The following is a 144,179-nucleotide window of genomic DNA, read 5'->3' as shown; positions in this document are numbered from 1 at the left end:
AGTCAATACGAGTGACTTGCTGAGGTAACAGGAGCAAAACAGTCCAAACACTTCAAACTTAGCCAAGCTAACTGATGCCTCCTATCTGTCGTTTATCTGATGGGGTGTGTGTTCAGAGGAACAAAGTCAATCTTTGTGGTCGATTCCACCTTGCACGTGATGAGTGATGGAACACATTCGGATGGATCTGTGCAGTCAGATGTTTACCTGCCTGAATGGCTGCATAAGGTTTTTCTATTGAGGATCGGGGGGCAGGAAGAGGGATGAGTGAGGCGAGCCGTTGGTGTTTGGGGCTGCCAGGACCAGGCTTAGGCACCTGGGGACGGAGCCACTCGGAGGAAGGGGTGCTGGGCAAGGGTTAACCCCCGTGCAGGTCTGGCGGGGTAATTCCACGACTGAAAACCCGAAAGCGAAAAAGGATAAGCAGTCCCAAAGTGCTCCGCGCACTCCCCTCCCAAGCCTGCTTCAAAACTCACAGATCTCCACCAACATACTTCTCATATTAAAAGAAAACAAGTTACACAAATGAGACAGATGTTTCTTGTTTGTGATGACAGTTTCAATACTTTTTTCCCCTCCTTCCCCTGCCCTCCCTTCTGTTTTCCTCGCTCTCCTTGAAGCGCCAAGTTGTGCAATACACACGAGAGCCCCTGACAGACACTGCCCAAAACCCCGAAGAACCCAGGGTGAATAATGAATAACAATGCATGGCAAAGGCCTGTGTGCTACTGCAGAGACTGCTACAGTGGGTTTTTCCTACACCAAGCAAGACAACTGAGCTCAGTTTCCACAAAGAGTTTGTGCTGGATAAATGTTTGCGAAAAGGGGTTAGGAAGCAGGGAGAGCCATAGGTGTCCGATGCAGACATATTACTGCTCAGGACACCCCCTCCATTCCAGGGATGTCCGGAAAAGACAATCGGGATGAAAATGACACTGATGAATGAAGGGGGTGTCCATGTTCAGAACACACTAAGCACTTGGTTCCATCAATGAAGTGCTGACCTATTGGCTCAGTTTATATGCGTGGCTAAGCGTAGGCTTGATGTTGCTTTAAATTTTGCCATGGCATTTCTCAAGTGCAGACAGCACGAGGCATGATTGATTAAGAAAGTTGAAAAAAAAGGGGCCATGAATGGCTCAACTGACTTTCCAGCTAGCTTAAACATCGTCGAAATAACTGGGTTCAACTCAGACTGGGTACAGATGTAGTCATACAGCCTTCAGTTGAACTGCCATTCTGTAATGTAAAATGCCATTGTTGTGATGTCAGCGAGGCTTGGTGTATGATTATAATTTCCAGGCAGGGCGATCCCCTTGATATTGCTAGGGCAGTGCCTCAATGTTAAACATTGTCTCAGCAGAGACCATCGGAAAGTCACTGCATTGACTCATTAGCCATGTCAAAGCAAAGGCCTGCACACAAGATGCGTGCCTGCGTTCAGCCATGAACACTAACATACATCTGCATAGTCCAACAGGGACGATGCGGGCCTCTCTCCATAGTTTGCCCAACTATGCGGGCTGCTCAGGTCGGCCATTCCCTGGGGAAGAGAGGAGACTTATTTTAGATCAATCTTCGATGCTCCACCCCCTCAGGACCCTGCTAAGGGAAGCCAAAAAGCTCCATGGAGGTGGGTGCTTCTGTCATCCCAGTGATCTGTTTTCTTTCGGTTGAGATGATATTAGCTATGACGGAGACCCTAGAGAGGCTAACACCCACCTGTGTCTTGCACTGATGCGTGCGCTTGTTTGGACACAACAACTCTCTCTCTGTGGGCGATACTACCTGCTGCGAGAGCAGAGGCATGAGACAAGGCGCTCAGGGCTGTAGGCCCACCTGTCAGAAGGCTTCTGGGGCAGACCCGGCTGCACCTGCACTCCAGACATAAGGCTACATGTTTCCATTAGCAGCAAAGGAGTTAGCATATCATAACAGACACCACACTGACACCACACCAGCCTATTTGTCAGCGGTTGAGGGGGTTAGCATATCACAACATGTGGAGCATTGAGGTGCAGCTGCCAGTGCCATGGTTCTCAGTGCTGTTGAAGGGCTCGTCTGTAGGATCCTCTCCTCTCCGGGGCCTTGGGGCCTGGCACAGCTCCATAAACTCAAGAGGGAGAGTGGCATACGAATCAATGGTAGGCCCGTCCGTGTCTGCTGAGATTTTATGACTGCGCTGCCTGGGAGAATGACTTATGATGTGAAGCCCTCCCTCACTTTAACCGTGCATGAGAGAGCAATGGTAAATCACTGCACTCAAGACAGCTCTGAGACATGATGGCATGCTGGGCTCTGCTCGAAGGCTGCTCCCTCCTCTCTGTTTGACCCCAGAGATGTACATTAGGATGAGTTGGGAGCTAGGTTCTGTAAATCTGTAGGCTAATATTTAATTTTTTCATCTGATGCCTTCAGGGCACGATTTGCACACTAACCATCTAGGACAATGTGATTGCTTTACCACTTTTTTTTTCTTCTTCTCTGAATCATCTCACAGCTATGATTTGTTGATTGTGTTTAAACTGGTGGTCTTCATGAGCTGGAAAATATGACTTGACATTTGACCATAGTAACTAAAACCTCATGGCCTTTCAGATTCCTATCACCATTTCAAAACACGCACAGTTGCACTCCATACATTAGTTATCAACTCGTCAACAAAAGCAACAAGAAATGTGTCAGATATTACAATTGAGAGCCAGAAAGGCCTGGAGAACAACACTGCTAATATTAATCAGAAATCTTACTCACACAATTAATGCTTGACCTAAGTCAAAGCAGCAGGTTCAAGTCTGTATTTGACATTTCAGGTTCATGAGAAAGGAGTGAGCGTACAACTACTCAGCACTTGGCACTGCATACTGCTGCAGTACAGTCAAAATGGGGTATAAACACATCCCTAGTTATCATGGTGCAGGTGTCTATAGGGAGGGTACCACACAGAGGAGCTGGAGCAGGAGATGTGGGGCTTTTGATAAATGAGGCAACAGTATTTCATTACGCATAGTTCCAGTCCACAGGGCGGCCTTTAAACACATTCCGAGCGTGTTTAGCTTTGACTGGCATATTGGTATCTTAGGCAATCCCTCTCCCTCTCATGCCCTGCCTCTCCTTCTTCTTACCTCAAATGATGAATCATTGACATTCGTCTGAGTGGATTATTGGACTATTAAGACGCAACATTTTCCTTTGTTGTTTTTAACATTTCTCCAGTGCAACACTGCTTCCCAAAACACGTGCCTTTGGTACGATCTGGGAACTCCCCTAGAGCTGGCTAAAGATGACGGGTCCGCAGATGTGATGTGGAATGCCATCCTGAGGGAGGCTTCTCTTTTCCGCAGTGATTAGTGGGGGTTGACTGAGGAGGCGGACACAGGCCGTGGTGTTTGCTTTGGATAAGAGTCTCTTCTCCAATTAGGGTCAGAGCTAAGTGGGAGTAGACACAGTAGACCTTCTTTACCATCCATCACATCCAACCCCCGAGAACTGACTATTATTTCAAATGACATCTAACCACACAGTAACACAGTACAAAAGCAAAACATGCAAATTCATTGTTCACTCTGCTAATAAGCGGTCCAAATAAGTTTGCGGAGGCCGCCTGGTTTCAAAAGAACTTCAGAAGAAGGTCAGAAGGAAGTCAGATTTTGGACATCTCAATTGAAATCATCCAAAGTACACCTTCATAATGAACAATAACAAGTTAAGGTCGATTCAACTTTAACCGACCTTTAACCGACCTTGGAACAGCCTTTTCAGGCGGACAAAAGGGTGACACCGTCTCTCAAATTCTGAGTGCACAGGTATGTTCCCCTTCATATGTGCAGTTGATGTTATCAGGGTAGTGAGTGGATGTTGGCAGGCTGAGGTAAGCAGACCCAACAGGGTGAGGGTCCGTATTGCGGTGGCCCTGACTAATCCAAAGTGATGTTTGCAGGTGGGCACCCTCAACACTGTAACACAGGAATGTCAGCCATCCCACATATGTGATGATGAATTGCTTCGGTTGCCTATTTAGTGTAAGTGCTCGCTGACGGAGAGCACTCCAGAAACGCACAGAATGCTTTTTTTTCTTCCCTGTTTCTTAAAAAATATAACCGAGAAACTTGCCACAGGGGCAACTTGTAGAGGCACTCGCTGAAGTAGGACACTTTTCATGCCTCCTGGGTTCTGTTTACACCTCACAATGTACAGAGAATATTTAGGCCTCATATACAGAGGCTAAAGTCGGAGTGTATTTTGACCGTCACCTACGATTTGTGAAAAGCAACATCCTGAAGACCAAATATTGAAATATTCCAAAAGCAAGAGTTGAAAGTGTACTAGTTAATGGTTTTCAAGCAACACACAAAACCCTTTTTGTACATCTCTCGGGGGGAAAAAGGAAAAGCCTGAGACACAATGTCGCACCAGCTGACACCCCATCCATCAACAGCCCCATAGATGGCCATAAATCTAGAAAGGGAACATCTCACTTAAGTATCCACTTTCATTAACAACTGCCCTAAAGCCAAGCAAGAGCATCTTGGATGTCTACCAGCTTTGTTCGCAAGGACAAACACAGAAAGTGCTGTTTTACAGTGCATGTTGTTCTGAATTTCCATGTATTAAAGGTTTACCATGTACACCTGCACTACAGGAGAACAGCTACATTTCCAGATTAAATAACGAAAAAGGTCTTCACCTTCCGTCTCAAAAAAACATGTGATGGCCTACTGCAAGGGTTATTTCTAGGAGAGTGTGATCTGATCTGCCCCTTCAGGTAACAACGCTCCAAAACAGTCACAGAAGATGGTCAGGTCTTCAGTCACTTCTGGCTATGCAGCACCTCCTACTGGTCTTCAACTGTTCCTGCACCTATGATGATCCAGATTTTCAGAGTCCATAAATCCCTTCAGTGTATTGGAAGGATTTTTGGAATTGTTCGCAATTGTAAAAAGCATTTTAAAACAGATTGTGCGTGGATGCTTACACTATACAATTAAAGTCCAATCTGATCAGAAGAGTCAATTCTAGCGAGTCCACAGTGCACCCTAAGCATGGCTTCTTTACCCACTAGAAATATCTTTTCAGTGGGTAATATACCAAACAAATAAAAATGAAGTTAAAGAACAAGCAAGGGAAGACCTCAAATCACCAACAACCAAGCATAGACTTAAACTGAGGCAAGTTAGTTCCACAGATGCACTGCTCAGAACCCCTCTAACCTGCTGAAATGTTGACAGTGTAAAAGGTAGGAAAATCTATGCCCAAAGGCTGATCTAAATCAAGTCCGTAATCTGTACACTGTACAAGCAAATGGTTGAATCACGGTCACTAATTGGAGTTGCACCGTCTCAAGGTATTGGGTTAGTTTAGATGTTTAAAACGAATCACTTTAACTACCTAATAATTGCCAACTACATCAGAGCCAAATTCAATCCCACGGTAAATTCCATTAGACCACGAGACCTACTAGGAGACATATGATTTACCTTTAGCCAAGTCTTCAGTGATTCAATGCTATTACTGCTGAGAAGATCCATAAAAGAATGGTCATGTTTTTATATTTATTTATCTTTTCAACTTGTACTTGTGTAGTTTCTTGTATAGATTTACAATTAATATTAATATCTCAAGAAACCTCAGAAAATGCCTAGGAAATCTGGTAAAGGCAATTAAGGTATAAGTTTAATATCTTTGTAAAGAATGCATATACAAGACAGACTTAATACATAGCATTTGGTTTTACACCAAAACAAACGGAACAAAAACAGGAAACAAAAACAAATGTCTGCATGACAGACTGCAGGAGTCCCACAGACTCTGATCCACCCGCGGAGGAGCAACATTCGGCTCTGGAGGGAGGACTTCTTTTTTTTTAGGATTCTTCATTCTTGCAATTATTTGAAATGACTTTAAAAAGGTGGATCAGAGTTTGGTAGGAGTCTGGCTTCTAAAAAAAAAAAAAAAATTGAAAAGAAATAAATTCATAAGATTTTAAACAGCACGAAACAAGACGAAAAAAATAAAACATGAAAGAGAGGAAGTGAATGATGACAGAGAAAGAAATAAAATAAAAAAAAGTGGAACCTATGACTTCAGCTTACATTATTTATTTGTTAATGTTAACCTACGGCACAGGAACATCACCCACGTCGCCGGCTTAACGCCTCCATGGTCCCTGGCAACGCAATAGATCACACCTCCTGTACTAACACTGTTAGAAAGTTCTCCCTGCTTGAGAAGACAAGTTTTCTCCGACAACTCGCTTAACACCAATTCACAAAATAAAGCGTTTCATTTCTTTAGTCGCGCAGTTTACTGCTGGAGACATCTTTACTCCTTCAAACAGAGGTGTTGGCAAATAAAAATAAAAACAAATTACAGGAACAAAGCTTTGCAAGCACTTCAGGTGAGGCTCTAGATGAAGCCCAAGGTGCATGTGGATTGGGGGGGGGGGGAGAGAGACTAGAGTTTAAGCAGCATGCCAGACCTACCAGCTCCATTTCAAAGGGGGCGACCATACTTAAACTGAAGAGCTGACATTTCACCTATCAAGTCTCCCGCCCAAATGAAATGACTGGCTTCAGAACCCTCTGCCACAGCTCAGGACGTCTCTCTCCTGCGCGTAGCTCTCCGCCAGAACTGGCCCGCTGGCCGTAAGACAAGGCGAGGACTCAAAAAGGTTCACCATGAAGCACAAAGCTAAGATCATATTTCAGTCAAAACTCTAGTGAAAGCCCTAGTGATCATAAAACGTTTGGGATTCAAATAAAAACAATAAAAAAAAAAAAAATGTCACAAAAAAAAAAACCAGAAAGTGTCTATTTTGTCCACTATGGCATGCACCGGGCCATCGTTTGAAACTTCATTGCAAAGCAAAACACAACCGTAAAACACTTGTAACTAGGAATAAATTGCTTTAGGGAAGCAAAGCTGATGGTCAGCCTTAGCAGAGAAAGGGAAGGAGGGGGGTGGGAGTGAGGGGAGACAAAGTGTTAGAATGTGTGTGCATATGCATGGGTGTATGGGCCTGACTGTAAGTGTGTGTGTGTGCGTGTGCGTGTGCGTGTGCGTGAGAGTGTATATGTGTGGATGTAAAGTGTGTGTGTGTGTGTGTGTGTGTGTGTGTGTGTGTGTGTGTGTGTTGGGTTCTCATAGCAAAACACATTTGCGCTTCTTCTTGGGCTCAGGGGGCTCCAGGGCTGCCAAAATCGCCTCGTCAAAAACATTCTTTAGTCCTTTCTGTGAACACAAAGCAGGGGGAGAGACATGGGAGGCTCAATGAGGGACCAAATCATAATTACACAGACAGACAGACAGACAGACAGACAGACAGAACGGAGTGTTCTGGTGAACCGTGATGAGGCACCCTTTGACTTGGGGTACTGGGAGGTGGTGAGGAACAGGGTGTTTACCAGAGTTCACAGAAGACAATGAGTACTTGATGAAAACAAACACACTCACACAGACACACATGAAAACAGACAAACATTTGGAACAGGTGGACTGTCCATTGGTGATAAAAAAGGAATCACTACAAATGGATTTTAATGAAAAAGGGAGGAGTGTGATAATGTGCAGATTTGAATTGCAGCGTTTTAATCTGATTGGTTTCTGTAGGCTGAAAACAAAAGCACCAAAAAACAAAACTAAACTAAACTAAACTTAAAAAGAAGAACACAAGAAAGTGGATGTCCAAGAGAACACAGGCTCAGGCACACAAAAAAAAAAATACATCCCACAAAACCACTTACACAAAGAAATAGGGCTGCATTAAGTGCAAATGTTACCCCTCATGTGTTACTGTGCATGGGTAAGTTTACTAACTGGCTCTTTCTGTAGCTCCCATCAGCAGCTCATAGAATCAAAACACAACTCTGACTATGAATGTGCATGTCATGTAAGAAAGAGATAGAGACCAGTTCATGTTCATTTAAGTTGACCTTTATTAATGTCACAAATCAGTTCACAAGATTTTTTTTTTTAGTTTTTTAAATATTACTGAGCTTTAATAGTTTATTTCCCCAGACGGTCTCTCGATGGGAACCAATCCTGATAGCAAAGTCTAACCATACATAATTCTGATATCATATTCTATGGTACATGGCTGTAGTACAAAATAATACATAGACGTAAAGGAATGGGTTTTAAAAACTGGCTTTAAGAGCGGAAATGCGACGGCCCAATACAGCGCCGTCACTTTAACACTGGACCACTTCCCCTTTTTTTCTTTTTCTTACTGAGCCCTCTCCAAATCATAGTCAAACCCAAGAAAACACAAGGCAAACAGGTCGTAAACGGAACACACATCCTCACCGGTACCTCCTAACAGTTCATACACACACACACACACTCTTAACCTAGGGGCGACAGAGGTCGTCCCCTGCCGGGGTACGGCTCACGGCACTGGCGTTCAGAGGCGATGGCAGGGCTGCGCGCCCTGAAATGTTTTCAGACAGGAAGAGAGGAGCAAGAACCAAAAGAGGAAAAGAAAAAAGACAAGGCAATGCCAATACCACAGCAAGAAAACACAACAAAAAAATAAATAAAATAAAGAGTTTTGGTAATGAACATGGTTCACATTTGTAAGATGGTCAGCACAGTTTAATTATAGGGAGGGGGGGGATTCAGGGAAACTTAGGAGCTGAAATCATTTCTGAACAGGAGGTAAACCAAAGGAAGCAGCAGACATTTGGGAGGAGGAGGGGAGGGGGGGGGGGGGGGGCGGAGAAGGGATTTAGAAAGCGGGCTTAGAATATACAGCACTTCCTTTTTCTCTGCGTTTCTGGAGGCTCAAGGGCAGCTAGGATAGCTTCATCAAATACATTCTTCAGACCTCTCTACAAAGACAGAGGGGGAGAGGAGAGAGAAGAAAGCACCAAGGTTAGCACTCAGCCTACGGAACAGGTTAGAAGCAGACAGAGAGAGAACTGTATAGCAGGTTCAGTGTGTAGAACGCTCTTTCCCACAAGTCTTAAATACACACGGGGTGGGGGGGGGGGAAAACAGCTTTCTAGGAAAATAATGCTTCTGGGAATGCATTTAGTGGCTGTTAATACACCTTGGTGTCCCACCAAAGAAAAGGTAATGTGTGGGAAACACTGAATGCTGAGAAAGAGAGAGAGAGAAAAGCAAACTAAATGAAGCTGCTTACCTCTTTGTAAGGAGGTGTACAGTGTTAGAAGGGGGAGGCAGAGAAAGAAACTACAAAACACTTTTAAGTACATTCTTTTGAGGCAAAAATCACTAGAGGCAGAAATCAGGTGTCCTGGTGATTATCCTCAAGCTGCTGACAGAGAGAAAGCATCTGGTCGCTGACTAAAGCAGAGGGTGTTTGTGCGGGGGGGGGGGGGGGGGGGGGGGGGGGGGGGGGGAGAAGTGAGAAATAGCCAACCGGACGCCACAACAGCCAGATTTGGTTCACCGCCCTCCCTGAGAAATGCTCTTCATCCTCTTCAAAGGAGGGATGTGACAGTTAAGCATGTGCAAGATCCTTGTGTCAGCTTGTTGTTGTTCATTCAGCTAGATAATCTACTTCACAGCACATGACTGCAAAACCTTCTGCGTGCACCAAAACAATACCCAGCATGCAGTTCAGTGGCTGTATTAGGAGCGTATTACGTGAGGTCGCATAAATCGACTTCATCAGGGGACAAGAGATCAATTAAAGCTAATTTAAGCATTCTGCATTTGTGAATTCAGGAGCCCACAGCCTGGACCGTTAAGTGAATTTCCGTCGACGTTACACGTAACTCTCTTTTCCAAAGTCATTGTAAACAAACGTCATCACAATCCTGAGGACGTGGTTTGTCAGACAGGGGAAAATGGGCTTCTTTTCAAAAGCTCACTGAATGTGTGCGGTGTCATCTGCTGCCATACATCGGCAGACTAATATACTAATACTAATAGGGTTAAATTCATAGGAAATTGCAGATCACCAAGTCTTGTGTCCTCGTCACTGCTGAACAGGTTCATCTCCCCCAGAGATATGAATGCCCTCTGAAAAGTGCCAGGCTATGGATTTGCTGTGCATTTTAATGTCACTCCTCTCAGCCATGTAAAATGCCATACTGAAGATACAGAACCAAACAAGGCGCCGTGACAAGTAGTCTTTTGAATACCTAAGGCACCTAAGGCTCTTTGGATGGCTGGGCAGGCATGGCCAAACAGTGGCATCTTTTCCACACTTGTGCGACTGAATAGGGACTATGCCACTGCACACTAACACAACAGTGCCAACAGTCCGCACTGCATCAGTGACGTGTCTGCTGTGTGCTGCCTTCCCTGCATGTAAATAAGCTGCGGTTGTCCTCGTTGCTCCACTTTCGGTTGGTACTTATGATGACTAAGAGTTGATGGAGTTTTTTGGTTTGGTTTTGCATTACTGATCACAACCACCGTTCGTTTACCGCTGGATAATAAACAGACTTTGAATCTACTGAGAGAATAAAAAAAAAAACCCTACCAGACATTGAATCTACAGAACTACCTACATGAATACCTACGTCATCAACCATGAAACAGACTGCTGCACAGTTCTGCTGCAACAAGCACAGGATTATCTAACTGTGCCAAGGAAATGGTGCTGGGCTCAGATGGCAATCATTTCGCGACAAAAACACATTCGAGCGGAAATGCCAGCATAAAGGTTCACTCACCGTGCTCTGAATGATTTGGCTGAACAGTGGAAGGGCACCAGAACATTTCACAAAGCATTACACCCCCAACCACCAGTGTCTCTGAGCCTTACACCAACGTGCCTTTCTTGTCTCCACTTTCTTGTTTTGTTTTTTAGGTACCGTGTGTCTTTCAAGAATGAGACAAAGTGATAGAAAAAAACACTTACCTGTGCTTTTCTTTTTGGCCAAAATAGCACTGATAACACATCAGCCTTATACCCTTCATTCTGCTGTGTGTGTGTGTGTGTGTGTGTGTGTGTGTGTGTGTGTGTGTGTGTGTTTCTGGGACAAACGTACCTGTGTGAGGGCGGAGCACTCCACGTATTTGACTGCTTTGAGGTCTCGGGCAAGCTTCTCTGCCGTCTCCGGGGTGATGGGCTTCTGCTTGTTCTTGGCCAGCTTCTCGATGGTGGAGGGGTCGTCCCGCAGATCAATTTGCGTTCCCACCAGCAGGAAAGGGGTCTTTGGACAGTGGTGGGTGATCTCTGGGACCCACTGAAGAGAGGGACAGCAAAACACTTGAACTGATGAACTGTGCCTTTAAATCAGAAGACCTTTAACATTTTAATACATCTGTGTCTGAAAACAGCAGCTTGCTTTTCCTTGAAGCTGCCCATTATATCTTTTCACCTCTTAATATACTCAAGTGTAGGCCCTCAAACTTAACAACTTGGTTGATGGTATGCCTTTTTTGGGTTGGTGTTAATTTTTTAACTATCCCCATACAATTATCCCTTCAAGCATGCTCCAGGCAAAGGAATATGTCTAGGAAAATTACTGGTAGAAAAAGAATTTAAGCAAATACAAAAGAACAGATTATGATGTTTTTTTTATGACAGCTCTGTCAAACAAAGTGACAGACTATGATTAACTGAAGTGCAGCACAGTCTAATGGGTGTATTCGACTACAAAGGCTTTCTGACCATCATCAACGTGACACGAACATGGACCAATTCTAAGAAGGGCTATGGTGTTCTCACTGAGTGCTGATGGCACGCTCACCTTTTCTTTGACGTTTTCAAACGAGGAGGGCGAGACAACGGAAAAGCAGACTAAAAACACATCCGTCTGAGGATAACTCAGGGGTCGTAACCGATCGTAATCCTCCTGACCTGTGGAGAGAAGAGAGAGGAACTGAGTGTCAGGAAATGAGTGTCAGGACAGGGATAACACTCCTGTACTACTTGGCGAAGTTCTCCTGGACCTCATCTCATCTTCATTACCATTGTTGTGTCTATCTGGGATCGTCTAAACAGGGTAGCTTAACATAGCAAACAAATAAAACCTATATGTGTGCTGCTTTCGATCAATACCTGACTGCAGCCCTGTGCCATATCAGTTTCCTTACATGTTCTCATGAGACCACAGCTTAACTTGACTGGCATCTGTGTTTAATGAGTGATTAACTATTCAGTTGAGGATTCGGTTGAGCTATGATGCTTATAGAGTGAGCAGTCAGAAAAGTGCCACAAAATCTAGATGTAGGATCTAATGGTTTCTCAGAGTCGTTTATCCTTCTAGCCAAAATGGGTGGATTTTTTTTATATAATATTGAACATGTATTCAAGGCGATCAAACGGTCACTTGCCACTTGGACAAATGCCTATTACTGGAGACTTGGGCATTATTAGACGTCTCACAGTATTATATAAAATGATCACCTGGACAACATGCCATGTCTTCAGAAATATAACCCCAGCCCAGTTAGCTGACAGGGCAACGTATGCATGAAAATGTATTGTAAAACACCCATACCAGACATTAGAAGAGAGATGGGGTACCCTACCTGCAGTGTCAAAAAGTCCAAGAGTGTAGGGCTCCCCCCGATCATAACCGTTACTGCATAGTTATCAAACACCTACAGACAAAACACATGAAAGAGAGACAATAATAAGATGAGAAGGTCTAAAACAGCATAAAGACAAGAATTTCTTAAAGAGTGCAAGACATGCTTTTGGAGGCCCGGGGCCACGCACTTACCGTTGGAACATACTCCGAGGGGAACTTGTTGGTAGTGTAGGAGATGAGCAGGCAGGTTTTACCCACGGCACCATCGCCGACCACAACGCACTTAATCGTCTGCATAGCTGTGCTCTTTCAGGGTACACTGCTCTCGTTCAAGATCTGGCCCGGGGAGGAGACAGAGGGGGGGGGGGGGGGGGGGAGATGTCACCACAAATAATCAGCACAGTATCGCTTTCTGACTGAATATGATTCATGTACTGGCTACGTATGAGAAAAAGAATGGGAATTAGATAAGCAACAGCTCAAGATGATTAATGTCCGCTTCCATAGCATTGGCTTGTGGGAATACTCTACTTCTGCAATGCTAACCATCTGTATTTCACAGCCAATGACTTATGTGTGCTTCCTATGTCGACATGCAATATTACGCAAAGCCTTTCCTCTCTTATCAACTTCAGCACATAATGAGAAGTGGCTAAATAGCAGAGCCGACGGATGCTAAATCCACAGGAGTCTTTCTGCTCTGCTGTTCGTTGCCAGGGCTTTGCAGAAGCCTCTCGACAAAGAGCATCAGCCTCCCACTCGTAAACTGGGATAGTTTCTCACAGGAAATAGGACTCTTTTCATGCCACCATATCAATATGTTAAGAGTGCTTAAATATACATCAGTGTATGATGAAATGGTGAATAATTTAATATCGAGTTCCCATATTCTCAGCAACATCACATTTGCCCAGAGCGGAGAAGTGGTTGTTGGAGCATGCGATTTCTCCAGCCATGTGATGAGGGAAATTAAATTGCAGTTGATTGTGTTATCCTGGTAGCTTCCCAATCATTTAGAAGGTTATTTTACAATGACAATTGAATATGACATAGATGTACGGCACCTGATGCGATACGTGTTGTAGGCCTAAATATTAGACTGCACTAATTTCTGCCCCTTGCCCTGAACATCTGACGCACAAGAAGGAGGCATTCACTTCAAAGCTTCCTGTTTACGACTACAAAAGAGCACAACTCCACTACAATGGATGCAACGGAGTAAAAAGGACGGGAAACACAAATGGGAGGAGTGCCATCTATTAACCGACTAACATGTGGACATGCACATAAGCTAAATTCTACAACACAAAAGGGTTTTCACTGCCTGTGTGCGTATGAACATTGCATTCAGTGTGCAACAAAAGTGTGCTCTATATGCATGTATGTGCATGAGCCTAGTCGGTCTTGTCATCACAGGGTGACACAATGATGGCAGTTATGGCCAGAGGAAAATTCAAAGGGAGCAACTGACCCCTGGAGCACAAGCTTCCCTACTGGCCCTGCCACAACCCCCCACTCCTCTCCGTCTGGCCCTGCTTCGGGCAGGATAGTAGGTCACTGCCAGGCAGGCTGGCAGGCGTGCAAACGCGGCTGCCACAAGCGCACCCCTGACAGAGGGTGCCGTCAGACTCTAGCTTACACAAACGATAAACCAAACGCAGCATCAGGACAGAGAATGAGTCTGTGAAGCTAGGTTCTGGACCGGAACCATCGCCTGCTAACGTTCTGAGGCCCATTACAGCAACGATGTGGGGGGAGAGACACAAACAATGGGTCAGCCCAGAGAGGACACTAACAATGCAACATTGGTGGCCTGAGAGGTCCACCTCCTATTCTGTGCCCCAAGTATGACAGCGTTGAATGGCTTTAAGCAGCATTTGCTTTGTGGACATGCATGCGATATTGCACACTGAGCAGGCTTTAAATCTAATGTTTAAGATAAGCACATCACAGTAGTTTCTTGCAGCCTTTGCACATTTTCATTATTATTAATAAGAATAATAAGAATAACTAAAGAAAGATTAGTTGGTTGATGCACAGACATTAGGTTCAGCTGAAAACAAGCTCAGTATTATTGAACACAACAACTGCAAGGAGAGGAGTGAAAGAAGGATTTAACATGTGCGGAGTTATAGCTACATTTATCTGAACATTATTATGTAGCCACTACAGTGTCACCAGTTCTCTCAATAAGGTGACAAGTAATTTTACACCAGCAACAACGCCCTAAGAAAACATCCCCTATAGATGAAAGCATGGGATATGTGAAGCTTCAGCAATCTTAATTAATCTAACTTAATTAACAGTCAGAACACAGTATTCAATCAAGCATGGAGCCTGAGGTTGCTTTTTTTGGGGGTCAAAATACTTCTGCCATGGCTTTAAACTTGTTTACATTTTTAGCCACGAGAAAATCTGATTTGCTGTCAAATTCAGGTATTTGTTAGCCACTGTGGTCAGCAGTTGCATGGGTAAGCACTTGTCCTAGCGGGGTCTAGGGGTCTAGCGCAGTAGGCCACTGGGGAGGGGAGGAGAGGGGAGGAGAGCAGGCAGATGGACGAGGCGAGACCTGGGGGAGTAGAGGCGCTCTGGTCTACTTCCACCACATCCCTGGAGCCCCACCCACATGAGTGCAGAGCAATCATCCGCCCAGGCTCATCATCCTCAGACTTTCACTGAGCCCTCCAGCCCAACCCATCAACAATAGCACACCATCACAATTTGACCAGTAGCCAGACAGCAACACTGACATTTAGACTCCGTGTGTGTTTGCACATGGTTATTTATATTTACTCTTTTTTTTTTTATTGACTTGTTGTGATTACTCAACAGTTTTCTCAACCTGAGGATGTGGTGAGCCGTTGGGAATTTGTACTATTAGCTAAAACTGAAAAGTACTCCGCTCCGAGCCCCATCCCCTGAATGGAACCGGAGGGAGCTGAAACACAGGCAGGAAATCTGACCACTGTAGAGTGTGAGCATGCTCACTACAACAATGGCCACAGCCTGATGGTGCATTCATCAGCCTTCCTGCTATTGCCTGCCACTTCACAAGCACCCCTCCCCTCACAAAACTTCAACACATCAGGACTAGAGATGGCTTCAACAACACAAACATAAGCAGGACCCCAGCAGCATAAAAAAAAAAAAAAAATACTTCAGTTTAGGCACACGGCGTATGTCCCTGAAGACATTTCAGCAACAAATGTTGCTTTGCAAAGACCAAAATGTCAAATAATAGGAGAGTAATACCAAGAGGTCACTTATACTCTCTGAAAAAACTTCTGGATAACAACAGTTCAACTTGGTGCAACAGAGGTTTATAAGATTAAATGGTTTACTTGAACCATAATATTACAGAATCTTCAGTGCCACGGAATTCTCATTTCTACATACCAAGCGTCTGACAGTTTATTGCTTCAGAATACCCAGAATTCTCTGTTATTTCTACTCTGCCTTAGGGCCTTTCCTGTGATGGCACACAACATAAGCCAAACAGGAAGTCGCATTTCCTCACTGATTTAACACACAGGAGGGTTTAAAAACACTTAACCTGTGTGTTGTTCAGTAGGGCTGTTACTACTACAACATGGACAAGGGAGTTCCAGTGTAGACAGATCCATTCATGGGATGCCCTGCTATATACAGGAAAATCTAGACCATACTTTATGTGGTCAGCCCTGACAGTCAGCCTAATATTTCACAGATAAATACTGACATTGAGCTGAAGTTAAGTGGATTGTGTGTAGGTAACTAAACTGGTTCTCATCCCTGACACTCATTACACCGTAGTATTATGTCTGAGAAAGTCAACAGTAATACTACAAATGGCAAAACTTAGAACATGTCCAAAACTGAAACCTTTGTAACAAGCCATAAAATTGCCAGATTTTAAAAGGCAAACGTGCGCATCTAAAATTCTATGAGTGGGAGGTAACAGAGCTTGCAAACATCTAGACCAGCATTTTCCTCCTTGATAGAATATCAATCATTTCACCCCTTCCTCTCTACACCAACCACGATCGGTATAACCTCACCAAATGCAACTAGGAATAGAAGGCATTTAGGCTAACTTAACTGAACCTTTAGTCCTTACATCTGACAGTTATCTAGAATAATATTCACTGTTCTGAAGCACCATCACACTTTAGCTAGATAGATTGCTAACTAACTCGGCAAGCAAACAGTTAAATAATGTAGCTTAATCAAGATTACAAAGATAGCAGATCAGCAATGATAAACTTGCATCTCTGGGATAATGTTAAGACTACCTAGCTATTTTACCACAGTTGGGTGTGGGTACGCCAAAGAGCTGAACTAGCTGCCCCTCTTCAGCCCCCCTTTGCTGAACTAGCTGCTCAATACAGGCCTGTGTTTCTTCCGGTGCAGCTAGTGCCCAATCGAAACACAGACCAAGATCTGTCTGTTGCTATTATAGCATATCTTACGTCTCTAATTTTGTTCTGCTTCGGTCTTCATTGTTTTCAAAATTAGGACACCCTTACATATATACATATTGATTACCTAACTTCGTTGCTTTGAACCATAGCGACAACTTTAGCCAAGTTAACGTTACCGAAAAATAGTGGTGACTAACGTTACTAACATTACCAGCTAACTCACGCTTGGTAACGTCAATTGCTCCCCAGTCTGAACATAACTAGTTCATCTGTTCCATTTTATCTAACTTAGCTAACGCTATTTACTGGGTAGTTACAGCTCTTTTTGATTTTAGGGTTAACGTTGGCTACAATCCGAGGACGGCCTCGAACATTTCTTGGCTTAACATTTCTTAATGTTAGCTATTTAAGTAGCTCCTTCAAATGCCGCATTCACTGTCGACTTACTTAACGTTAGCTAGCTGGCATATATCAGTTCTTCGTGTCTTCAGTAAAACGGGGAATACATTAATTGACTTTAGATAGCTTTGAGCGACAATATGTCTCGCCAAGACACAACGATTTGGGTTAAAACGAACGAGTTTTCAGAGGCATCTTCAAACAGCTTCATATAATCTGCATAACTGGTCAAGCTATTGAGCTTCCTTTACCATCAGTTAGCAAGCTAGCGATGATATTAACGTTAGTTTGTTAGCATAAGATAGCTAGCGAGCTAACATTAGCTGATGTCCTTTGGCAAAAATAATATGGAGCTGAAAAACACCATTTGCATTCACTCCTTTTAAACTGGTGATGCACTAACATATTCTTAGGCCAAGTCGTCAGTTTTCACTGGGAAATGTGTACAGCATATCTCAATATAATATTTTTCATCTTACCGTATCCTTTCTGTTTGTTTCTCTGTGCCGGGCGTTGGCAGGTCCGCACTAGGGGTTTCCCTGACCACTGTACAGGGGCACGTCGCGTTTTGCGCAACGTCAAATATTCCTCAATTAGCATAACCAGCTCGGTGTGTTACCAGTGGTATTCTGACCCTATACATATTGCAAGTTAGAGAATAAGGATGGTATGTTAAGTATAATATCATTCAGTTTGTATACATTTACTATTGTATTGTATTTTAGCACAGTATTCAACCCCGCCCCCACAGAATGTGTATAGCATTTCTGTTTACTGGTTACAGTAAGTTACAGTTTGCAGATGGCGAAGCACGCAATGTTCATGTCTACACGAGGCATATGCACCTTTTAACCGAGAAAGCTTACAATGCCAAACAAATGTCATTCATATTGCAGTCGTGTTTTACGTTATTTCCAAGACTAACTTCATTCTAAATCCCGAGAGATTTTTGACCTAGTTCTGTCTACAGACTGCAATACGACAGACTGCCACACGATGACATCATTGAGTTGCATTGGTTGGAAACAAGGTCAGATAATTCTTTCAAAGTAAATAAACATAACAGGTTTAGATACCACGATGTCACGTTGTTCCCCCGAAAAAAAAAACAATCGAAATATGGAAAAGGCATTTTAGGATGAATGCATGCAAATCCCAGGGCTAGGAAGGGGAAAGTCGTCAGATTTCGCTTAATAAAATAATTAAATGAGGACTTTTACTTTAACAAAATTAAGTAGTTCCCTAAATCACATGACTATGATCACATGATTCTCAGAAATAATTTTAAGACCACGGTACGCTGCGTTGTTTGGACATGAATGTTAAAGAATTAACCTCTATTTAAAGGTTATAAGTAAGTATACTGTTTTAGGCACACTTCATTGTTAATGCGTGCAACTATTGAGCCTGTATTAACACATTAAAAACATGACACTTACAGACAAAACTCCTAGCTTTGAGACTTATTTTCGCTCCTTGTTTGTACAGTAAAATATAGCGTAGCATACTAAAACTACTCTTAACATTGTATTTTATTGTATTGTTTCAGCTATGGCCACTCCGACCTGGAGTCAGAGAATATCTGCATTTTTACTGAGTCCGTCTCAGTTCCTCTCCAGCATAACTTCAGATAGCTTCCTGGCGGAACTTCTGCACGAACTGAGAGATGACAAAGCCAGCGATAACACAAAGGTAACGTTATGTGAGTTGTTGACAAGTGTTCGGCCTGTGAAGTTAAATATAAGTTTACCTGACATTATTTGTCATAAAATATAGTAGTGATCGTTGTGTGTCGTATCATAGTCGTGTCTCTTCAAAATACTTTTTTCTTGAAAGTAGCCTACAAGTGTTTAATACAAAAACATTGACTGCATTGATTTAAGTAGTTAAAACATGCAGTGTACAGGTACAAAGCAAAATAATTACAGTTAGCAGCTAACATGAAATGCAAAAGCGACAGTATTATTTACAGATTTACAGAGTAATTACTGCAGAATAAGTGATACTATATGCAGTATCTTGTAATAATGTGTGTAGATTGTATGTAATGCAATATACATGTATTTATATGCAAAGATGGAATGGTTGGGATATGGGAATATAGAAAAGCTGTAGGGTTATAGAATGTACAGTATTTCACAATAGTGGTACTTAAGTGTAGTAGTTCTGCCTGTTCAAATTGCTAAAAAATCCAAGCAGTGCAAAATTTGCATCACAATTAAACTTCGTTAACAGTGCAGTATCTGCAGTTCAGTAGGGTTACAGCCTTCAGATTGAAGCTTTCTGTGGATGCAGGAAGGAGGTGGCGTAAATGATTAACGTTTTGGCCAGCCAGTTGATCTCGGAATTTGTTATGATTCAAAAGATTCATATACTGCAGTGATACAGGAAAGTAAGAAAAATCAACATCTATGAGGTTGTGATATCTCTCTTTATCTATTCCTTAAGGTCCTCCTGCTGTCTCCATTCCTGGATCATCCCACAATTCTCTGCCCCACTGTTTTAGCTGGAGAGGAGACCACACTTGAATTGATGTCCGTTCTGGCCCAGACGCCTCAGAAAGCTGTCAGTCTTAAATGCAGTCTGATGTTAGCCATATCTACTGTCCTCATTTGCACAACCTGCATGGAGAGACAGCCCAAGGTGGCAGAGGATTACCTGGACCAGCTGTTTCAGACCATTGAGGACACCAATGACCACAGGGGTGGCTTGTCCCTCCAGCCCATTCGAGCCACAGCCTGCGAATGCCTGCGGGAGATAGAAATAAGTTACCCAGGACTTTTGTCACAGAGACTAGAAACCCTTTATCAATTAAAGCAACAGGAGATCACTGTTGTTCATCAAGCCTATAGCTCTCTTTACACACTGGCACTGAAGAATGCTGTCTTCCAACTGTGTCAAAAGGAAAAAGTTGCTGATGCAGATATTAAGACACTGCTATGTGCAAATGAGGGATTTGGATGGAAAGCTATCAGTAAACCTTTACCGCCCATCATCGTCAGTCAAATGGAAGAGATCCCACAGGTTAGGACAGGTGTGGACTGTAGAGAGTTGAAATCCATTGTGTCTTCATTATTGGAAGAGTCCTACCTTTTAACTCCCATCTCCCAGGCTGCTTTGTTCAGAGAACTTATTGATGTCGTTTCTATGGTACCAGCCTTGTCCCCTGCTTTGTTCAAGTCCCAACTCTTGCGTCTATTTGGGACAGCTCAGGTGGAGTTGGTGCATGCCATACTGATGATGAAAAGTGCATTCACTGATAGTCTCTTTAGTACTGATGATGAGAACTTCTTCCTGAAACGTCTTGTGTGTATGGCTCAGCATCCACTGCTCAGTGTCCCAGAGAAGCTCTTCTATATAGACTGCATAAGTCACTTCCCTGAGAACAGACCTCTCTCAAGCCAGGGAGATGAAAGCTTGCCTGTGCTGGTCACACCTCACCTTACAGTATCTCTCCTGCCGACTGTATTCAATGATAGTAGCACCATGCTTAGTCGTCTGAAACTCATGTGCATGGTATACCTGGAGGCTGATGAAGGAGAGGAAAGCAAAGGGCTGACCTACTTGTTTGATCATTTGATGGCACTCCTCAAAATTGTTGATAACCATGGTCGCAGGGAAATGGTTGTGACATCCTTTCGTGCTGTCTTTATTTTCCTTACTTACTTTTCGCAGATTGTAAAACTGACGGAAGTCCTTATTGAGAAGTTATCAGAGCTGTATTCAAGGCACTGTCGTCTGGCCCCAAATTTAATCAACTTGTGCGACAGAATCCAGGACCACTTGGAGGATTCTGTGTGGCCTGTTGAATTGCTAAAAACTTTGCAGAGATTGGTGGTGGAGATGCCCCCATCTCAATTGACCCTGCAGAACTTTAGCTGGCATCTCAAAATCTTGAAAAGAGCAGCAATGGAGAAAGAGATACCCCAAAGAAGCTCCATTCACTTCCTGCTCAATGCCTTATACCACTCCAGCCTCTGTGAGAGGGGAGGTTGGCAAGTAGGCAATGCGATTCTCGCAGTTTGCCGCAATCTACTCCTACATCCCTGTGTGAACCAGGCCTCTGTGTCAATTGAGCTAGCCGATTTGCTTCACCAAATGACAGGTCACTATGACGACACAGACATTCGAGATCACGCAAGGTTTTACTACACCTTACTGACAAATTTGTCATTGGAAAAGCTATCGGGTGTGTTGGTGCAAAGTCAGGATGGAGGTCAGACTAAAGTGAGATCTTTGTCTGCCATCATGTCTGAAACAGATGGGCTCTCCAGTCATCTCGCTATACACCCAACATCAGGGCCGATATTACAGCTTGTGAGGTTACAGCAAGTCTGGTCACCTCCAGCAGCTTCCTACACAGAGGACACCACTACAGAGGGACATGTCCTTCAACACTATAGGTGTCAATTTAGTGATTCAGAGTTTGCCTCAGAAGTTACCCTAAAGTACAAGCTTGCTTACCTAGGTGAGACAGAACCTCTGTTTGATAAACTTTTCTCAATCTGTATGAGCTTTGACTTGAAAGATTCAAATTATGAAGACATATGTGACATCTGTGTCCCATGCCTGTTCAGAGACAGGAAGCCCCCTGAGGTCTGTCTTAAGCTGAAGCCAAAGCAGCCCTACCCTACATGCTTTAAAGTCAGTGCTGTGATCAGCACCGAAGATGGACTCACTTGGCGAACTCAGCTTCCTGATGTCAAAGTGTCATTCCCAGACATCTTTTTGCCAATGCCTGTACCCATGGGTTCATCATCCTCCTACAAGGAAGAGGTTTTTGACCGTCTTTGGGAAGATATCTGTGCCACAGAAGCTGATAGGTCAGCGATCAGCTTATTCTGTTTTGAGGTCAAGGAGAATTCCCTTCAAGAAATGAACAAACAGAATTTCCGAAACTTCCTGATATCCGAGCCATCCGACATTGGAGAATGCAAGGTCTTGTTTTTCCTTCCGCCACAGTTTCATGTACTATTTAGGATAAATCTGACTGAGGATGCAGTCAAAATTGACATAGGAACCGACAACTGGGAACTGTTGCCTTATATTAACTCTTACTTACTCAAAATCACAAAGACATGAAAATTAGCCTCATTAACTGCTACTGCTAGGTCTGCTATGTGATAGTAGTTTTTTGTAAATATTTAATTTTAAACCTTTTGTTGTAATTAATGTCTTTATTTGAGAGTGTTAATAAGTGTAATAAGTTAATAAGCTAATAAATGTAAACTTGTTATATACTACCTTTTAACGATTTATGTGGTGAACTGGGAGGAACCAAGTACATACAAGTGTACACAGAGTAGATGCATTGTCTAGGTCATAGTGTTCAGGGCATGAATGTGCCTCGATCCCTCGATCCTGGCGAAAGGGTCTTGACATTTGAGTACAACAGCCACCCCTACCTTCTGTGCTCCTGAAGCAACGTTGGACCACCGGCGCCCCTTGATTGGCTGGAATAGTGTATGGCTCGATCTGAGACAGCTAGGATTATGCACAAACACTGGAGGGTATTTGGGAGTGTACACACTGGAGGGCTAGAGGAATGTGAGGAGAATTTAGCTGTATTTGACAAAAAGTGTAATGGACTGTAATCAAGGACTACCTTTAATGTACTCAAAACCATATGCATGACAATGAAACACCTCGGACACATTAATTTCTCTTGTCCTAGGTTTTTCAATGGAATAAACATTTGTTTACCCATTTCTGGTCCAGACGAGATGAAAGGATGAACATATAGAATGCATAGGAATACTGATAAACACTTGTATTTTTATTGTGCCTTAAGCATTACTCTTAATACACAGCATTACAACATTTTATCAATTTAAAAAAACCACTGCATAGCGTGTCTATAAAATGTTGATTTATGAAATATAACTCAAAAAAGACTTGATAATTCTATATTTGTAGGATTTTGTTATGCTACTCATATAAGATTACTGCTTGAGCTTTTACCGGTGATATCAAACTGAAAGTGATCTGGAGGCACACTGTGGACTCAAGCCAAATTCCTGTCAGCTTTCATGGAGAGAATGTAGTCCCATTTCTGCAACTCACTTTAGTTAAAGTGGAGGTTACATCTATTACTCAACGTATAACCATCACTTAAGTTCATTTTTTAAGACTCTTGGGGAGGTAAAAAAAAAAAAGTCATTCTCATTTGGAGAGGCCATGGAAGTTGGGCTCTGTGCAGGGAGGTAGCGCAGTCTGCTGGTTCAGTAGTTTATCCATGATGGCAATCTCGGCATCCTTCTTTTCCACATCATCTATTGGAGTCCAGGACATATCGTACTGTAGTTTATAGGCACCAAGGAACTTGTGTGGACAGCTGGATCCCCATTCCTGACAAATAAGAAAAATACAAAACTCAACATCAACAATGTCTATGTGATGTTAGCTTTTTCATACTCTTGGTCAAAACAACTGATCATCAGCTAAAGCATAATTATGGAAATAAGTCAAATCCTACTGCTTGATAACATCCATTTGAAAATGTGTTTCTCCATGTCTGGTTGTGCCTGACATTTCTTCCATGGAACTAAATTGCACAGTAGCACAACAGATAAACAGACTGTGGGCACAGTGTATGATAGCGTAACTGGTTGATACCACTTCAAACCAGCTTTGCTTTTTCCTCAAAATAGGTTATCTAAAGGCATGTGTAGACTCAATAGGCTTAAAATGCTGCCTTGACATACCACCCTATTGCATCATATGAACCTGCTTAGATCATATGACGCGTGAGAAAGCAGCTTCAGCTGTTATACCACAGCTCAGATAGACAAATCTCCAACGCATATGCAGATCTGCCACGGCAGAAATGTAGGGAAAATCCAATGTAAAACGAAGGCCAATTGAGAGGCCCTTCTGAGTTTTAACTGATGACTATTTCAGCTCTTGGGGCAAAATATTTATACTTTTCAGTCATTAATATATGTATGCATTTAAATATTTGTCTTTACATTCACAGATATATGCACAAATGTACAGATTTGTCTACATATATGTACAAATCTCAATACACTAGCTAATCTCATTACCCATTTAGAGATTTTTTTTTTTACATGTTTACAAATATGATTACTCACACACTAACTGACACTCAGTTACACAACCCTCCACACACATTTGTAAATAATACTGCAACAATAATACCCCCATACTAGCCATCCAGGATATGCACTAGTTCTAACACTCAGCGGAAATGTTTTTAAAAGTTTTTACAGGCCACCATTGACAGCTTTATCGACACCAGTTGGCATGTTTGTAAGCTTTTTTCAGTGACAACTAGGCTGCTGATGGTGTTTACAAGGTTTCTGCATGCCGTTAATTGTAGGTTTGCTGCGCTCTTCTAGTGAGCGTCGTTTGGCAGTGCCGTCTGTGCAAGTACGGCAGTCCAGACTATTCTCATTTGTAGTTCCACGTTGGTGGAATGAACTACCCAGCACTACCAGAGCAGGGGCGTCCCTCTCTACCTTTAAGAAGCTCTTGAAGACCCAACTCTTCAGAGAGCACTTCCTGTCCTAACTGGCACTTCGACTAGTGCGTAACTTGCAATTACAGCAGTTACATTTCTGCTCTTCTTTCTTTCTTTTTTATTTCATTTTGTTATATTTCTTATGTAAAGTAGTATTTATTTATTGTTACACCAGGTTCTATTGCTCGTAGCTTGAATATTCTCTCCCTTGTACGTCGCTTTGGACAAAAGCGTCTGCTAAATGACTAAATGTAAATGTAATGTAATAGTTAGCTCGCTAGTTTAAGGCCAAAACGTATTACTGCTGCTTTAAGTTTGTTATGGATGGCTCTTGGTAAATCAGAGAAGTTTCTCAATGAAGTATATGTTGCTCTTTACCCTTTATGAATTGTATTCACAGTGCTATTGACAGTACAAAAATGGCAGAAGTATATGAAACCTAAAAAGCCTGCTTGATCAAAAGTAACCGGCTACTGATTGTACCAATTTGTAATCACAACCAGATATAATGTTTGTAATATATCAAACATTTGATGTACCTGAGGAGACACAATGGAGAAGTAACGTTGTCCGGATTCACGCAGATAAAGGTAATACATGTTCCCAGGTTTCTTCACCACATTACAGGCAGCGTGGTGGAGATCAGCATCTTTCTTGGCCTCCTCTAAAACCTGAAAAAACAATACAATATCTGTAACAGCTCCATTATGTGAAGTAGAGTAGTGGACATCAGGTACTTTGAATTTTAGTGTTGGCTTATCTTATGTTGGCAAGGCAATACCAGACACATGGCATATGAACATTTTAAGATCTTGTGTTGTTCCCCAGATGTATTTTTAACAAAAACCTGCATCACTGCCCATTCATTAATGAAAAATGTGTGATCAAAAAGAATATAGTTAAAGGTTTGATGCTTTGACATATGTGAATTTACCTTACGAGCTTGCTCCTGGAGGTACCGGATTTGGTCTGCAATGACAGTCAGCCTGTTACAAGCATTGGCTCGGACGAATTCATCTGACTAGGAACACAAAAAAACATGACAGGTGATGTGGAAGAGGTTTACTACAATACAATCTAGAAAGTGAAGCAAGTGCCGCATTTACCTTCTGTACTACTTGTGCCAGGGACACCAAGTCCATAGGATCACCCAGCCTATTCGTCTGATAGGAGCTCACAAGTTCCAACCCATTCGGCTTGTCATTCGATTCCACCAGCGTCACTACGAAGGTAATTGCAGGTAATAAGCAGAGACAACTATCTGATCTTAATCCCTGCCAGTCATTAGCATGCACTGTCTTACAGTAAACATAACGTAGCCTACAGTACCACACCTCATGCACCCAACTAAAGCGGGTGACATGAGACTGTAACGTTACACCAACTCGTATTCTACGACAAGATTACTTACTACAAGGGTAGCCTACTGCTGTCACGTTCTAGGTGATGTAATGGGGGAAGAGAAGGCAGAAGGCCACCCTTTTCTAAACGATTTGCTTATGCTACTTAGTTAGATGTTCTATTATCTTTGGCATGCGTTACAGTTATGTAGCTAGCAAAGAGAGTTAGCTATGTCTGCATAACCAATATGCGACTACATAATATAACCAATAAATAATAAAATCTCATCCAAACACAATCAGAGCGACAAATTTAACTTTCTTACCGACTGTCCTGTTTCCAGGTTGATTTGGCAGGCTGACTGTTTTATCCATGGCAATTTAATTTAACCTTTGACAGTTCCGTCTAAGTTAAAGTGCTGACCTCGCTCGTGACTGTTATTTGAAGCTGAAATCTGCTACAATTCAGGAGACTGCGACTTTGTTGCTCATAGGTTTTTCATTTTGTAACACTGCAAACACTGCAAACAACCAGTCGCGTTGTGGGCGTTTTGAGGTCCTGAAGATTTTCCCGTCTTCTTAATAGACCAAATTATTGCCTGCAGAAAATATTTCGATAATTGGCCATACCTTTTGGTATTTTTGCATATATACTTTTGAAAATATTAAATTCGTTAATGCACTAAGATATGCATACAATCCATTCATTTATTTCCGTAGTGCTCATACAAAGTTAACAATTAAAACAGGCTTTCACAGAGTACCGCTAAACCGCTTTCGTAAGTCATTTGAGTGAATATATAAATATTCATATGTTATGAAATTGTACCACGTTGTGAAATACCATACTTTCAATACCATGTTATTGTCTGTTGCCTAAAGTCCACGAAAATCCATGGAGTTACCCTGAATGAGGAAAGTAATGAAAATGTAGGCTATGAGGTAGGTCCAGTAGGGCAATCGGTTCCAAATTTCTTTAGGCTACAACATATTGCTCCCTAGTCTCCTGAGTAGTTTTGTGCTCTCTTTTATGGGATAATATTAAGCGCCGGAAAATGGTCAGAGAGTAAACAAAGTAAGTTATTAAGAATTAAGTTCCCTATACAGATAGCAGTTGCTTGCTCTTTGTTAAAATATGTTTATTATACAAATTAATAAATAGCTGAAAGAAGTTGGAGCTCCAGAGCTGTTTCAAGTGATGGATGCCCCCTCCCAGCTGAGAAAGACACTGGGCAGGGAAAGCCATATATTCATTTTATTCTGGCATTACAGTACACAGATTGTGTAGCAGTTTAATCAATTAATATTAAATATAGTGTGTAAAGAAAATGTCCCATTACAATACAGTGTGTGTGTCATTCTTTATAATAGCATCACCCCCACAAATGGCTCTCTTTCCCCCACAGTTTTGGCCTACTATGCAGACCTCTTTTTAGAAAAGGCTATTATTTGTCACATGACACCTTGTGAACTTATTCTTGCTCTGAACCAGGAGGTATGCTTTAAAGGTACAGTCCGCAATTCTTATCACCTATTTTTGTCAGATTCAGCAATTTCCTTAGCTTTCCATTAATGGTGTGCATTAAAAAAAAAAACATACACAGGCCTGGTATCCTGGCCCCGGGTGGTTAAATGTAGGAATTATTCGAGGGAAAAAAGTAAGTTTTCTAATTAATTTAAAGGTCAATTTACACTCACACATATACATATGCATACATTTTTTGCAAATGAGATTGGAAATATAACAAAAACAAAGCTAACTTACTTTAGAACACACAATTACATATGGGGGCTGGGTATGCTTTATACAACACATTGCCCCCTACTCTCCCTGGTAATTTTGCTTTTATGGGATTATAATAATAATAGAGAAAAAAAAACACTGGTTTCCCATAAAGTTTTCTGGTCATTCTATCTTCGAGTTTCTGTCTTTGTATTTTTATAGGCTTGGGACTACTATCGACTGTAATTTTCAGTAGACCAGCTAGCGGTCCTTCTCTAGCTCCACCCTCCAAAACGTCTGGATGGCTCCCTCTTCCCTCTGACTCCCTCTCCTGTTGGACGTCACGTCTCTAGTGGTGCAGGGGCCCAGTGATTCAAGATGTCTTTCAGCACAGTAGCTGTGCTCCTCACAATATTATTTCTGAATAATGGTGTGTCAGATGCACAAACTGATGGCATTACCATTCCGGAGCCCTACGACACCCTCTTTGACACTGCAGTGGAAGCCTACTACAAAGGGGACTGGATGACTGTCATCCTGAACATGGAGCGAGCTCTGAAGAATAAGGAGTTGATCCGGAAAATCAAGGCTCAATGCAGGCTTGCATGCGCCAACCAGACAGCCTTTGGGCAACATATTCCAGGTGTAGGGCTTGCCATACCTGGCACTGGGGCCGTTGAAGATCTTGGCTTTTTTCAGTCAATATTAAGACGGGCCGACTGCACAACTTCTTGCGAGAGTGCAAAGTTGGGACCATACACACTTCATAAAGTTAGCGCTGAAGTTGATCTCGAGTTTAAGAAGAGGACCCCATACAATTACCTACAAGTCGCTTATTTCAAGGTAAAGAAACGCCAGTAGTTGCAACCAAATCAGACGTGCTCACACAGCGTTTCATGGTTTTAAGAATTTGGGTCAAATGCCTAGGTGGGACAAAGATGTGTTCGCTAGGCTACATTCGTCTTTTGTGAGCAACAGTTTGATGTTTAGGCCATGTCATAAAGCCTAAAATTAAAGTCTTCTAGTCAGATAACGTTAAATGTCATGATGTCCTTTCGCACAAACCTGTTAAGAATTTCACCCCAAGGGCTATACAGTTTTTATTCAATCAGTTGCCGCAAGGCTCATCCATTTGTTGGCTCTCCCAACCCCCAGAAACCGTTCCAGTGCCACGTCTTAAGGTGGAGTCTGCATGCATGTAGCATACCGACTTTTCGAGATTTAAAGCTACCGTGGAGAAAATGAATGGAGCGTGCTCCAATGTGAAAACTAACGTGAGGCCATTGAAGTCTGATCTAGTTGTGGAATCAGTCGTCTGCCCGGGCAGTTAGTATTATTAATGACCTGTCTTCACTGCAGCGTGAGGAGAAAATATTATTATTATTATTATCGGTTATTATCGACATCAAATGTCAAAGCCTATAACTCTGTATATCATTACAGAACCCCTTTCGCATACGTTTATGATAGGCTATGTGAATATGCATTCACGTGATTTTTGTAAATTCTCTTTTTTTACTTTAAATTAAAGTATGCAACAATTTGACACTTTTTGAGATATGGTTTTATAGGCAACTAGTTTTGGTACCATCCTCAAATTCATTTTGATAGCATATGGTCATGTGAAGGACAGATAAACACCCGTGTCCTCCCCACTAGCCATCCAGGATATGCCCCTAAGTAGTTCTGTGTAACGGGCTGGTACACCCTGCAAAAATGGAAGAAAAGCTTTCTCACGCATGACATTGCCAGGTAAACTGCCAAAATCCACCAGTTAGTGTGTTGGCAAGCTTCTATCAGTGTCAGCTGGGCTGTTGGTGGTGTCTGCAAGGTTTTTGCATGGCTTTTAGGTAGTTAGCTTACTAGTTTTGTAAAAGAACTCTGTATTGCTGCTTTAATACTCCTAGTTATTCATGGTCATCTATTCATTACTTGACAAAAAGAAATGTGGTTGGAAAATTAATTAAATGTTGAGAAAAGTAACACAAAAGTAAAACTTGATCAACATTTGGAATTGCAGTCATGTTTATCAATGAAACCTTATTCTCCAGATCAAAAAGCTTGACAGGGCTGTGTCAGCAGCCCACACCTTCTTTCTGGCCAACCCTGACCATATGGAGATGAAGCAGAACCTGGATTACTACAAGCTGATGGCGGGAGTTCAGGACAGTGACTTCAAAGATCTGGAGGCCAAACCACACATGGTTAGTGAGAGGAAATGTCTATTTGATAAAAATACAAAACAGTACACACCTTTCCTTAATTGTGATATAACAATAAAGAAATTGCAACAAAGCCCTTTGTAGCATTAGGTATTTATCTGTAACTTTAATATGGTTGTTTCATATAGTAACACATCAGTTCAACAACTACAGACATACCTGATGGAGGTTGTTGACTCAAATGAGTTAACTGCCATGCATTGCCATAAGTGAAACAGGCCAATACAGTACGTTCAGAATGTATCAGTATCCACTTATGAACATTGTCATTGTGATTGCCTCTAGTAGACTTGTCACATTTTGTCACTTGTTTACCACCAGGCTGCCTTCCTGGATGGAAAGAGGTTGTACAGTGCAGATCACTTTGGGAGAGCTGTTCCATTCTTTGAAAAAGCGGTGGAGGAGTTTTTCCCAGCCTATGAGGAGTGCCGTGCCCTCTGTGAGGGGTCGTATGACTATGATGGCTACAACTACATGGAGTACAAATCAGACCTTTTCCAATCGATGACAGGCAAGCTAATACAAATTTCTTACAAGATCTATATGGTCTTTCACCTTGTGATGGGTGTCTCAGATTTCTGATGTCATCCAGTTTTTTGTATAGATATTCTGGAGCAATGACTGTAAATAACAGTACATGCTTGTAAATGACTGTTATTTACAGTCAGTGGTCTGGAGGCCATGTACTCAATCCAGCAGGCTCTTAGAAATCAGTGAAATGACATTGAGTGAACTGTATCCCCTCCTCCAAGTATAATTAGTGTTACTTCAGTGGTAAAGCACTCAGTATTTGTCCTGGTTGATCTGTGTTTTAATTGAAAATGTGGTTTTGAGAAGGTCTCCTTGTGGGGCCGGTGTTAATAATGGGCTGTGTTACCTGTCCATGTTCAGATCACTTCATGCAAGTTCTGAACTGCAAGCAGAACTGTGTACTGGAGATGGCGACCATTGCTGGGAAAGACAAGCCGTTTGAGGACTTTTTGCCATCACTCTTAAATTACCTTCAGTTTTCCTACTTCAACAGTATGTCTGAGTTTGTTATGGATTCTTCTTTTTCTTCTTATTGGTTGTATGGTCTCACAATATTGCCAAATCTCTGAACCGATATGATTTGGTGGTAATGCATTTTCTCTCTTTACTGCATTTCAGGTGATAACTACGCGAAGGCTGCTGAGTGTGCTAAAACCTTCCTTCTATTTCATCCTGAGGATGAGGTTATGAAGCAGAACTTGGCATATTATAATGTGATTGTTGGGGAGGAAAAAGCAGTCCTCATAACTGAAATAGAGGTACTAGTTTCACTCTGTTGAACCGTCCCACAAACAGCTCTATCAGTCCCACCAGGATCTTGCGAGGGTTTGTTCGAATTGTTGCGGGCCAAAAGTGGCTGAATTTGCTGCGGGAATTCTTAAAAATTGTGGTGCTTTTAAGTTATTAGTTAGTCGCAAATAATGCAGGCAAATTGTGTTTGTTTTTTTTCTGGAAAAAATTGCAGTGATAAGAGAAAACTGCAACCCGCAATTGGAGTTGCAGGAAATCCTTGAATATGTTTGAATTTGCGAAATCGCAAGATCCTGGAGGGACTGTCATGTGCTGCATTTGTATGGTGATTTCACAATATGTTTACATGTTATATTTCCATACATTTCTACACAGATCTTTTTGACCTTTTTTATTAAAGTTGAAGTGCTTATGTTAACCATGAAAGAATTTCACACCTAGAGTTAATGATAATTGTTCATGTGAAGATGTTGAAGTGAATCAAACTGGCTGGCAGAACATTTTGTAAGATTACAACGTGATTGTGGGGATCAACACTTCATATTATTAATCCTTCAGGTGATCAAACAGTATTACAAGAAGTCTTTGTTGGAAAAGACTCTCCTGTACTTCGGCTATGAAATATTTGGAGTGACCTTTGTGGATCCAGTGAGTAAAACAAACCAGTTGTCTGTGTGCATTTACCGTTCATGTATGATTTATGTGTGGTGTGATGTAATGTTCCATTTGGCTTGGCTTGTTTAAATTGTGTATTGAAAACTGATGAAGACACACAGGCTATTTACGTTTCAGGATCCCTGGACACCAGCTGATGTCATGCCACTGAAGTTGAGAGAGAAGCAGAAGTATGAACTTGAACTATCACAACCTTCATTCACACACATTATTCAGCTTTGACAATATTGGAGAGTTCTCATTCTGTACATAGGTTTATAGAAAGTACTTTACCGTATTGTATTTTCTTGTATAACCCTCCCCAAGAACTTGTTCATCCATTTTGGGGCTATATGATAGACATTCAGACCAGAGTTCAAAATGGTATTCTCTTGTTAATCAGTTGTTACTTTCTGTACTGTATAATGAAGGAAGGCCTGTTTTTAAAGGACACCTGCTTTCAAAAGGACTTCAAGACACATGCATATGGAAAGCAAAGTATACATCAGTGTGCCTCCTTGTTTGCATGTACCAGGACTGACCGTGAGACAGCTGCTCGCATCACAGAGGAGATTGGCAACCTTATGAAAGAGATTGAGACACTTGTAGAAGAGAAGAACAAGGACTCGTCAGACCTTGCCACGATTGTGTCAGAGGGTAGGAATTTCCTGTGTAATCCATGAAGGATTAAATGGGTTTACCCTTAGAAGATGTACTCTTACAGTGTGAATTTGGCCTTGTGCAAGGCATTGGTTTTGCAGTGTTATTATTCATTCATGACTTGCACATTAGCTCCCCAAGCAGACAGCCGCCCGCCGGCACTCCCTGCCGCTGCAGTGCTTTTCGACAACATCAAGGTGACCATGACGTCAAAGATGCTGAACGGCACAGAGAGAGTGCTGCTGGATGGTGTCACCACGGAAGATGAGTGCCGCGAGCTGCACCGCCTCTCCAACGTGAGTCAGCACTACACCGGGCTCATGAAGTGATGGCAGAATGTTCCTAAAAACACTGCATATGATATGCCAAATATTCTATCAGTCACGCAGGAAAACCATTACATCATCTCAGTATGTCAGATGTTCTGACGTCAGAAATCAACTTTGCACTTTGTTTTACACGCTGTTCTAGACATTTAATCCATGCAGACTCTAACATCAGTCCTTCACCCATTTCTGACAGGCTGCGGCAAAGACTGGGGACGGCTACCGGGGTAAACCCTCACCACACTCCCCTAGCGAGATGTTCCAAGGAGTCACAGTGCTCAAGGCTCTCAAGGTATCTACTTTATAACTCACCTCAAAGATTAAACCACAGTCTGCTCCCCAGGCCTCTGATAACAACTTTGAACCATTAGACAGAACTGTGTTCATTCACATAGATAATGGATTTAAAAAAAAAAACATTCAATTTTCAGCTTGGCCAGGAGGGCTTGGTTCCCTTGAAGAGTGCTCGTCTCTTCTTTGACCTCAGCGAAAAAGTGCGTAAGGTCTTGGAGTCTTCCTTCCACTTGACAACTCCTCTGTACTTTTCCTACTCCCACCTGGTGTGCCGTTCTGCCATCGAGGGTGAGTGTGGGCAGTCTCTGCTGGCAGACTATGAAACTGATGCCTGAAATCTACATGACCATATCATACTATATAATTTCAGTAGACCTCATAGGTAAACTGTCTGTCTTTGAGTCATTAAACATTATTATATTTTATTTTATGATATGAAATTGTAATTATGACTGCTAATTATTATAATATGTATTGTTGTTTGCTTGAGTGGAGGGTGGTGATGGGGATGTTGTTTCATACTCTTGAGTTGATGTGTGATTCCCTGTTTTTCTCCTGAAACAGAGAAACAGGAGGACCGCGAGGACCTGAGCCACCCAGTGCACGCAGACAACTGCCTTCTGGTCTCAGAGTTGAATGAGTGCTTCAAAGAGCCTCCAGCCTACACACACAGAGACTTCAGGTACCCACAGGGTTACTTCTCTGCCGGAGTCAGTCAGCACCATCCACTCTTCACTCTTTGGTATTCATGTGCTGTGATACTTTGTTTCAGTGCTATCCTCTATCTGAATGAGGACTTTGAGGGAGGTGATTTTATCTTCACGGAGCTGGATGGGAAAACCGTCACTGTAAGTAACTTCCAGACTCCCAGGCTATCAGTTCACAGGAAACTAGAGAAACACATGTCATCTTGTGCTGGAGTGTTGTGGTGGTTAGAATGTCAAATGTCACAGACAAGTGCTTTTCAGAAGGCCTTGTTTCTTAAATGAAACCAATTTATTGGTAAAGCGTGAGAATCTACTTGAGGTTACAGTTTTTTTTGTCCTGCTGTTCTACGCCTCTTGTAATCTTCAACTTAAGACATGGGAACTTCCCATTCTTTGCAGGCCACTGTGAGACCTACGTGTGGTCGTGTTGTGGGCTTCGGTGCTGGAAAGGAGAATCCACATGGGGTCAAAGCTGTCACCAAAGGCCAGAGATGTGCAATTGCACTATGGTTCACTCTTGACCCTCGCCATGCAGAAAAGGTAACCCCATTAAATTGGGTTCATTGACCCACCCGTTATGAACAGTTGTATTTTTTCATTATTAGTTTCTCTCTTCCTTCCATTTTGTTATGGTTTATGATGGATTGCCTTTTCAGGAACGGATACAAGCACAGGAGCTTCTGACCATGTTCTCCTCTCCTGTGGATGCTGAGTTCCAGAGCACAGCTGGAGACAGCGGCACAGATACGCAAGCACCGGTGGATGACTCTGGAGCTGTAGCACAGCCGGAGGGCTCAGAGATGGCCCAAGCACCGGTGGATGACTCCAGACCTGTAGCACAGCCTGAGGGATCAGAGATGGTCCAAGCACCGAAGGAGGAGGTGCAAACCACTGCACAGGTGGTGCAGCAGGCTGAGAAACAGACAGACACACCAGACACTTCTGTTCAAAATGATGTTGTACCTGAGGTGAAAAGCGCAAGTGACACAGCAAAAGACAACACAGCGTCCAAAACAGATGAAAAACCCAAACCAGAGAAATCTGTGAAAGCGAAGCAAGCAGTGAAAACAAAACCCAAACAGGCAGACAAAACAAAACCTAAGCAGACGGACAAATCAAAGTCTAAACAGGCAGAGAAAACAAAACCCAAACAGGCAGAGAAAACAAAGTCCAAACAGGCAGAGAAAACAAAACCCAAACAGGCAGAGAAAACAAAACCTAAGCAGACGGACAAATCAAAGCCCAAACAGGCAGTCAAAAAAGAGAGCACATCCACAAAGAAGGCAGTGAAAAAAGCACCTGATTCCAAGGAAGCCCAGGTGAAGACCACTGATTTTGAAGCACATAAGATAGAGTTGTGATTTTCTTCTTTTTTTTTCACCCTGGTTGTAATTTTTTCTATTTTGTTTATTTCATATATGTAAATGTGATTGGTGCAGGCTATTTGGTCAATGTTTTCTTAAATGTCTGGAGATTTTAAAGATGCAATAAGGAAGCATCCACCACTGGAGAAAAGTTTGCAGCACTGAGCAAAAATGGTCCCCTAAATGTGTACTGCATCATGAAATATGTGTCAGAACTGAACCTGAATATTTGTTTGCCTTAATTTATATGGCAAAAAGTATTATGGTCCAAGTTCTACATATCACTGTGAAAGGTCTTTTCAACATGGGGTAGGGTGAGCGGTGTAATCAGTCCACATTATTACGATACGAATAACCATTTTCTTAGAATATAGGCCTTTGTCTGTCCACACAATGTCCTAAAGGTGTAGTGCTTTTTGGATAGTTTTGCCTCAGGAAAAAATGCCCCCAAGAATTGAGCTGTACAGAGAATCCTATGTGCCTTGTGTAGATGTATGTGACCTACCAGATGTTGCGACCTCTATTTGTACAAAAATAAATGATTTTTAATGAAGCTCAGACACTCAAAGATTTAGTTTGTCCACTGTCTACAGCCCTTCATGACATTTTGTTTTGTTTTGGTGCCTCACTCTAAACGTACAGAAGGGGGGAAAGTATAATTAAAGATGTGTGGTGATGAATGAACATAAGTATTTCTCAAAAAAACACACAATATAACTGCCTAACGTTGACCAACAGCTGATTGCGTTCACTTCCTTGACAATTTTCCTGCCAGGTATTTTAAGCATTTCCTGTGTGCTAGCAAAATTCAGGCCCGCCCTAAACAATGCTTAGAGGACATATATACAAATACTCAGAGAGATTAGTTGTAGTGTGGCGAGCTTGTAACAAAACACTTTCAGATCTTACTGTAGGAGTTAACTGCCTCTAGAAGACCATGTGGGAAGTTTGCATGTTAATGGTCATGCCCACACTGAAAAGTCTATGCGGAACTGGTGTGTGTGTGGCTTATCTGAACACACATTTTTCTCTCCCCTCTTTGTTTTTCTATCCCTGTAAGATCATACACAAACATAAATATATACACATAAATGTACGAACATATGTACATACAGATGAAGTGAACACTGAACATAGATGTCAATCAAGTTTAAAAATGGGATACACGGGATGTACATGGGATAGCACACTGTAGTGTGACGTTAGTCATGCATGAATGCATTCATCATGCTACACAGCACCAAGACTTTGTTTGCTGAATTCTCAAATGTGTTGGAGTGATTCTTGTCCTCTCATTTCAGACCACCAGATGGCAGTAGTCTGAGGTGGTTGAAAACCTTACACCAAAGATGTGGTATAGGCATCGTGGCCTGTTTCACATACTGTCCTCATACACTTCTTTCATAGGTGAGAATCTCAGTGATTTTCTGAAGATTTGATCTTCGTTTGATGTATAAACTGTCAGATTCTATTTACTAACTCTTTCATTGTTCCTTCCTCTGCCCTGTATTTATGACAGGATGTACAACTGGCCAAATGTTTCCATTCAAGCCCCACACTATGGTGCACATGCTCAGAGCTAGAAGCAAGTGTCATAGGACAACCGTAGACTTAGACTGAGGTGAAGGACACAAAATGTTTCCTGTTCTGCAAACTTCTTAAATGACTCTCTCTTAAATTACTTACTGTTCTTCACATTCAGGCTCACTATCTCTAAACCTGTTACTGGGTGCCCCAGTAAGCAGTAGCCTCAAGGGGGGGACAAAACCTAACTTGTGCACTTTTTAAACATGAACACTGACCTGGTGTCAACCAACAAACTGATATCATACATGAGGGACTGAAAATATGTCATACTTTACTACAATCTGGCGAACTTCACAGGATTATGCAAGACATGTAACATTTTGCTCTTTGTGTATTCACCTTGCCTTTTGACTGACTACTGACAATTATTCTGTTTTGGCACAGCACAGCCCATTGTATGGCCAACCCTTTGCTTTTCGGTCACACACCATGATGCTCTGTCTTGTGACAGCTCTAAATCAGTATGTATATTTCTTTTGGTTGTTGCCTGTCACACCAGTTAAACAATTGTACACGTCCTGGGCAGATCTGTGCAGTACTGGCTAGCAGACATTTAAGAAGTGATCACAAGAACAAGTATCTTGGAAACAAGCATCAAGCAAATGCATCTTTAGCCAGTTATATCTTTGCTAGCACTGTCATTACTACTCTTCAAATGAAACTAGATTTTCCTGTTGCCATAGGTGACAAGCAGTTTTGACTGATTTAAAACGGAAGGTCCATAATTTCACATGTGAGTCAGAGTGAGTCTGCCAAAGAATGAATAAAATTGGATATAATCTTCAAATCCAGCCATGCACCTAGCACTCTTTGAGGAGGTCGGGATCCAAATACCTTGATTTTTTATCATGACTGTCATCCACACGGCCTTACTCACTGATCTCTCCTCAGAAAAAAACCCTACAAATGGTTTTGCACACCTAGAGGTCCAAACCTTTACAGAGTCCAGAGCCTGGACCCCCCTAGTGCAAGCACAAAGGCAACAGGGGCAAGGAAAAACTCCCTGTTAGTCAGGAAGGAACCATAAGCAGAACCACGACACATAAGGGGGGACCCATCTGCTTGAGGTCGGCCGGGTGGAGATAGGAAGGGGGGGATGGGGGAGGGTTGTGAGGCAGAAGGGGAAGGGAAACAACAACTGTTGTACACAGCATGCATTTGGTAGATGTACATAACATACATGTATATACAGACATCAGGTGGTATATACATGATACATACAAAAACAGCTTAGTGGGTATATACTGTGCCCATAGAGTTACTGTTACAGGGGTAAGGAGAATAGGGACAGAAAAAAAATGTCAACCCAGTGGTAACAGCTTCATTCGCTGAGCACAGGTCTAATGCTCTCATGAACAACCTGGAACACAAAACTAGATAGCTGAAGGTTCCTCAGAGGGAGCAACAGACGTATTCAGAGTCCAAAATACGGCCCTGCAACAATGATCTGCTTGAGAACAATGAAAAGATACTCCTCGCAGGATTTGAAAAGATATAAGCTTGTTTGACTTGATTGACTGTAAATCCTCATCAAAACACATTTGAATTACTTTTTGGTTTTGCTACATATGAATTGTTATTCAGCCTCCACAACTTGGTTTGTATTGTTCACTTTTTTTCTTTCACCCTCCCTATGGCATTACTGTGGAAACACTTACATATTTAATAGTTTAACAGAGAAAAAATGTATGAACATGACAGATAATTTTTTTCCTAAACATTTTACGTCAATGACTATGACATCAGCATTGGAAACAATGCATCATCATGGAGAACCATTGTTGAATACATTGCTGTTCACATATGCAAAATGCAGATTAAGTTAGCCGAATTGCTGAGGTAGATTTGCATTGGGAAGTAGAGCATCTGCATTGGGTACGAAGATGAATCCCTCCATTTCTGACGACAGTGCAAACAGTCCCTCTCTGTGTCTGCGTCCCACTTCTTCACACGTGGGTGGACACAGCCATGAGCAGAATGTCAGGGACGCCTGGGACAGTGGTAGTGCCCAGATTAGCAACCATCATACCCACATTATTACAGTCAGATGCAGCAGAATGGCTCAAAGCATCTTTATCTCTTCTATTCAGCCACTAAGACAGACAAGACAAATAACAGACACCCATTAGGTAAGCCCATCTAAAAGGGCCAGAACTGTCAACCAGAAGCTATGTTTTCCTTGACAGACCTGATATTGCATGAAAATGTAGGATGCTTCCACGCGTGAAAGGACACATTGGTATTTACACTCAACATGCTATTCCACATGTATTGTGAGATTTAGACAGTGAGAATAGTGAGAAATGCGAAACCCCAAATCTATGCCGCTCCGCTTCAGCTCCGCCGGTTGAGCGCGTTTGGTACCCATGAAGTAGCCATTCTGATGAACATGTAGCTCTTGATGATAGCATCTGCTAAATGAATAAATCTAAATGTATTATAAAACACAAAGATTCCACTATGTAGCTTAGTTTTTCAATAATACACTGGCTAGTATCATGCGCTAGGCCATATGTGTACAAAAAGTATGCTACTCTGAACTGGTTGTGGTACTTTGTTGATATGTGAAAAGAAAATAACTTTATGGTTTCTTTTCTGATGTAATGTCAGAGTTTGCACTAACCCAGTGACTGTCCTAACATCACTTCGGAAGGCACAATTCTGCTGGGTATGGCATGACCACTAATTCAATGACGTGAGAGTGCCTAGGGGTCAAACAGAGCAGGTGTTTATCAGGCACTCTTCTCTCCCATATATACCCGTAAGTCAGGTCATGATAAAAACCTTGCGTGTGTAAAAATTACAGAAATCAATTTCACCTTTTTGTAAACTCATAAAAAAGTGAATTTTTGTTACATTTAGGTTAGAACTTCCTTGGTGTGCAGGCTTTGCGTCACGGGTCTTTGGTTGAATTCAATCGTGGCAGAGAGAGGGAACACAGAAAACATTGTCTCCCCTGGGAGTGCGCTGCATGTGTCTGTGTATTGTTCTCAGAGAGAGAGAAAGAGTGAAAAAAAAGAAGTTTGTGCACTGAGCCATGCATTCAGTACAGTGTAGTCCAGAGCAATGCCTCTCCACACAGTACAGACCAGTTGCAATAACAAAAGCCTCGACAAATATATCTTGTATCCACATGTCCACTGTCCTAAGTAAAAAGAGAGAATTTGTTTTGAGGTATTATTGCCAGTATTGAAAATGGTTACTCCTAGGTAGAAAAGTATGGACTTAAGCCATGCTGGAGGAGTGACTCTTTCGTATTGACACAATAGCCATGGTTCTTATGCTTGGCATCAACCCAAAGGAGCCAAACAGATAACGAACAGGTGTGAAAAGTACTGGTGAGTTAATGACCTTTACTTGTGTGATATTCAGGGATGATGGTATGGTCATCTGACAAATGACCAACAACATGCTGCCTGACAATAATGAAGAGCTGCATTGAAACTCAAGAAGTTAATTTCACTTTTTTTTGCTATTTAGATGGTATTGGTCCATGACTATTGGAAAACAACTGAGCAACTTAAACATTCAAGGTTGTTGAGTCATCAACCAAGAAAAAAAAATGTCTCAGATCTTTTGTTGGATTTTTGTATCACAGGGGCGTAATAAAGGAGCATTCTTCCTGCTTTTTGAAAAAGGTTATAGATGAAACTGTAGAGGTTGCGGTAGCCATTAGGGGTTACCCCGGAGACAGACTCAGCATGTCTCTCCTGGGGCAGGATTAGTCCGGACACAGCAGGACGCGGCCTGACGAAATGAATTCCAACTCTTTGACTTGAAAAGGTGGCCAGGAAAATAAAACAGCAGGCTAACAGGACCTGACATCGACTTTGCTGAAGTTTCCATGATGCCGGAGTCAGTCTCTGAGAACAATGTTAGCACCGTTATAACCGTTATAACAGTATCAAGCAGCACATAAACCCGGTGATGTCTAGGAACTATCTGGAGTCATATTGCTGCCTTATTACTGCAACCATCCCATATGTCACCTCAAAGTTGTTGTTTTTTTTTTTTTTTTTAAACAACATCAAAATGTTTGTAGTGCGGATGATGAGCTATGTCTTTGTCATCGGCTGATTTTAAAACATGCAAACTATCATTGGTCCGGTAAACAGTGGCAATGTATAGCCTCAAGTCTATAACAAATCTAGTGTCAATGGCAACAATGGACAGCATTGTAAGGGGTTTTTGACGGATGCCTGGACGATGACTTCAGCGGGTACGGCAGTGAACTGTCTCCTTATTCCCCCTTAAGACTGGGATCACTCTCGTGCCGGGCTGGGGCAGGCTCCGAGCCAGAGCTAGGGGCTGGAAGGACAGGGCTGGAGGCTGGGCGATAGAGGGGCAGGAAGAGGCCTGGCCAGAGGCCTCACCCCCCACCAACTGGGGAAAGGTCCCCTGGGAGTGTGAGAAAAGTGGCATTGGTTTTGATGAGCTTAGCTGACCTTTGGTTATGTCATGCCTTGGCATTGTATTGGTGTCTCCTTGAAGTGATGGTCAATTCAATGGTTATTATGGATTTCCTGTTTTACCAGTTTCCAGTTTTTTTATCAATAAAATGTGATAGATGAGTACAATAGATTTCAGGTGGTTGATGATAGCATCGTCAAATAGCTGATTGTTAATGTCAAATGACATTGTTAATTTGAAAGCACAGTAACTGAAAGCATTTTATTTAGAGGAATATTCACCTAACTAACTTGGTTATGAAAAATAGATGGTTGTACAGTTTTACATTTAACTATATGACTTTAGAGCATCTTGCCTAAACAGTTCATTTACTTAATGTGGTAGTGCTCAATGTTTGTTTGTTTTTCCATTTCATACCAACAGCATGTGCTTCATTCATAGTGAAGTTAGCGGTGACGGATTCTACTTAACTTGATTCACACCTTATTCAGGGCATTCTCAGGAAATGACCCCATTTGCATTTCCAGGCAGATTCCCATTTAAAGTGAAAAATCGAAGTGGCCCCTGGAGAACAGCATTTCGGCGAATCTCGGTGTCGGCGGGGTTGTCAAATAAAGATGTCATTAGGCGTTGTCATGGCAATGACAGGGCAGCAAACTGGCCTGTTGCCACTGAGCTGAGCAACAGATGGAACAGAGAGCCTAACTGGAATCAGTGTGAGACATCCACATTTCTCATTGCTTCAGACGTTATTATCTCCTCATTCCAGTTCACAGCTGTTACATAATACACTTTAACACTTCCCTTGTGTTGTAGCCATCGTAGTCTGGATGAATAACAACTCCAGATATGGAAAGACATGAAACTACTTTGCTCCTCTTCCCTTTATCTCATCAACTGAATGTAGCCCGTGGGCGGACCAGACTTTTCCCTAAAACTGACAGTATGGTGCTCAATAAAATGTAATACTTATAGTGTGTTGTGGTGTGATTGCAATGATGCACCTGATAACCTAACTCGAACTAAAATCACAATATCAAGCGAAGAGAACTCTTGTCCATCAGATTAGGCCCGTGCTGCTGCTGCTGAATGGGATGCTTGAGAGCAAGCACACAATAGGACTTGAAAGGCTGCCCTGGTGTACACTGAAATTATGATGGCATATTAAACCTACGGCACTGATCGGTGTTTGCTTTCGGGGCCAGAACAATGGCCCTCTGCTGTCTTTGGTGCACCGACTGGACAAGGGCCACAGCATAATGGTGGATTAGCCGAACACATTCCCATCCTAATCTCCTCTGTGTCCAGCTCAGCTGTGCTGCCTCGGGGTAAGGCCTGTTCCAGCTGGAGTTATCTCCCTCTACTGCCCCCCCCCCCTCTTTGTCCACCGGTGACCAGGTGTAAGCTCTTTACCAGGGGCACTATTAAAAGTCCAGTGTTTGCTCTTGGAAGAGAGAAGGGCCCCGAGAGGCACCCCATCCGGCCTGTGACAAGTGCACTGTGCCACACAAAATAAGGAGGGCCCCCTTTACCTCGTAGTCTCATTAGCGGCTGCTACCGCTGAGTGCTCTCTGTCATTCAAGGAAATGGACGCAAGGTACATACTCCAGGGAAACGTAGTACATGGGGGGGGGGGGGGGGGGGGGAAACGCCATCCCACTGTCCCACTGTGAAGAATTGGCCAGTATGCCCTCGGTCATTACAATGGCAATGGAGGGAGGGATTGTATAAAAGTCTGTGGGAGTGGGAGAACGGGATGGAAAAGCAATTAGACAAACCTTTTAATGGGCACACACAGGCTTTGGGAACAAAAGTCGGTCCTTTCCCATGTCGGGGCACGTACATCGGGCCCGGTCCTCTGGGAGGTCCGCACCATGCATTGGGAACACTCCAGTCTTGTTAGATAGGATATGACTTTGTTTCTTTGATCAAGTCAGCTGATTGTTAAGCTCAGCTTAGCGCTGGAGAGGGCTGGGGAGAGGAGTGGAAAAGCTGGTGGAACCCAGCCCCCCCTGTCTTCCCAAAAGTGGCACGCTGACATGCTCAATGCTCATCAGCGGAAAACAGAGGATGAGGAACATAGACATAATGCACAAGATGAATGCAGCCAATCAGATATTAGGACCAGGGGTCATCAGGTGACATCAGGTCACATGGGGAGTGCCTGTTATGGACTCAAGTACGAGCTGGCAGAAGGCACTTTCTTGCGTGATGATCATCCAAATGTGTGAATATTGGAACTATCTTCTGGGCCTCCCATAGAAAAACTATTTTCTGTTAGTGCAGCTTTAACCGAGACATGCGCAGTAAGGCAAAATGGTGCCTACACAAAGTCACAGTAACAAAACCAAATTCACAAAATGACTCCATTAGTATCCCAAGGACTTTGAGAGGCTCTCTTGGCAACAGAGGGCAAAGCTTTTCAAACTGAAAAGTCCACTTCAGATTTGTACACAATGCCTAAAGTTAACAGCTTCTTATTTATATTCAAAAAGGTGAACTGCAAGCAGTTTAATAATTTGATAGTACAAAAACATTTTACATTTGAACAAAAAACATAATTTTGCATCACTGCTGAGCTCCAGCATAAGGCCTTCATGTTGTGGCAAAACTTTAGATATCAATCAGAATACTTTATATAGAAGTTACATAACGGCCAGCAGAGCATTGGTGTATAGACATCATTTTAGGAGACCAACAGAAACCCTCTGATAAATCTGATAATACAGCTTCTTTAAAGCTGATGACCATTTGTCCAGTTTCATTTAAAGCTGACGACCATTTGTCCAGTTTCAAAAAGGTGAACTGCACGCAGTTTTATGATTTCAGTTTTTGCTAAATTCAAATGAGACACAATTCCCAGCCTCGTCACATGGCTGAGCTTCATTCAGCTTTCTTATGCGAAAGCAACACTCTTGAAAACACTCAAGTTACATAACAGTCTGTAGCATGTCAGTGTTCAGACATCAGACATCATCACAGCAGACTCACAGACAACCCGTGACAATCTGATAATTCAATGATTTGCTTACTTTATCTCCTCGTTAACTGGTTTCCTGTTTAGTGTGTTTAAACATGTGAAGGGTCTCATGATTTCCCTCTGTACTCATGCGAAATGGCTCACTTCTTGAACTTCCCAAATAAGGTAATCATCTTTAGGCTTAAGTACATCAAAACATATTCCTTTTAAGTCTCATTGTTAAGGCTTTTTAAGTCTCACTAAACACAATGATACTACTTGGTACTGTCACAGTCCCCACAGTCATAAAATAGAGACCCAATGTGTTTAAATTTTTTAACCTGGATGAGAGCCAACACAAAACAGTTCTGTTTCAAACTTCGTACAACAGTGACCCCCAAGCCAAATGCAGCCCACCCCGCCGACCTCTGACCCCTCTTTCATCTCTGCTATATGTTATTTTCTCCTGCTCGCATGGGGTCTCCTGTGTTCAAAATGAGGGGGGGGGGGGGGAAGCCCTGGATGTCTGAGGACTAATTAGCCGATGTTGAACTTGGCCAGATGGCCCCTGCGGCCTGCTTACAATGCTCAGCTGCACAGAGCAAACTCCTGAACCTCTGAATCCGTGCGAGGGGAGGGGCTGTCTCCATCCCCGTTGACCTGAGATGGGGGTGTATTACTGCTGTTTTTCTTTCACACCCAGAAACCATGGTGGATCTTGGTCATGGTAGGCAAGGTATTACATAGGAAGTCAATGATATTTCTGTACATTTTTGGAGGAGAGAGCTGATGACAGCACTGGCATGGAACAAACACAGATGTTTGCTCATTATCAGAACCTTTTGTCTCACATGCGAAGGAAAGCATTGCTGGCATTGTAACCAAATACATTTCATTGTAAGCCATTCTGATGCCCACTACAACTGCTGTTTTTCTTTTTTTTAACTCAGGAACAGGAACAGGTACAAAAAGATTATACTTCTCTGAAAATTAGTTCAGTTTTTACTTGGAGTGGACTACGATGCACCTTGAGATAATGCCAATTGTTTATGGCTCTATATAAATGATTATGATTTAATTTAATTTAATGGTTTTACCAACATGATGGCAAGACGCAGAGCACAAGGTAAGGAGAGCTGTCAAATGTGTAGGTTAAAGACAGCACAGGAGCCAATCAAGAGAAGATAGCTAAGATGAGGTGGGAACCAGTGAGTAGAGGAGATAAAGGATGGGTGAATTTAGTGAACATGGGGCCAAATATATCAATCTGTGTGTACGACTTGCCATAAGACCATGTGCACATACACTCCCACGATATGTGTACAAAGGTTTTTCGTCAGAGTTATCAAACAACATACGCACAGTGTAAGCCCATCCTCTTCATACATTTTAATGTGAGTCATATCAGTGTAATTTCATGTGCACACGGACGCGCTTAATGTTAACTCCCACAATTATCCTTATATGGGTGGAGATGCACCTTAGATTGGTCAGATTAGCATGTACATCTTTTAGATAAACCTTCCAACAGAAGGCACACCCATTTATGCTACTCAACTGCCATGTGGGTCACGTCTAGGTTAAATTAGGACTAATAAACTATATAAAGTGAAGAATGGGTGGTGGAAAATATGTGAATGAAAACTCTATAATCTGTGGTGAAGAAAATCAACAATCAGAATCACCACCATGGTAGTCTGACCAACTACTGAAATAATTTACAGTACTGAATAAGATTAGGAGCACTCTATGTTTAAAATGTGTGTTAAGTATACAAAACATACTAATGTGTGAAATGTAATAAACCTATTTTTTAAAAGCACTCTAAACTGGACCTGGAATCAGAGGAGATATCGCACTTGGGATAGAGGAGGGCGGAGCTACCAAGACACCAATATTCATGGGCCTTCCATGTTGTTGACTGGTGCAGGAAACAGACCAAATATGATACGAATATTTCCAGACCCAACGGATCCTCCAATAAAAAATAAAACATAACCCACGAGGAAGACTCTCATCTCAGGATGATTTAGTAAGATAGGAGGGGTCCATCAGGTGCATAAAAAGGGAATGCAAAACTGGCAAAATACATAGATCTGTAGACAAATCTTTAAATGTGTACATAGAAATGAATGACGTTATTTTGTTCCAAGAGATGGCAATCGTCATCAGTTACAACTCAGGTGGGCCAAATGGCTGTTGTTTTACAAGTGATTTTACACTTTGCCGTTTGTAGATTCGCCCATCTGTATTTGTTTACCCTAAGCTGAGGTATAGCATGCCAAAGCACCAATGTTTTGGTCACTTTTCTCAGACATTGTGAAACTGTGTGCCTTAAACAAATGCTTGAGGCCAATGCTCAGTCACTTATGGATACATAAAACCTGAAACTGAGGGCAACAGAGAGCGAAGGAGGGGAGGAGAGAATTGGGCCACCCCCGTGTGCCTCGGCTGGGTCTGACCGAGCACAGGAGGCTTTGCGAGGCACACTCTCAGGCATGGCTGCATGGTATTTTAATCCATGGCAGGGAGATGGGGGGGCACAGAGATGTTTGCAAAAGGGCCCAGTCCAAGCAACCACAGTTCACTGGGCTCCACTCAGATGTAAACAGCCAGACCAAAGGAGAGCAGGCCTGACCCAGAGGAGGGGTGGAGGCTGCTGGGTGGAGGTCTTGTGCATTTCTGGAAAAATAAGGAAAAGAGACAGTGACCAGAGGTGCGTGACCTGCTGCCACGGTGTGCGCGTGGCTTATGGGTTCTAATCCATAACGCACCAGAGGAACCTCTTTGAAAAACACGGGCCTCTATTCTGAGATGAGACCCTTAATCACTTGTTTTGGAGATGTTTTGCCCTAAACTATGATTACAGGTCTCTTTAAGACATCATGCAGTCTGAATTTAAATTTAAGTCCTGAAAGTGGTTTGAACACTGTTTTGGATTTTTGAAGCTCAACAGTGAATAAATTGAAAAACACCGTCTTCGCCAGACATTAAAGACAGTAAGTGTACCCATGGACAGAAAAAAAGACTAACCAAAGTTATACATTCCCAAAAGCAGCCTCCCAAATTCGTATTGGTAAAAATGTTTTATGGTTCTCTCGTTTGCGTACAGCTAAAGAGACTATGTGAGGCTTCATCATCCCTGTGACTTACTCCAAGAGCAACACCTTTCTGTGGTGAGTGAGTGACTTTCTCTCTCCCCCCTTGCCATCCCCACGAGCTGTCTCAAGGATTCCATTGTGCAGGTTCCCATGGTGATCTTTAGACCTTTGATAGGCCAGCCCCTAAATTTCCAGTAGAAGCAGGAGTTTTTGTGAGGCTGCGACACCTCCTTTCAGCCAACTGCAGTTTACTGGCTGATTTATGTATGTTTGTGAAGATTCTGGGGACAAGCCTTCCCCCTCAGACTGGGTGAGCTTAGAAGCATCTGCCCATCGAAGTTGAGGGAAACCAGCAAGGAGAATCCAGCAAGGGATGGCTTCATGCGTACAAAAAAAGCCCAACACAGGTATCACACGCAACTCCTTGTACTTTTAAATAAACAAATTAGAGTGAATGGAATGTCTAGACCTAACATTACAGGGGTTAAGCACCACACTTTAATTTGTGCCTCCAAAGCCCCTTAACATAGGAATAAGTGACTTTCACGAGGGCGTTGCTTTGCAGCTGGATGAACCAATCATAAACCCTCCCCTCCTTCCCTTGTTTTGTGTGTGAAGCTTGTCAAGGCTTTTTTGTCTGAGAAGTTTTTTTTCTTCCCCCCCCCCCTCCCTTTCCCCCCCTCTCTGTCATTGTACAGCCCCCCAAGCTCAGGCCAGACCTACTGGAGTGTGAGGAGGAGAGTTATGCAGACTGGAGCTCAGCCCAGAGCCAGAGCCTGACGGCAAACGGGGCCACCCAGAACCACTTCTCCTCAACGACCTCCAGCCGACTGACTTCCACCGCGAGAGACAGTGAAACCTTCAGCAGCGACACCCCCCCAATCTCACCCATCCTCTGTAGACCGGGGAAGGGCGTCCACCAGCTGGCGACAGGTCCTGGGGATGTTCAGGGACTCCTCCAAATGACAGGGACTGCCGTGGCAACCAGCAACACAGAGAGGACACGGCTTGTTGAAGAGAGTGAGAGCTTGAGGGAACCGACGGCTGTTTGTTCGTTGACCTTGGGGTCAGAAAAAGGCACAGTTTGTCAACTGGACGTTTGTTGCCTTTAGTGCAACTAGACAGAAAGAGTTCTAATTGACTGACTATACCTGAGAGGCGCATTGGTGGACAATATAAGGTGTCTTTGGAAGAAACAAAAGAGAGAAATACTGAAGGGTGAGTAAAAGGTATCTTCTGCCTGACAGAGAGAAAGAGAGAGAAAAGAGGAAAGGCTATAAGTGATAGGTAGAACAGACAGGTAGAATGGCCAACTCTGGATTTCAGCTCCTGGGCTACTTCTTGGCTCTGGGGGGATGGATTGGCATCATCTCGACCACAGCTCTACCCCAATGGAAACAGTCATCCTACGCGGGAGATGCCATCATCATGGCGGTGGGTCTGTACGAGGGCCTCTGGATGTCCTGTGCATCTCAGAGCACAGGACAGGTGCAGTGCAAGATCTTCGACTCCCTTCTTTCACTGGATGGTGAGTTAGCGTGAGACTAGTAGTCATAGTCATCACCGATGGCCCAAAGCTGCCACTGCTCTTTCTGACAATGTTCATCTTCTGTTAGATGTGACAGTTTCTAAGAATGATTTGAATAATTACAGCCATCCTTGTGAGACTTTTCGGAAATGTTAATCTGAGTGTCTATGTCATGGTACTTTTACAGAACTGAGTAGGTAAAACAATTATATAGAAAGAAAGACGCTTATCAAACTTCAATGTTTTTGATGGGTATTGTTTGTCTGCATATATTTTAAAATATAACAGTAGAGAAAGTTAACACATACACTTTCAGATGGGTTTCATTAAGTGACGTAAACACTACCCGTAAAAAATTCTTGAGCTGACAGGAATTAATTACATTCCTCCCCCCTCCCCCTACAAGTGGTAGAAAGATTAATTGAGGCAGTCTGTCAAAGAGGGGAGAAATGACTCTTCTGAGTCTCTTATGAAATATGAAGCACCACAGTCAACTGTCATATTTGAGGAGACATGCTGATATATTCTATTAGCTCCTGCTGTCTGTTCTTGTTTATCCTCCATTGTTTACTGAGATTGCCCTTGTGAGTCTAATGCCTCCCATCTTTGGAAATAGAATCTGGAGTCTGATTTAATTGAACAAACTAGGCCAGTAAAATTGTTTTTGTTTGTGGTCAGCTTAATGACGTTTGCCAATGGGTCAGAGACAAAGGCACCCTGCAATTAGCAGTTTTACATTCCCATTTGCAAACATTAGTGTGGTCACATTTTAAAGACAATATATTTTCCCCATTGTTTGTATCACTGAAACAGACACAGCATATTGTTTTCGTCCAGTGAATGGCACTTGTTGAGGAAAGAAAAGCCTACTGTTTCGGCAACGACATTTTCAATATGCTAAATGCATCTGCCCCCCACACAGTATAATCACTCTTTGTCTCTGTCCAAGTCAAGCCTTTTGTGAAAAAGACATAGCATATACTTACAACTGTCCCTATTTTTTTTACTGTAAGTTTCACAGAAGTTTGAAATGCTATGAATTAAGCCATGTTTTAAAAGTCAATCTCCCTCTGTCCAAGTTTTCACCAACACAATGCTGTTGCTCAGAAAAGTAGATTGGGTGTCCGCTGGTGGTTATATCAAGTCCAAGTCTGTATATGTTTTGTCTGAAATACCAGTGAAAAAAAATGAGAGTCTAATGCAGGCTGTTTCATTGAGGCGGTGAATGAATGAGTGCTGTTTTTTGTGGCGTGCCTAGCCGTGGTGCTGAAGGAACAGTTCTTGCTCCCAATTCTGCTCTGATGGGGCACTCGAAACGGAACGCCAACTGCAGTCGCAACTGCACATCTCAGCTAGAATGCATGGCACAGCTGGCATCTGAGTTACGGAGATAGAGAAAAGAGAGTGAGGAAGAGAGAGAGAGAGAGAGAGAGAGAGAGAGAGAGAGAGAGAAAGAGAGAGAGAGTGAGACAAATACACACAGAAAGAGTGAAAGAGCATGCAACTGGAGCACCACTCACGGTGGAATCTAACCCTGAGCCCACAAAGGCTGATTTGACTGATTCACTCTCGCCCCTCTCCCCACTTCCCCCATCACCCGCGCCATCGTTGCTCAGACTGAGGTCATCCGCTGCGATAGTGACAGCAATGTTCTGTGCTTATGTATATACAGGGAGCCCTCCTACAAGCCCGCATTGTTTCCCCTGGCTGTCCGCGAGCTCTGATGTCTCTCTCTTGAATAATTGTTATTATGCGTGGTGCCAGTGGGGCTTTGTGCTGGTGGGGCAGAGGGCACGGCTGCTCAGTAACGCCACTGTGTCTGATAGCACCAGCTGTGCCCAGGCCAGGCCATACTGTATGGCCTGAGCTCTTGATGAAGAGACCTCAGGCCCCAGTGTGTCGGAACATAAAAAATACCCTGTTAGTACCCTGTAGTGCTGGGGGGTTTTATTTATACATTTAAAGTGCAACCTGATAAATGTTTTTAAATATAGAAAGACTAGAATTATGACCTTTTAATAATATTCGTCAATAGAAATTTGGCCAATAGATCCATCTTACTAATAGTACTGCTACATAAATAAAATTACTGTTGTTATTGGAATGCTGGCAGTGGATTCTGTGACTTTAACATATACAATTCACAGAGAGCATGTATAGAGAAAGAGAGAGAGAGAGAGAGAGAGAGAGAGAAAGAGAGACAGAGAGAGAGAGGCAATACGACGTGAAAAAAAAGTACACTAATGATCTCACAATAAACAATGCACGTCAAAAACGAGAGCCTTAAGCATGCCCTTCAAATATGCTGCCACCCTGTCTTACAGGCTCTTTGATTGGTCTGTGCCAGGCGCTGCCAACATTGGCATATGCAGGAGGCCTGTGGGCGGAAGAGTGCCCCGCTCCCCTTTGGCTGGGACTACAACGGCCCTAGCACCCAGGGTGTGAAGTGCATCTCACAGGGTCAGACCGACCCCACCCTGCTCAGATAAAGGCAGAGAAAGGGATGAAAGTTCTGGCTCAATAAGAAGCACTCTCTTCCCCCACAAAACTCTCTTTCTTATAAGGCTACTAACAACTCACCATCAAAAGATGCCTTTTCTCCTCATAAATCAGTTTTCTTCAGATCCCCCACTTTTCTTTGAGTTCTCTTTCAACTCTGATTGATTGTCTCCACGCTGGCAGGGGGGCCGTGAAGAGCGGTCAACTCATCTTTAATTGTTGTATGGTCACAAAGTAACGATTGACTTTATTTCACCTAAGTTTGAGAATAGCCCTATTGGTTGGGTCTTGGCTTGGAACTATTTAGATATCACAAGTGGTGAGATGATTGGTGATATTATGGTTCTCGGCCCAAAACACATTAAAACACACACACAGCCATGCTGCTAGAACTCTATGACACATACGTGGGACTTCTTAATGAAAGAGGCGACAGAAGCGTGCAAACAATCCTGCTTTGTGAGTGAAACCACACTAATCTCTTTTGTGTGAAACATGTAAAAATGTCACTCCTACGGAATTATGCTGCACTGACGTCCATGTGGGTTATCCATGGAATTCAAAGTAGCGGGGCTCTCTCGCTCTCTCTCTCTCTCTCTCACACACACTCTTTCTCTCTCTCTCTCTCTCTCTCTCCATCTCTCAAGGAAGAAAAAAAGAATGGCAGACATGGTACTCTGGCGTCTTCTCATGTCGGCCTATTACACAATCTCATTTACAATATCCTTTTTCTCCATGATGGTTGTAACCACTTCATTCTTGCAGCCGAGGAGGAAAACTAGGTTGAATATCTTGACAGATTTATGGGCCGTACAAAGTTCAATAAACAAAATAACCAAATGCAGATGGATGAGAATCACAGGGAGCTTCGTCAAAATAAACAGCTACTGGATCTATCTGGTCTACCCCTCCACTTTCACTGTCTTCTTCACTTTCCTCTATCTGCCCCATGGATCTGCCCCACCTGGACTAATTGTGTATGCTCTGCTATTCCTCCCCTTCTCCACCTGCCCCCTGCCCCCTTACTTTTCAGTGCACATCCAGACGTGCCGTGCCTTGATGGTCATCTCGGTGTTGATGGGCTTTATTGGAATCATTGTCAGCGTTGTAGGCATGAAGTGCACCAAAGTAGGCGACAACAACCCGCAGACCAAGAGCAAAATTGCTGTCGCTGGAGGGGCCCTCTTCCTGCTGGCCGGTGAGGCTCTCAGTCCATCTCAGTGCCTTCACATGTGTGTGTGTGTGTGTGTGTGTGTGTGTGTGTGTGTGTGTGTGTGTGTGTGTGTGTGTGTGTGTGTGTGTGTGTGTGTGTGTGTGTGTGTGTTTGGCTGTCTGAGGTAAAACAGGAATGAATGAACTTCAACGAAGGAATGACCAAAATGTTACCCAAAACACACACAGTCACATTGAATTTTACATGCACTCTGCAAGGCTGCTAAACAAGCGAGTAAACAAACACAAAGTTGAGGAATGTAAAAGAAAAGAAACATGTATTTAAATGACCCGTAAAAGAACACTGGCTTAAAGGACAGGGCTTTCTTGCCATGAGATGTCCATTGAAATGAGCTTCTATTATGATTACGGCCAAAATACAAACCAAAGTGCTAGTTGTCATCTTGGTTACATTTAACTGCTTGACTGCAAGTCAAGACAAGACTTCAAGACAAAAATGAAACATTTCAAAGGCGTGACATGTAAATCCATTTTACTTTCCCCCCCTTAGGATTGTGTACACTTGTATCTGTGTCCTGGTATGCTACACAAGTCTCCTATCACTTCTTTGACCCCAACACACCTGTGAATGCCAGGTAAGGGAATCTTTTTTTTTTTTTTTTACGGTTTCATTTCACTTCTGCTATGGCTTGTATCCTCAGGCTAACATACAACCACTGGCTTGCAGGTATGAGTTTGGCTCTGCACTGTTTGTGGGGTGGGCAGCAGCCAGCCTGACCATCTTGGGTGGGTCCTTCCTCTGCTGTTCCTGTTCCAACGAAGACAGGAGGAGTCAGCAGTACTACCGGCAATCGCAGCCCTCCACGGCCAGGGAGTACGTGTAAAAAAACACCACCAAACAAACAAACAAACAAACAAAAATAAACAGCAAACAAACCCAGAGACCAGAGGGCATTTGTGACAGAGCTCCTTCCCATCTAACCATGATTATATCCATGTTCTTACTGTCTGACTTCTCCCTTTACATTCATCCTACAACACACGGAATGTCTACCCAGCACCCTCACCTTACCCAGGTTTGTACAGTGTACACACACACTGTGTGCTGGGTTATTTTTGTATTAGAAACATTTTTAAATTATGTATTACAAAAGAATGGAAGAAAAAAAAAACTTTTTGTGAAACTGCACTGGAATACTATATACTATACTATATCTTCTCTCAAAAAAGTTTTTGTTGCATTCTGCATCCAAGGCATAGATCTGGTGAATATATTTAAATCGACTTCAAGTATCCTAAATGGCTCATTTTCAATGGATGCAGTATACAAATAGGGGTGAACAGGAATCCTTTGTATAATTATGTACACCTAAAAAGGCAAAAGGAAAGAAATATGCTTACATATACAGCACACCAAATAATTATACCTTACGCGTAAAGGAGCACTCATATGTGTAACGGATACATAAATGGGTCAAAAAGAGACATAAAGAGAGGCAGTCAGTCTCAGCAGCACCATGTTGGCCTGGGTCGTGTATGTGTGTTCTTGGTTCCCCCACAGCTATGGCCAAACAGGGCAAAGCCAGAGGCTGGAGGCTCTTCTCTGTCCACAAATTGCGACTAAAATTGGAGGGAGGCCATTCCCTTCTAACAGTGATATAAATTAGAGTGGAGTTGATTTGTGAAATGGGGTTTCACATCTCAAGTGTGGGAAGAAGGGTTTGGCTGACACCAGTAGAATTCCAGAGGAACCGTTTAAAAACATTCAATTTGGTCCCAGGGGTAATGTGGTCCGTTAGTGTTGTGACAATGTCTCTTTTTGAATGTAATTCCAAATGAAGATAAGCTTAGGTGGACTTATACAGCTTAAAATGACTGAAACCTGAAAAGAAATCTGGAAACACCGATTCAACGTGAGGGAATGTGAGACGAAACATGTAGCTTCAGCTCCCAAGAATGCTACTCTTGTATTTGTGACCCCCTCATGCAACTGCAACAGCCATCTCATGACAGTATGATTTAGTGAGGCATTAGCGAAGCACCGCAGTTTCTGACACTGCACAGCACTATCACCCCTAAGTCTGGCTTTCTCAGTCTGCTAGCTGCATGCGAGCCGCACACAGCGGGGTCTCATCTTTTGAGGAACACCAGAGGAACTCTCTGGGACAGAGTTGTGAAATGTATAGAGAGCCACCATGTCGCATGACACTGGATTCTCTCTTAATTAAATCCATGAATCCTCTACTCTTTATGAATTTTTAGCCGAGGGCCATATTCACACACACATAGCAGATGTCAATCTTAGTGTCTGCCAATCTTCACCACAGTCAATCCAACCAGTCATGTTTGAGGGATAGAGGAATGTTGTGTATCTACACATATGTACAATACAAACTGCAAAGTGGACGAGAAGGCCAAAGCTGAGAGAAGTTCTTAGCGCAGAACACAGTAAGCCGGCTGTGGGTATGAATGCTGCATAGTCTGTACCTATCCACTCGTGTGATTGCCCAGACCTACTACGACCCAATGACACTCACATGACGCACTAAAAGGTTTTTTGCAACTTTTCAGTGTTAAGGTCAACTTTGCTACGTTACCACTTGTACTCTATGTTGATATATATTTTAATGAGGCGTTTATACATATTTTGAATGCATATGTCCAGCATTGTAGGACAAATATTTGTAATAGACTAGTTAATCTGAGTAGCACGAGATACCTCACTGCAACAACTCTTCAACTGATAGCCATCAGTCGCAGCGGTTTAAGCAGAAGTGTGTCAGAGCACATAATGTAGCATAAGAGTGAGAGGCATTCTGTCTCTCGGCCTCCTGCAGTAACATCCTCAAGTAGTAGTAGTAGTGAAAAATCTAACTATTCAAAAAATGTCACAAATGTCATCTGGTGCACCTAACTATGCATCCACGTGAAGCTTCAACTCACCAGCTCCCACTAACACCCTTGACTTCTGACACACAGTTCTTTATTCTTCATCTCTAAAACTGACTAACATGAACTAGGAATCAACATGGAATCAAGAAGGTCTTGTGACTATGTCTTCTCTTTCTCTTTCTCTCTGTTTCTCCCCTCTCTCCTTTGTGTATTGGCTGTTCTTCTGTCTTCTCCTCTCCTCTAATTCAGGGCTGAGTTGTTGAGTGAGACTAGTTTCCCCGACTGACCAACCCCCCCAGCCTTTTTTCGAAGACTGTTCCGAGCTCCACTGTTTGTCTCCATCCCCTTCTGCTCCTCCTTCCTTCACTCAAAACTGGGAGCCTTGTCACTCTGCTATAGAATTTGTTCCGCTCCTTCTCTCTCTCTCTCCTTGAGATGTGTGTTCCTGTTTTTATCCGCATGTGATATTTAAGTGAGGTTGGAAAATGTTCCCCTGCACCTGTAATAATCTGACCTTTCCCACCGCAACCCTGCCTCTGTAAATATGATTTTCTTTAGGATATGAATCTGTGCAAACACCCTGTACGACAGGGCATTCTACCTACGTGTGTACACATGACTGGCGTTTTTGTTTATTATTTGTTTTTAATTTACCATTTATGTTAGCCTGTATGATTCAAGTCATATGAATATCTTAAGATGCACTATGACTTCTAAGATTAGATTATGACTTTCCTTTGATTTTGGGTTTCTGTGTTTGATTTGTTTAGTTTGGTTTCAGTTACAAGTGTACATTCACTTAAACATGTTCTTTTCTTTTAAATTGCAGACCAAATGTTAAAAGTTCTCCACCAGACAAAGGGGAGCAGTACTTATAGTTTGGGAGAGTGAACGCCACCGCTGATACACACACTGTTAGAGACACTCTCACTAGTTACAAAGGAGAAACAAAAAAAGGAGAATTGAGAAAATGTAAGATGTAAAAGTACCATACGTGTCACAGACCCAAATGGAGCATATTCCTGCAATAAACACATTTACCAAACATTCCTGTTTAAAAGCTTAATACATTCTTGAACCATCGTACTGTACAACATTGCCTCTTGTGAGTGATGCGCTTGACAAGCAATTCAACCATCAATGGTGCAGGGTTAAAAAGTAGTCAAAAAGTATGGTATGTGCAATGTTATTTTGGTTTAGAACTTCATATATATATACATGAATTTGGCTTAGTGACAAATGTGCCTTATGAAGACTCATTAGTAAATGTAAAGATATATGGCATTTGGGTGCAACTTCTTTCAGGGTAAACAGTGATGAAACAAGCATGCAACTGTGTTCCATTATTTCTTTGTATTGTAATTCACAATTTCAATGGTTATTTACTTTATTTTTTAGATTTTGTTTTATTTTTGCTAATTGACATGACTCAGACCTTGTATAGCCTATCTGGAGCTGTTCCTTTTTGTTAAAAGCAACTATAATCATGTTTTTTTCTGTTTGTTTTTTTTGTTTTCCTGCATAAGATGTAGAAACATAAGAGATCTGTTGCATCCAATTAGTTCATGTTGGAAGTGTGTAGCCAACCAGCTGTGTGAATTCTTAGGATTTGGGAGAAAAAAAAAAGAGCCAACTTCTAAAGAAACCCCATTTGGATTATTACACTGAGTTCCATGGTGCACATATGATTTGTGTTGATGAATGATACATTCAGCATGCATTGAATTGCACTGTTGACTGAAGAAGCTTTGTCACATAGCGGGGTCAAATATGTAACGGGCCAATTTTGTGGAATGTAATCCCAGATATTTTAGTTGCATACGTCATAGAATATTCTATCTAATATTCACCGTTGTGTACCATCTCATATAAACTGTTATCATCTCTGTTTATCTGTTTTGACATAAATAAATACAGGAAAATTGATATAATCTGAATGTTCTCACATTTAATTTCAATCACTGGTCCCCTTTGAAATACAACTAACCATTAAATAAATATGCAAGGAATATACATTTAATTTATCCTACTGAACCTACGGTACAATGATAATTTGACTGCCTGTCATATAAACAACCATGATGTGGAAAAATAATGGTACAAGAGACAGTCATAAGAACCATTAGAAGTCTGTTTGGCTTGATAAAAATAGAAAACACAGTAACTATTCTTTGGGATGTGACCATTACTAAAGTACCTACAAGGACTTGGTGTTTTACTTGTTTACTGACATTACCCGAATGTCCACCAAATAAATATCTTGAAATAGCTTTAATAAAAAACATTTTGTTTGAAAAGGTACTGATTTGTACCCTAGTGACTTGGTAGCAATGAAGTGGTAGGCAAAGAAGTGGGTGGTGTGGGTTTGCTAATGACAGGGTTTTGGGCCTACCAACAAGCCAAAACCAAATCTGAAATTCAAAATCAGTGATAATATCCTTCAGAACAAAATGCATTAATCAGTGGTAAAAGTAGTGTGACTTACACATATTTTGGAAATAACTAGACTAAAAAATGCTCTCTGACAGAAATAAGGAAGTGTAACCAACACAGTGCACCACAGCCTCCCAGCCACAGATTAACCACTAGGCTGTCTGGTGTAGTGACAGAACCGCTATATCAACGCTGAGACCATTTTATATGGCTTGGGGTGACAGCCCAACAACTATGCCACATTCTTCTTACAAAACCTGCTTAAGGAACATTCACGTCCTGCATGGATCTACAAGCTAGGCTAGCATTACTGAACCTTAAACCCACACTCCCAAAAGTCTGAACTCATCATGTCAACAGAGAGAGAGAGTCCATCTATGGAGATGATTGGTGAATGCAAAACATACATGAAAGAGTCTGCAGTCAAGCTTGGAGACTATAATGAACTATAACTTTGTTAGGATATATTTCGGTCGTCTGTGTGGCCCACTCCGCACCTGTGCTACAACGAAAGCCTGCATGATCATGTCAATAACATCACATCTGCGGACTGCATCGACAGTTTACTGTATAGCGGTACGGGCAATACATAGCCAGCTCAATGGCTGCTTAGCGCTCTTCTAATTGGAGGACTGGAGAGGATGAGCCAGAGGGGTGTGACTGGTCCAGAAAAAAACAGCAGAGCTTGCAGTCGAGTGGTAAGGAGGAAAAACAAACTCATTAACAGGACTGGACAAACCAACACTCATTAGAGAGACAGAGTGATGCAGCAAGCTGAAGAAAAATCAGAACGCCTGGTGTGAGAGTTACAGCAAAGGACCCCCAAGAGCTATGGTGTTTCAGTCAGGGGAAAGTACCACACCATGAACAGAGCACAGGAAACGACAGACCCAGCTCTGTCAACAAACCTCTTAAAAGATTATAGAAAAAGCAAGAAACTAGCAGGATGAGGTATAGAGGCATTCACGGTGACGCAAATCTCCACTGCCTGCTCTTAGCATCGGTTCCTACCAAACAGAGATTGTGCACTGGGCAACAACAGCTTCAGATGGCTCCAAGGTGACCATTCAACACCAGTCTGGTCTGGCATTCCTGCACAGCCGTTTGGGGAATTTTGGACACAGAGGTCTTTGAAGAAGTTGTCTTTCGAAGTGTTCCCTAGGATTTTCTCCCTCACATTGATACTTTCTCAAATCCGCTCAAATGTGATTCATGTGCAAATACTTCTATTACATATTCCACAGGGTCAATTAACAACATAATTTAAAGCATTTTACATGTATTCAACTTTATTGATAACAATTGAACTGGAAAAACTTAAACAAGGCATTGATACTTCCCTACTTCCCAACCTATCGAACAAATTTGTTGTCAGAAAACCTTCAAATGCAGATGCTAAATGATTAATCTATAACACGCCTTAAAGCACTCAGAGCTACACCAAAGATTAGTCTAGTTCACTGCTCATTGTCGATCCTAGGCCACCGGTGTGGAAACCAGTGAATTAATGTACCATTATTGCCTCAACAAGGTCAGAGGTTATTCTGTAGGCTGTGACCGCTTTCAGAAATCCCCACATCAGGAATGCAGGGCACAGTCTGCTGTCAACGTCAAGACTCAAAATAGCAATGGAAAACTCAAGGGGCCTTGTTCAGGTAGCTGTTAACTACACTGATGTACTGTACTTTTCCATGGGTGATTTGTTCCAAGATACCAAATCTGTGATTCATAGTAAACTAACATCAATCTACTAATGCGGTTTTATTGTCTGTGTGATTTTGTTTACATCTGTGTTATTAATCTAAAATAATCTTAAGTGTTACATTTATTACAAGTAATACAAAGAAAGCCCAGTTGTGATTTAATAGCACTGCATTTTGGTCAACGCAAATCATGGAGTGCAAGTCATGGAACACAAATTCCAAACTCCAAATCTTGGAGATTTACAGTGTCACTTTGTGACAATAAAGGCAATGACTCACAAGTTGTGTATGTAGTTATAATATAACAGAAATGTAAAGATATCTTACTGGAATATTTAAGTATTGAGTATTACATAGTCATCTGACATCTAGACATCTTTCAGGCCTCATGATGTTAAATTAATCTCTGTTTCAATATGTTAAATATGCACATAATGGTTTTTAACTGTTTTGAGACCATTTTGTTAGATAGGTTAGTACTTATGTACAGACTTATTGGTTTAAAATAAAACCAACCATATAAAATAACATTCTGTAAGGCAACTGTCAATGTATTTTTGTCCTCTACTTCATTTTGACTGCAATATTGTATTGATCCAATTTGCAGCTACACATATATTATGTCAAGTGATTCATATTTTAAACCACATATATATGACAGAGCCATCACAAAAGTATGTTAAATACAAATGTAGCTGTCACATTAGGGTTTTCTTGAGATGATCTTGAGATTTCTTCATATATTTTTTTTAATCTTAACTTTAATTTATATTATGTTAAAACCAGGAATGTGTCATATAATTACTATGTATTGTTAGTGACCTCTTCATGTCTGTCACAAAAGATGCAAGTTTCCCAAATGTCATGATTTAAGTGACCTGGCCTCAAAAATGGCCTCAAGAAAACCACTTGCTACAATTCCTGGAAATCAAAGTAAATTAAACAGAAAAATGCACAGCACTGTCATGGATTTCCTGCTCCTACCACATAGGATACGATAGGATACTTCAAAGAGTGTTTTGGGCCCAGAGTTCAAACAGGCCTCATCCTATTTGGACCTAACCAGATTCCTGGTCCTCAGAAGGTCTTCAAAGCGCGAATCTATCAGAGTGCCAGTGGGACGACACATGCACTTCACAAGCGCATCCATTGTGTGGGAGAGGCTGGTGTCCTCAGGTCAGCTGTCCCTGCTGAGGCCTTCTGCTGGGGGAGAGTGTGACCACCAGACACACATGACAACAGATGCTCTTGTGTCCGATCAACGACAATAGCCAAGTGAGTGTGTGACTTTCCATCACTCTGCTTGCACCAAGGCAAGATCTCCAGATCAATGCTGAGAAAGGAACTTCAGTGGCTGGATTTAAAAGTAAGCGATGAAGAGATTAGCCGGCTATTTCGCGTTCTATGTGCAGAGGTTGTTTCGACAGATGTACATTGAACTGCATAACTGGCCAACTTCATGATGTTATCTTTAGGCCTAGAGAACACAGGCTCTCACTTCTAATAAACCCCAGAGGATTCTGGCATGACCTAGTATACTATAACCCACTGCTGAAGAACTGAGCATGCCATGGACTATCCTGTTTCACTGAGCGTGGTTCCAGTACTAATTTGCATGCTAGCCTTTTCTACCTCTTCCCTCTCTGTCCAAACCCTTCTCCTGTGCCTGTCAAAACTGCTGGCCCCCTGTCGGTCTGTAATTGCGGAAAAATGCAAAATGCTAGTTCTGCCTCAGCGGACCTGGCTTCGATCCAAAGTTCATTAATAACATTCCTTCAGGTAGAAGGTGGTAAGGGCAGCACTATAACAGCTGCATTTGGCCACTTGGCAGAGAGCAGACCAAACTGGACCACAGTTGTTCGTGACAACAACAGAACCATTATAGCAAGTGAAAAGGTGTCTGAAAAGGGGCCGGAACTGTACCACTCCGACTCACACAGACGATTCAACCTGTTACATTCAACCAGTGCTGCTCCAGGTGTTGCTGCGAAATAAATAGCGGCCATTCACAACATCTGGCTAGACTTGCATTTGAGTTTTTGAGTAAACACCTATTGCATGAAATTTGGTTTAATTGCACAGTTAAAGTTGGGAGCAATCAGTGGTCAAGTTCAAATGTTATGTTAAACAGTGGATTCAGGAGCCCTCCAGACAAAGATTCTAGCTTGTCTACAAGTCAAGGGGTTACTGAGGAAAGAAGCCAAGGCTGTAAAACTGCAGAACAAGTCAACAAATACCAGTCTATTGGGATGTGGTGGGGATGAGTGTCATAGCCATAAAATGGTATGAATGTAGAACAAGGTTCAGTGAAGGAGAGGGGTTTGTGATATGCTTGCAATCCAAGTAAACAACTTATGCCTGTAAGCAATCCTTTCAAATGAGATTTCTTTCTGGGGTTATACACCCCTGAAAAAAAAATCTTAACCAGTAAACACCTATCAAATCACCCATCTAAAAGCTCAAATCAAACTTTTAGATTGTTGCCAGAGTTTTGCTGTGCAATTGTTTACTCTACAAGTGCAAAAGGCTAAGAAGTTACTGTTGGATGGGTCACAATAGTAGCTTCAGATTTTTCCCTGAGTCGTGTTGTGTTCTTGTCCATGTCTACTGGTTGTGCACATGACACTGATGTAGGATAAGAGAGCATACGGTGAAGCACCTAAATATGGACATCCTGTTACCTCATAGTCTCCGTTCTCTGCTGTAGCTAAATGAGAGTCACTTTGGAGAGAGTTTTAAACGAGGATGTAAATCTTCTTTGGAAATCTTTGGTGCAAACACGGTTCCTAAGTGAGCCCTCTAGTGGTTGAATTTGCCTCAAATTTTGATGACTGCTAATGTTGAGAAAGAAACAATAAACCAAATGTGATTAACCGAATAAGATTGAGCATTTCATCCGTGTCTGCGGTCATGAGGCAGATTATTAGGGTGGTTAGTGTGGTTCTTATGAGTAAACACGTGGTGAAGAGTAAAAGAACATTGGGGACACTGTATCAAATTTAATAATATTCACAGATATGGTTCAACGTTTAAAAAAAATATATGTTTTAACAGATATCGGGAGTAATAATATACATAATAATTCATGTTATTCTGGTGCAAAGTCCCTCACTCACCACATCTCAATCTCAGATTGATACCTCAAACATTTATCACAAACCAATGTCCTGATTCAGTACCATGTGAAAACATTTCTATGGACCAGCAAAACATGATACTTTAAATCATGTCTCTCCCTTGATCAAAGTCATTATGAAGTACATGAACAATAAGGGATCGCTTATTAATATTTACACCTGTTACATACTGAGCCTCAATGTCTTTACTCTAAAAAGCAGTGAAGAAAAAAACTTTTAAAAAGCAGAGGTCAAATCTGTTCTCATTGTGTATCTTGGAGCATTTTAGGATTGTGGGTTGGACTGTTGGACTGCTGTGTCAGAGAATCATCAATTTCTCTGGCTTATTTACCACTTATCATTGTGAAAGAAATTAATTAAAAACTCTGGTGAGAGTTATTACCAAAAGAGCAAAGGACAACCGGTTCTCTGAAAATGTGTCTTGTTTGAAGTGTTTTGAAAAAATGAATCTTGAAATGATTAAAACAGCAGGGGTGTGTGGGTTTAAAGGATGAAGTGTTTCCTTTCAATACTTTTTCCAAGACAACAACTGTTCCTGAACTGACCTGTCTTTCTGTGTGTGTTGTGTGTTGTGTGTTGTGTGTTGTGTGTGTGTGTGTGTGTGTGTGTGTGTGTGTAGGGGGGTGGGCATGTGTAGAGTTAACTGTTTGTATTTTGTGAATAATATTTTTGATGAATCATTGAACATTGTCAAAAGAATTAAAGAACATACGGCCAAATGCGTCTGCTTTAACATGTTCACAAAACTTGCAACGGCAAGAACGTAGCCTGAGGAAACCATGAATAGACCCTGGCACAGACCCTATGTGACGCTCCACGGGCGGGCGGGGATTACTGTCAGATCACACTACCCATGCGCCAAGGGTGCATCTGACGAAGTGTTTTGATTTGATTTGATTGGAAAGCAGACCACAAATGCTGTTAAAAGCAGTCCAAACCTGCTGTCCATTTGCAGCTGCAGCACTCATTTACAATCTCTGTTTGGAGACTGTACACTGTGGACATCAGTTGTGCAAGGATGTATCAGTTAAAACAAAACTGACCACACTGAGGTCATACCAGACACAATTATGAAATACATGTTGAAATATGTTGAAAGGTTCCGTCTTTAAAAAAAAAAAAAATGTAACAAAGAAATAGTACAAAGTGACAGTTAATTGTACAAACATCTTTTAATTAATCAATGTGAGAAGAATTATGAAACAGTATAGTTAACAACTTTGAAAAAGAACAGAGAAAGGAGTGTAGCATTCTGAGTCTTCAGGATAAGAGTTCACTCTAGGGACAACAAAGAGTAGTCAGATAGACCCTTTATTTCCAAACTGTGTTGGTTTTTTTTCAAGGCACAGACTACAGCATGGCATAAGTCTCCACAACTGATGTTTAGACCAGTTAGTGTTTTGTTCCTCTGTGTCGCACGGTGACTGTGAGCACTTCCCAAGTGATTCCCACCACAAGAGGGCAGTATCCCACTACACTCCTCCCTGTCTGTGACCTCCCTTCCAACGCTAACCATGCCAAATAAATTAGATGAAGCGGTTTAGCACTCTCTGGGAAATGACAACGCTTATTCTCAGCCCTGACTCAAAACGAACGCTGTCCAGTGAGGTTAAGCGGTGAAATCGCCCATCTCCCTCCCTAAATGCTGGAAACCAAGGGTGAGGTTCTGGCGGAGCCCAAGTAGAACCACAGATTCGAGTGGCCGGGGTAAACGAGACTGGCCACTGAGTATGATGAATGAGAGAGATTTAAGCCTAATTGCCTATTTCATTATGACAGACTCATGCAGAGAACAGCGCCCTGCTGAAGACTTGCAAATAATGAGCCACAAGGATTTCATCAAAAAAACTCCACATTGGCATGGATATTAATCATAATTAGCTGAAATATTATTAAAAGAAATACTATTATCACCAGATTCGGCAAATGATAGTAGGTCTGGTTTTTCACATTAATTATAAATCCAAAGTGAATCACTTAGCAGGCCGTACATTCTTGTCATGTATAAATCAAACCAAAATTCTCTCTGCTCTTGCGTGAACCCTAGGCCTCTTTTGATAAGGCCCCATAAGCATTTCAAGTCCCGACCACTGTCTCTGTCTGCCGCCCCCCCCACCCCCACCCCCACCCCCTTCTCAGCCAGGGTGAGGTGTTCGTGAGCAACATTTAAACTCAGGCTGTGGCAACTGACATCCCCTGATATCTCTATTTCCATAAAAAGGCTGCGAGCCCAGGGGGGCAGTTTAGTCACGCTTCTCCCCTCTTCAAACGGCAGAGGCCCAGGCATGGAAATGAGGAAGTGGTCCCGTGGGTAGACTCCTGTAATCTCTGCGGTAAGTGTGAGTCATCTTGGAGACGGAGACACGGGTCTGCCGACCCACCAGTTTGAACACTTTTTTTGTGTGTCGCCACAGGGTTTGAAACAAGCTTGCCTGTTGGCTTCGCTGCCCTCCCTTCTCACCGGTGGCATCACGCCCATTGACCCCGGGCACCTGCCCACCCAACATAACCAGGCCAAAAAAACAAATAAAGGAATACATATTCAAACAATATTGTAAACCTTGAATTGTGGCTATAATGTCCTTATGTTACATTTAATGGAAAGGGATGCATACATCTTGTCCCCTCAGACAGCCATCGTGACCCATAACTTTATAACTACACAGCTCCCAAGTCATTCACAAGTCTCACAATGGTATAGGCTGCTGTCGGTGACTTCAGCAAGGCTCAGTGCAAGTTGTAGCCCAGACATGCAGAGGAGTGGACAGGTAACAATTAAGTGTGGTTATCCGACAGGTTGACAGAGCGATTATGTAGATCAAGATTATGGACAAATGGGTAATTAACTGATAATAGTATGAGTATGATAAACAGCCATTCATTGACAGCAATTTATCATGTATTAATGTTCGAAGTTGACTAATTAGCCTAAGTGGGATGGGCTATGTAACTTAACTAACTCTCACTATCTTAACAAAATTGCATTTTGGTTCACTAAATAGGCTAGTCTGTATTATTAGGAATAATAATCCAACATATGGTTAACAGTAGCCTACGTGGTAGCTAGTTAAAATGGCGTGTGTATGTATGTGCATTTTTAATTTATGCATGACGCCCCTGCTTCTGATTCTCCAGTAGAGGGCTTCTTTCTCTTTGGCACAAGACTGACAGCTGGAGATGTATCTTTATCCACCAACATATAGGGTGAGCTGAGTCCCTCATGTTATGAGATGGATTCAGGTGCGGAAAGCTATATGACCTCCCCGGAGGTCAACGCCTTGGTGGAATTAAAGTGCAGTAAATGCTGGGATTAGTTGAAAATATTATTAAGGTCCCTCATTTCTTTCTTGGTAAGAACTGAGACATTTTGAGATTAGCCAGCATACCAGATGTAGGGGGTGGATACTAGCAATGACATTATGAAGGTGATTTAAAAAAAAAAAAATCTGCTTCATTACGGTTCGTTATTAATGTCAAACAAATGCCATGGCCGGTGGTTAATCTCAGCAACAATTCACCTTTCATAATTACCCTGACAGTAGGTTTTACTAGAAACTGTGAAGTATTCTACTGGAGGGAAGTGACTAGGCATGTTCTTTAACAGACTGATACGGAAGAGCAGTAAATAAAAAAAGAAAAGCATCAAAATTAGTGATCCTGATCTCTCATTTTCCAGCACATTTAATTGATAAGCGGATTCTTATCAGGGACGTCTAACCTCCTAGGGAGGGGGGCCTGGGAACTACGGCGAGTGACGGAGAAGTTCACCAAAGGTAACAGGAAGGAAGCGAAGTTAGGGCTGGAGGCACATTACCTCGCATGCATACTAATTTTCCTTGAGACTGTATTGATTAAACAAGCATATCAAAGCTATACATTTGTAGCTGTACTTGGTTCCTGTGTGGAGCAGGTTTAATGCTTGTACAAAAAAGGCCAAGAACATTTTCTCAGAGGACTGCCAACTTTGACATTTTATTTATTCATGACTGTATCTCGACAATTCCATAGATGGATAATAAGTGTATAGTCTGATAGAGTACAATGGCTGCATTTATGCATTGTGCATTATCTAAACTATGCATTTTTTACAAGGGATCCACGTAGGAGTGGGAGTCACAAAGCACCTCACAATTTGATTTAATGATAATGTTAGAGTGATGACTCAGTACGATGCAGATTCTTTGATATAGGCTACACTGCAGGATGCTGAAATGTGTATTTTTGGAACCATTCAAAAACTTAAATCAATCATCTTTAAAATCAAAGAAATCCCGTACTTACTGAGTGAGCTGTGGACTCATAGACTCAACTCTAGTTACTCTAGTATCTACAGAACAGGTTCCTTGTGCAGTCATAATACTACTTAAAAATTGTGATTAAATATGAATATAATTTAAATGTAACTTAGTTAAATGGGACATTCAACAGCATTTTAGTTTATGCACAAAACCAAATACTCATGCATCCTAACCAAAGTCTGATTCTTGTTGTGCAGGCATTTCCAAGCAACAATAAAGTGACTGCAACTGAGTTGTTTCTAATATTTGAAAATAGCTCCCAATACCATTCCCAGGGGCGTAACTGTAGGGGGTGCAGCAGGTGAGGTCGCACCTGGGCCCGTGGGTCTAGGGGGCCCGTAGCCGTGGCCCATAGACATATTTATGTCAAGCTAATCTGCCAAAAATACTGATGTATACCCATATTCAGCGAAATAGTGATCTACCCTGATCATTTCAGTTTTAAGTGTTATAGGCAGAATATGCGTGCGGGGTGAGGGGGCGTGGCGGCGGAGGCGGTTAGAAACATGAAAAAAAAGGGTACGGGACTGGAACCACTGCCTTTCGCCACTGACTAGTCATAATAGCCTGCCCGTTGTAACTATGTTACGCCACTGACAATTCCAGTGTTATTCCAACCTAGCTCGCCGTGATAAAGAGTGGACACACACAATGTTGTGTGATGTGTGAGTTGTGATCCACTCGATTAAATGATCCAGATCCTTTTACTAACATGGGAGTGTCAAGTCTGCTCTCTGAATACCTCGAATTCCACTGCTAACAATACAAATTAAATCGATTAATTGCGTTACTCACTACTCTCGTTATAACCTGTACAATCTAATTTTTACATACGCCAATCCATTTGCCTGGCCCTTAGCAAGTAGCCTTAAGTTATCATAGACATAAGGAGGCGGTTGCCACCTCAAGTCATCATTTGCCTCAGGGGACGCTATTAAGGAGGTGAGCTGAGTGAGGGAGTATGGAGAACTTCCTGCAGAGCCCAGAAACATAGCAGACTGTCGCTACACGATGGTAGTCCTTTGGGGGATAGTAGACCCTCACATTGCGCATGCTCAGACAGAAACGGTTTACGGCATAAGGCTCAACATCAACATATCTGGCTTGTCTTAACGCATAATGTAGGTTTATTTAACGTAATATTTAATAATGTTGTAAACGGTTTAAACGTCAACATATGGGACTTGTCTTAACGCATAATGTGGGTATATTTAATGTTATATTTAATTATGTTGTAAACGGCTAACAGCATAAGGCTCTACGTCAACATATGAAACGAAACTGGGGAGAGACTTTTTGATCCTCCACCTCATCTGTTTTGTCCACTGTGACATCTTCTTGGTTTTTAAATAAATGGTCATGTTTTCAAAAAACTGGCTTTCGTTGCTTTTCTCCATGATTGAAAACGGATCTGTCGTTGTGACGCATGCGCGCGCGGCTTCGCTGTCGACAGCAGTCGACAGTGTCGCAAAATGACGCATGCGCAATGTGAGGGACTACTATCCCCCAAAGGACTACCATCGTGTAGCGACACAGACTCAGAACCGCTGATCCTGACTGAGTGAATCAGCGGAACTTCCTCCTTAGGGTGAAACATAGCAGACTTAGGGCCTTTTCCAAACCAAACCCTCTCCGTTCGCACTCCATCACAGAGTGAACTCTGTTTGTAGTCACACTCGTGGCTGCAGAGGGCACTCTTAATGAAGGGGTAGGGGGTGATACAGCGGTTTGGGGAGTTTGGGAGACCATGGAAAATATAGGATGTGTGTGTGTGTGTGTGTGTGAAGCTGGCTTTCACATCTTATTTACTTTCACTTTTCCATATGCTGCAATATGTAGGCCCACACATGTTGTATTTTGTAGGTCAACTTCTTTTCGATCCTCAGTGGTTTACTCCTTTTGCTACTACTATCAGTTTCACTGATATGTTTTAATAAGTCTTTATAACAAATACGGCCATGCGGCCAGAAAGACCACTGACAGGTTGAGTGCTGCACATCACAGAAAACCCGTTGCACATGCTCACAAAGCCTGCGTTGTTGCAGATTCGCTTTTGGAGGGTTTTAAAACCCACTTGTACTCTCCGCTAATTGATTTGGAATGGCACTTAATATGGTGGACCCTCCATGTGAACTTGCAAATGGAGTAGAAGTGGGTAGGAAGAGGGTGTAGAGGCTAGTTTTGAAAAGGCACTCGAATCGCTGATCCTGACTGAGTGACTGAGAGGAACTTCCTTCACAGCGGGAAACATGGCAATTGCTGATCCTGACTTAATGGCTAGGACAACCTAAGATGCTAATTAATTTCCAGAAATAACACTCCACTACACATTGGTTTGCTACCCACGCTCTAAAAAATGCTGGTTTATTTTGTATACCTAAATGCTCGTTTGAAGCTGTTGGGTCATTTTTTTGAGTTATTTTAACTCATTCTGGGTTGTTTTCTGTTATCCAGATGCTGGCTTAGTGATTGAAGACAGTGCCACCTCCTCTCCTCCACCAGATGTGACATAATCTACCCAGCGACTGGGTCACTTTGATTCAGTTGTTTCATCATTTGAGCTATGTAATGTTAGCTAATGTTTAATAATGCTTAGTCTCGGAAAGAGCTAATGTTAAGCTTGTTAAACACCATGTTAGTGTGTTACCTTGATGTAAAGTCTATTTTCAAAGTGTCATGTTAGTCTAAATCAATCGCTGAGATTTTTAAAGATGAACATGAAATTCTCGCTATGGTAGGTTACAAGAACTTGTCTAGCCATTCCTGGCTAAGGTAAATGGACCCATCTATTTTGTGTTTTACAGGTCTACAGGTCTGTTGCACTTAAAACGGATGGGACATGGAATTCCTATCATGACACCTATAGTTCGTGTCGTGCCTCTCTGCTACTTAGCTATAGGCAATTAAAACAGTCGACTGTTATGCGTAACCTCTCTGCTTCATGGTACGCTACCCTTTCTGAAGAAATTCTGAAGGGTTCACTAATATTAGTCTATTAGGTAAGTGACAGGATGTCTAACCATTTAAATCAATGATTTGCTCTGGGATTTGTGGGAATTGGTCTGGAGAGGAATACGTCATGGCTTACCTTAAGTAGGCTATCACACACGCGTGCATTGAGACTAGGTAACTCCATGTAGCTAGCGATTTTCTGTCATATCATCAATAAAAGGTATGTTATTATTAGCCTGTATCTCCAGTTAACAGGTAAGTAAGTATGCAGCCAAGGCTAAGCTAGCTACCATCTGTCAGGCTAATGTTACCCGTTGTTTGTGGTAGATGGCTACGGAGCACAGACTTGGGAAGATGAAAATGTTAACTTAATAAAATACATGTAATGTCACTGTTACTGGAAGGAGGACAAAACAACAAAATAATAATCAAAAACTCTGTAGCCTCATGATTAAAGAAACCACAGCTAATAAGATTTTCGGGTAGGCCCATTTCCAAACGTTTTAATTCCAAGATGAGGCTGTAGACCTAACCTCCTACTATCAATACAGCCTAAAACATGGATGCCAGCTCCACATCATAAGCGCGCAGTGGGAGAAATATAAACTCTCTTACCGCAACTGGAATTTCTAGAGGTCGCAGTTAATATCCATCCAATATGAATGTTTACCTACATAGATTGACTATACTGCAATAAACTAATATTGTCTCACACGCCCACATGTTGTGGGTCCATGTTTGTGTTGAGCAGCACCCATCTGTTTTAACAACTTGGGATCAGTATAATGAATCAAACAGTGTTCATTTTTACAATACTAAAATGAAGTGTGACTATGAGAGGTCTAGTAAATGCACAATAGGTCTAGTAAACGCACAATATAAACAGCAGTGCAGTGGGTCTTTCAATGTTCGGATTCCACTGAGAAATGTGTTTGTTTATTTTATTCATTAACATTATGAAAATACAGTAACATTGTGATTGCCACAGGGTGCAACCAGGTGTCATGAAATGGTTGCCACTTGTCAACCGTGCAACTGTTAATGTCGAACCCTGTACTGACTCAAGTGATTTGTAAAGCCAACTCTGTTTAGTGAGTGACTCAGAAGAAGTTGAGTCGGTAAAAAGTGGAACTTCCCATTTCTAAATTGTATAAGGATGTATAGTGTCCATTTTCTTCATAGCATTAGGCTAGGCTTGGGAGGCACTTCTAGCTAAGACAACTATCCCAGGTGGCAAAAATGTGGTATGTGGTAAGCTACTTGTACATGGAATCTATATGATGGCTTCTTCAATTGAAACATATCTGAAAATCCTTGAACAAATGTGTTTTAATAAATCCTTTTACATTCAATGAAATAATATGTTGCCTAATGTACACACATAACATATAATGTATGTTTGCCCTTGCTGGAGAAGCATTGAAAACTCTAAGCTCACATTCCGTTTAACCTCTAGAAACTTGATGGCCAGTGGAAGCTCTCATTCATGAGGCTATTTAAACTTATGATTCTCTATAGGAAACAAATGTAGCTTGTATTGTAGATCAGACAATGCGAGCATCATACTTATATTTAGTGCTGAAAATATCTCTCATCTCAAATGAAATGGCTGTGCATCTGTAAAAGCTTGTATCAGCTTCCCAGACCCAATCAGCCAGGGGCTCTGGAGCTTCAGCTGAGGGCAGAGGTTAAGAGCACCAGCCAGTCTCTGCAGCTGACAGCTGGGCACTGCTGCCACGTATGGACGTGAGTCCGTGAGAGGATGTGAGCATGCAAATACAGCATAGCCTCAATTGCGAACACATACACTTTGAGTGTTACATACAGCAAATGAATATAATCTTCCAAGAAGATTAAAAATTGAATACATCAGGATTAAATTTGACTGATCATTTTCTCTGATTATGACTGCAGCGATTAACACATAATGTGCAGTTGTTTAAAAGGGTAAAGGGTAGCAGTCTGACTCGTTTAAGGATTGAGATTTGAAAAATGGTTGAAAATGTTAGCCTATAGGATGGTTTTATCTGTACAACCTTGCTTCACAACTGGGATCTAACCAAAGCCACCATGCTTGCTTCCACCACAGCCTGACTGCTATAAGAAACTCATCACTGGGAAAAGTGCCACAATTCACACTTTCATTCTCTCTCACACGCACACACACACACACACACACACACACACACACACACACACACACACACACACACACACACACACACACACACACACACACACACATACACATACACATGCACACATACACATTCTCCTCTTAATTTAATCTGCCTTTTTTCCCTCATTGCAATAATACAGCAGCTTAATTGGCTCTGACAGCCTCGCCAACTCAATTCCAAACAGCTTTTCCCAGCACTGGCTTTTTACGTTTCTAATTAAGTACAATCAGTGAGAGTGATATTTATCGATTCACCTATCTCTGTTTGAAGGAGACAGTGCTCCTCGTGCCCGTGAGCAGAGTTAGCGTTCGTCCGCCTCCCTGTGTCTAATTTTGGCATCAGTAAAATAATTATGATTGATGCAGGTGTCTCTTTGTTCTTTCAAAGCATTAGATTGATGAAACAAAAAGGTCTGTGAAACTAATTAATGTGCAAGGATGTGCCGGGTAAGGGAGTTATCATTCTTAAATCAGCACGTCTCACAGCTTTAAATATTAGATCTCACGTGATTCTCGGGAAGAAGACAGGGTAGATTTTATGATTTGCTGAGACAGTCAGCATGTTGTCTTACTGTCTCTCTCTTTCTCCTTTCCCTACTTTCAAGGGGATACAACTTGAACATGTTATGAAAAGTATACAAGACACAAGGGAGTCTAGTTGAAATATGCTGAAATATGCCATGTTTTCAGACTTCTTAGGCCACCAAAACGTTATATCCATCACATGAGATCCAGTTCTACCAGTGAAAAGACTGTTTTTACATAATAAACCAATCCATTCCATTTAAAGACACATGTACGACCCTAGAGATCTTATGCATTGAAAAAAAAAAAACTTACATAAATTATATACTGTACTTTAAAGTCACCAATGCCCTCTGTAACGTTCTGCATCAAAGATGCCTTGTCAGTGGCTTCTGACTGAAACCATATATATCTGATTCTAGACACTATAGAACTTCCTGAGCCATTTTCTTCCCAGCCAGCTTCATATCCACTTGTATTGAGTATGACTGCAAGTGTAAGGGTATAAAAGCAATTTCAATGTACAGGGTCAAAAGTACAGTTGAACCCTTGGGTTCTGCTTCAGCTATTTCCATTAACTTTAGACAATTTTGATCAGGGAAAATATAATCTTGAAGATTATAATGTGTTTAGGTTGGTTTCACAAGATTTAATTTGGGTGACCTGTACAATGGCAGACAGACCCTGGAGTCTTCCAAGTAATTTTGACTGCATACGGGCAATATTGGTTTCCATATATGGCCTTAAAGTATTCGGTACTTATTTTAATAATTATTTATATATACGTATTATAAATCATGGAAAACATTCTGTAAAGAATTTCTTGTTTGGAATCATCCTCTTTGTGATCTGTGATCTTTTTCCCCCTGATATAAATAGTTTTCCTCCCCAATAGTCAACACAGGCAGTCCAAGTCTGGCCAGATCTGCTCTATTGCTCAAAGTGGACAGCCTGCTGTGATAATTACTGTCTCCATGACCACTTTAGCTGGCTGTGGTTGTAACCCCTGCCTTTTCCTTCTTCAAAACAGAGGATGAATTTTTAACACCACTCCAATGGACAGAGGAGAGAGGGAGAGAGACAGGGAAAAGAGAGAAGTAGACACCCAGAGCAATATATATATATATATATATATGTCAAAAAGTCTCAAAGACATTTCCAAAGGGATTTCAACTGTAAAGTTTCATTACCAGGTCTGTTGCTGATCTTTCGATTTAAAGGAGACTCTGGTATTTTTTTTACCTGGGCCCTATTTTCCCATCTTTTTCGGTCCAAATTTATACTAGGACAAAAACGATCAAAATCGGTCCAGTATTGAGTATGAACGCTATCACAGGCAACCGCAAAACAGCTATACAATGTAATCCTAGGGGGAAGCATCTATTTGAAGGCAAACCGCTTATTTTCGCCACTGACAGGCTCATAATGTTGTCTGACAAAATGGAAGGGATCCCTACAGAGATAGACCTGTGTCTTTAAATCTGATTACTGTAAAGAAACTGTAGAAAATCTTCTTTTTCTGGTCCATTCCGGAGGAACTAATGACTGTAGAAACAGACATTTTCAACGGTTTCTATTATTGAAGCAACCAGTTTAATTTGACACTGATGCTTGCCTCATAGGATTACATTGAATAGCTGTTTTGCGGTTGCCGGTTTGAGCGTTCCTACTCAAAACTGGACCAATTTTTATCGTTTTTGTCCTTATCTAAAATGTGGACCCAAAAAGATGGGAAAACCTAGCCTGACGTTGTCATACTCATAATTCTAGTCAGAATATGAGTCTGATACTGCTCCATTGGGCTGTGATTATGGGGCGTGTTTCAACTGAAAAAAAAAATGCCTCTTCGCTAAATTGGATATACCTACAACCAATCAGAGAAACGAAGTATGACCATAACGTAGACCATCGGGGCCAGCTGATAAATTAAACCAAGGGCGTCAGCAGCATTTTGAGAGTGGGGGGGACATATTTTGGTGGGGGGTCTGGGGGTTCTCCCCCAGAACATTTTGAAAGATGTAGATGCAATTTCCCGCATTCTGGTGCATTTACCATGTTTTTAGATAAAAAATGATCTCTCTCTTTCATTGTTTTTCCTTGGAGTCGGCATGGTCTGCAATTACTGACTACTATTATGTTCTGGTAGACTGGGTAAACCCAGCCCGATCTGCAATCTTAAATAAGATTGAGCTTGGTCTGGTTATAGCCAGGATAATGTTTTGGTGTAATACACAGAGGACTCACACTGACAACTTTGGCACTTTATTCTCCATTTAGTGAGAGCAAAATATTTAAAAGGAGGATTTAAAAAGTCGTTAGAAAAACTAGCATGTTAGCTAACATTAACTCCAGATTAGCTCACGGTTGTTACCACCTTCATTTTTTTTTGTAGCTACTTGAAAAAAACATCCTGGTTATCGCTTTCTGCCTGAAACAGACGCCTAGGTCTGAACACGGCCAAAAGCACAACATATTTCAGTCCCAGAATAAGAAATCAACAAATGCTGTTCCACTTGTAATGGGTAAATAAAGTATGGTATTGCCTAGTGCTAGTTGTAGGTAAATAGCTTGCTTATCTAGCTAATATAATCATAATGTTTGCAGAAAGATCTTTGTGACTTAATGCTATAGCCAGAGAATGTCTCATAAGGGTACTTTGGCCACTAAAGGGAAAACTTGGGCAACTCTGACTTACTTTCCTCTTCCTCGAAAAAAAAACTCCTTCCATCTCTTCTCTGGAACAGCTAGCGCAACGCTTCAATCAAAGAGTATGGGAGTTGAATCTGGTGCGTGATGTGTAGGAAACCAGGAAAACGCTGAGTGGATTTCTATTGCTATGGGTAATCCCCCTACTGATAAAGTGGAACGGATTTGATTGTGAAGCAATGGAAAGAACGCTGGACTAGTAGACCAGTCATGTACTAATATTTTGATGGCAAATGTGGGGGGGTCCAAACGACTTTTTTTTAAAGTGAGGGGGACGTGACCCCCCCAAGTTATATTGTGGCGACGCCCATGAATTAAACATTTACCGAATCCCGTAGGAAGGACGGTAAAAACATCTTTTCGATCGACAAATGCCTTGATCGCGTTTCTCTGTTCCTCTTTCAAAACGAATGCGCTGTCGATGTCTTCTAAAACAGACTTGAATCTACACATCTCAGCTCTCCAGCGACAGTCATGTTTGTTGAAAACGAATTCAACCCAAGCGCTCTTTGGTGACGTGGTTGATTACGTTACTGTTGATCATCTGTCCATATAAAGCCCGCCCTGACAATTTGATTGGTCCGAACCAATTTTTTATCAGAGATTTCTCCCCAATGGAGCAATGCCAGATCGAACTTCCCGACCTCAAATATTGTGGGTGGGGCTAAGTACGGCTGGCACCCAGGCTAGGGAAAACCGGGCCCTTGTTAAAAACTACCGGAGTTCCCTTTTAAGGAAGTCATGCTCACTAGATATTCTTCCCAATTCGCTGGAGTGCACATTTGGTTATTAGCACATAGAACGTGTATATACCAAAGATATCAGTTTTAACAAATCTAACCTTTGTTTTATCTATTTTTTGTTTGTAAGGACTGATAGAATCACCAACATGGATGGACTTAGATGTAGGAGAGGCTCTCAGCTGGCTTGGATGTGGACTTGATTTCATACTATTCCATCAGACATACTGGTAAACATAAAGGGAAAGCTATAAATGTATAAAAGGGTATAACATCTGGAACACTACGGCATGGCAGTTAGATACCATTTCCATTTAACAAAAGGAAGATTAAAACATTGTGCTCAGGGAGAGAGCAACACAGGAAATCAGAGGAAGTGAAGACGGTTAATAGTTTTTGAATTGTTGACTTATATCTTTTTCCACACGAGCTCCGATTGCACAAGCAATTTAACTTGACACTTCTGTTAGCGGAACCCCCTGAGGTTCTCTTTTTGAGGTCAAAGAATGTATCTTTGAGACTCCTTCTATCAGAATCCAATGATGCCAGTGTCTCTATCCCTCTCATTTAGACGTCTCTAGCTGAAACATTCTTTCTAAATACGTTCCTCCTCTTAATCCAAGCCTCTGGCTCTCACAAATTCAGATGACATTATACATTTGTATTATTGTTATCATCATGATGTTCTACGTCTACCTTTGGCAGCAACAGCAGGGTCCATGTTGAGCTCATCTAATAATTTGGCTTTTTCCTGGAGTCTCCCAGTTAGACATGAGAATATGTGGGCTTATTTCAATAATAATTAAAACAAAAGCAAAAGGTAGAGTAAAGGTTCATCTTAATCTTTCCTCCAGATAACATAACTATACATGTTGTGTTTCACATGGGAAATCAGGGCTGACCAAATTGTGTAGTCAGTTGAGAATAACCACTACTAATGCTGAATACTGAGTTCTTCTTCTGTTACAAACTACATGTCAAAATTATTCGTTTTTTGCATGGACCATTAAGAAACTGGTCTGGCTGATTATAAGGGATGAACTCCACATAAACTTATGAATCACTCATCTCTTTGATACCTCCACCTGGGGGAGTTTGCTTTAAGGAAGTTAATGAGGTGGCTGTGTATTTTCCCCCCACATTTGGATATGTTCATTTAGAGTCTTGTGTGGGCTGGCTGAGAGTGTGAAGAGGAGGCACACATCTGCTCGCACCAGCTGCCCGGGGTGTGGAACCCAGAGCGAGAGACACTCTCCCCGTGGAGCCCGGCAGGAGTACGGGGACGAGCAGCCACCTCCAGGCCACATGTTAATTACAGAGTTCAGTGCTTACATTTACCTCAGCATGTCAGTGGAAATGCAAAATCGTATTCACCCAAACCGGAGCGCTGGCAGAAGAGGTTGGGGTGAAGTGAGCTAATTTTTTTGTGTTTGGTGCTAGGGGTATCAGCGGCGCCCGCAGGATTCTCCTTCAAGGCACACTCAAGTTAGTTGTGCCACCACAGAGTGTGTCACACACAACCTAAGTGGCAGCAGCTAATTTTCAGTGAATGTAGAGAAACCATCTATTTACGTAAACAGAAGTGAATGAGAGCACCTGGAGCATAGGACAAAGATTTCACTGTGAAACGAGTCACATTTGAAAAGAAATCGGTTGATTGGAACATTATCTTATTATATAACTAAGCTTACTTTATGGAAGTTTAGAGGACTGCTCCAGCCATGATTTGGTTCTGATTTTGCTGTAGTTGTCTTGCTATTTTATCACTATGCCAGCTAGCTAACTTGCTAGCACTGAACCCAATGATGGAGGGTTAGCATCCACATTTTTCTTTGGCGTTAAAAAGTTCAATAAAACTACATTGCTTTTTTGTATTTTAATCATTTCAATTTATTTCAATTTACTTTCACATTCTTACATTTCGTTTCCACTAATTCCGCTTCCAGTTCAGTACTGCCTTAAATATGCTACTAATCAAAACAAAACTGCCATCCCGCCCTGTAATATGGCAATATATGCAGAATATGCAGCCCGCCCAGGAAATATGGAGAATATATGCAGCATGCTGAATCCCGAATGGCCCGGGGCCAAGAGGAAACCTGAAACATATACTTGGGTGTAATATTCTGCATATACATACTACAATTCACTGCATGGTGTCCATCGGGTCATAGTGAATGTGCAGCCACACAAAGGAATTGATGATTCAAAGAGCTAAGTAAAGTAAGAGAACTCAACTTAGATATTACCTGTCAAACTTTACCTGTTTTGCCCAAAGCCATTATCAGGTCTGGGAACACTTAAATGCCCTTGGCATTCCACACTGAGCAGGTGACAAGGTTGATTATGTTGTCGGTTTCTCAAATTTGATGTGCCAACTGACTGGCTGTCTGCTTATCCCTCCATGAACATAGTCTGTTTACTATCTCTGCCCAGTCATTCCACTAAAGGCGTCTGCTCAATTTAATAACATATTCATGGACTAGAAAAGAACACAAAGAAGAAAAAAAAGATCCTCTCAAGCCAGAAAATGTGAAAACCTGGGGGATGAGGAACGATCTAATTATCTAAGATTTGACTCAAATGCACTCAGAATCACCGTAGGTGCTAATAAGCTGTCTGAGGTGTCAGCCAAGCCGCAAGTGGTTACGTCTTCGATAAAATAGCATTCTTCAGCCAAACAATATGAAGGAAAAGTGCATGGTAAAAATAGCACTCCCCTGTGAAGTTCAGAAAGATGATATTCAAACCCCAAAGATAAGCAGGTAGATACTGCATGAGTGGTACATTTGCCATTTTTTTTGCACTCTTACAGAAATCTCCCTTGTCATTTGAAATGCTCTGCCGATATGACACTCACAGACACACAGGGTATAATTAAACGGTCCCAAACAACGAAAGAAATCCCTTATTTAATGGATATGAAATATGGTATTCTTTTTCAAAGGTTCAGGGAAAACCATGAAAAAGAGAATATCTAATTACGGTGTGGGGAAGTGAGCGCAATTCTGAGTCATTTGGTCTTCAGAATCTATGAAGTTCAGAGTTAAAATTGGATAACACATGACTCACTATTTCTAAGCTTGAGATATCAAGTCAGTATTGACTGTTATAGCAAAAAGCTAGAGCAGACATTTCCAAAGCTGTATTTAATTGCCGTTAGAAAGCAGCAATTAGTTAATTATGTAATCATGATTCTTGAAAGGTTGTCACCTTACTGTTCATCAGAGATGAGCTGTAATCAAGGTAAAGACGCATGTTCAATAACTAGACATTCAACTATGTGAATGAAAACAGAACAAAAGATGTATCGCATATACAAGCTATCGTACAATTAATAATTGATGTAGAGGGTTTGTGGTTGAAATCACAGTGGCATGGAGAGACCGCTAAATAGGGGTCATTATAAATGAAATATGTGTGGTTTTTCTTGTGCAATGTAGGGACAGTGATCAATTAAAAAACCTTCATAAAAAATGGGCTTGTCTGTGCAATTCATGAAATATATATGTTGTCAGCCAAAGGACAGAGATGTTGAATTCTCTCCAGAGAGAGAACGAGATTGAACATCTCAAACTCTTTGTACAAGTAACTATTGTCTCAAATGATGGGGGTGTTTAGGATACCATGCAATCACGGCACTGCATGCAATAGTCTGTATTCCATGTCCAGCCCTGGCTTTTAGGCTGCTGAAATGGCAGCAGTGTGTTTGCCAAAGGATCCATACTTGGAGGATTAATTGCAGTAATCAGAGCGGAAAGCTTGAATGAGGCAGAATCAGTAGTTTGTGCATTGGATGGAGGTGGTTGATCCAATTTTGACCAGCTGAACTGTATTATAAGCTGTCAAATTAAAAAGACAAGGACTTATTGTCCATCCGGCTTTTCAAATACATAGTTTGAAGGGAATTGCATGTTTCAAAAGGGGGTAGGGGTAGGGATGGGGGGAAATACATATATTAAATATTGACAGTCAAGTTTTTCAGCACACTCCTGAACACTCCTGAAGTTGACTTGATTTCCCTGGCATAACATAACAACAACTCTCATCTACGATAAATGTTTCATGTCAGTGGCAGGATATGGTGCCACTGGCTTGACTATTGTATTTCATCACATACCTCAAGAATTCAGAGATTGCCTAAATGTATGCAGTTTTTCAACATGTAAAGTCATGTATATTAATGACTTATATTGTAACCAATATTTCCAACACTTACTGACCCAAATGGCCTTTATGCTATTGTGCCTGAGAAACAGGGTGAAATGAAATAAGGTGACATTCTTTAACATCATTACTTATAATGAACCTACTATGATTGCAATACAAGTGTGCTAATGAGCACCCAAATCTGTTATGCAAATATTAAGATGGCCTGGTTATGAAACTTCACATTAGACTAGATGAGGACCTGAAGTAATTTACGAGACAGTTAATGTCTTCAAAGTTTTGCCAATCTTAGGCCATTAGAAAAGAGAACCTGAACAATTTACCATGTCATTGACAACACTGTGTCGAAAGCCCTCAGGTTAACGAGAACAAGGTATTTAGCATAAAACCTGTGCTAAACATGTTAGAGTTACATAAAATCATAACATAATCTGAAGGTTTCTTTCTGCTAGTTAACATTTCATTTCATTCGGTGTATAAACTGGACATGTATAGGAGTCACAATATCTTGCTGTGCTCCCTCTGCCAAATGCCATGAAGTCAGCACTCAAGTGTGGAAAGAAAATATGGTGCAGGAAAAGCATTTAGTGATTTAGTTTCTCTCTTGGTGAAAGACAGTTTGCGTCGTTTATCCATCAGCTAAAGAGACACATGCACACTTGAATCCCTCAAGTTGTGGGGCTGTTTGGCTCCTGCAGGACACTCAAATAAGGAGGATCCCACTGATGTAGGAACACTGCAGCAACATACATAAAAGAGACTGGAAGTCTGAATTTCAGAGCTCTGTTTGTTTTGCTATGTATGGTCCCTCTTTGCCAGTGATGAACAGAATACCCCTGGCTCATCTAACATTCCACTCTCTTATTTATTTATTTTCTTTGCGATGAACTGTGAGACACCGTGTCTTGGCTATCACCTTCCATCTCACAGTACTCCTCTCCTGCCTACCGACTCTGCCCTGGGTGGCAGTGTTTACTCGCCTTGCCTGTCGATCTGTGGGCTGAGATATTGCGTGTCAAGTGTTCTCCTGGGCTATGCTATCATCTCAGAGTGTTATCGCCCAATCCCAACACCCAGGGGCAGGCTGCCATACGGAAGGCTTGGGAGGAGCTCCAGACATTAACCCAGTGGAGCACGCGGCCGACAGCCTGCTGTGCAGCACCCGATTCAAATATGGTCACGTTCCGTTCTCCAACCTTCATCAAACCCATGCTGAAAAACAAACACACGGCTGTTTTAAGGGGAAGAATTTTTTTCAAATTCCGATCAAAGAGACGAATGTCTGAATGTGTGAAGAAGCGCTGTGGATGACTGAGAATGATCAATACAATAATTTCATATCACTACAAGCAAATTCAAAAAACAGAAAATTGGTTTAAATTAGACAGTGGTTTCAATGACTTTTCGTCTGCTTTATCCATAATGCACAACTTCGCTTCACTCATCTAACCTCAGCATACCCTTGATAAACTGAGGGGCATTCTGATGAGGAGGCTTTAGTCCGTTGATTTGAATTGATTGCTTAGGCAGATAGTGCCCACAGCGTGGTCCCTCTGCATTAGTGTAAAGGTGGACTTAATGCAGATGGCATAGTCGGGTTCTGTCTGCCAGAGACTGAGGCAAAGGAAAACAAATTACTGATGAACACCCACAACCTTATCAGCCTATTGGTTTTGTCCATTGTTAATTGTTAAGAAGTACTAATCCCTGACTTCAGAAAGGTGCTGCGAGGGGCGGAGGAGGGAGTGCTGTTTTCCTTTGGACGGGTCTAATGGGCTGAGTGCTTGCCCTTGCATGTTCGAAAGTTATTCGCACTCTCAATACGCCCTCTATATAAAGCGAGCATACTTGTGGAAAAAAAAAATGACATTTGAGGTCACCTTGTGGTATTTTTAGCAAAATGACTCTGCAGTGTTGAAAAAGGAAATAAACAAATAATAAATAAATAAATAATTAAATAGCTGTATTTATCTGGTAAAGGTAAATGCCAAAGGGACATTGCCCGAGAGCCATAAGAAACAAATGAAAAGATGAAGTCATGTTCATTGGATGCTGCCACACTACTGCCGAGAGCAATAGGTATATCACTCATGGGATGTCCTTGAGGCTTGCTTTAGATGGCCAATTAACCTCCCCTGAATTCACAGAGTTGACCTTGTTAAGAGCAGAAAATCACACACACCTCTGCCTGTGCACTTTGACCTGAGTAGCCTCAAGCAACAGTGGAAGACTCCTGTCATCTGTGCCTCAAATGAATTTGTTAAACACTGACCAAGGAACTGCAGCAGTAGTGGTCAGTAGAGGTTAATTAATTTTAAGGGTATTATTCCAGTATTATGAGAGCTTTCAGTTATCAATTGTATGAAGTCATTGATCCATCCCATGAAGGGACTGCTAGTACAAGCCTCCAAAATGACCAATTAGTCTATTAGTCTAAGTGGATATGTTGATTTTAGTTCCAGTTCTTTTGTCCTGCAATGTATGAAGAGTGCTTTTAACACACTATGGAAAAAAAAATCCAACAGAGAGTATTCTACCTTGCAATCATTTTTGCATTGCCAAGCATTTTTAACATGTGACGTTTAATTTTCTTTTTGTGTTGATGTCACCTTAAAATTACTTTAATGCTTACTTTGGAATCTATGGCCAAGTTGTTGACTGACGCTTTAATAGCTTGCTGTTTTCAGCATGCCGTGGAAATGAGAGCCAGGCAGGGACATTGCCTGTGACAGATATTACAGTTCAACTCATCATTCTGTGTTCAGTGCATTCATTACGGAAAAGAACAACACTTGTGCATTACACAGATGCACGGCATAAACCATATCGCTGTAATGTTGGCCAGACAAATACATTCTAATTTTGTCTAATGGATTCCTCTTTTAAGTACTGCTAATGTTAACTAGCTATGAATGTGAAAGACGATGGCTAACGCATCTGCGTAGCAAATTCTTAACAATGGCTCTCACACCACAATCAGATCAAACTCAGCTTTAGTCATCCAAGGGGAAGGAGGATAGTACTTAAAAAACAGATTAAGTCTGCATCTAAATGAGTAATGGCATCTTAGCAAATGACTTCTATTACAACCCACATTACCTTTATTTTACGGAATATTATTTCATTAGCCAGGGGTCTGTGATGTGACGTGTCTATCATTCCGTGACTGGTTCCTGCTCCACATGCTGTGCGCCAGGGAAGAAAGCACCCCACACCCCCCACCCCTCTCATGAATGAAACATCACGGCTAATGACTCGAGGGAAGCAAGCCTCACTCACGGCACGCCACTGACACAAACACACTTGCACGCGCACGGCCCGCACACCACCAACCACCACCACAACAAGCACCGCCGAGCCACATTCTTTTTTCATGGCCTAGATAGTCGCGCTTTCTCCCAGCTTTGAGTGAGACGGAGAGCACTAGAAGGAGCTGGAGAGGCAGATGAAAAAACTAAAAACGCCCAGGCGGAGCGGCTCGTCGGGTTTCCGTGCGAGTGCGACACAGGCTGAGGCGCTGGCTCGGTGTGCGTGCAGCCACTCGCTGCCTGTCGACTCCAGGTGCCCACGAGGGCCTGCATGCCTGCGTGACTCAGCACAGGGAGCTTCTCAGGCATAAAAACAAAATAAAGGGCAGTTGGGTGAGGGCATAAGGAAATGAACATGGCCACTCTAATGTACATACTACATCAAAGGTATGAGGAATATGGTAGTATGAAGCTGTTAGAAGCACAAAGGAAGCAACGAGAAACTTATATTTGATTTATCATTCATTGTGGATATTTTGATTTTCGAAGTACCATGACCAGTAGTGGAATGACCAAGAGAGGTGTGAGAAAGGCACTTTTTAAAAATGTCATAGGAAACGGTTTGTATTAAACACTGCAAATAGAACTGAAACAAACATAACTGAGGTATCATTGCTCTAGGGTCTCCACATTTTCCGCATTAATCACACACACCTGGTTGAAGATGATGAGTTCTCATTTTTTTTCTCTTTTTTTTTCTTTTTTAAAAGGGTTTATGTTTGGGGGGCATTTGGCAAGCTCCAAAAACTGTCCACCAAGCAGTTCCATCGTGTTGTTTTGGATAAATAGATTGTCTCTAATTCCATCTGGAGCCCAAACCCAGCACAGACACAAATGCACATGCGCACACAGACACACACACACAGACATGCACACATACACACACACACACATACATACACACATACACACACACACACACGCAGGAATCAGGCTATTGTTACTCCCAATTTTTTGTGTGGTGGGAGGTTGAGCTGGGATTATCGGGCACCAAAGCTCTGCTGTCAGATTTGGCCGGGGGGGAAGCACTGGTCTCCGGGTTGCAGGAGCAGGTTCAGGCTGAGAGCACACCTGACCGGAGGACAGGCTTCAGGGAGGAGAGGAAGGCCCGGCAAAAGTAAGAACATTCTGGGCGGCGCATCAGCTCCAGGGGGCTCGCAGATCAAGGAACATAGCGTCTGTTGGTTTTGTGATTCTATCCGTCCAAACAACCCCCCTCTCTCTTCTCTCTAACTTTGGAAAAGAAGTGTAACGTTCTGCTGATGGAGGCTGTTTTATTCTGGGAAAGATCACCTTCTCATTTGCATGTAGAATGACTATTAGTGGAAGCTACTGAGTACTGCAGTATTGAGATGTGCTCCTGCAGATGACACATTGAAGGACTTTTAGGAACTTAATGCGAACACAAGTGTCATTATACTCCTAGAAATATACAGCTTCATTAACCCAATGTCCAGCATCTTATTTTAGGTGATTGCATTTTTTTTTAATTAGAACCTGAATCCCATTTTCCAAAGTGGTTCAAAGCCAATTGTGTCCTAGCCGTAGCAAAACTGTGTCTGAGGACACAAGCTAGTTACCCGACTCTTAACCCGATAAATCCTGCTCTTTGGGAGTATCCTCTGCTTGCGAAGCCCGTGGAAAAAGTATTTCATATTCATTACTCACAAATGAGGCTTCAGACATTAAGTGTTTTTCAGGCATTTAATAAATTAGTCCTCTTCTTTATCTCTCTCTCTTCTTCCTTCCTCTCTCTCTCTCTCTCTCTCTCTCGTGCATGTGTGTGTGTGTGTGTGTTTATTGTGTGCACTCAATCCTTATTCCATCAGTACAGAACCCCCCCTTTTACTCCCGCAGTAGGGGGGCAGTTGAATGCAGGGGCAACAAACCATGAGCGAGCTGTGTGGTTAAACTAGGACACCGCCTCTCAAATATTCAGAGCACTTCCCTCTCACACACACATACACGCCAATGAAAAAGAGCACGGATGTCTCTTCCTATCTCAAGCTACACATTCCCGTATCCACATATCCCTTCTGATTATGGCATTTTTCTTACAATCAGATCAATGGTTTATAGTCAGTTGTGATAAACATACTCTTTATTGTCAAATAGTAGTAGTCAAATATTAGTTGAGTGTTCGAGGGTATGAAAATGTAAAAACTAGGATGGTGTAAGCTGTGTGATGAATATGTTTGGAAATAATGCAGATATCATCTCACACACTTTTGACTGTTACAAGTTCATGTGTGATACTTAAACTTCTCTTAAAGTTTCTCTGAAATATTCATTGTCACTGGAGTGCTGCTATTGTACAGTTTGGAAACACAGTAAACGACATCACTTCCATTGATCTAATCATTAATTATTAACGTGTTGGCTTCACAGTAGCACATCCTGCTAACAGAAACATAGATTTGTTTTGCCACGCAAAAATCCATGCAATCCCATGAAGTAAAATGCCGTTTGTAGCTAAATATGGCTGCAATGACTTCCGAATTTTCTGTTTGTCTAGCGTGTGAATGTTTGTGTGTGAAATTTGTTTTTATCAGGTAAATCTAGCGATAGTAGTCTGATATAAATCATCTGTATTGGATATCCATGTGATGTAACTAAAGAATAAATGTCAGGATGCTAAAGTCTGCAGGATACATGCCAGTTTGATCAGCACCCTTCAAGCACAACTGATAAAGGGATGACTATAGCTGTCAGATCGACAAAATTAACATCATCTTTTCAGATGCACAATTTGTTGTTACTGCTACTACCGAGAGTTGAGTTGATTTTGAATATGCAGTTTCTTGTTATAAGGGGGTGCTAAATTCAGATTTGAATTATATCGTGGCACAGAGATAAATCCCCGCCTAGTTAAAAAATGCCATTTTTCACGAAAGAGCTGCGGTGACCTCATGCAAATTGAAATTGTTATAGGACATATTTGAAGTCTCCCTCAGGTTGAGTAGTGTGGCAAGCTTCCTTCTTGTGTCCCCACTCTTTGTTTTAAACCGTCGCCCGAGGCAGCTCCGAGTCCAACGCAGCCCTTCAACCCCGTATTACCAAGCCCGAGCGTCTGCACAACACATTAGCCCTCATTGTGCGAATCTCTTTTAAAATAAGCCCCCGTGAAGTTGAATCAGCGGTCAGACGACTGTGTGACTAACATGGTGTAATCTCAGGCAACAACTCGCACGCCCTCCCTGACTCAGCTGCTTCTAGCATGGCTCTCCAAGGAGGCACGTATCTACCCACTCCTCCTTCTTACCACCTCTCCCGCTTATTTCATTATTTCCGTGTTATCTCCTGAAATAGAGAGTTCCAATCTCGCCCCCAGTCCATTTGTATCTCCAGGGCTTAATCATTTGCAAATCATGGCTCGCATCAGATCCATGCTAATAGGGACCATCGGTGACAGACTTTGCTTAATAACATGAAAGGGAAAGTTCCTCTATAAATGGGAAAGGAGGTGCACGCTGAGGCCACGAGATGAGAGGTTAGGAAGCAGAATGATGTGTATTTGCATATATGGTAATGCAGAGCTTATTAAATTACTAAGCTCTGGGGATTTTTTTTGTTATTAACTTACATATTTTTTGTTCCAAGAATGGGGAAACCTTAATGAAGTTCTTCAGGTATAAGTTAATTAGACCATGTTGCAAGGTTACAGATGGATTCAAACTCTATGAAAGGTGAGAGTTTATCTTTTCACGGCAGCGTTTTTACTCTCCTGCTATTTTACTTATTGAAAGTGAAATGTAGCAAATCACATTTGTTGTTCACAGACTTAATTGAGCAGTCATTTATCTTGAAGCACATATAGTATTTTAGATATGAACATATTCTGAATTGAAGATGGTTCAATTCATAACGGAATTCCATCGGTCCCATATACCTCAGCCCATACTGAGTGACAACACTGTCAGATGCATTTCATGGACTTCGCCACAAATGAAATGTTAACAATTATAACTGTGGGAGAACTGGTAATGCACACTGTTCATCTACAACAGGTCTACTCCTCAGGTAAACATCTGACCCTCAAGATGCTCAGGACACTAGGAGGTCATCCTGACAAGCTGGCATTGTGTACAAAATCTAATAGGCACGCAAAATATGGAACAACTGAAGTATGTACAATCATCTTGCATGCATAACTCAGGAATGCATAATGCATGCATAGGTGTTTGTTTATGTTCAACCACGTACGTTAAATGTGTTTGAGCAATACGCCATCAAGTCTTTGTTTAGTCTTTATCCTTTGAATGTCAACATACTCAATACTGACCTCCACTATCACAGTACTATGATTGCTAATAGCACATACAGATTTAATAACTATCCTTCCTGATTAAGAATACACTAAACTGTGCTATACAGTGACCTGAAAATGGCTGCATTGTTATAATGTGCAATGTATGTCAAACACCTTGGGGCTGGATTTGGACAAATGTACTTTGTCATTGAGATGAAGTTTATCTTGTCCTTGTCAAGGGGACTGGGTGAGAAATAATGGATAGGATAGTGGCGTGCAGTGGGAGAGAGTGTGTATCTTCTCTGGTTTGGAGACACCGTGTGTGTGTGTATGTGTGGGTTTTTTCGGGGAGGGAGGATAGCACATTGCCACACAGCGTGCAGCACAGCCTCCTGTTGGCAGGTCCTACTGTGCTCACTCAACAGTGATCAGGAGTGCAATGGAGGATGTGTAGAACGCAGTGCCCTCATTCACTGATCAACACACATGTCTGTGTTTGTAAATAGCTGTGGGTGGAGACGTACGCTAAGTGCATGGTGCCGCCCCGTATGTGCTGTTTTTTACGAAGTGAAATGAATGTGCCTTAATGTCCTTTCCCTTAACATCTGAAAAAGTGTCTCCACATTATTTATGAATGATATAACTCCTAAAATCGATCTATCAGTCACATGCAAACGTATAGTTTGTCAACAGTGAGAAAAAAAAATAGAAAGTGTCACATATTATAGTTTCTACACATATTTCTTGGCTTGGCTAGTCTGTATATAATATAATAAATAATATTTATATAATATAATACATAAATATTATACATACATTAGCTGCTGGGATATCTCATATTTTGCATGCTTGTAGTCTTAAATTGCTCTGTTGGGGACATTTAAACAGGTTTAGCTGGCTGACTGCATTATTGCCTATTTAGTAGGCATTAATAATCTGGTAATGTGATGAGGTCAGGTGATGCATAGTTATTAAATTGTGAATGTGTCAAAGGGATGCAGGATGTCTGTATGTCAAAACATTTATACATTACAATGGGATTTAATACAATATATCATTTTAATGTGCTACCACTTTAGAGTGTAAGGTTTAAATGTTTAAAATAGTATATACAGTATGTTGAAGGCATTCCTATGCTATGATTTTATTATCTGTACAAATCTGAATTATAGCTTTGTGGCATGAAAGTTTAAAAGCATGTGTAAAGTAAAAGTCTGCTTGTTTTTTTTCACATTTGATAGGTTAGTGGATTTTAGCGCTGAAGAAAAACACTGAATCTTTGATTGGGCATTCACATGCTGTCAAATAAGCGGTTGATTTAACTCAGCTGATGATCATGTTGGTTAGCACAGATTTGGCATCTATCATTAGACAGCCTGGGCCTTGGACCATACCCCAACAAACAGACAACAAATCTGTCCTGTTTTCTGCTGTTTTGGCTTGGTGACTAGGCAGCACTGGCTGCAGAGTTTGGGTGTAATCTATCAGTTGGGCTGGGCAGGAAATGGGAAGGCCTCAAGATTAATTGACTAATAGCAGCCTTGAGGGCAAACAAGGCCGTTTATGCTGTGCAACAACCCCTAGAACAAGAGGTGTTGCGGAGGCACTGTGTGCTCTCCTACGCCATGTCCACAGTTCACCTCATGGAATAATACTCTCATCGCTTAAAACAACAGTATGCAGGAGGTTTTTTTCTGGTATGTTTTTATAGGCAACTAGTTCTCGGGAACATCTTCACGTTCATGTTGATAGTATTTGGTCATGTGAAGGACAGGTAAACACACGTCGTTCCCAGCCACTACCCAGGATATGCACTATGTAGTTCTATGGTCCAGGAAGGACCGCCCGGCTGAAATGTAAGAAAAGCTTTCACAGCACGACATCGCCAACTATATCACCAAAACACACCAGTAAGCATCCTAGCAAAAGCTTTCACCAGTGCCAACAGTGCTGTCGTTGGCAAGGTTTTTGCATGCCTATAGGTAGTTAGCTCTCCTTCCTCCTGCTATGTAAATGCCAAGCATATATATATAGCTATAAGCGTGTCATTAACGTCACTGTAATTGTTGTTCACCTACTGTTGGTTTACTGTTATCTCCATTGTACATGAAACATTTATAATTTTGGTGTCAGTGCCCTGCTGTCACGATGTGCAGGTACGGGTATAATTGTACCACAGGCATGCTCTCAGCTCACTTAGGGCACAGAGAGGAGAATTTTAAGCATCCGTTGTCTGGAAGATGATTATTTTCACAGGACCAGGGTGCCATGTGATAATGGGTTGAGGGACCCCTTGGCAACAAGGGTGGCTCAGAGCTGTCATGTCAGATCGATGATTTCAGCTTTATTCTTTGTTTTGTTCTTTCCTGCTTTGCAATAATGTGCCCTAAAGTGCAGGCTGGATAGAAGAGGACGGCATGGGGGACCTGACTGGTTTATTGCATAATTCTGTATTGGACACAGTGAGAACTTTGACATGTTCAGCACTCATTAAGGAACTCTGAAATTCTTTCATATTTAAACTTTTTGTGCCATTGTCATCTAAAATAAAGCAACTGGGTAGAGAATGTGTCACATTTCTAAGATTAATGGCTTATAAAATCTCCTGCAAAAAAAGACTAAACTAATGGACATGTAAGATATAGACCGATAGAGGACATTGGTATTTTCAGTTAACTGAAATATTTGTCCTGTTTTTGTTCTTAGTTATTTGACTTAGATATTCAGTTCAAAACAAATGCTACTGTCAAATTACCTCCTACGTATGAATGAACAAGCAAGGTTTCGTGAAAAAAAAATGTGGGGGGGAAAGCTGTGTGATACGGTTGTACAGTGAGAGTTATGGATGAGATCTTGAAAACAGACTGACATAGTTGTAGACTGGGACTGTAATGAAAGTGAAACAAAATCACATGAACCAAGATGACTACTTCAGACAGAGAGCGGAATGTGAGGAACAACATAACAGTATGGACAGTTCATGTAAAAATTCAGTAATTTGCAGTAAAAATGCACCTGTACTTCATGGTGTCTTTGCACATAAAAACCTACAGGGGACTATACCTCTAAAGGCCTTTCACAGCAAATGTTGAAATGCTGAAGAAATCATCGTCGTCATGATCCTTGTGACTTGTGTGACTGTACAAGCCTAATGAAAACCTTTTTTTTTATTGACTGGCAGTTCACTCATGGCAGTATTCTCTCTTTATTTGCACCGAGTGGTGCATACAGATAGGTATTGCTGTTTCAAAAATTACAGAAAGAACTTTTGACTTCATATGTACAAAACTACACATCTTTTACACAAGACTCAAGCTTAGAGTTGCTCCCACCTTTTGAGTTATTTTTTTCTGAATGGTATTTTACAACCAAATTTACTGAAATACATACAATCAGTTATGACCCTTCAATGAAAATTTGAAACATTTTGGGATGCTGTCAGAGTTTCTTTGTACATTTTTTGTATATACTGAAATGCTTACACCGTATAGCATTTCTTATCTGAAGGGATAACCTATTTTAGAATTTTGCTTCGTCATTCAAAATTACCCACAAATGTAATATTCATAGATTTATGCAGAGTTTAAGGAACACATTTACATTACAAAAAGGTGCAGAAGAAATAAAAATGCTCCTCTTAAGTATCAAAGGAAATGTAATGCAGTTTTGTCTAATACTGCATCTTTAATAGGAACAAATAACGCACTACATGAACCCATGAACTGCATTGGATAGCATCAAGACAGATGAAAGACGGTTGACGGATTGATTGTTGACCCATCCAAATTATTAACATTTTCCTTCAACCGATTCCTTGCTTGACATTAGTTTTAATGCCAATTGGGTGGCAAGGATTCAAACTAGAATTCTAATTTTACAAATACTGATTTGAATTGGACATGAATGACCCTTGACTTTGCAGCCATTTATTACTAAAAAAATGTTCTTCCAGATTTCATTAATCTGAGCAGTATCTCCCATTTTATCAGGAAACGAAATAAAATGCCTCCTTTCAACTAACAGGCAAAACTGTGATTTCTGGATTCATACATTCTCTGTTTTGTGCGCTATGCAGCTTTTTAACAGAGATGGGATCCTAGCTATTTACGAACAAGACCAAAAGATAAAAAAAAAAAAAATCTCATTTACAACTTGGGTAATGACTAGAATCAGGAAACCCCTATCTGTCATGTTACTTGAAGAGAACACAGCACAAGAGTTTTCATGGCATGTAAATATCACAGTCCGTCAACAAGAGCTTTTCACAGCTCTCAGTCCATTTCACAGCCCTACGTCCTCTTGTAAATCATTTCTACATATAGTCTTATATCTTATATTTCAACATCTTAAAATCTCTTCATTTACAACAAAATTAAACTCATTTGTGTAGATTAAGGCAACCCATTAATTTACAAAAAAGACATTTCACACCCTCTTTGAAGAAAAAAACAGAAGGTTTTGTCCCCCGCCCCATCCCAACTTACCCACACCTCCCTCAACCATATATTCTGCATTGTAGCAGTCCTTCTGAAACTTCGTTTCTCAGAGAAGTCTTTTAAAGGTTCATGGTTTTGATCCGTACAGGCTGTTGATAACCTTTCAAAGTTTGGACGTTGCAGCAAGCCCCCAGCTGCGCTTCACTTGATTATACATGCACCGACGGCACACTGTTGTTTAATACTTGAACACGCATCATCTGAACACTGGTCATAATCTTCTTCTGGTGGCCCATGAGGGTAATCCCCATCCTCTGGATGTCACTGCGTAAGAAATTCATATTAGTACTATAAAAACGTATTAAGGTATACGAATTCAGTTAAACAATGTCTAATTTCGGTGTCACATGGATTGGCCTTCGCTTCTTATTCTTTAAGCAAGTATTCTTCTTTAAACAACTTATTTTAAACAACAGGTCATTTTTGACCGCTAAGCTTCGTCTTGTGCTGTCATTTATTGTCCGGAGGGCAGAGACTCACTGCTGGTTCATGCCCATGATGTGGCCCAGGGTGTGGTAACCCCCCACGGCAAAGTGGTCCTTGTAGCGGCCCATCTTGATGGTGTCCAACCAGTCTCCCACCGATCTGCAGGTGCTGAAATCAGGATTGGTTCTGTTCATCAAAGGACTGTTTAGTCTGGAAAAGTGGCAGCGAGAGAAGGGGAGAAAGAGCAAACCTTTGAAATGCAACCGGCCGAGGCAAAAAATCAATACGAGTGAAAATGATAGAGAGGCAGGTGGTGGATCTGATTAGGGGATGACTGGTTTGGGTATATGAGGGGGGGGGGGTCTACGTTCTCCACTCCTCTCCTTAGCGTTATGCACCAGTAACTCTCTGGGACCAAGACACTCAACTAAGCAATTTACACCAGTCCAATAGCAAATGCCCCAGGTTTCTTTTTTTTCTCCCCCCTCTCCTCCTTTCATTCACAGCAGATCAATGTCAATATAGCGTCTCGGCCTTTTATTTAACAGAGAACACATCTATTTAAAATGAGCTTATTGGAAAATGTACAGAGGCACCTTATCCGTCTTAAGGCAGCCACCTTAGTAAACGGTAAGGCAACTTTTTTGCCAACATGGCATGACTTTTCTGAGGGATATGAAGTGGAGAAAAACTACACCCGTATGACTTTGTCTGCCTGATCCCTTTGGATGACGGGCTATCGACCCACGGGAGCCGTCACCTGAGCATTGTGTCCATTGATTTGAGGTTCTCTGGGTTGCGGATCAGCTTGTCCAGGACCGCGACGATCTGGCAGAACTTAGGTCGTTCGTTGCGATCCTTCTGCCAACAGTCCAGCATCAGCGTGTGTAATGCAACAGGGCAGCCCATGGGTGATGGCAGCCTGTAGCCCTCTTCTACTGACTTTATCACCTAAACACACACACACACACACACACACACACACACACACACACACACACCACACACACACACACACACACACACACACACACACACACACACACCACACACACACACACACACACACACACACACACACACATACACCACACACACACATTTGCTGTAGTTATTCAGTGGTTGGTGTGATGTAAACTTCTTAGTGCAAACATCAATACCACAGCCACTGCCAATTACAGTCAATACAAAATGTTAAGTCTACAGTCAATGCTCGAAGCCTGAAAGATACCACTATGTTGTGCACTATACAAATGTGTGTAATGCAAGGGTCAGCTATACGTACATCTCTGTTTGTCAGGTTCCAATACGGCCGTTCTCCATACGACATAACCTCCCACATAACCACACCATAGCTCCACGCATCACTGGCTGACGAGAACTTCCTGTAGGCGATGGCCTCTGGGGCTGTCCAGCGAATTGGGATCTTCCCCCCCTTTCCAGAGAAATGATGACATTATAATTAGAATGGCACCCAATTTGCCAAGGTGCTGTGAGAAAGTACAAAGAAAACTTGTTTCTCTTTCTGGGTGTGCAGAAATGCTGTCTGTGACTCTGTGGATTTCTTGTTATCAGACCATGGCCCAATTCAAAGAGTGGGTTGTTTTTCATTTGCAAAATGAGATACTGTAGACATAGAGCCTAAAATTGATTTGCAAATCACCCAAGCCGCTCTAAAATGAAAAAAAAACAAACAGTTCAGACAGTTCCGATGTTGGCATTTATCGATGTAAACTTACACTTGTGGTATAAGCTGCATCTGGGTCATCCTCCAGAACGCGAGAAAGTCCAAAGTCAGACACTTTACACACCAGGTTGCTGTTGACCAGAATGTTGCGGGCAGCCAGGTCTCTGTGGATGTACCCGAGGTCGGCCAGGTAAGTCATCCCAGCCGCGATGCCTCGGAGAAGACCCACCAGCTGTATGATGGTGAACTGACCATCATGCCGCTGCATTGAAAAATGAAGGTGTTTAACATTGTTGCCAGAGGTCAACTGACAACTCATCAGCAGATGATTTAGAGGCTTCCAAAAGTGCTTTTTTTTCGCAAAGTTGCGAGTTAGTGCAAGGGCAAGGTCATGTCGTGGGGCATGAGCTTTAGAGCAAGGACTGATGCTAACACCGCTTGAAACATTGTTGCAGTGGATCAATGAGGTTTTCCACTGAAGTGTCCTTTAAAGTATTGTGTTTGAGGCTTTAGCCTGCCATTAGGCTTGCATTTGGGGATGGGGCTATGGTTCTTTGTGCATTATTCTTCAGAAAATGCCCTTGTCTGGTACCCAGTGTCCTTGCACACGTATAATCGAAACGGAATTGAATTAAATGAAACAGTTCATGCGGTTCTATTTGCATCTGTGAATCTCCTTGCATTGATACATACACTGTGAATAAGGTCAACAAATGTTATTGGAAAATTTTACAACATTCTACATTCTAGAATGTTTGAATTCATTTTACACATTTATGAATTAGGAAGGTCTTCACTGTTTAGTTAAACCAACATCATTTCTTTATTTTTAGCGAATGAAAAAAAATGTGAATGCGTTCAAATATTATAGTATTTTATAAATAACTATATAGGGAATGCTACGACATCAAATAAATGGTGACACCACTTTTCATCTCAACGTAGTACATTTCAGCGCTCCATTTTTTTTGTACAATAGTGCTTTGTGTGTTAGCTAATCATATGCATTGAATCAAATTAATGAAACTCCCATCCGTGCTTATTTCCTGGGTCAATACGAGACCAAACTCACCCTAAGGAAAGAGTCCAGTGATCCATTTTCCATGTACTCTGTGATAATCATCACTGGTTTGCCTAAGGAGAACGGTAGACATAGGATTAGGAGAGGGAAAGCATTGAGTTGGGTAAATGAACCTGCCTGCAGAATGCCTCGATATTCCAGTCTGAATACTAGAAAAATGTCATGCCAGGGGTCATAATCATTGAGGAGAAATGGAGTATGAAGCATTTGTTTACTTAAATGTTCGGTCGAAATAGGTGTCTGTTTATCGAGTGCACTTAGCATGCACTCAGCAAAGGAAGACCATGCTAAAAGGCATTAAAAAACAACAACAAAAGCATCTTTGTATTGAATTTTATCCCTCCTGTGGTGTTCTAATGTTTACAAAAAGAAAAACTCACTCACACATTCACTAACTGACCCATTCATTCATTAATCCATCCATTCCTTTATTCATAGAAACAGGAGTGTGCGCTTGTCAAATTCTGACTTCTCCTAGTACTTATTTCACAATTTCTAAATAGCTGTAACAAACATAAATGACAGCCTTGCACTTCACATAACGACAATAAGGAAATTATTTTCTGTCCTACAGAATGTAATGTTTCACAGTGGACGGAGGTGTTAGTTGTGTTTACATGGTATAAACACGTTGTGGCACCAGTTCTATTGCTCCGGTAGGCTCCTAAAGTAAAAGAAGTCTTACTGCGCGTGACCACTCCCTCCAGACGAATGACATTGGGATGGTCAAACTGTGCCATGATGCTGGCCTCGCTAAGGAAATCTCTCCTTTGCTTCTCGCTGTAGCCCGCCTTCAGTGTCTTCAAGGCCACAGGGATGTCTCTTTTCCCTGGGAGCTTCATACGTCCGTAACACACCTCACCAAACTCCCCTGAAAGGCAGAGGTTCAAAGTGGGGAAACTTTAAGCGTGGAATGACTAACTTAACTTCCGACTAAAGTTTGAAATGGAACTATTAGACACAGTTAATGGCAGCTGTGATAAGGCAGTTCATTTTCTGTGTTGTTTGCATTCAAGATGCTCTGTACCTGAGCCTATGATTTTCTCAATTTTGATCCTGGAGGCTTCAATTTCTCTGGCAAACTCATGCACTGCTTGGCATGGGTCCTCATACGTGTGGGGATCAATATAGAACCTGGCTTCAGGAAATGATACTAAAATAAATAGAATTAGCATTTGGTCACATATTGCAGGATAAGACAAAAAACCTATCAAAGTCAGAATCACAAAGACACACAGACAGAGACTACAGCTGTTTCAATAACACTGAAATGAGAGAAATATGAGATATCCGTGGCTGGGAAATACTGAAGACACTTTAAAAAGGAATGAAAACTACCGTGGCCATTTTGATAGTGCATCTTCTCCTCATCAGAGTCTTGGAAGGCCTTGCTATAACCGCAGTGTCTGCATCACACAAGCAACAGAATCAATCGTTAAGGACCCAAGAAGTAGAATTGTGTTTTTTGATATAATGTTCCTGTGCTTGAATACAATATAGGCGAAAAAAGAGCCTAGATATGAAAATTAATTAAACCCTAGAATTTTAATCACCCCAGGATGTTCAGATACTGTCATCTTTTCAATGCGTCTAAGTCATATGAGACAGTTTGCTTTGCTCAGTGTTCTTACCCTGCCCTAAAGATAAATTCCCAGTTGAAAAATAAGTTTGTTTCCATTGAAGTCAACAAGAACTGAGCTAAATGAATCTAATTATCCCACATGGTCTTATGGAGATATAAGTTGCAGACATCAAAAAGAGGAAGCTTAAGGATATCTGCGAACATTTGCATTGTAAATAGTTCTATATCAATGTAATTTCATTTAAAGTCTAAAGCAATAAGCCAGCCGTCTGGTGAATAATATGCGCCAACACATAACTCCAAACACAAAAGTTATAGATTAAAGTAATAAAAGCTCCATGAATCATGATTAGAATATAAAGTAGATATAATTAGTGAATAGTTTTGGATGTATTTTTTTCACGCCATATATAATATTAATTTGGGTTTCCAAATTTAAAAAACTACAATCATCTCACAGTTGTTAAGGAGTTGACTGAAGTGTCTGGAGAAAATATCATCTCTCCATAATTAGAGAATGATGATATCCCATAACGATTTGAATAATTATTGAAATACATATTTGTGGGTCATCCCACAAGGTATCCAATTAAATATTACAGTGAAAAAATAATATTACATTACTATGTTGCCAATATTATTACACAATGGGTCAGGAGTGGGCATATCAAGATCACTGATGCAGATGTGCTTTTGACACACTGTAATATAAAACACTACACTACTGCATAAAACATGCACTAAATAAAACAATTAAAAAGTCTGGTAAAAAACATTGATATTCCATTGGATGGAGAAAAATGGAGATGGGTCAGAGCTAGGGCTGAACGATTAATTGCATTTGCGATTTAATCGCGATATGATAGAACGCGATTTTCTAACCGCAACGTTCGCGATTAAAAAACGTGGTCTAAAAAAAAAAAAAAAAAGATTAATTATTATTATTATTTTTTTTTTAAGATGTTACATTTTGCACACAGTGTTTAAAAAGTGCATGCCTAGTGTTTATACTTAAAATGACTTTTTTTAAATTACTTAAATGCACAATGGCAAAGCCACCGATTTGTTGTTCTTGTTTCTGTAATGAGCAGTTAAATAAAAATGTAAAATGTGGGAAAGAATATTTTACACTAAATGTATCTAATATTGTGTTGGTCATATTTAAATCATTCACTACGTTTTGTTGGGAAAAAAAAGAGGATAAAAAAAAAATCGCATATTAAATCGCAATCGCAATATTTTGGTAAAAAATCGCAATTAGATTATTTTCCCAAATCGTTCAGCCCTAGTCAGAGCCATACAAATGAACAACAAATGAAACAAATGTGAGAAAAGAGGATACACAGTATAGGTGGACAAGTCAAAGTACTCCTCTTGCCGTTTTCTGCAGATGATAATAGTCAGGAGAGTGACTAGGCTGGTCACCAGAGCCAGGCAGATCCAGGTGATTGTCATTGTGTCGTAGCGCAAAGGGACTGTTCAGAAGACACAAAACGGAAAAAAAAAGTTATTCACCAATGTCACTTGTCATTTACATATTCTCTAACCATTACAAAATTGCATCACATTGGCCATGATGGGAGTTTTTGCTTGTGTCACTTTGTTATGAAGGCTGGCTTTTTTTTATAGAGTGTCCATGTCAAGGCCTCTCATCTCAGAGTGGGATATAATGACATTATTGTTGTTGTATTGTTGTGCTTACACCCAGAAACCTCAAAAACAGTTTGTCTGCAGTCTACCTCCATCCTCCCAAACATGCGTATCCTCACATAAGTGAGGACATAAATATCCTTGTCACTCACTGAAAATACTTCTGCTTTGAAATGGCTCAAGTTTAGCAGAAAAGGGGGGTTTCATGACAGGGTGACCTCTCGTGATATATGTAACAGTAGTCAGGGGAGTGACAACCCAAATTCTCAAATTCCTTCCGTACTAAAAATACTGAGCATTTGATATATGTCATGCTATCGCATGCTTATTGAAAAGAAGTATTTCACATCCGTAAGCGACCATGTCATCATTTGTCTGATGAGGATTTATCACGGTTTTCTGGACACTTAGCACCTGATAGGTGCAACAACAGGTTTATGGAACCTGTGGCTCACTCTCACCGGCTTTGCCCGTCTGGATCTCCACCGTTTGGCTGAAGCGTCCGCAGCCCGCTGAGGTCCTGGCTCGCACCTGAAAGACATATCGAGTGCCAGGCTTCAGGCCGGACACCTTTGCACTGGTATTCTTGGCTTTGACTGTTGAGTAACTCTGGAGCTCGTTGTCCTGTGTGAAAAACAGCCCAAAGTTAGCAACACCACTGCAGGGTCCCAAAGCCCCACGCTTCCACTGAGTGATGCAAATTATCTTATATACCACGGGTGGATCTGGGTAAGTTCTGGGGAGAGTTTAACAAACGCTAAGACCTCTAAATAACATTTTGCCAAGGATTTGTACCAACACTCCACAGGTGAAATCCAGGGCTGTTTCTGCCTAAACTGTAGCCTCTCCTGCTTCACTAACCCATCCCGCCTAAACTGTAGCCTCTCCTGCTTCACTAACCCATCCCGCCTAAACTGTAGCCTCTCCTGCTTCACTAACCCATCCCGCCTAAACTGTAGCCTCTCCTGCTTCACTAACCCATCCCGCCTAAACTGTAGCCTCTCCTGCTTCACTAACCCATCCCGCCTAAACTGTAGCCTCTCCTGCTTCACTAACCCATCCCGTGTGCTCATTTGGATGACTCGAGTAACACATCTGGAGCTGCATGCTAATCTGCCCACGGTCCTATAAAATCCCACCCATACACGCACGCACTCACTTAGGTTCATGACCCTGGTTCCGCTGCAGAGTCGTGCTGCTTAAGTGGATGTGAGGATGGCATTTCTCCCCCAGGAGCTGACAGCCTCAGTTTATCTGTCATAGACACGCTAAATTGGTGCCACTAATTTAGCATCCTTGAGGGACTCCCCTGGACTACACGCCGCAAGTTGGTGAAAAGGGGAATTACACGTAAATCTTATTTGCATAGCTACCTTGTCAGGCTGGGGCTGTTTGCTAATTCCTCTGGCCCAGCTGAGACCACTTTTGCCCCATTAGTCAGGAAAGCTCTCAGCTCGAGCGGCAATTAACTTCACTTCTGGCATTTGCCATTGGCTCCCTCCACTTGTTTGCTGTCATTGTCACTTTCAATAATCAGACCAAATCAGTCACACAGTGGCAATTGTTAGCTATTTCCTCTCAATTAACTGCTGCCATGAACCCTCCTACTTAAGCGGAGACATCTAAAGCAAGTGCTTGTCAAAAAAAAGAACCTTGTTGCGCATTATAATTTCTCCTGTGTTGGGATTTTGTTTTTCAATAACTGCACTTTACTGCAAAACCCCCAAAAAAGTGAATTTTATTAGGACAATAAAAGGTGATTCCAAGTAATTACAAGATTCCATATTGGTGGGCGCTGTTAACATTATTGTAGTCATAATTACCATTATAAGAAATCCCCATGACCAGTATAAGAAATCCCCTTGAATGTACACTGATCGACTGACGATAGCTGTGTGTAAACATAAGAGTAGGTAAAATATGATTTCACCTCATACCTAAACATCTTACCTTCTCGTGGTACTTGATATCATACTCAAGTATTACACCATTGGGTTGGTCTGGTTCTTGCCAGAGCAGACTGACACTGTTCTGACTAGCATTCTCTTGTCGAATGGCGATCACCTGGGATGGAGCTGAAGGAAAGAAACAGATATACTATAAAGCTATACCACTGTACTGGCACTAGACTATTGCACCCCGATGAAGGAGACCATGTTCAAGAGTTAGAATTACCTATGGTCAATGGGGGGCACAGAAGAAAATGTATAAATGTTTACTTAATATTTAAAACGAAGCTATCTTGTTCTTTTGAGAGTAATGACTGTATTAATTATTATACAACCAAACGTTCTATGTTGAGGTGATGGGCCTGCTTAATCACGCCACCTATGACATAGTAAATCAGACATTTCTTACCTGCCTGGTTTGTGGTCACATTCGCGGTGGTGAACTGCGGTAGCTCGTTGCTCAGGCGAGACACCCCATTCAGGGCATGGATGCGGAAGGTGTAGTTGGCGTGCGCCGCCAGGTTGAGAACAGTCACCAGAGGGTTGGTGAGACCCGTCTGCTGTGGTATGAACCGGATCAGAGGCGTCCCGATTCGAGCCACCACGCCTGCCCCTCCGCCCAGCTTAACCACATTCCCACCCACATTGTTAACGCCAAGCCCCACCCCTGACACGCCACTTCCTGTGCTGCAGTCCTCACACTGGCTCCAGTCCTGCGCACAGCGCTGGCACGTCACATTGTAGATGACATCACTGCGCCCACCGCTCTCCACAGGAGAACCCCACTCCAAGCTCACAGAGGTGCCATTTACTGATGAGATCACATTTATGGGTGCTGAGGGGGGTCCTGGACATAAATAAGAAATGTTCAGCTAAAGAAATGTTATCAGTAATTACAGTTCAAATAAATTAATTTAGGGTGAGGTTGTCGTTCGGATTGAAACCATTTAAAAAGAAAGAAAAAGGAAATAAAAGCCTTCTACATAAAGTTGGGTAATTTGCAGACTTCTCAGATAAAAAAAAAATGGTGGCTTATTTAATGTTTTCTAACAGATAATTAGCTTTAAGCTGCAGAGTTGTAATTACCTAATTAACAGAAATCATGCTGTTAGTCAAGACATTTCTCACTGGCCACAGTAAGATTTAATGGTGTGTTTGTGTTCACCAACTTGTACAGGGAGCTGCAGGAAGATCGGCGCTGGCTCGGTAGTAGTTGGCGTCGCAGGGACAGGTGAGGGCAGCTCGGGTCTCCGAGTGGCTGTGGAGCGGACACTTCTCACAGGGCTGGCCCCCTGCTGTGGGTTTGTAGTAGCCCACTTCACACGCTGGAGAGGGAAAGATAAGGGTGCATTTATCACACCTCGGTTCAAACACAAGGCGGACACACGGACATCATACTACTATTGTCCACCATGGCCTCACTGCCTCTGAGCAAAATATCTAAAATCTGCGGCCCGTTTTGAATACTTGACCACAATGTGTTCATAATATATTACCACACAGCACTGTGTACAACGTGATTCGACCTGCATGGCAAGCATTGTTTCTGCCACAGTAATAACAGAATTTATATGAATGTTAGTTAGTTTCAAATTAAATTATTTGTGGTTAATAACGTTGCCATATGCAGAATACTGTACAGTCAGACTGTTGGGGTCCATTTCTTGTCTGGCCTGTACATTATCTCTCCCTCATTAACATGCTTACCTGACCTGAGATATCTAATCCAGTCAGGTAGTCCTGACTGTCATAAAGTGTGCAAATGGCAGAAATGAGCTTTTTTTCTCCCGAAGTTCACTGGGGATTAGTAGCGATATCTTCTCTCTTTCTGTCGGAGGATCCCTTGAGGCCATGAAGTCTATGCTGTATGTGCAATATTAATCCCGCTCTGTTTTTCATTCCATTAATCCCTGCATCCCTTGATGTTTTCTTTTTGTTTCGTTTTTTTACTCTGCAGCTCCTGGGTTGAAAAGGAGGTCATGGTAAACATCAGTCGAAGCACTATGTCTCTGTCTTTGAAGTTTTTGACAGCTTACTAGCAGCTACTGTAGAAAGATCAGGCGCAGACAAAACAATGATAAACTGCTCTGAAAAAACATGATGAGTATGTGGTAAATGTTGTTTATATTTTGAATGCTGTTGGTCTCATTATGACTGCTAGCGGAAGGTTTCTGAAACTGCATTGCCTTGGTCAGCAACCTCATTTCCCCACAGGAGATGGTGTGTGTATTCCTGGGTCTCCCATAGCAAAACACTCTCTCCTCACAAATCAGCTGCATTTTTCATTTTGACGACATTTTGTGACATATCTGTTCTTAGCCTCAGTTTTCCTGTTAAAGTCAGTTTAACGAAGGTGGCTGAAGAAGGAGGAGGGAAAAAAAAATGTCACGAGGTTTCATGTTCAATACCACCTTTTCTCAGAATCGCCATCTCTTAAACCATTGACTAAACCAGTTTTCTCCTAAAGAGAGTCGGTGAGTGAAAAAAAGAAAGAGAGAGAGAGAGAGAGAGGTGAAGAAGGGAACACTAAATGCCCTCAAACTGTTTTATTCGGTTGTGTTTACTCCGCCAGCATCAGGCCCTCAGGTTAGCCCAACTCGGCGCATTGTTTGGATTGTCAGCACCTGTCAGGGGCTCGCCTCCCAAGGCTGGGGAATTTGCATTGCAATGAATTTTAATGAATATTTGCAGCCAATGTGTGCTGACCTTGATTTTACTTTTGGTATAAATGGATAAATAAATAAGGCAAAATAAATAAATAAACAGAGGAGTTAAAAACGGCCTGCGAGAGGAAATTATTTGTCCCCACGTGACAGGACTAAAAAAAGAGCAGCTTAGTAGGTGGGTATTGTTTCCAAAGCAGTCTGCAGTCCATAGAACCGCAGAGGTGGGCTGCATGAAGTGTTGTTATGTTAAAGCTGCAGCTAAATTACAATTTCAGGGAGCTGACCAGAACTAAAAGTACTTCTGAGTTCATTCACCTCATGAAGCCTCATTGGCAACACACACATGCTTGTGTAGTTCTCTGCACATGAATGGGACCTTCACAGACTCACTAACTAAAACAGAACAGGAATCCCTCCCACATGCAAAACCTGTGCAACAATGTTGTTAAAACGTAAGCCTCAGTATTTTGTCTGTGGGCATTCACATTTGCACTGAAATAGAGAAATGGTGCCTTTACTTATTATTGCAGGCACACCGCTTTAGATGGGTGAAGGAGTGAGAACTGTTGTTTTTGTTTAGAAAACATTCAATAAAACATTGGAGCTCTCTCTCTTTCTCTCACTGACAACACAAACTCAGACTAACACAAATACACACATGTGTACCTCTACTGGGACCAAACAACAGCTGCTAACGAGCTATGAGGATTGTCTGAGTGATAAATGACTCTGTCAGCGGAATCATAGCTGAAAATGGGCCACTCCATCACGGGGCTCCAGTACATGTGTCCTGTAAATGGCTGCCATGTCCCTCAGTCGGCTTCCGAGGCTACAGCTTACTTAAGGAAGGCCTTTTGGACCAGCCCCATATTGTTCTGAAACATAGTGTCCTGCTTTTAGTTTAGCTGGGCCAGGTTTGTTGATTTTTTTTTTGACTGAAGTAGATGTATCATAGTTAAAGACAAAAACTCTGCACCAGAAAGCACTATTAAAAAAAGATCATAATAAAAGTGTAGTGGCTGAAACATAAGCCTGTTTAAAATCACATGTGTGTGGCTCTCTTTTTGTCTTAAACAAACGAAAAATGTGAAATGAAATTGAGGCAAAAAAAATGGCTGAGACTGCAAACGAAACGGACCCCTCCTTTTAGGAGTGACATTAAGAGGGGTCGCTGACATTTGCAGCCTGCTAATCTCTCCCCGGGCAGAGCTGTTCCAGTGGCTGATAGGAGCTGTGACTGACACCATCTGTAACGCAGAGTCACACGGGCACGATAAGTACAGCGATACCAAAGGACTGTCACTCCCCAGTGGGCAACAAGTGGAACCCCACCGTGGAAATGGGGGAAGAGGATCTGTGACTGAGCCGCGGCCCGTTTGAAAATCGAATCCCCAGACACGCAGATTCAGACTTGACCTTTTGATATCACTCACAGGGTCTTAACTGTTCAATCAAACGATGACGGCCCCGAGCTGTAATGCTCACAATACTGCTGGCATACCTCCAGAACCAGAGAGAAAATGGTTTTTAAATGTTTTGCAATCCTGTGTTTTTATTTATTTATTCTCTGACATTTTGGGGAAGATTAAGAACATATTTTCTCAATTAGTTGCTTCCTATGTCATATCTATCTCTATATCTAAATGATCAGAAGTTAATCCATGTCAAACAATAGGTTCGACTGACACATATACCGTAGGACTGGAACCGGTACTACTATTAGACTACTTTACTACTAGTCGGATTGCAAAGTGAGGTTAGAATTCAGCGCAAGGCGCGTTACACTTAGGGAGGAATACAAAGGAATAGGACTTACTTTTAATGGGGTCATGCAAGACAGAATTTACCTCTGTGAATATGCTTAATATGAATAAGCCCTAAATATTATGAATGCAATCTGTTTTTTCAGTGAAACCAGTGAGCTGTATGTCCATACCATGTGCCCTCTTGCCACATGGATTGTGCACCATATTTACAACGTGCAACTGTTTATTGCTCCCATTAGAAATAATAATGTGATGGATGAGTAGATGATTTTAAAAGTATCTTCCTTATAGTAGTACCTATAGTAGGTTCCTATAAGTATCTTCAGACATCACAGCAATATTAAATTGCAAGAATATCCTTAATTTAAGTTCAAAATTGAACAAAAACTCAAAAATACAGTCTCTGATTTATAATTCAGATTTTTGATTTATAATTAATGAATCAACATTAATAGAATTAACATTAATAGAATTCAGTTCATTTGACTTATGCTATGATTGTATTCAAAACAGAAATTATCTTAAGAGTAGAACTGTATTTCAATGTGCAAGGGGTTAGCGAAGCTTCTGCATTGCCTAAGGTAAGAGACTCTGAGTGATCCCAACATGCAATGCGGGAAAATGCATTTTCCTCCTATATTGCATTGCATTATTATTATGCATTACACTGGCCATCTGTTCAAGCTAACTGCTTAAGTCAAGTCTTATCCTTCTTTGTTTTGTGCTAAACACTGCTATATTGAAATGTGTTGCATAGATCACCCAGTCCAATTCCCTTGCACCAAAACAAACATGCAAAGGTAAATATATTAATAAATATTCTACTGACATGTCTTTGCACTCTGACAAGTCTTCAGCATCTAAATATTTGCATATATACATTTTTGTAATTAATTGTTTCCTTATTTATTTTGTTGGTTAGTTAGTCACCTATTTACTCAATATTTATTTGCTAATGTTGTCTTTGTCATCCCTATATCCGCTTTTAATGTCCTCATGTTAATAGCTATTTACCAATGTAACACTGCTTGCGAAAGTGAACTGTTTGAACTTTGGATGGCATAAATGGAAAGGAGTCTTTCTAACAAATTAATTTATAGAAAACCTATTTGTGGGGGCAAGAGTAAGTGGCTGATAGATGGTGGGAGGATGAACCGCACTGAAAGTAATTGTTGTCCTTGAGGAGAAATTAACTTGAGATTGGGGCTAGCAGTTCATTAAGTTGACTCAGTGACACCACTTTTTGCATTCTAAAATGCATACCATTGAATTGACTGTGCAGCAGAGTGATGTGCACTGTGTCCTCCCTGTGTGTGTGTGTGTGTGTGTTTGTTTGTGTGTGTGTGTGCTCTACTGACATGAAGTAGATAAAACAGCCACAGGTACCATTTAAATTCTCGTTGTCAATAGTTGCAGAGATATCAAAGTCAAATGCACTGTGTCAAAGGTTAAACCGTATTGCTTGAAGAAGACAGACCAGACTGGTTTGTTGTGTCGGTCTATTTTTATTAATGGCACACAGACATAAACACAGAGCAACGCAGATCGGCGAGTGTTTTCCTTTGAAACTCCCTTGTAATGACACATCAAATGAGCCCAATGCATCTCTGTTAATGAGCATTAAACGGCTGTTAATTATTTGATTGAATTGCTGTCACCTATCTGAGCGTGTCTAATTGATCTGTGTTGGGAGAGAGCGAGGGAGCGTCGGGCAGACAGACGGTGGCTCTGCACAAAGGCTTCAGCTGAAACAAAAGATGGAGCGATCTGCCCACACATCAGGCAATAACCTGCACACGCCACATGTCTGACTAGATCTGCCTGAGGACTTGAATATATTTGCTCAGGCGCATCAGTGTTGATGTGAGCAAGAGTGAGTGTTTGTTTATTTCTTATTTTCTTCTTTTTTTTCTCTCTTCTTCCCATTAGCTGCCTAAAATGATGGACAGTACAGCAAGTCCCGAGTGCTCAGTGCTCCTTTGGTTGGTGTTGGCCATGCAGTGGATTTGTCCTTCATTAGCAGCGCTCTCCAGACATCCATTAAAATAACTGGGTAAACGCTGGCCCCGGCACCCAGAGGCTCCCAACACAGCGGCGCATTCACATGGACATTAATAAACCAGACTGCATGCTGAATGACCGGTGAGGCTTCGCTGCGGCGATTCTAAAGACTATCTCACAATACCTGCCAGGGAGATATGAGGCGCACAATCGATGAGGAGGGGAAGGTGGGGTCGGACTTGAGTGACATGATGCAGTCCCGTCTGGATGAGATACAATTCATTCCTTTCTCGGAAGAGGCGCACCCCCACACCCCACCTCCAGTCTCCCCCCTGCCCTGTTTAGCTGGCTGGTGGCGTGGGTCTCACAGATTAAAACCACGCGGTTCGTCACAATGGCACAGTTTGCGGGAGGCGAGCTTTAATAATGCCAACCGAAAGCCTTCAGCTCCTTCAGTTTAATCCCACTGTAATATGCTGGCCGGGTAAAAAAAAAAAGAAAGGGAGAGAAAAGTCTTGCCATGCCTCTGCACAATAAGGACCAGGCCCAGGACACAAAGAAGGCTAATTAGTCCACCCCTCTTCCCTCTCCACACCCTCCATCAGGCCTTTCCAATCCCTGATTTTCAACAGGCAATATCTGGGTTGCCTATCAGGGTTGTTTGTATTGGTCTGTTCTGAATAGAACAATAAACCTAACTGTCTAATCTCCCTAGAGGCAAGCGCTGCTTAAAGAACTCTAATGAAATTCTCTATTAAACTGCTATAGTAATAGGAATGTGAAATCATTCCAATATATATTCCACAATCCACAAAACGTGCCTACAGCCAAACCTTAAATTAATCTTGGGTCAATGGCTCACGATGTAAAACCGTCTCTGACCTCCTCCTCCTACTGTTACTACTTAATAATCATCATCATCATCTTTAAGATTTTCATGCCTACCACACGGGCCTTGTAAGACCTCCTCCTACTGTTACTACTTAATAATCATCATCATCATCTTTAAGATTTTCATGCCTACCACACGGGCCTTGTAAGACCTGAGGAAAAAACATCCAATTATTTGAAATAGAAATAGAAATAATTCAGTGTAAAAGCCTCACATTCTTCCAAGTAAACAACCTGACCTGAATGAAACTTAGCACTTATCACGTCCCCATGGCCATACACATCTAGTAATGCAGTCTGCACAGATGGTGTCTTCAAATAATTAGTCACAAAGAAACAACAAAAAAGGAACTGTAGCCTCAAATTTGAAAGCCGACACTAACTTCCTATGAACATCATAGCGAAGCTCGCTTAGCTGTGTTTTGGGAGCAGAGCAGCCCCCTGAGAGTGCCCGCTGACAGTCACTCCTGGGTAATTACGGATGCTGGGCCACCAAAGTGTCATGCTTGCCCGCGAGGTACAGCTGTGTGTGGGAGGTGTCTTTCCCCTATGGTCAACTGCCTCAATACCAAAACAGCATGCATTTTAACAAAGTTGTTTGTACTTTAGTGAAAAAAGGGAATGGTATATGTTAAGTGTATGTAAGAGCAAATGTAATTAAATAACAAATGGATTTAGCATATAAGAATTAGAATTTAAGTAAGTAAATAAATAAATTACAAAATACCTAAATACATATTAATTCCGCAGAACACAGCATATTCCTACAAATAAGAAATTGCCACTTTGACAGGTATAATCATGGGTGTTTCGTAACAAATGTAAAAATGCTTAGATTCAAAGGCATTGACAGCTGCTGCTACATAATCTATTTCTGAACTTCAATTTGCACCTTATTATGCAGGGTTTGCCAGTCAATTACTACACTGTAAATGAAAACATTTTCCTGTCGGGTATATTTTATTGAAGCTGGAAAATGAACACGTTACAATGGATCAGTACATGAAATTATGTAAATGAATTATTTTGACCTCAGGTAAATATGAATATGAAAGCATGCACTATATAAAACCTATATGAATATGAAAGCATGCACTATATAAAACCTATATGAATATGAAAGAATATCAGGGACCCAACAGAGATGTACAGTAGAACATTTCTTATATGAGATACATGCTTCTCCCAAATACTCATACTTTTTATTTCAAAAAGAGTCTTAAACACAATGTCAGATCTTCCACACTGTCATCTGTCCTCCATATACTATCAAACCACTCAATCCAACTAGGTCTCACTCTCACTATAAAACAGTGACATTATTACAGTGTGAGAGTGTGGTATGATAGCTAGTACAAGAGGGCTCAAGTGAGAAGTGAGATTCTGTTGAAAAGACTGATCAAATCCCACCCTCTCTCACACACACAATTACATGTGCCTCGCACAAGCTAACTCTCTCGCAGTTTTACACGATATTGATAGAGTGATTTACACCCAATCGAATCAGTTCAGTTCATCCTTCTACAGGTCCACTGTTTTTTTTTTCTACAACCCTTTTAGGACAGTTGAAATGAAGTGACTCTCATCTCACTGTGGAGTCTCATCACTTCATGAAGTCTCGGCCAGCTCATCTATCCTGACCATCTCTCTGTAAGCCGAGCTGCTTGATTGCAGCCTTTCCTGACTTCTGAGGCGACCTGTGGAGGGCTTTATTACTCTACCCTGTTGGCCTGTCAGGGTGACCGTCAAGTGTCAAGTGTCTGATCAATCACTACCCTGGACCGCAGGATGTGTGTCAGAGCAGATCACTGTTGCCAGAGTTCACTGGCCACACATAAAGCCTCTCAGAAGCACAAGTGGAGGTAAAAAAAAATAAAAAATCGATGTACTAGATATGACCGTTAGATGAATTAGAATCTTTTCAAAACAAGTGAAACCTCTAAACACGTTTAGTTTAGTTTGGTTTAAGTGCGGCTTGGTATTGAAAGTTGAAACTTTTTGTCCCTGAACATTTCAGGAGGGTGAATGAGATGCTGCCACATCATGGCCAAGGACTTCCAAAGTGCCGCTTTTTAAAAAGCATTCTGGTAGCATTCGTGAGCATCTGCCAGCCTAAAAGAATGTAGCGTCCCTGAGCTCAAAGCTTTACCAATTTCCTGATATCAGACTGCATTAATTCAACAAGGTGGATGAAACAGCAGTTAAAACAAATTCTGCTGTTCAACTTCTCATTGCCCAGGCCAGTAGGCTGCAACAGAATGTCCATCCTTTTGTGTGCAGTGAACACAAACATTTTCTCCAGTACCATGACCGATGACCAGATTCTGGGTTTGGGAGTACAAAAGCCAGTCAAATATCTTTCACATTCTTTTACTCTCAATTGTCAGGTATGTTTAGTAATTCCACAGGCAGTGAGGCAGTGCAACCACAGGTACTAGGTGTCCAGCAGCTGTTCCCTGTACCCTGTGTGCTTATCCTGCCACTTGCTGAGAGGTGACAGCAAAGGGTCTTTCTTTTTTCCATGTTTATAGTCAAGCATGTTTTTCTGTTTCTCACCAGACATTCTTGGTCTTGTTTCCTCAGCTAAGCCCTTACTTAGGGGGCTTTAGTGTTTCCAGGCCTTCTGCATGTGCTTGTTCAGTTGCATTTCTCACTCTGATGGCTTATTTCTCTTCTCTGTCACTACATTGACGAGGTTTTACTCTTGCCAGCCCTCAGTATCCAGCAATGATGGTATTTTCAGGTCACACTGGAGAGCACAGTGATAGTGTAACATTTCTGTTCTATGGAGAACCTTATGATAGGCAAAACGGACATGGGTTAATCATCTAAAACAATGTTAGCATATTACACTGTCAGAAAAAGATATTATAACTACTTATTATATTATATTATAATCTACTGTATCTTTCCTTTTTGTAGTGTACATTTGCCAGCTCCTTTTGTGTCAGAAATGATATAGTTTTCAACGGCTACTGTTTTAGGCTCATGTGAGTCTCCTACAGTAACACAACACCTTCAACCCCAGAGTTTACAGTGAATTAGGCCAAAAGCCATTTCTTTTCAAAGGAATTTACTGTATGTTAGATACAAATGATGCTGTGCCACAGATCTTACACTAAACTACCTATATATATATATATATACAGTAGGTAGAGAAGTCGTTTAGTAATCAGAAGGTTGCTAGTTCGATTCCCTGTCGAAGCGTCCTTGAGCAAGACACTGAACCCCTAATTGCTCCTGATGTGCAGTGTGCCATCAGTGTAAATGTGTATACATTGTAAGTCGCACATATGTAAGTCGCTTTGGATAAAAGCGTCTGCTAAATGACTAAATGTAAATAATATCATTGGGTCTTCACCCTCAGCCCATACAAAGTGTGTGCATGGCATCTGCACAAAGGAAGTGGTAATAGAGGTTTTGTATCCTCAATGTGTGAACTTAGATCACTTGGTCAGGATGTCCTTGATCACAAGTGACTGGTGGCTCTGATACATGGATTTGCACGGATTCATCCGCTTTGCTGATTACCGTCTCATACACTGGAGACATGGCAGCTGTTTTCTCTCGATGGCACTGTGGTGGCCGAGCAGACCGTGTCTGCCTCTGCTCCATCGGCTGTTGCCAGGCCGAGCAAGACCGCCGCTGTCTGGGTTCGACCTCTGGTCACAGATGGAGGGCAAGCTGCGGCACAGATGCCAGTGTGTGTTGAAACTAGAGTGTGGCCCCTGGGTGTACGGAACTGTGCCGTTCACACATCTTATTTGCTCATACCTACCCAGGGTATGAGAATCAATGGAAAGGACTGTGCTAATAAGGATCTGGATCTTGTGCATTGTGCTGCGTTAAAACATCTTGGCATTTCTACGAAGCCAGATGACATGGTTATGGTGAATGCCTAAGGTTTACAGGCAACAGCTCACAAGCTAAGCAGATGTTTCCTAAAATAATTCCTCTGAGGAAAAGAATGAGATATTTATATTACACAGTCAGGAGCTCTCTAAGTTGCTGCTGTAATTTTAAGCAGGAGACAGAATTGAACTGTCAATTAAATGTTTGCAACATTCGCGTTTGCCACGCTGTTTATAGGCCACAGCCTCGCCGACATCCTAACTGGGTTATTGCAGTGTCGGAGCAGTGGGGTTGACAAGCTCCTCGACTATTCTGATGAACATGCATGCTGTGGTGTTGTCCCCTTCTCAAGTAGACGTTTGACTCCATTTCCTCACTAGCCTAAAGACCCTAGAGCCATGTCGCAGGAGGCGAGCCCAAAACAGAGTCGACAGGGCTGACATGGGAAGCTATCGCTCTGTTTTGATCGGCAGTTCAAAAGATTGTCTCCGATGATGTCGTTTCGCTATCACCCCTCCCCCCCCCCCCTGGCTTTTTTTTCCACAAGACTCAACAATGACAAGCAAACCTTCCAGAATATTCACCAGCGCTCAGCCCTCTGTCTTCTTCTGTCTGGTGACTTTTTGTGCCATGTAGTGGGCATTATTAAAGCAAAAGAAAAGACCAGCCACGCACAGACACACACACACACACACACACACACACACACAGACACTCTCTCTCTCCTGACGTTTCTCCTCCACGTTCCTCTGCCTCTCCCCCTGGCTGTCCTGGAGATGTGCGTGACTGGAGAGCAAGTGCAGGCGCCGGGAGAAATAGCTTGGCGACCCAGTTTGGTCTAAAAGGGCTGAGTGTGCTGCTCAGACATTCATCCTTAAATGGATTCACAGAGACTGGTCCCCCGTTTAACCACGGGCCTGTGTTGCACAATAGACATCCAGGCGTATAGGGATGCCTTTCAGAGCGATATCGCCCCTGACAGAGCTCACACGAGAGTGAAATGACTCGGAAACATTTCTGCCGTAGCTACAAGGCCCCATCACAGCAGAAATCCAGCTAATGGCACGCACAGCGCAGCGTTGACGTTATTTACCTAATTACCAATGTGTGTTTTTGTACTGGCTGAAAAAAGTGAACACTCTATGTCTGTAAGTGGCGCGTGTACGCACACATGAGCACACACAGACAAACACAAACACAGACACAGACACACACACACACACACACACACACACACACACACACACACACACACACACACACACACACACACACACACACACACACACACACACACACACACAACTGAGTTCCACATAGCCATGAAAACACAGGGAAGGGATCAACTCAAATAGTGCTATGAATATTTTAATCGAAATTCATAATGAGATGTTGTGAGACTTAAATTGTGGTAAAAAGGCCTCACAGGCCTAATTTGATTCAAAATTACACAGTAACAAGGTGAGTATTATAGATAATTAAAAGAGGAAAAATCAAGATATGTTACCCATGCAAACAACAACCATCATTGACAACCTACAACGGCCACCATCAACTTAACACACACATCCTTTCCTCAGACACTAGCAGTTTTTTGGCTGCATCTGGCATCTTCAAATGTTAATTACAATCACTTACAAATTAGGAACATCCACAGGCGTTCTGTGCTACCTATACATAATTGAAAACCTTGATGTTTGGGTGCAGAGCAGGAAGCTGATAAGCCGTCAAAACAACCTCTTTACTCGCATGACTCCCCCGCATCCCCTCCCTGGTGGGCACAGGCTGCGAGTGCAGACCATTGGCCAGGAGTGGTGTTCTGTTCTGTAATACTCTTTTAGCCAGAACCTAAAGCTTAATTAACCCACACACTGTGATTAATTGTTTTTAATTACTGTAACCCATTAGAGCCTGAGATATGCACAGGTCCACAAATGAGGTCATTCCATCAGACACAAACACATGAAACAAAAAAAATCCAAAATATATTATCTACATATATGTGTCTATACTAAAATGAAGGACTACATTTATTTATAGGTATGTGAGTAGGACATCTATTAACATTTGAAGTATACACATGGTGACACCATGTATAAAAATATTATATAGTAAAAAATATTAATACAAATGAATAATCTTCTCTCTCAGTAGTACAGTATGTATACAGTAGATACTAAATCTATGTCCTTGTGAAGTGAAGGACTTACCGATGCAGGCCTCGCGGTTAGGGTTAGGGTTAGAAGGACTTACCGATGCAGGCCTCTCGGTGCTCCTGGAAGCCGGCGCAGCACACGCACTGCCCGATGGGCACCAGCCACTCGCCCTCGGCGCTGCAGTACATCTTGGGCGTGTCCCTCTCCTCGGCGTGGTCCACGCACGTGCCCCGCACCTCCACCAGCGAGGACGAGTCGGCGCCGGTCACCACGTCGGTGAAGACGGCCAGGCCGCGTGCCACACCCTGGCAGCGCTTGTAGTAGACGCGCACCGAGACGATGGCGATGCAGGCGCCGATGTCCTGGAAGGCCAGGTAGAAGCCGCGGCGCGACAGCGGGCCCACGCCGCGCACCTCCGTGTTCAGCTTGAGCCGGCGCACGCCCAGGTCCACCCCCGTGAAGCTCTCGTCGGCGGCGATGGTGTCGATCTTGACGTACTGGTTCTCCCAGACGGTGCCACGGCCCAGGTCGCGGTCCACCTCATAGTAGTAGAGGTTGAAGGTCTCCTTGCAGGTGCCCAGCACCCCCGGCATGCTGTTGCAGTCGCGCAGCGTGAACTTGATCTCGATGTAGATGCGCCGAGCGCCCTCGCGTGAGACCCAGTTGGTGCGGAGCCAGTTGTTCTGGCTGGGGCTCATCACGTTGCACACTTGATAAGTGTGAATGGGCGTGAAGTACTCGTCCATTTCATTAATGGCATCCCACTAGAAAAGACATAAATCAAAAAAAAAATGAAAGTCATGTTTGATGTGTAGGTCCTCTGTAATTTTTCTGTCTGTTATGTTTTAATATGTATTATGTTTTTGTGTTATGCTCTCACATCCGCATCTGAAACTCTTTGCTAGATCAAAGACCACTTGAGAACCAAGGATAAAGGGGATGACAAATTTGTTTTGTTTCTCCTGCCCACTGACAGAAATGAACATTTGCAGGTGCATATTTAATGTGTCATTGAAACAGCAGTGTCTCTGTGATGATTTCCTTTAAATTATTAGGAGACATAGCATGCACCGTAAATGCCTTTTTATGCGTTCAGCGTCCTTGGAAGTTAAAAGCCTATCACAACTAAAGACAATGTAGGTCAACTATGTTTACCGAGGGCAGATTGTATTTTACTTTTAATTTCATAGGACTGTGTTTTCCTCACCGTCCAACTGCCAAATCGGATGTCTACATATTATAAAAAGTGATGATCCAAGAGAATGTAATAAAAATCCATTAGAGGATGGGTTATTTGTTCTAAGGTTTTCCTGTCAGTTAAAATGAAGATGTGCAAATATGTACAAAATCTAGTGTCCTTTGTCCTCAACTGAGCATTCAGCATACATATTTTGTGTGCATAAATGTCATTGTATATTTCACAATAACACAAGAAATGATACGCACAGGTGTTCTATCTACCATGCCTTGTCACTTCATTCTGAACTCTAAGGATACAGCCCTGGTCAGTAGACATTATGACTTTATTATCACTTTCCCCAAGACCATCCTCACTGTTTCAAAGTCAGTTTGAGCCGTTTCTTTTGCAAATAAAACAGCTGTGCAAAAAAATATTTTCATCTTCAGCCTGAAAGCGAACTTCTGAAGTCCTTCCGAGTACCAGAAGGGAGCTTGGAACACACACTCAAAGAAATGGAGAGCCTTCAAACCCCTTACAGCAGCTAATTTCCCCTCCTAATCATTAGCAGTCATGTCTAGTTCAAGGACATATTCAATTTACGGGATTTAAGGTGTGTGGGTAGTGTGTTCGTGGAGGAAATATATGCGTTTCTGTGTGTGTGTGTGTCTATGTGTGTGTGTGTGTGTGTGTGTGTGTGTGTGCGCTTGGATCCAAGACCTTAATTACTGCAATGAGCCCTTTTTGGGTGCCCTCTCGGGACCGGGGAGGAGAGGGAGGCTGGAGAGGTCTATCTGCTGCTCTGGGAGCCCCTACATCTGAGCAGAGGCCAAGTTCAGCGCGCCGGAGCTGGAGGCCTTCCCAGGGTCAGTGCTTTCCCTTTCAATTAGACCGGCCGCTCCCCATAATGAATGCAGGAGCCGAGCACGCAAGCTCTACTACTGCAGAACCCCCTCCGCGGGAACCGCATCCTTAAATAACACTTCTACACCGTTCCAATTACACTACTAAAGCCAGGCGTTAACACAAGCTTATCATCATGATGACCACCAGGATTTTCTTCTCTCTCTCTCTCTCTCTCTTTCACACACACACACAAACACATGCACTTACATATGCAGGAAAAAACACAATTAAGAAAGGAAAATGCCTGGAAAACCTGAAAAGCGGTTCGGTTGCACAGGGGGCTCATGAGATTAAGAGCGAAGGCTGTCACTGAGAGAAAAGATGTGAGTGAAGCACGTGATTTACATGGAAGGTAGGGAGTACGGTGTTTGAGAAATCCTTGCCTTTGGATGTCTCAAAAGAAAGCCTTTTAAAAAACAGCCAAGTCTATAGGAAAGCCTGGGAGGTGGAGGATAGCATTCAACTTCTGTACAAAAACCAATGATGATGTCTCATTTATCACCAATTTCATTTGCAGCACTGAGGCCAAATTAGCTTGGGGTGCTCTTTGTGGACTGGAAGTCCTGAGGCTGTTTGTTTCAGTGGACCCTGACAACCCTTTCCTGCTGGTCCAGGATGGCTCCCCTCCACTCAGTGCTAACAGGTGGTGTTTGTTCCCCTTAAAATCCCTCCACAGGTACACCTAGTGCTTTACAACAAATAGAATTGCCTGAAGGAGCACAGTCCACTCAATAGGCAGTCAGCTCAGACTGATGCTGCCTCTGATGCAGACTTTAAAACAATAATGTTTCTCAACGTACTATTACCGTGTGAGAACTATTTATCTGCCTTACTCTAATGTGGTGGGCAGCCACAGGGAGAGACACAAGTACAGAGTCTGGCTCTCTATCCAGTGCAAATTCCAAAATCTATGCCGTTGTGTTGAAAAAGTCTGATTCCCATCAAAATAACTGCTGTCTGTGGTGCCAGAGGGTATGGGAGCTTGATCAGTCTCTCTCTCTCTTTCCCCCTCTCTCCCCCCATCACTCTGTCAGAAACACATATACTCGACTGTCTTTAATCCTGCCCGTCTGTTTGACCGTCCATACACCCAACCATGGCAATCACGATTACATTGTTCGGTTTGCGGTCGAGGTTCTGAGGCGTCTGAATTCCCCATCCACGCGAGCACTGCCAAACGGGCCTCTCTGCAGCTTCCAGCGCATTCTAATTAGTCTCCGTCTCTCCCTCCGTGCCTTTTCCAGCCACACACTCCTCGGTGTGTGTGTGTGTGTGTGTGTGTGTGTGTGTGTGTGGGGATGTGGGTGTCTGTCTGGCGCGAGACTCATAGCTCTCCGAGATGAAAGTTCTGTGAGTGTGATGGCGTGTTTGTGCCCCCCCCATCGCTCCCCTCTGGGGGCTCCTCGCTCCTGCTGACTGGAGGTCTTACAGAGTTCAGCTCCTCCCCAGACCCCCCCTCACCCCCTTTTACTTTTTCAGGAGCAACTCGAGGATGATGAGCTAATTGCCAGCACATAACCTGGAAGTGGACCTTTCCGCGCCTCTTCAAACTGTCCTCCTCATGGGGTACAATGGTATTTACAGGGCATACGCTGTCCAGCGCTCAGTGCGAATACTGCATAAAATTAACAGACTTAGCTTCAAACATTACTGCAACAGTCCAGCTTAAATATTAATTGCATGGAACCATGGTATTGGCTTGGTGCAATAGTAATTCTTAGAAGCTATGTTGCTGACTAAGATCTGGAGAGGGTTGTTATGGTTGCTTGTCAGTTGCTAGTCTGTCCATAACTGTTGAAAGGCTTATGGGACCCTGCCAGGAATACACAAAATCCATGCTCAAGTCTGTGCAATCCTCTCACTGAAATGATGTAACTTTACTGATGCCTAGGGTTGGTAGATAGCTGAATGTTTCCAAACAATGTGTTATTGACCTCTTGCTGAGAAGAGATTGAACTACAGGCAGAACAGCTATATTAGAATTGATCATGATACGATGGCTATGACTTCAACTTACAGTAGGGTGACAAAGCGAAAAAACTAATGTTGGAAAGGTCTGGCTTGCTGTTCAATTTCACATTAAGCGGCCCAAGAAAGTGCAAGTTGAATAGCACATCCTTATGGGTAACTGTAAGCATTCAATCCAGTGCAGTTTCTTTACTGCCAAGATAACAATTACAGGCAGCCACTTCCATTTGACACAGTTCCCCTCATTCACAGGCCATGAGCCGAGCACACTAAGAGAGAACAAATTACTCGTCTTCAACCCGTGGCCCCAAACTTAGTTTTCAAAAAGACACTAGTTAAAAACCAAAAACCAGCGAGAGGAACTTCTCCCGAAACCACTGAAGATCCCATTTCAGATTAGGCACTGAGAAAGGGAAATCCTCAGGATCTGTTTAAACACTGGGACGGCACCAGCACAAAATAACTGCCCATCTCTGGCTGGCATTTGCAATGACAGTGTAAGCCCCGCACACCGTCAGCGCTGCATATTAATGTGTAATCTTTCCGCGCTCCCTCAATTTCATACTGATAGGAAATATCACCTCCATGTGTTTCTCTCCTTAGCCACATAGAGCCTTGATACGAACAGAATCTTCCGCACTTCTGATTAACTGAGCGGTGTTGACAACGATAACCTTTTCCCAATATGGCGGTTAATTGCATAGGTCTGCCTTGTAGCTTGCCAAATCAGAGGCACACGAGGACTGGATAATGTTCCCAACTGTAATTACAGTCTATTCCTGTCCTCATCTGTTGTAAAGGAAGAGACTGGCTTTCTGCCTCTGAACTGTTATCCTCTGAACAAGTCATCTACTTTGGTATGCAACGCATGTACATATTTTCCCTTTGCAAAAAGAAGTTTGATTCCACATTGCACAATATGCAAATGTGCTCAACTTTGACCGTGGTGCGTACCACCCAAAACTACTTTAAAAATGGCTTAGATGTCGGTGCTTAACTTTACATGAAACATTACAGGTGGAGGAGCTGGTTCTCTCCTGAGACAAGCACCTGGCCCAGGCCTTACACTGAGTTTGCCTTTGTGATCACTTTGGCAGGTGCCCAGCACTCAGCGTGGGCACGGCACCTCTGTGTGTCGCCTTACAAAAACACTTCTAGCTAAAAAAAAAACATTTTCCCAATGGGAGAATCGCTGCTTTTTTTCCAGTGCCAGGCGAAACTTTGGCAAAGTTTGCCCCCATTGTGGGCTCTGCGAAAAAGTCATTTAGAGTTCAAAGAGTTCTTGAAACATGTTTTTGTCAGTTCAAAAGGTAAGTCAGTACTTGTTACAAGATATCTAGCCATCAAATGACCTCTAAATTCCAATTGCCTGAAGGCGATGGCAACTCCTAAAATACTTTTAAGACAAAAGGAGGTAAAAGTAAACATCACTGCTGTCGCCACTGTTGATTTCACCTGGCAATGCATTGAGAGAACTATACAAATGCATGTGAGATATGTGAGAAATGATCAAAAAGCTCACCGCTGTATTTGTATCAAGGCAAATTTTCCCTTCTTTATCTTCTCTGTCTGACTACAGATCCACATGTATCAGCAGAGGGTTAGCTTCATGCTGTGCCAAATCCATTCAACCCCACTGCTGTGTTGTGTTCCATCAGCTCACTATTCAAATCGTTTGTTTTATAGAGATATGTAGAACTCAACACGGTGGTGGAGGGAAAACATGCCTAATTAATAGCACTCGATAGAAAGATATATGCAAATGAATACCTGTCAACATTCCCATGCAGCTGTCATTCCTAAATAATTGAAAGGTTTTCGTGTTTACCTTTTTTGCGCGTTTCCTCAACAATCTCTTAAGAGTTCTTCTAAGAGAAACCCACATATACCTTAAGAGGCTGAATCCATTTTTCTGGAATCGATTACTGTCACTGAGCATGACTCAGATTGGAGTGCAGCAGATCATTATTAGAAAAAACATCAACAAGAAATACTATGCAAGTCAAAATAAAAAGTTCTCAAATAAGGATGGCTGTAGGATGGCTAGATGTTACTCATAGATTTATATTCGCAAGATATTAAACAATTTTTATTCTTTCTTTAACGAAGCACAAAAAATGTAATGCAACACACATCGCAGTCAGCGCATAAAACAAAACATTTTAGTTTGTTTTATCTGAAAAACTGTATTAAGGTATGGTCCAGACCAGCCTTATGCGAGTATCTCTTAGAGAAGGTATGCCTTAGCTAAGAACGTTTTGGGAAACACCTCAGAACATTAAAGTGCAGCTTAAGGTATAACTTATGACTGATGTAGCGTCAAGAAGGATCTGAGAAACTCACCCCTGACTAAATTAATGTTCTTATGTACAACTTTTTCCATTTAGCCATATGAAATGAGCCATATGAGTCCTTCAGCACTTTGTTTAAATTAAATATCGATAATGCATTATAAGTGTCTTAACAAGTGCCTATTACATATTAATTTTGCCTCATAATGCTTATAATGAGTCTTAATGACTGTTCATGAATCATTCTAATTGCACTCGTAACATGATAAGGGAACATATCAGATTGGAAGCACATTAATGACAGGAGGTGATTACAGCACATAGAACGGTCCTCGCACAAGTCGAGTCTGTTTAACAGCTGGATGACTTGTGTAACATGTGCTGCTGTCTGACATGTCTTTGAGAGATCAATGTGTTGTTTTTGTCTGTCTCTTTCTCTCTCTCTCTCTCTCTTGGTGTGTGTGTGTGTGTGTGTGTGTGTGTGTGTGTGTGTGTGTGTGTGTGTGTGTGTGTGTGTGTGTATGTGTGTGTGTGTGTGTACGTGTGTGTGTGCTGACACCATCTACCATTGCCTCACCTCTTGCTTGAACACTGACTCTGACAACCTCTTCTCGGCCAATTCATTCTGCTCCCCAAGGTTAAGGGGACAAGGGGGCTGCCTACCTAGTGTGAAGCCTCCAGTGTTGAGTACCCCAGGCAGAGTCAGGTAATGGCCTCCTCTGCCTGATCAACTGAACATTCTGTCCATCAGGCAAAGGGTTACATAGGGTTGTCCTTGCAAGTGTACAGTACTTGAGCTGACCCAACGTATGCAGGCAGCAGCATCTCAGACAGGCTGTAGCTGCTCAAGCTTTAAAAAATATAAGTCACATCACAAATAACAAGCTTGACACGTTTTGGGGCTGAACTGACTGCTATTTGGGGTTGTTCACTTTCTTTTTAAACTGTCATTTTTATTTTTAGTTATTTATTGATTATGCATTCGTTATGGTCGTATGCATGGTCGTCTAATTGTCTGCACTTCTGTATCCATGTGTGCTTTCATGTTCTGTGTTCACATTCCTTTGTAAAATTAAAAAGACTGTTACTGTTGTTTGACATTACAAGACATTTTCTGAGTATGGGAAAGAGAGATTGGACATGCTGGCTGACGTATTGACACTAGTGTCAAACCCTTATAGGGTAGCCAGCGGTGGGAATAACTCTGACTGGCTACCACAGAATGTAATGTTCTTTCAAGAGAAAGATTTTAGGAAAGTGAACTTGCCAGTATGGGCTATTTTAAGGTGGAATTCCTAGATGACAAACAATGAAGTGTACATTTTGAGAAATCATACAGTTAATATATACAGTTAGTAAATCAAATTTACCAGAATCAAAAGGGGAATAGGCCATAACAACTAGTTCTAGGTCTAGTTTTCCAGGACATCATCCATACAACTTACATGCGTTCGATCTTAATGCAGCATCTCCTAACCTCCTCAACAGCAGGCATGTGGTGTTTCATTTATTTATTTATTTTTGACTCTCTGATTGGCATTCCAAAACATCTGGTCTCATCTATATTCAGAATTTCCAGCCTGAAATTTGAGCAAAAACTTGAGCTGAGATTGAATGTACCTTTAAATTATGCACCCAGTGGAGCATAACTGATAATACAGACTTGACTACAGTGTATTATGAATATATAATAGAAAGCATTTATGAATATGTAATACAAATCTTTAAGTTTTCCATACAGCACAATAATAAACTAACAACTTTCTCCACCTCATGCCACCAACCGAGTTATTCAAATGTTCTGAAAATTGATCATGTATTTTAAATCCCAAATTGCGCGTGAGGAATTACCATAATCCACATGGACGAAATTGCTGATGTAAACTACATTAGGTAAAAATGTTGTTATGATGGAAGAAAATTGTCGCTCCAAACTGACTGAGGATAAAAGCAGACAAACATTTTGGCCTGAAACACTCAGCGCAGGGGCAGAATACATATTTATGAACACTTTTAAGAGAATAACGGCTAATGAAAATGACATCAATATGGAGGTTGGCATAACAAGTACTTCTTCTAATTACCTCTATCCATGGTTTCCCTGCTGCTAGTTTTTAATAATGTAACATGAGAGCCTGATGAAAATTACAAAATTGTGTGAGAACTCTTAAAAACACATAACTTAGCTCTGAAATAGAAACTTCATGTGCTGTGGTAGCTGGACAGACACTCACTGTCTCTCCTCGTCCTTCCCACAGACTGGTCCGTTCGTCTCCCCCCTCTACCTCTCCTGCCCCTCTACCTCTCCTGCTCCTCTCTCCTGGCCGCAGGGACGAGGCCTGTGTGAGTAAAGCGGCCCAGTGCCAGCTGCTCGTGTCACACCTGCGCTGCTCCAGCTACACATTGCCTGCCCCCCCCCCCCCTTCATCAACCCCACATTAGGAAAAAGGTCATGTTTACTCACGTAGAGAGGAGGAGAGGAGCAGAGGAGCAGAGGAGGAGGAGGATATGGAAAACAATCCACTGCGCTTAATGCCTCATGAAGGCCTCACACACTCGCGTCGATCAGCTGATGGTGCTGGCGAGACGAAGGGCCAGTCCGGTTTGTTTATTTGTTTATCTGTTGTGCTATTTCGTTATTTTCTTGGATGGGGGCTGGGTGTGTTTTTCAATTATATTTGCTTAGTCATTACAGGAAAAGAGAGAGGTAGTGGTCCATGAAGACTCATGCAGCCACAGCCTTCAGGGCAGGAGTGCCTAGAGAACCAACATATGCTAGTTATCTCTTTCCTCTCTTCTTTCTCTCTCTCTCTCTCTCTCGCTCTCTTTTTCTCTCTCTCTCTCCATGTAACAATCTCCAGCTGTTTCGCCTTTCCTTTCACTTTTTTTCTCCACACCTTCTCATCGTTTCTCTCGCTATTTCTTCTGAGCTCTCGGGTTCAGCTCCCCTGGTGTCAACAATCTGGGCGGATGGTGGAGAAGCTCCCAGCCTAATCATTGTGTTATAATAATCACCCAGTGTCAATCCATCCTGGACCCAGTTTAGGTTGACAACTGCACACCTGCTCAGCCTTATTGGGGGAGATTTTGATTTGCAGGAGCGATGATGTGGACTCGGCAGGTGATGAGATTGGCATAGAGGGGTGAGATGGAGGTGTTGGGGGGGGGGGGGGGGGGAGGATGGCAGTTGGAGGATATGGACATTTGGATGATGTTCTGGTGGAGCGGCAGAGGCAGGCGGGAGGTCGGGACGCTGCCGGGATCATCCCCCATCATCTCCCCCTCCTAAATGCATTTGTCATCAGCCTCCACCTGTCTTGTCAGCGCGATTGATTTGAAGAGAGCGGGGTGGGGGGTGGTGGGGGGTGGAAGGGTGGGGGTGGACAGAATGAAGTTGTCATGGCAGACGAGAGCGGCGGGAGGAAAAGGGAGCGAGGCAGACAGGAAGATAATGAAGTCCTCCGATAGGGCCTGTCAGGGCTCCGGCTGACAGCCTCCCTATGATGAGAGCCCAGAGGAGGAAGAGGAGAGGAGAGGTGGGCCCGAGATGAGAGCGGACGGACCGGCTGGGGCTCCCCACGCTTCCGCCCACTCCTCCCGCTGAGTGTGGCCTCCTCACGGTGAGCTCCCGGGGTGAGATGAATGATTTAGAACCGAGACATACCGAGATAACAATGGGGAAGGGAGCACAAAGGCCACTGATGACCTGCACTGAAACGTAAGATGAGCGTTTTGTCGGAGCTCGTGGCCTCGCTGCACACCAGATGAAGTGGGCATCTGCAGCATCAAAAGGAAATGGCTGCTCAGTTGGAGGCAGTTCCAGGTGCATTACATCTTAATGTGTCAACACTATCAGGTACATAACTGCAGTACTTGTGTAGTGTGTGTGTGTGTGTGTGTGTGTGTGTGTGTGTGTGTGTGTGGGTGGGTGAGTAGCAAGATTCACTCCCACCCAAACCCCTCAAAACACACATACACACAGATAAACAAAGTCCCTCTTTAAACATAAGTGTTTTTTTGTTATCTCTGATACTTAGCAACTCTTCCTTAACCACATCCACTTTGCTGTTGGCACAAAGCTATTCAAGACACGGTGAAAACGGCACTCTGCTGTCCCTTTTACTTCTGCCCTTCACTTACACTTACAGGCGCACTCACTCATTCTTTCACTCAGTTGCCCACTCACTCACTATCCTGCGCCTCGTCACCAGCTGCGGTCTCACACCGGCCTCAATTAGTTTGGACTCACGAGCAATGTTTGAGATCTCACGGTTGAGCTACCTTGTGGACTCTGTCTGAATCCACAGGCCCCCCCCCCCCCGACACCAAAGCAGCTATTTATCTCGAACTGGCAGCTCTGAAGGCCAACAGGTCACCTGTTTGTTTTGTTTGTTTGTTTGTTTTTTTCTCTTCCATAATGTCATGGAATCAGATCAGTGAAATGGCCCAGTGAACATGTGGGTCTGACACTAATCTCTGTTTATCAGCCGAGGCTGGGGGGACGTGTGGGTAGTGACTGCACCCAACCAACCCGCTGCAGCTCAGCTCAGCTCTTAACCACAGAAACCAAGGGGGCCAACAGGAAGGGTAGTCAGGCTCTATCAGATCACTGAAAAAGCCAAAAGGGTATAATTTGCCCAACGCTGCCACAGGGATCTTCGCATGCTGGTCAGGGTGCTGCCCAGGCTGTATTTATCAGTGAGAAACACAGCGGTCAGAGGAGCCACATGTGACCCTCAGCTGATGCAGGGGTCGAGCACAACAGGGAGCAGTCTGCTATCCAAGGAGCTGGCAAGGACTACACTGGGGGGGGGGGGGGGGGAATGAAAAAAACAAAAACAAAACAAAACAGAAAAAAACTGCAGGCTACCGAGAACATCCATGATTAAGTATGAAATCCACACAGTCCATTTATCTCCAATAATGTAGCCGGTCCCCAGGATATTTCATTAATAGCCTGCACTAGCAGGGGCCACCCAGATATTACATTACATTTACAAATAAAAAAGCACTTCTTCGCTGTACCAGTCTGTGAACCATCAGGTATGATTTAGATTAGGATTTCTGCTGAAGAAGCAACATTGCCTTGGTGTTAAGTTGTGTCCACGCTCTCTGAAGTTGTATTCAGGCACTACATTAGTATGGGCGTGGACCCAGGGGATGCGCAAACACACACCTACACTTTATTGTTTTATATTGAGAGGTGTGGTAGCACACACATGCAGTCAAACACAGAAACACATAGAAACACACACACACACACACACACGCACATAGTCACAAACATGAAAGCATATAAGCCCACACACAATCTCTCTCTCTCTCTCTCTTTTACGCACACACATGCACACACACACGCGCACACGCACGCACACACACACACACACACACACACACAGACACACACACACACACAGTCCCAACACTCACTCAAAAGCCCACAAAGAGGAACACACTCAAGTAAAATGAAATCAAAATCGAAACATCAAACTGAGGCTGCAAATATTACTGCCAAGAAATCTTTTACTGCGTCTGCCTTTTTTTTTTGTCCGCAGTCCGACTTATTGTGTGGCAGAGCACACATTTCCAAAAAATCACACACTGCATTCAATAGGACGTTTTTTTACCGGTAATGGGAAATGCCAAGTGCATGTTAAAAAAAAAAAAAAAAAAAAACACAAACAACAATGAGGCGATTAAGTGAAAGTGCCCATGCAGCAGAATAAAAAGTCAGTCTTCAGAGGAGTGGCCCTCTGCCTGTTGAGAGCACAAGCAGGACTGAAGGCCTCTCTAATCTATTTACGCCTGACGCCTGTGGAGCCTTTTAGACCCCGGGCCTTTTCAGCACTCGCCCGCAGTCCCTCAACTCAGCCGTCCTCTCAGACGCAGACGCTCAGTCTGGCCGCTCATCTGACCAAGAGAGAGAGGAGAGCCAGCCCCAGCTAAAGGTGAGAGGAGGAAGAGAGAGTGTGTGTGTGTGTGTGTGTGTGTGTGTGTGTGTGTGTGTGTGTGTGTGTGTGTGTGTGTGTTGGGGCTGGTGGTAAGAGGACATGAATCCAGGGCACACTACTTAGCACTATCTGTTATTTCATTATTTCATTATTTCTTCTGAGGGTCATTCAGTGTGTGACATTGAGGCATGGGGAAGAGGTCAAAGGCAATTAGCACAACACTGGAAAAAGGCACTAGCATTTCCTCCCAGCCAATGAGAGTGGAGCATAAAGAGACAAACGGTGCTGCATGGCAACATGGACCACAGAGACACACACACACACAACATTTCATTGTTGACAACAGTCATTTCTGATAGCCTGTCAATATCCCAAAGAACCGCGAACCCTCCTCTAGTAAATCTGGTCATCCATCACTGTCTGAAGACAATGCCTGAGACACTCAAGCTTTGCAGAGCCAATGCAGCGAGAGCAACGGAAACATTGCCTCTGGCAAATCCTCCCGGGAGAATTATTGTTACCCACATGTTTGTGTTGACATTTATGCTCACAGTTGTGCTCTTTGCATTGCTCTGCATATTTCTCACTGTTTTCATTCTTAATGATATGCTACCGCTCACCTCTCTACAACCCGAATGGAATCTGCAGTTAGCACACAATAGGGAACATGTTTAAAAATTCCGTTTCTGCAATACACTAATGATGCGATATGTATACCGTAATTTCCGGACTATAAGCCGCTACTTTTTTCCCACGCTTTGAACCTCGCGGCTTAAACAACGACGCGGCTAATTTATGGATTATGATACCTGTGACTGTATACGCTGTCTTTGTGTTTACGGTGGCTTTGTGGAGCTAGGATGCTAGCATGGATGCAGCCGCATGGATGCTTAGCTCCACGCGATTTCTCAGTATCTCAATAACTTAACTAATGTCAAAATAACCACAGTCTACCGGCGTAGACAGAACACAACTCAAAACAGTTTACAACAATACAAATCCAGTCTTTTCAAGTTCTTTAGCTCACTGGTTTCAAACTTAGCGTCTTTCTTCTATCTCACTGTCTTCAACCTAACGTTCTAGCTTCTGATTGACTCTTGCAACGGTGCTCTCTTAAAGCAACAGTGCACTTATCGTAACTGGCAAAACTAATAATATGCATCACTATTGTATTACTTTTGATATTCATTTTAGCCTGTGTAAAGTTAATTTGTTTCAATGTACCGGTAGGCACCTGCGGCTTATAGACATGTGCGGCTTATTTATGTTAAAAATAATTATATTTAAAAAATTCAGTGGGTGAGGCTTATATTCAGGTGCGCTCAATAGTCCGGAAATTACGGTAAGTGAGTGAAAAACTTCACCAAAACCACAGAAAAGGGGTCACATTGCTCCAAGTTAGAAGATGCAAACTGTAACATACCGTGCATATTTTAAAAATCATGGTGCAGTGATGGTACTTATTAAATCTGTAGGACAACAAATCAGTAAGAAGCCCTTTTAAGAAAACATCTCTAATGGGATGTATTTTAGAACAGTCTGCCTTTAATGCAGCTACAAACCAAAACAAATTGCAGCTCTCTGAGCAAGGTGGATATCATGAAAACGATTCCTATTCATCACTCCAAATCATTCCAAAAAAAAATCAGCTTTAATTCCAGGCTGTACGACGTGTTTGCCATTGAAAAGAAAGGACATGGGCGATGATCCAAGCAGGCTCAAAAGGAGAGCTGTTTTCTTACACAGGAAATTGTCCCTTGTCCAAAAAATGTGACTGCTATTGCTGTCTGACTTCACAGTGAAGCTCTTGTAGGTGAGATAGCCATCTTCTATACCACTGGCAATACTTAATTAGCATCCTCAAAGCGGCTGATGAGTGTGCTGGGAATATCTCGCAGGGACTCGTTGGAAAACATGGCGCTTTGACAATTCCCTAGAGCCAGGTCATCCAAGACCTGTTCTGTTGTTACTGATTTTTCTGGGGGAAAAGATTTCACTTGAGAGTTGCGTTTCCCCCCCCCCACACACAAGCCCACATGCTGTTTAACCACTCCCTCTACAACAGTGGTTTTGTCAGTCACTTTGTCAAAAGGACAGGCCAGCAGCCTTACGGAAACATGGGCAATCACATGCAATTTCTGCCGTCTTCGACCACCTCTAGCATCTTTCAAGGTTGGACCGAGAGCAGCCCCTGTGGCTTAGGAGGAGACGCGTAAGATGGGGCACCACCGTCGAGCAATTTTATTCAGGCGCACCTCGTCCCCTGTGGCAGTCCGTGGGGTGACGGTAACATCAGTGCTCAGATGAGAGCTGGTAATTGTTGCCCGGCAGGAAGGCGCCTCTCGCTGGGGCAGGGATACGCCGCCGTCACCGCTGACAGCAGCCACACGCTAATTGTGACAGTTCAGTGCTTAGATCACTTTATGTTCCGCTAATTCACTACCCCATGCATTAGTTTCTCCATTAGAATATGCTAATTTATCCCCGGAGCTGCAAAACAGACAACAGCTCTATCCCTCTCTCTCCCTCTCTCTCTCTCTCTCTCTCTCTCCCCCTCTTCTGCTCTCTTTCTTTCTCTCTCCACTCTTCCTGCTGTTTTTTTCTCCTCTCTCCTGCTGCTGTTGAAACCAGTAGTGAATAATGTGTCAAACTGACAACTTGGAGAGGGGGAGAGGGAGAGGGGGAGAGGGGGAGAGGGAGAGAGGGAGAGGGATAGTGTACAACAGTCTCACATTCCCATCCATATTTTGCGTCTCACAAACCACAGCATAGCATGTCTTTCGTCGGAGAGAGCACTATTTCCCCCATCGAATTAAAAATTCAAGCAAGGCAATCTAGTATGTAGTTATTGAAATAATTAAAGTAATTTGCCACAATTCTATTATGAAATCAAAACACTTCAGGAGCTGAAGGTCCCCCTGGCAAGGTGGGGAAGCATTGGCATTGGCTCAGGCAGATCTGTTGATTAGACCGGAGTGTGACATAAGCACTCATGCCAGGACTGTAAGCACATAGATTAGCCGCAGCATGTCGTTGTGTTCAATAGGTCTCACTTGTCCGATTCTGCTGAGAACTCCGATATCCCACCTGATTCGAATCTGATGCCATTGCAGCTCCATGCTTTGCCAGAATAATGGTCCCTGATAAAGTTCAACCTGTTGCTGTGTATTTTCTAGAGGACTGTGATTCTAATCCGATACACCCTTTTTATAGCTCCTCAAAAGGTCCTTTCGCTGTTCGTTCAGTGTTTGTGCTCAATAAATAAACTCTGGTGTTCATACACAGTCCTGGTAAATGCCAAACAAACACAGTGGCTCAGACCGAGCCATAAACTATCCCAGCCAATCGACACCGTGCTTATGGAGCACGGAAGTGAGGGATGTAATTTTGATTGGCTGTTGAGCTCAAATATCAACAATGGTTCGCATAACTGAAACCGAATCGTGGACTCAGCCTTTAAGGCCAGTTTGATTAATTTAAATGCACATTTTTCCGACTGAATAATTTCTGTGGTGATGCTGAGTTTCAAAAACGAACAGAGAAAATATTCCACTGTGCTGCCTGATGGAAAGGGTTTATATGAAACAGGAAGAGAGAGTCTTACCCCATGTGATGGGTACGTCAGCCAGCCCCAGTCTCCTGAATTCAGTGTTGTGTCGAGGAGATTAACTGCAACAGAAGAGAGAAACCATTTTTAAAGGCAAAGGATCAAGTCAGGTGCATTCATGCTGAGGTGGTCACAAAGGAAAAAAAATATTACGCCCTGAATAACGAAAACAAACAAACATCACAAACAATCCTATGTCAGTGATGTTCTGAGCCACGTGCGGTCGACACGTGGTCAAAAGTACACTCGTTTCAGCGACCCTTGTCGGTAAACCATGAGAGCTGGTAGGACAGGACTTTTTCATGGCATCTCATTTACTCTGCCTTACAGCAGCGATCGACTGACTCGTGTCCCTCAGATGCTGCCGAGGGAACACTGACGGGTGACATTCTAATTGTCTGATTAATCGCCTCTCAATCCCCACCGAAGTCCTTCACAGCCGGATCAATGTGTCGTTTGGCTCCGAAGTGTGACGCCGACATTGATCACCAGCTAAAGCCCCGCAGCACTGTTCACGTGTCTTTCTGCTGTTTCTCGAGACGCTTAAATTTAGCGTGATGAAATATTCCCAACTTCATCCCTGACAGGCCGTGGTAGGACTCTCCCTCTATTTATTGATAGCCTAACACTGGGAGTCCAGCTTTTTTTGGGGGCACGTCAAGGTGACCGTGGGAGCAGACACCCGGGGGACGAATCCTTCCGTGCGCCTCGGCACTGCTTATTTATCTCATCATAGCTGAAGGCCATATCCTCTTCTATCACTGAGCTGTTTAGATTACATTGTTGTTGGGTATTTTGTTAAGAGCCCATCTGGCATAAGCAGCAGGAGGAGTCTGTTCATCTGGCCTTAAGCCGAACGGCAGACACCTGATGAAGACGCAGTGTGGAAAGATGAGGCAATTGAAACCTGGACATCCCTGGGCGCAATACGGTGAACTACAGGGGTATGCGATAGAGGGAGACAAGAGCCACACCCACTGTATATATGAGGTGTATTTCTCCAGCTAACGGAGGAAGAGGACGAAATAAACTCTCCCTGAGAGGTTCCCCCAGACACGTTGCAAGGAACATCAAGAGCCATTGGAACAGATGTCCTCTCCTCTCTCACATTTTCCACCCCTCATTAGCAGACATTAGTGTTTGTTGCCATGCCGATACTCATCAAGGTGCTTGTGTTTACACAGGAGAGTCTCTTGTTCAAACGTCAGATGTTCAGGTCTTACTCTCCTACTCTTGCTCTCTTCACGCTAGCCATGCAGATGGGGGGGAAAAGAGAGAAGAGAGAGAGGGGGAAGAAGAGGGAGGGGGATGTTAGTGCGAAGGGGGGGAGGAGAGGGAGAGATGGGAGTTGAGAGATAGTGGAGGCAAATGCGAGGGGAGGAATAAATAGGAAGGATTAGCGCATATGGTGATGGCTCTCCTAATTTCAGAAGGCTGCAGATGAGGGCATTAGGTCAGCAAGCCTCAGGTGTCTCACGCTCCCGTCCTCCCTCCCTCCTCTCCTCTCCTTCCCTCTCTCCCTCCTTCTCTGTCTGCGGCCTCACACAGTCTGCCTATTTATCTCCTTTGACTCAGTATTGATCAGTTTCCTGCCCCGCTCTTCATCGGCATGAGGAAATTGATGAAGCACTGGAAACTCAGATGCAAGATCACAAAAATGTGTATGTCCTTTTTGTTTTTAAAGCCACAAACAATGTGTGAAGTGTTGTACCAATTGGACATAGAACACTGTGCCAGTAATACAGCCGTACATTCATATGTTGTGTATTACTTGTGGCTCGTTTGAACCGAATGCTCCACAAAATACCCTGCTGTATTTTACGCAGGTAAAATAGCTTCCGCTCTATAATACATCTTCCTCTATTTTACTCCCCGATGGCATGTTCCATTACGTTTTGTTGACATCAAATATTGCGGTATAAGCTGGACAGATATTAAACATAGAGACGGTTTAGTCATTAAGTCCTCAGATTTCACAGTCTCATGCTAGAGACTTCTGTGGATATGATCAGCCATTGGGACCAAGAGCATGAACTTGTCCTCTGTGGAGTGCTCACCTCTAGGTACGGTCAGGCCAATAGTAGTGACTCGGACATTACTCACACATGGACCAATTGAGGACATCTCAACACAATAAAAGGTGTTTGATTGTGTATGTGTGTACGATACACCCGTAGAGAGAAAAAGAAAGAGAGACTAAGTGAGAGTTTTTCTGTAGTCAGCTCAAAATATCAGCGTTGTATAAGTCACAGAGGATAATGTATAATTAAAGCATTATTAAAGCATTTTTGCTGAGGTTGTAGAACGAGGTGTTCTTTGTTTAGACCGTATATATATATGTTATTTCTCGATGCAACACATGTTATTTCCTATCAGACCTGTACCAAAGTGTTTATCTCGTTGGGATGGAAAGATCCATTGCTCTGCAACCCTGTCTGGAGAGAAAATGTACGTTCGCTCCACGTTGAATGCGCTCAGCATCTCCACCACGTCCTCTGGCCAGTCACAGGGGAACATGTATCAAATGAATGGAGTGATGGAGGGCCTCGGCGCGGGTCACTGGAGGAGATCGCCTGCAGTGCGTCTCCGGTGACACAGCTGAAATATCGGCCATCCAGGGCCAGGAGTTAAGTGTGCTGCCTGCGGGGGCCCACTGCCGACCAATGGGTCCGAGGGATGCAGGTGAAAACACTCACTCTTCATGCTGCCCGCCCTGTTTATTTTCTCTCTCTCTCATAGACACACACACACACACTCACACTCACACACACACACTCACACTCACACTCACACACTCACACTCACACGCTCACACTCACACACACACACACAAACACTTTGGAATATAATGAGCAGTAAAGTTGTGAAATGTCCTCTTTCCATTTCAGCTTTGTGCTTCCTGTATGAGTTTGAAAAGCAGCAGAGATGTTTTTTTATTAGTTTGTTCTCTCTCTCACTCTCTCTCAGTTCAAATAAATTGAACATTTCTATCCTCTGAGGTGCTGAAAAATGAGTTTTGTGCTTGGATCTTCTTTCTTGTTCATAATTACACACAAAACAAATACAATTGTGAAGCCAGAGTTATGAGCTTTACATCTAAAATTGGGATCGTTTTACCAAACACATCAGACCTGATCGATTAGCTGACATTGCGCTACCCAGAGAGAAACACTAAAGGGAGTAACTTCTGGAAATATTGTAGAATTAGAAAATATGTCTGCTCCTTCAGTACAACATCCCAAAACTTGCTTTAGAATATGAAAACGTATCTGTACCGTTGTACTTTTCAGTGTTTTCTTTTTTTTCTCCCAGTTTTCCTTTCCTTTCATTTCATTAAACTGAGTCAATACTGTACAGTGATTAGAGGTGGCCCCTCTAATAGAGTTGTGATGGAGCCCAGATGATAGGTAGTGCCCGAGCGGGCTTTGCAAACCAGTTCCAGAAGTCAATTAGAGAGAGAACTGATTCCACGGATTGTTGACAATACTGCTGTAGTCAATAGGATGCCTAGCAAGGGGGGAAGGAAACCAAACAAAGTGTATAGCATGTGCAAACACACTGCCTTTCATCTCCTTATCAAACGGCCCGGCTATATATCTGCTATAGAGATCTGCATTATTCATCTCCAGTAGGAAGCTGAGGACAGCAGTGCTGCGCTGGCACATGAAGAGGCTTCATTAAGGAAAAACACACACACACACACACACACGGGTGTGAGTGGAGCTACAGCCAGCTGCGCTCAGCTGTGTCTGATGCCTTCAACGATTTCATCAACTTCTAATGACTGTCACTTTGCCATGGGAGCCTTCGCCGAGGTTTTCTGACAAAAAAAGGAAAATGCTGCACATTACGCCCAAAATACACACGTCTCCTCAATCTGGACATAATGAAAGTGTGTATTGTCAGCGGACGGAGGCGGGATTACGTGCCTCTTAAAATCATATAAATTATTTATTGTGGAGGGGGACGATGATTAAATGGACAGATCATGATATTAGTGGCTCATGGGCTAGTGAGCATGTTCAGAGAAGATGTACACTGTCCTTATGTCCAAGTTAAGCTTTACACAGTGGTCAAGTGAAATGGTCATACGTCACAAAAATTACCTGCATACTGTGGCTATAATATTATTATGTCATGTTATGTCCTTTGTAGCATCTTTTTAATGATGCCTTTTGTGTTTTGTGTCCTCAATTTATCACGTAATGCTATGTTCATTTGTGTTAAATACATTGCAACATATGGCAGTGATTCCTAGTTTGCCTGTGCCCTGTGGATCTGTCTCTTAAAACCCTAAAACATCCTGTTCTTTCTGCCAAATGCTGAGAGGTTCTTACTTCTGCCTTCCTCTTCCAGACCCCTTACCTGCTGGCAAGCTCACACTGCAGCTGTTTCTATGGAACATCTACTTTCCTGTACTCTGAAGTGTGGGCACTTCTGAGTATGCTGCAGCTGCATGGCTCCGCGCTGGCATGGCGTGCTAGCTTAGCGTAGCGTGTGGGTGCGTCTTGCGTAGCGCTGGCAGGAGGAAGCTCCCTCGGGGGAGCAGCGGGACGGAGCGCATCAGTGTCTGCGGTCCTCAGGGAGCACCTCTCTCCTGTTTTTGCTGATGGAGTGTCACGGCACACGCTGGGTGTGTAGATATTTATAACGCCGGTACGCCAAGAGGGCACCCACCAGCCACAACTCACTGAGCAGGGCGCTTGGCAGCGGCATGCGCTAACGACGGATGCTAGCTGACTCCGTGTCCTGATGCTCCCCAAAATACACCGGAGCTATCCAGGAAATGTCATCTTTTGATCTAGTTTGAAAAGGAGGTGCTCCAATTTTGGTGGATTTATTTTTAAGGGCTACCGGGGGCTGTGTGCATCAGAGCCACAAAACTATGACAAAACTACTAAAAAAATAAATAAATAAATAACCACTTGACTGCCCAAAAAGGTCTATCAAAAACTAATCACTAACGACTACTGAGAGTGCTTTTCATGAGAAGCCTTAATGAATTCCCATTTTCTTACAATGATCCACTGATAGTGTTTCATCAACACCTTCCATCTGATAAAAGGATCTCATCAGTTCAGCAAGCACCCATGTGGTATATTAATTTTATTTTGATATTTTTCCTTCAAACTTTCTTTGTCCCTGATATGCCTTTAGTCTAGGATGCGGGGCAGTGAAATCCCCCAACGCTGACTGTGAATTATTGACAGGTCCAGTAGGACAGGGCCAGCGACGGCTTTCCTCAGACCAGGGTGAAACTCAAATGATCTTCCTCCCATAGTTCCTCGAGCTCCAGACTTTGCCTGTGTTTTTCATTCCTGGAGACCAATGCCTACATTTCTCATCAATTAATGACAAAAAAAGATGATTTATTTAGCGTGTTCCTCCTCACGTTCAGGACCCTGTTCAGGCTTAACGGAATGTTCTGGAACAGCAGTGTCGCCATTCCGTCCCTTTTTCATTTCATCTATGCACTCGGTCATCTGATGGAATGCCGGTGTCTATGTAGCAATTCCTGGCCTCCAGGGAAAATGCTTTTAGAAGTCACTCATGGTAATCGCCTCTCCTTGGTCCATGGACGAAAATGAAGCGTCACAGCACATGAAAGGATAAATTCCACCCTTTGACAGTCCATTTCCACAAGATACTGTTTTAATCTGTATAAATCTGTGTAAATGGCTGTATTGTTTGCTTGCCATTCAATGGAGCCCACTGAACTGTAGCGCTGAAACGCATTTCTTCGTCTGTGTTGATGTTTACCATAGATTGGATCGGCACTAAGCTCCTGACATGGAGGAAAGTCTCATCAGATAATGGATTACATTTGTGTATAGCCTATGTGTGCGCATGTCTGTGTGCCTGTGTGTGGGCAAAGTGTCTGACAAAGAGTGACAGTCAGGCAGGAAAAACTGAATATATATGAGTATGTGTGTGTGTGTGTGTGTTCATATGTGTGTGTGTGTGTGTGTGTGTGTGTGTTGGCATGTGATGCAATATGCCTGGTTGCACAGATACACAGCCTTTACGAGGCTTACAAGTTGTCGAGGCTTTGACATATTGCCACCATATTTTGTTTTGCCATCGTTTGATAAAATGTGACTGGATAAGCAATAAGAGTAAGCAAATAAATGGAACAAATATGTCGATGTCTTACAATGTAGCGTAACAGCATGACTTAACCTCTACTGTGATGTGGCATTTCATATCCCATTCTTTTCAGTGTGATCCAAGGTACAAAGGAAGCAACTATTGTATTGCCTCCAATGTGGGCTCTATGTTGTATATTGTTTGGTGCCTGTTGGAATCGACTTCCTAATATAGATCAAGTATTGGATCTTCACACAAAAAGAACCAAAAGTACAGTGCAGTTGCTGATGTAACTCAATGAGTGACCTAAGAAGAGGCGACCAAATGAATGGCTAGAGATGCAGGTTTGGCCATTTTGTTCCCTGTGTACAGAACATTAGTAATGATGAGCACAGCACAGTCTTACACTCCATACAGATTGACAAGGGAAAATAGTGAAATGGGAACATTGGGGAAAATTGCTGTTATTAGATTTTTTTTGCTGCTATTGCTATTATTAGTATTTAATATAAGAGATATGTAAATGTAATATTCTATTCTTCATTCAAATAAAATCACGCAAGCACATTTGCTTCCATATTTCAGTGGATTATTGCATATTTCACTTTTGCAATCAAAGATGAATCCATCATGTTTCAATTTGTATTTCAAAATTGCACTCAAGTGCAAGTCTTAATTTTCCATTTCTGTCATTGTGTTGGCCACAGGCCTATTTTCGTTATTGTCCTTAATACATCTGGGAAAAAGAGAACGTAGTTGGCTGAGAAGGCATGATTTAACCATTCAGCCATCGTGCTTACATTTCATTTATGCTTTAGGGAAATGCATATGGTGTGTACTAAATGAAAATTCCAAATGTCCTTGTCGTTATATACTTCAATATGTGTTTAACAACTTATCATGCCAAAGGAATTCATTTTCGTTTCAAAATTCCCTGATTCCCTGTCACATCTGCATTTCATAGCTTTAGTCTTATGTCTTTTGAGAAGCGTGCTGTGAATGAAAAATGTCAAGAAATAATAAATAAAACTGTCACAATGAGGGCGTACCCAAGTTGACTTTAGTCGTTACTTGATGTCGGAAAAGGCCAAGGGTTGACACCCTTGACAGAGCTTCTTCGGTCAAACCTGTCTTCCCTGACACAGTCTCCACCTCAGCGGTTACAGCTTCTCTGATTAGACCCATTACACTGTGGGTTCTGCCATTTGTAACTTCAAACGGGCCTCCATTCTTTACTAACACTGTGAATACTGATGCAAGAGGATGCAATACATTTTCCACCTTTCCCAATAAAACATTCCCTCTCTTTTTAATGATCTTGGATCTAATTAGGTAGAGAAACTGACTTGAAAAAAAATCTCTCTCTCTCTCTCGATTTTTCCATATATCTCTCACTCAGCCGAGCCTCTGTGCTGTTTGTGTAACGCATTATGAGTGTGTTAGTGCTATTGGTAAAGTAATGACTGTGCATGGCAGATATTAATATCTTTGGGAAAATGTGTTTGCAATGGGAGAGAGGTGAACATCCTGCTTCTCAGCTTTTTGCCACCTTCAGCCCCCCTTAATCATGTTAGGCCTGTGATTTATGTGCAAATTATGGGGGCATAAAATGTATTATTTCCTTATGAAAATGGGAGGAACTATCCATCACGGTGGATCAGACAGAGTCTCCTGATCACTAAATCACAATCAGGGACACAGCTAAAAGCAGCAGAAATGTTGCTGTTGGTGTTAAACGCTGGCAGTAGCTCCCCCAGGAAGGGCACGGTGGACTGAAAATTCTTGGGGTAAAAAAAAGGAAAGAAGAGGCAGAAAAAAGAAGTGAAGATGCTACACTACTAATTAGGGTTCAGGGTCACCTGGAGCTTCAGAATGAGATTAATCAGCCAGAGGGGAAGCCATCACCAGGGTCACATCTATTCCAACGAAAAAAAACTGAAATGGGCCAATAACTTAAGGTCCGACTATGTTAGTGTTAGAACCTGTGCTAATTCTAGTCCTCGTACCTGTAGTTACACTATGACTATGCATCATGTGAAATAGTAGTGCACTGACTATACTGTACTTGTTCTTCCGCATGGTGAATGGGCTGAAAAGAACCCCAATGTTTATTTATTAAGGTATTTATATATTTACTATAGTAAAGTTCTGTGTCAAAGTTTCAAGGCTATACATAGCCGAGAGCAGTGACACCACACCTAGCAAGAGTGTGGCTGGGAAGTTCCCAGCATGCACTACTGGCAAGTCATGGACACTGCCGTCACACACTGCAGAAACAGACCAAGGCTGGCCATACGCACACCTGCAGCTAACACACACACACACACACACAATCATTATTTAATTTATAGCTATTATTTTTATACCTCTTCCTGGTTGTGTAGTTTCATGTGCTATTTCAACAGACAGCGTGGAGGAGGAGCGATGGACCAAGAGGAGAGATTGAACCAACAGCAGGCAGGGCAGAGGGCTCAGAGAAAGGGAGAGGAGGAGGAAGAGGAAGACAGAGGAAGAGCAGAAGCAAGACCAAAGAGCAGAGTGGGCAATTGTGCATAACCCCCTTTTGAACCCTGGGATAGTGGTGCCCAATTACAAAGTGTTTTGGCCACACACACACACACACGAACCCACACATATATGTACATGCACAGCTCACTACGCACAGGAAAACTCAAGAGGACCAGAGATTTTTCGAACGCAGCATCATAATTACTGTTTTTCTCCTGAGGAAGATAAGGATTTGCTCTGGGGTTAGTTATTCTTTCGCTTTTGTCTTTTTTTCCTCTTCTCCCTTTCTCTCCGCCACACACGCGCATGCACACTGTTCTTCAACAGACTGAACAAAGGCAGGAATATCCATATGTGCTGTTAGGCCTCATCAAAACAGCAGTCCCACAGACATGACATGTGTTTCCCAACCCTGCATTATTCATTCCTGTTCTGGTGCTGCTCCTCGCCACTGAGATAAAAACCCAAACGTGCCCATCGCTCCTTATTTATTTATTTGCTCGGGGAGGCATGGGCCAATCTCACCTCGGCACATATTTCTCCAGGAACACTGATCCTAATACAACAGAGCCTACTCAGCACTGAAGCGCTCCACACACTAATGAAGATGTCTTTAAACACAATCAAAAATGTCATTGCCACTGTCCTATACATGCCAAAATATGTGAAACTACAGTCACTGAATTGCTATACCAGTATGTTCTATCTCTTGCTCTCTCTATCTCTCTATCTATCAATTCTTGCACAAAAATAGGCCAAAATATGGCAAAAATCCCCTCCATACATATCAAGAATTTTAAGCAATTAGCTGTTGAGTGATTATCTCAAGATTGAAACAGATAGCAGCACATTTGTCAGTACATCAGACAGAACTGTTAAAGAGATGTGATATTAGCCCTTTGGATGTCCATAGCGGCCACTAATATCCCACACGCAGACACACAAACACACCCACACACGTAAGCAATGAGGTCAAAAACTTTGCTTCAAAAAGCAAATCACAGGCCTTTAGTAACTTTTTTCCCCCAATAACAATAGCTCATCAAAAACACAGTGGCGGGATACATCAGCACATCATGTGAAGCACACAGTTTAGAGGTACTCATTTAGCTCTCGCTGCTACATTCCACAGAACCTCTACAGTGTTCAACTCATACCAATTAGCCTTTGGCAAGTGATGCTATATCTATGATTCAGAAGCATATTGATTACAAATAGGAAAATCTGTATAAAAGAAATAATGAGCATAACTATGAACAGAGACACAGGTGCAAACACAGGGATCAGTATCATACCCATGGTGTAGCTATTCAAACATTTCTCCTTGCTGATCATTCTTGTGCATTCCATGAAAATGACAATCTAAGCTAGCTGCTCACTGATATAAGACAATCTCAAATAGCCTTGTCAGTCAAACTATTCATCAGTTGTTTATCTGCGTCGCCACTTAACTGAGGTAGAGGAGCCATTTGTCTTCTGGTCAGGAGAGCATGTATTTGAGGTGTTTTCTGCTAGGGGTAAAACATGCTTACTACAGAGCCATTAATCAATGAATCCCACCATGTGTTATTTCCCTCTGCCCCTTCTTCATCTCAGGCAAATGGACTCATTGTGTATTCATCTTTCAGCCTGAAAATCAGCATTGAGAAGGGAATCCTTCGTGCTGCAATTCACAGAAGGATACAACTTAGACATCCAAGTCTAAGCTCAGAATGTTTCCAATAGCTGTGAAGCACCACTTTATTAGGTCAATTCAATTTTGCAGCTTTAATCTTTAATTCATGATGACTAATAATGAACCATCATTGGCGCTGCACTGTCCTTTACTGTGCCTGTTGTCCTGTTTTAGTCATTTTGTACTGTCTTGCACTGTTTGTACATGTTAGAAAACATGCACTTTATGTCGTCCTCTGGAGATTGGTGTAGTCTTCTGTGACTCTGTGTAGTCTTCTGTGACTCTGTGTGGTTCTATGTAGAACCATGGTCCTGGAGGAGTGTGGTTTCATCTCATTATGCACTGCATTAGCTGTAAATGGTTCAATATGACAATAAAGCCAGTCTACAGTCTAAACAGCCATACATGAACTTTTGAACTCTTGCAGTGCATAACATTATAGCAACTCCATTCGCTTTGTGATGTCTATGGCTACAAATATAAACACGGTTGCTCAAACCAGAGGCTTAACAATTACTTATCTATTCTTGAAAGATTATGGTTCTGATAACTGAGTGCAAATTATTTTAATGGAATGTTTGGCATGAATGGAATTAAATAATTTAAGAGCCATGAAAAAAATGGAAGGTTAATCAATTGCATCCATTATGTAAACACATTTATTTCTAAATTATTTAGTTACTGTTGTTTTGCATCACCTTAATTTTATGTTTTTATTCTACGATATTTGCTATGATATTTGATCAGTCCATAAATAGACAAATAAGCAGATAAACAAATGCATTAAATTAAGACAGCACCAGAGTTCATGATGCATGGTGGCTTGACACTTTACCTTCAGGTTGCTTTTAAAGACTCAGTGACAACTGAAATAAATGTCTGTTAACATTTCTAAAGGCTGATCCTTCTTTGAGTCATTTGTCATTATGTCAGCACGTGTCAATTTTGATGTGAAGTTGATGTAACAATGTTGCCAAGTAAATAGATTTCTCTTGACAAAAGGTTACATTCTGTCACTTTCAAGGTTGACATGTCTGGGACGTCATCACAATTGCAAAACTGCTCAGTGTATTCTTAAGATTGACATCATGTTTATAATCAGACATATTTCCAAGTTCAAACTGAGTTGAAAGTGCCTTTACTCTACGTCTGTTCAAAATGTCAGGACGGGATAAATAGCCAGTTGCGCCCATGTGTTTACCCATAGTTCCTCCTATCTGCATGTTTGCATCCAGCATGCCTTTTCACTCACATGCTGATTCACACTGGCCTCTCACCCTCTTATTTCCCAGTGTTGCCCTCTCAACTGCCCCTACACAGGGTGCCCACTAATGGCTACTTATCTACATCACCATCTCACCTGCCTATGCACCCGTACTGCCCTCGACCTGCGTCTTTATCTGCACTGCCTACTCGACTGTTTCTTTACCTCTCTACCTTCTGCGTCCTCCAGCCCTTTTACCCGGTGCCCTTTGTAAGCTTTTCATTTCCCTCTCCCACCTCCCCATCTCCGCCCCTGTGTGACTATGTCAGACACAACAGCAGCCAGACCCATCACTCAGACAGCTCAGCCTGGGTCACTCTGTGTCACGGGCTTAAGAGCTCCATGACAAGTCACACGTCCCTGTCACACATGAAGCTTATCTGGGTCTGAAGAGGGGAGAGACAAACATCCTGCACGACTGCAACCGAGGTGAGAAACATTGTCTGTCCTTGCTCACCTGAAGGTAAACAGCACACGGGCTGGTCCCTCGAAGCAGTGGGCTATGAAATGTATTTGTTCTTTGCATTTCACATAACAAATAAGCGGGCCAAGTCATTTTTGCCAAACATACATATTGATGTGCTATTGAGCTCCTTAAACAGAATAACGGTATACATGCTGCCAGCAGCGTCTCATAAGAATGAGAAAAATGACTATCTTCACCATAACAACATATGCATACATGCAATCATATATGTATATATTGACACATCAATAAAACGCATTGCTCTAACACACAGACGGTACAGAAAAAAACACATGAGCAGGACGGCACACAGGTGCTGTTTCCCCTTTGCTTGCCTGTTTCTGTCCTGTGTGTTTTGGGAGAGAGAGAGAGAGAGAGCAGAGGTGGCTGACAGCACGCACGGCACTGGATCGCTTCTCGCCGCCGGAGCAGCTTTGCGTGCAGGCACTCTCAGAGCAGGCAGCCCTCTGCACGCACACACTCTCACACAAGCCCCAGAAGCGTCCCCTGGAGCTCCCGCTGCTCCCGGATGAACTTTAAGACGCACATACACACACACACACACACAGGCACACACACACACACACACACACAAGTGAGCATGTGTCTCTCTGTGGATGGAGACTATACATGCACTCACTCAAACACCCTTTTCCCTCACATCAAAACTGTCTGACCAGATGAACACAGAGCTGGGATTGTTTGACAGCTCCCAAATTCTGAAAGTAAGCTTGTGCATGTGTGTGTTTGTGTGGGTAGGTAACTTGCTCCCAATTTTGCATGCATGGCAATCAAACAAAACCCCTTTGCATTAGTCTCATCCTGTAGGCGTTAGAAAACAAGAAGAAGCCAGCGCTGTGCGTCTGTGGCGGAGCAGGCTCACTCTGAGGCACTTACCTTCATTGCTGTTCGTGTCTCTGGAGCCCTGAACCTGGAGAGATATAGTCCACAGTACGAGCAGCAGCAGCCCCGGATCCGATGCCATCGTGCAAATGTGGACCCGGCGCACAGTGAGGATCTCTCACTCTCTCTCTCTCTCTCTCTCTCTCTCGCTCACGCTCACTCACTCCTTCCCCCCTCTCCCTCTCACTCGCTCCCTCTCTCCCCAGGCTTTCTCTTTGCCAGTGTTGCAGAGTGGTGGTGGCTCGAGCAGGGATTCACAGCACTCCGCGCCGACTTCAGAAACTGCCTGCTGCACTTGGCCACATGCAACACCACCAGGAGTGGCACGGGGGGGGGCGGGACGCGGCTGTCTGTCAGTGCGCCCGCGGCCAATTAGAGCAGGAGAACTCTGGCTCTGCCTCTGAGCAAAGGCACTTTCCAACCACACCTTCTGCCAATACTCCACCCTCTTCTCTTCTCCTCCCCTCTCCATCTCTTTCCCTTCTTCCCTTCTCTCCTTTCACTCGTTATCAGGGTAAATTGAAAATAGGTATCGTACATAAATATCACATATGATAAATCCAACCTAAGGGTCGATGTATTTGAAAAAAATACGTTCCAACATATATAATAACTTTGTGTGGATTCTATGACAAAATCACAACACTATGGCATTTTAACAAGATAAACGTGTGTATACAGACTTATTTTCAAGAATAGATTGAATTTATTGATTGAATTATATTCAGGGAAATTATGCTTAATACCATTATAAAGATTACATAAAGGTCTACACTGATGTACTACTTGTATTTGAACACAGCGGTTTAGATCAAATCTTTCCCATAGATGAAGATTTGTTTTTACTGTAAGGCTACATGTCGTCAGTGCACAATTTCCTGTGTATTTTTTCCACATTTCTCTATCTAGCCTAATATGCTCCTAATATAGGGTAGACGTTTCTGCTGACTTGGTTTCAGGTTATTGCTCGGCGATATCCACTTATTCTCAAAGGGCTTCTTATGGCTTCACTACATTCAGTTTTGTCAGGAATCTCCAAAGAGCGATTGTCTTTTGTCTTATCACACTTCTTCAAGGACAAACAATGCGCGATTGATCCCTCATTTACTTGGCAACTGCTTCAAACAGTGACTTGTTTAGTCAATGCACACTTCAGTAGCATTTTAACATGTTGATAAGAGAAAGGTCGGCCCTGTGTGAAGAGAAAGAAACTGTATGGGCTCATAAGAAGTCATATTTTCTAAATGCTCATAAAAATGTAAATGAATCTTGGCTGAAATCTGCATGAAGTAATTATTATAAAGATTTTTGTTAAA

At 42.4% G+C, this 144,179-nt stretch overlaps 6 protein-coding genes and 1 long non-coding RNA gene across 9 annotated transcripts; 3 read left to right on the top strand and 4 right to left on the bottom strand.

Annotated features, from left to right (window-relative positions):
* Positions 1–7,087: 7,087 nt before the first annotated feature.
* Positions 7,088–17,845, bottom strand: cdc42 (cell division cycle 42). Its single transcript, XM_012822633.3, is given in 7 exon segments — positions 7,088–7,230; positions 10,965–11,162; positions 11,670–11,779; positions 12,454–12,486; positions 12,489–12,525; positions 12,648–12,791; positions 17,734–17,845. Coding segments are annotated over 6 exon segments (573 nt in total). The 5' UTR covers positions 12,753–12,791; positions 17,734–17,845; the 3' UTR covers positions 7,088–7,140.
* A 655-nt stretch (positions 17,846–18,500) lies between these two features.
* On the top strand, positions 18,501–22,497 carry ap5b1 (adaptor related protein complex 5 subunit beta 1). Its single transcript, XM_012822583.3, has 3 exons — positions 18,501–18,608; positions 18,804–18,946; positions 19,703–22,497. The coding sequence occupies exons 2-3, from the start codon at positions 18,806–18,808 to the stop codon at positions 22,334–22,336; spliced, it is 2,775 nt and encodes a 924-aa protein (XP_012678037.1). The 5' UTR covers positions 18,501–18,608; positions 18,804–18,805; the 3' UTR covers positions 22,337–22,497.
* Positions 22,498–23,009: 512 nt separating this feature from the next.
* On the bottom strand, positions 23,010–26,640 carry c5h1orf50 (chromosome 5 C1orf50 homolog). Its single transcript, XM_012822591.3, has 5 exons — positions 26,404–26,640; positions 25,844–25,959; positions 25,672–25,758; positions 25,277–25,408; positions 23,010–23,602 (listed from the first exon to the last, which is right to left on the bottom strand). Exons 1-5 carry the CDS (start codon positions 26,450–26,452, stop codon positions 23,417–23,419), a joined length of 570 nt encoding a protein of 189 aa, XP_012678045.1. The 5' UTR covers positions 26,453–26,640; the 3' UTR covers positions 23,010–23,416.
* A 1,383-nt stretch (positions 26,641–28,023) lies between these two features.
* On the top strand, positions 28,024–35,866 carry p3h1 (prolyl 3-hydroxylase 1). The gene is made up of 15 exons (XM_012822557.3): positions 28,024–28,643; positions 29,852–30,004; positions 30,344–30,533; positions 30,914–31,045; positions 31,172–31,311; positions 31,862–31,951; positions 32,096–32,148; positions 32,493–32,614; positions 32,750–32,913; positions 33,140–33,235; positions 33,375–33,525; positions 33,802–33,919; positions 34,010–34,085; positions 34,344–34,484; positions 34,601–35,866. Exons 1-15 carry the CDS (start codon positions 28,179–28,181, stop codon positions 35,303–35,305), a joined length of 2,796 nt encoding a protein of 931 aa, XP_012678011.2. The 5' UTR covers positions 28,024–28,178; the 3' UTR covers positions 35,306–35,866.
* A 12,197-nt stretch (positions 35,867–48,063) lies between these two features.
* Positions 48,064–57,388, top strand: cldn19 (claudin 19). 2 transcript variants are annotated; one of them, XM_031568216.2, is made up of 5 exons: positions 48,064–48,893; positions 52,426–52,590; positions 53,116–53,200; positions 53,293–53,439; positions 55,707–57,388. In XM_031568216.2, exons 1-5 carry the CDS (start codon positions 48,671–48,673, stop codon positions 55,741–55,743), a joined length of 657 nt encoding a protein of 218 aa, XP_031424076.1. In that variant the 5' UTR covers positions 48,064–48,670; the 3' UTR covers positions 55,744–57,388. The 2 variants fall into 2 exon arrangements, with proteins under 2 accessions (XP_031424076.1, XP_012678048.1); XM_012822594.3 differs by having other exon boundaries at positions 48,065–48,893; positions 56,287–57,388.
* A 33,799-nt stretch (positions 57,389–91,187) lies between these two features.
* On the bottom strand, positions 91,188–143,395 carry epha8 (eph receptor A8). Of its 2 annotated transcripts, none has more exons than XM_031568214.2 (17): positions 142,858–143,395; positions 129,958–130,022; positions 114,158–114,824; positions 101,898–102,053; positions 101,138–101,575; positions 100,730–100,854; positions 99,241–99,403; positions 98,472–98,604; positions 96,886–96,953; positions 96,575–96,700; positions 96,233–96,418; positions 95,539–95,600; positions 94,519–94,728; positions 94,065–94,214; positions 93,540–93,730; positions 92,834–92,989; positions 91,188–92,617 (listed from the first exon to the last, which is right to left on the bottom strand). In XM_031568214.2, the coding sequence occupies exons 1-17, from the start codon at positions 142,943–142,945 to the stop codon at positions 92,503–92,505; spliced, it is 3,099 nt and encodes a 1,032-aa protein (XP_031424074.1). In that variant the 5' UTR covers positions 142,946–143,395; the 3' UTR covers positions 91,188–92,502. The 2 variants fall into 2 exon arrangements, with proteins under 2 accessions (XP_031424074.1, XP_031424075.1); XM_031568215.2 differs by having other exon boundaries at positions 98,508–98,604.
* LOC122132922 lies at positions 107,039–108,632 on the bottom strand. Its single transcript, XR_006152437.1, has 2 exons — positions 108,205–108,632; positions 107,039–108,125 (listed from the first exon to the last, which is right to left on the bottom strand). It is a non-coding gene; the product is annotated as an uncharacterized LOC122132922 (long non-coding RNA).
* Positions 143,396–144,179: the final 784 nt, after the last annotated feature.

This window comes from Clupea harengus, chromosome 5 (genome assembly GCF_900700415.2).
Source record: "Clupea harengus chromosome 5, Ch_v2.0.2, whole genome shotgun sequence".
Classification (NCBI taxonomy): Eukaryota; Metazoa; Chordata; class Actinopteri; order Clupeiformes; family Clupeidae; genus Clupea; species Clupea harengus.
The sequence above is the reverse complement of the archived record's forward strand: the minus strand, read 5'-3'. Positions and strand labels throughout refer to the sequence as shown.

Excerpts from the sequence above, each read along its gene's own strand:
- ap5b1 (XM_012822583.3), top strand. The coding sequence starts at position 18,806 with ATGGCCACTCCGACCTGGAGTCAGAGAATATCTGCATTTTTACTGAGT. Across the intron at positions 18,947-19,702 it reads AAGCCAGCGATAACACAAAG|GTCCTCCTGCTGTCTCCATT; the intron begins GTAACGTTATGT and ends CTATTCCTTAAG.
- c5h1orf50 (XM_012822591.3), bottom strand. The coding sequence starts at position 26,452 with ATGGATAAAACAGTCAGCCTGCCAAATCAACCTGGAAACAGGACAGTC. Across the intron at positions 25,409-25,671 it reads TCCAGGAGCAAGCTCGTAAG|GTTTTAGAGGAGGCCAAGAA; the intron begins GTAAATTCACAT and ends TTGTTTTTTCAG. Across the intron at positions 23,603-25,276 it reads TCTCCATTGTGTCTCCTCAG|GAATGGGGATCCAGCTGTCC; the intron begins GTACATCAAATG and ends CTTATTTGTCAG.
- p3h1 (XM_012822557.3), top strand. The coding sequence starts at position 28,179 with ATGTCTTTCAGCACAGTAGCTGTGCTCCTCACAATATTATTTCTGAAT. Across the intron at positions 33,526-33,801 it reads GTGCCGTTCTGCCATCGAGG|AGAAACAGGAGGACCGCGAG; the intron begins GTGAGTGTGGGC and ends CTCCTGAAACAG. Across the intron at positions 34,086-34,343 it reads TGGATGGGAAAACCGTCACT|GCCACTGTGAGACCTACGTG; the intron begins GTAAGTAACTTC and ends CATTCTTTGCAG.
- cldn19 (XM_012822594.3), top strand. The coding sequence starts at position 48,671 with ATGGCCAACTCTGGATTTCAGCTCCTGGGCTACTTCTTGGCTCTGGGG. Across the intron at positions 48,894-52,425 it reads CTCCCTTCTTTCACTGGATG|TGCACATCCAGACGTGCCGT; the intron begins GTGAGTTAGCGT and ends CTTACTTTTCAG. Across the intron at positions 53,440-56,286 it reads CAGCCCTCCACGGCCAGGGA|ACCAAATGTTAAAAGTTCTC; the intron begins GTACGTGTAAAA and ends TTTAAATTGCAG.
- epha8 (XM_031568214.2), bottom strand. The coding sequence starts at position 142,945 with ATGGCATCGGATCCGGGGCTGCTGCTGCTCGTACTGTGGACTATATCT. Across the intron at positions 130,023-142,857 it reads AGACACGAACAGCAATGAAG|TTAATCTCCTCGACACAACA; the intron begins GTAAGTGCCTCA and ends CTTCTGTTGCAG. Across the intron at positions 98,605-99,240 it reads GATCCAGACGGGCAAAGCCG|TCCCTTTGCGCTACGACACA; the intron begins GTGAGAGTGAGC and ends TCTTCTGAACAG.